Here is a 108,222-nt window from a genome sequence, read left to right as displayed (position 1 = left end):
TGCTGGAGGGCCCCCCTGGACATTCTTTATCCGCTTTCTGGGAACAGGGAATGTGTCTGCAGTTGTACCTCTAGCAGTGCCCAGTGCACAGAGTGCTCAATGAAATGTTCATTAAATAACTCGACACCCCCGTCCCCATCCCCCCACTGACAGCCCTTGGTGCCACTGGCTGGTGGGGCACTGTATGAAGCAGCCTGGGGAACGTGCCAGGGGGCTCTGGCATTCAGAGGCTGTAGGGAGACACAGAAGTGTGCCCTTGCGTGAAACGCATATACCACTTGTGCTGGGTTCAAGTGTCTCCCCAAAATTCTTGTCCACTGGGAAGCTCAGACGTTGCTTGATTTGGAAGTAGGGTTTTTGCAGATGTAATCAAGTCAAGATGGGGTCATCCTGGGTGAGGGTGGGCCCTAAGTCCAATGACTGGTGTCTTTATAAAAGAGGGAAATCTGGACAGGCAAGAGAGCGCCACGCAGGGAGAAGGCCACGTGAGGACAGAGGCAGAGGTTGGAGTGATGCATCGACATGTCAGAAAATGCCAAGGATTGGGACTTCCCTGGTGGTCCAGTGGTTAAGACTCCATGCTTCCACTGCAGGGGGTGCGGGTTCGAGCCCTGGTCAGGGAACTAAGACCCCGCAAGCCTCGGGTGCGGCCAAAAAAAATAGGATTGCAGGCAGCCACCTGAAGCGAGGGGAGAGGCAGGAACGATTTCTCCCTCAGACCCTCCAGAAGGAACCAACCCTGCTGGCACCTGGATTTCTGGCTTCTGGCCTCCTGAACTGTGAGAGAATTCATTTCTATTGTTTGCGGCCATCCAAGTTCATGGCAGCCACAGGAAACAAATATGCCACTTGCGTCAGCTTGTTACCAGGGTAACAGGCATAAACCATTTCCCAACCATTGGTTGGGTCTTGTCAAGTTGGTCGTCCCCGCCCCACCCCCGCCCGCCCCCGTCCAGGCTTCTCCTTGGGACGGTGGCCAGGTCCCAGGTTCCCAGGTCCTCAGTTCCTTCCAGCTGGGAGTGGGGCTTCTCCAGCACAGAAGTTAATTTTGGGAGGTGCTCTGAGGTGGGTGACACTTGATGTGTCACCAAGCCAACCTCCCTCCTTTGTTCCTTCATCCCTCCTTTCAGTCTTTAATTGAAGGTCACTTTCTTACAGAGGCTGTCGCTGGCCACCCTGCTTCCTATGGCAGCCCTGTTCCACGCCGTTTGTTCTTCTCCCTTGCACTTCTCCCCGCTAACTAGAGGGTGGGAGTACCGGCTGGCTTTCTCACTGCTGTTCCCAGTAGGTGCCCGGCACCCACTACAGGCTTAACGAATAGTTACTAATCGGATAAAACCCATCCAAACGTTCTATGGTGTGGGAAGCAGAACTATACCCCCTCCCAAAGACAGCCACGTCGTAACCCCCACCACCTGTGAATTAGGTGGCATGGCGAAGGCTAATTAAGGTCACAGATGGAATTAAGGTTGCTAATCAGCTGACCTTAAAATAGGGAGAGTAGCCTACATTATCCAGGGGGATCCAATGGAGTCACAAGATCCTGCCACGTGAGAGACAGAGGCAGGGAGAGGCGGGGAGGCGGGCGAGGACTCAGCCCGAGGTCGCTGGCTTTGAAGATGGAGGAATGAGGCCCGAGTCAAGGAATGCTGCGGCTTCTAGAAACTGGAAAAGGCAAGGACCAAGTCCTGGAGAGCCTGCGGAAGGAACGCTCCCCTGCTGACAACCCTGATTTTAGCCCGGCGAGACGCATTTCAGACCTCTGTCCTACCTCCAGACGAGCCTGGGAGGGCTGCTGGAAAGTTGAAATGAGACAGGAAACGGAAATGGCCGGTCCTTAATAAAGAGTTTTATCTCGCAGCTCCCCTGCCCCATCCTGGATTCCAAACTCACAGAGTGATTTCCCCTAAATGCTTTTCATTCCAGTCCCCCCTCCCTCCTTCCCGGGGTGAGGAGGCCTGGGATTTCTGGCATGGGATGGGGGTGGGGGCAGCTCCCACCGTGGGATCTGGCCCATCCTCTTCGTGCTTCCTTTCTGAAGCCAGACCTTCTCATCTCTTAGTCACGGGAGCGCCATCGCTGAGCGCCAGCTGGGGCTCTGCAAACACAGGGCACAAGTGCTGCTGCCGCCATGTCCCCATTTTACAGAGGCAGAAACTAAGACTCCAGGAGGGGAAGGGACTCGCCCAGGCCCTCACCGTGAGCAGGTGACGCGGCCTCGAAGGCAGGTCAGAGGACCCCACTCCCGCTGCATGCTTGGGGGGTGAAGATGCCATGGGGTCTGCTGGGGCCCCTGCCCCCAGAGCAGGCCTGGCGGCCTGGAACCACACCACGACCCACCTGCAGGGACCTTCACTGAGCGGCAGGTGCTCCTTGCCTCACCTCAGGTAGGTGACACCTGGCGTCTGGCTGCTCTCCTGGCCAGGAGGCCACAGAGAGCCGGAGAAAAGTGGGGCAGGCATGTGCTTGAATCCTGGCACCTGGCGGCGTGATCCTGGGCAAATCTCATGCCTCTCTGAGCCTCAGTTTCCTCACGAGCAAGACGGGCACAATATTTGCCTTACAGCTCAGAGCTGGAAGGGACTCCTCCGGTTCATACAAAGGGCAAATGTTGGGAATTGCCTGGCGGTCCAGTGGTTAGGACTTCTCACTCTCAATGCTGAGGGCCCGGGTTCGATCCCTGTTCAGGGAACTAAGATCCCACAAGCCATAGCGTCCCCCCACCCCCCAGAAAAGGGCACATGTTGAGCCGGGATTCAAACCACTTTTGCTGACTCTGAAGCCCTGTTCTCAACCTCAGCTCTGGCCAGACTGTCCCCAGTCCACATCTTGCTGGTCTGGGCAGGTTGGAATGTAGGGGAAGGGTGAGAAGAGGAACAGCCTGCCTGCCGGGCCCCTCTGCTCAGGCGTGGACCTTGGTCCCTGCCCTCCAGGGCCAAGAAGCAAGAGCAGACCAGCGAGTCCCAGTTATAGTGGCTGGAGAGGCTGGCCAGTGCTGGGTGGGAAGGCCAGCAGGAGGGGAGTGATGCAGGAGTGCAGGAAGGAAACAAGAAGGCCAGAGGCCCACCCCAGCCCCCAGGGGCCAGGCAACCTAGGCCTCTCCTGCTGTCAGCGTCCCATAACACAGAGGCTGGCGGGGGAGCGGCACAAAGGGACCAAACATTATCTCCCCACGGCAGCTGTGAAAGCCCCATGAGCTGGCTCCACCCACACCTGCCAGGGTTGGGGGTCCCCTGCTGCACCAAAGAGCCCAACCCCTGCCCCTCATTTTAGGGAGGAGGAAACTGACACAGGGCAAGGGACTTGCCCCCAGGTCACCTGGCTCCCTGTAGCCGCTTCTCTTCCCTGACTACAATGGTCTGTACCATTTGTATTGGTGTCCTATGGCTGCTGCTACAAATCATCACAAACGTGGCATCTTAAAACAACACAAAAGCAGGACTTCCCTGGTAGTCCAGTGGTTAAGACTCCGTGCTTCCATTGCAGGGGACACGGGTTCGATCCCTGGTCAGGGAACTAAGATCCCGCATGCTGCGTGGCACAGCGAAACACACACACACACACACACACACACACACACACACACACAATTTATTCCTTTACAGTTCTAGAGGCCAGAAATCCAAAATCAATCTCACCTGAGCCGAAATCAAGGCGTCCCACAGGGCTGGTTCCTTCCAGAAGCTCTCAAGGAGAATTCATTTCCTTGCCTCTTCTGGCTTCTGGAGGCTGGCTGCTTTCCTTGGCTCTCGACCTCTTCCTGGCGTCATTCCAACCTCTCACTTCTGTTCTCACGTCTCCTCTTCTTTAGTCAAACCTCCCTCAGCCTCCCTCTTATAAAGAGACTGTGATTACATTTAGGGCTCATCTGGATAATCCAGGAAAATTTCTCCATCTCAAAATCATTAATTTAATCACACCTACAGAGTGTCTTTACCACATAAGGTAACGTTCCCAGGTTCCAGGGATTAGGACCTGGATATATTTGGGGGCCATTATTCAGCCCACACCACACCATCCCCCCACTACCACGTCTGTTCCCCATTAGACACTTCTGCCCGTCCACATCCTTCCCATTGGACTGGTTAAAAAAATTAGGGAAGAGTCATCCAGTGGAGCATGGCATACTGTGGAACAGTCATTAGAAATGGTGAGGGAGAACAGTTACTGATCTGGAATGTGATTCAGGAGCTACTGTGTGATCTGAATTTTTATTTCAAAAAATATGTATCTAGAGAGAGAGAGAAGTAATGTGACATTGTGATTAAGATCATCGACTCTGGAGCCAGGAGATCTGGGTTCAAATCCTGCCTGTGCCATTTACTGTGTGACACCAGGCAATTCATTTAACCTTTCTGATGCCTCAGCTTCCTCATCTGTAAAATGGGAATATTTGTACTTACCTCATAGGGATGTTGAAAGGATTAAATGAGGTAATATGTATAAAGTGCTTAAAGTGGTGCTTGCCACAAAATAGGCCCCATTTAACTGTTAGATATAAATATTGTACATAAAATATAAATTATATATATAAATATAAAATATTTTATGTGTGTGTATATATATATATATATATATATACATACACACTATATGCAGATACATAAAAAATAACTAGAAGGCTATTCTCCAAAAAAAAAACTTTTTTTTTTTTGGCTACGCCGCGCAGCTTGTGGGAGCTTAGTTCCCCGACCAGGGATCGAACCTGTGCCCCCTGCATTGAGAGCACGGAGTCTTAACCACTGGACTGCCAGGGAAGTCTCAAAACTTTTTAAATTTTTGATATTTAAATTTTTAAATCTCAGTGATGGGTCTGTGAATAACTGGTATCTTTTTGCTTATCCACAAGCTCTATTTATGCACAATGAACAATTACTTGCATAATCAAAATGAAAATTTTAAATTTAATAATCTAACAAAAATAGTGAACCAGAATCCTAATCCTTAAAGCCCCTGCTGTGGCTTGCTCTCCTGAGGGAGCCCTCCCTGACTCCCAGGGAGGAGGGATCTCGCCATTCTCACGGCTCTCTTCCCTTCTTACTTCCTGGAGCACTTGGCCGTGAACTCCAGGAGCCCAGCAGGAAACAGCAGGGAGTGTGTTCTGAGAAGAGACAGCAGACCCCACCGGCTGCAGAAAAACACCCCTCACACATCAACAATGCACATCAACTTTGTGCAACCTTCCCATCCCTGATTTCAACAACCCCATGAAGGGTGACTGACCTCCGAGAGCTTGCCCACGGATGGCCAAGGATGGGGCTTGCCCAAGGTCACAGCAAACAATTGCAGAGTTCCCACTTCAGGCCTTCTGCTGCTACCAATGCCCACAGGCACAAGCCATAACCTAAGCATTACCAAGATGGGGCAGGGGTTCCTAGCTTGCGGCCTTTTCCCCTGAAAGGTGTGACTCTTCCTACCTACCCATCTTCAGCACTTTGCATGCTAAACCCATTTTACAGATGGGCAAATAGGGTCCCTGGAAAATGAAGATGGCCCAAAGGTGCGATCCCAGAATTGGCCACAAGGTGGCAGCACCAGGTCTTGTGGCCATCCCCTACAGGGCTTTTGCATCCTCTACCGCCCTCTGCTGGTTATGGGAAAAGGTAACTGAGGCAAGGTTGTCACCTCTGGGGGAAATACTCCGTGAGAGAAGCAGGACTCAGTGCCCCGTGGTGGCCTTGCATTGACTGGCCATTCTCCAGCCCGTCACAGGGAATGGGTCTAGTTAGCACAGTCCTTTTCATCAAGGTGACCATTTAGTGGAGGTGGGTGAGGAGGGTGTGAGCAGGCTCCTCTCTGCCTGCTGCAGCCCCAGGGATAAAGCCCCAGTCAGGAGTGAGGCCCCTATCCCCGGCATGGCTCTGCCATCAACCATATCCTCCTCTGAGAAATGCAAAAACAGAAGAAAACATCTCTGTGAAAACAAGGAGAGGGGTGGTGATGAGTAGCTGGGGTCTGGCCTGCCCCTGGCACCTCCTTCGCCAGACCAGGCCTCAAGAGGAAGACATGATCACTGGATTTAGCAGGGAGCAGAAAGGGCAGGAAGCACAGGGTGGGACTGTGGGACGTGAGACCCTCCCCAGGCCATGGTGCCATGGACTGAAGGTAGACGCCTCATCCCAAGCAGGTCACATCAAATGCTCCCTTTGGGGAATTTGGGATTGAGACAGAGAAAGGCGAGTCGGCCTCCTTGAGCAGCTGGAAAAGCACCAAGTAACCCTGGGGGGTGACAAGGAAAAGCCTGTCTGTGAAGAGCAGGCAAAGTGGGGAGGGGGGCAGGGATGCAGCCCCGAGGTGCTCCTGGCCTAGTGCCTGCCCCGCTGAGGGAGGCTCTGGGGTCCACAGGCCAACGCAGGTCCTTGGAGCAAAGGCGCCTTGGGACTTAAAGGCCGATCAATGAAGGGGGAACTGCATCCTGGACACAGCGGTGACTCGGGAGACCTCAACACCTGTGGGCCCCATGGAGGCAGCTTCCACGGCTCCTCAACCCACAGACTGGTGTGGCCTCAGGCCTCAGCTTCTCTCCTTCCTCCCAGAGGAAGGAGCACTCTGCAGCCATGAAGACCCAGCCAGTGTGACACGGTGACAAGGACAGATGCTCGCCATGGGAACAAAAACAAGCAGGTGGCAGACAGCCCTGCAGAAGCTGAAGCCACTGCTCCCAAAATGACACTGTCTGCCTCCAGAGTGCTTGTCGCTTCTACCTTATTTGAATGTTTGCTAATACAAAAACCATGAATTTTTTTTTTTTTTTTTGGCCACGCCGTGCAACTTGTGAGATCTTAGTTCCCCGACCAGGAATCGAACCCGTGCCCCCTGCATTAGGAGCATGGAGTCTTAACCACTGGACTGCCAGGGAAGTCCCCAAAGACCATGAATTGTTTTTATGTTTTAAAAAAATTAACAGGGCTTCCCTGGTGGCACAGTGGTTAAGAATCCGCCTGCCAATGCAGGAGACACGGGTTTGAGCCCTGGTCTGGGAAGATCCCACATGCCACGGAACAACTAAGCCCGTGCACCACAACTACTGAGCCTGCGCTCTACAGCCCGCGAGCCACAACTACTGAGCCTGTGTGCCACAACTACTGAACCCCGCGGGCCTAGAGTCCATGCTCTGCAACAAGAGAAGCCACCTCAATGAGAAGCCTGTGCATCACAACGAAGAGTGGTCCCCGCTCGCCGCAACTAGAGAAAAGCCCGTGCGCAGCAACGAAGACCCAACGCAGCCAAAAACAAATAGATAAAATAATTTTTTTAAAAAAAAATTAACAAAGAAAAAATTTAAACTCTCCTGAGAGGGTTGCCCAGTCACTGCACAGTAGGGAGGGCCCGGGAGGTAGAATTCAGCTCACTGGCTGCCTGTCGGGCCTCTGCAGGGCCACCTCAGCAGACCAGTGTGCCCCTCATCTGCTGAAACCAGGGGAACAGGGACCCCACAGCCCTGCCTCGTTCCCAGAACCGCTTCTCTCTATAGCCCCCTGTCCCAGCGTCCCCCCCACCCCACCCCCACCGTGAAATGCCAGGCCTGGGATTTGAAGCCCTGGGTGGCTCTGTGCTGCCAGAGGGGCCCCTGGAAGGCACTGTGTCCTCTGCACCCTCGTCTCCTGGTCTCCAGAGCAAGACTGGAACAACCCCGGCCCCTGCTGCACCAGGCACCCTTCTGCACACGTGACCTGTATCCTGTCATCAAGCCCTCACAACTTCCCCTTGAGGTGGGGACCACCATTGTGCCCATCTGACAGATGAGGAGACTCGGGCCGAGAGGGGTGCCCCTGCCCAGAGCCCCACGGTCAGTGGGGAGCAGAACTGGACCTGCACCCTGGGCCATCTCTGCACCTCCCTGCTGCACATCCCATGTCCGTGTCCCAGGGGTTATGGGACACAAAGCCCACTGAGCCTTTCACCCAGGCCTGACACTTAGTAAGCACTGGACAAACGGTATTTACTGGCTGCGGACCTCCACTATGGTGCCGCCACGCGGGGAGCAGCAAACCTTTTCTTTATTGTGAACATGACACACAGTCCTGGGGACACCTGGGAAGAGCAGGAACCAGGGGGAGCCAGGGATGGGGCCTCCCCAAACCAGACGGTTCCTACTTCCCTTGCCCAGGGCAGAAGCCCAACCTGATTCCCACCCACGGGGTGTAAACAAGGCAGCCTTGAGAGCCCCAGAGAAGGCTAAAGAGCAGGGAGGCCCAGGAGGGGGTCCAGCTGGTGAGGGAGGTAGCCTTCCATGCCCCGGGGGGCGGGGGTACATTTGTGAATGGAAACTGAGCCTGGGCTTTGTCCCCCAGCGCCCCAGGGCTCCAGCAGACGTCCAGTGTTAGAAGCGAGGGGGCAGTTAGGGTGGGTGGGCAAGAGGTCGAATGATCCTGTCCCCTGCTGCACTGTATCACAGCATCAGCAGGTGCTGGCCCAGCGGCCCTGGTCCCCCACAGCCGGTGTCTTCCACTGTTCCCTCCCTCCTCCCGGCAGGGATGCTCAGTTCACTGGGGGGCCTCAGCGATGGCCTTCTCCACCCGCAGGTACCAGGGCTGGATGTGAGTGTGACGCATCAGGTCGTCGAAGGCCTCCAGACCCTCCATCACACGCAGCACACCGTACACTGCCTGGGGGAGGGGGGGCGGGTACAGAGGGGGTGTCCATGCCTGCCCCGCCCTCTGCCCGGTGTGTGCCCTGGGCCCATCACCTCCCCGTTCAGGGAGCCCCGTGACCCACTGACGGGCCAATTTTGCACGCAGGACTTTGAATGAAGCGTGTGGGTTGGCTGTAGGATTCGGGAAGAGCGGACCCCACCACTCGCTCCAAGACCAGAGCCTTGCAATCAACATATTCTACCCTGGCTGTAGGACTGCTTCAAGGATTGGCATTGAAGTCAGGCCAACAAGACACTGTCCCAGGAATCTTGCTGGGCAGAAGCCTGGAGCACTGGTTTTCCTTAAGCCCTTGACAACCAGTGGAGGCAGATGCCTCTGGGATGGAGGAGCTGTGAGACGTAGGTATTGCCTGCCTGGGCCTCCCCCACCCCAAGGACAGACCCTTTGGTCTGTGCACCCTCTGACACCACCACACTCACCAGATCAGCCAGGTTCGGCCTCTGGCCCCCCATGAAGGGCCGGTCTTTGCCCACAGCTGCCACCCACTTGTTGGCAGCCTCGTAGAGATCCTCACGCACGTCGTCCTGGAGGCGGTGCCTGGGTAGGAATGGGGGAAGTCCATCAGGGGAACTCCGAAACCTGGCCCAGGTCGGGGGAGCGAGAAGGCCCGGGGGCCAAGGCTACTTCGGCGGGTGGAGCAGGACAAGAGACCCAACCATGGAGAGGAAAACAGAGGAAGGTACAAGGCAGAGACCCAGCTCTGGACTCCCAGGCCAGCCCTGCTTGCCCTGGGCTGGGGGAGGCAATCAGGGGTTCTGGGTTTGAGTCTCAGCTTGGCTAACGCTGGGGACTTGGGGAGGGCAGGCCCCCAGGTGCACGCGCGCATGAGCGCACGCGCACACACGAGCGCACACACACACGTGTGCACCGTCACCTGCTCTTGAGCCGCTTGCTGATGAAGTACATGGCAGCTGCGCCCATGTACTTGGCCATGGCGCCCTCCACGGTCCCGAAATTGCCCTCCTTGACAATGTAGTCAAAGGAGGCCAAGGCTTCGGTCGGCGTGCGGTACACATTGGGGGAGATGAGGTGCACCAGCCAGTCGTCTGCCCACTGCCGCCACTTCATCTCCTCCCTGCGGGCAAGGGGGGACAGAAGGTGGGCCAGGTGGGCTCCCTGAGCCAGGGCCTGGGAGCTGAGGGAGCAGACGCACTATCTCGACAGCCCAGTGTACGGACGGAAGCAGGAGGTCCTCAGGAGAGTCAGTCACGCCCGTGGCTCAGCCCCAGCCCTCGTGGTCTCCCATGCTGCTCCTGGCTCACAGCATCTCGCGCAGCCTGGTCCCCTCTGGGGAAGACCAGCCCCTCCCCACATCCCCAGGGCCGGCCCCGGCCCCACTCACGTCCTGGCCTCCTTCCCACCATACATCCGCTGGGCCTCCTTTTCATCCAGCATGAGCCAGTACTTGTTGCAGAATTCGGTCACCTCCTTGCCCTGGTCGTTCACAGCCTTCATGGGTGGGTAGTAGGTGATGATGTCTTCGAGGGGCTGCCTTTGGGAGATATCCAGAGCCTCACCCTGACTCCCTCTTCCTCCAGGAGACTCAGCCCTCACCTCCTCGGGATGAATATCTACCCCAGCCTGATCCAGCCCCAGGACTGACCCACAAAAGCTTTCCCACCCTCCTGTGGGTGACACAGGAGGTCCTGCAGCAAGAGGGACTTGGGGCAGATACCAGAAGCACTTCCCCAACAGAGGGAGATGCACAGAAGAAGGGGGAGTCTCAGAGTGATGCCCGTGGCCCATCCTGGAAATCTAAGCAGCAGCTCCACCCCACTCCCATGCAGGAACCTAGGGGAGGCCTTCCTGAGATAGGAGACAGGATGAGATGCAGCGCCAGCCTGGGCCTCAGGGGCTCCTTACCCCGACACCAGGTAGGTCTTGAGGGCACTGATGATGACAGAGGAGTCGTTCAGTTGTTGCTGGAGAAGAGGATGGTTTAGATCAAGACTGTGGGGGGCGGGGGGTACTGGCTGACTGGCCACTGGCAGGATCACCAGGGGCTCTTAATCCTGACACCCAAGCACTCTGCAGAAGCTGGTCGGGTGGAACCTGGGCATTGTTTGTCTGTCCCTGGAGGTTCACCCCTAAAATCGATGCCCACTGAGCTTTCCCTTCCCCCAGGACCCACTCCCCGCCCTCAGGGAAGCCTGTCCCGAGTCAGGGAGACCCAAATGTGGCTAATGGGGAGGAGAATGTGGGGAGGACCCAGGATCTGAGCCCCGCCCACTCACCCGCTTGGCCTCCTGGGCACTGAGGGGCCGGGAAGACTCAGAAGCTACGTACTAGGAGCCAAGCCCTACACCCTGGAGAGTATGGTTCTCCGTTGATTAACGAAGCAAACCCAGAGGGGCTAAGTGACTAGCCCCAAGTCACACAGCCAGTGAGTGACAGAGCTCCACCTTGAACCCAGTCCACCCTGACCTCAGAAGCCACGTTGTTAAGCTCTGTGGTCCTCTGTCTCCCTTAGACTCACGGGTTCATAAGCCCCAGCTGAGGCCCGGAGAGCCCAAGTTCCTTCCAGGGCTGCAGGGCAGGGCCCAGCTCAGGACAAGCCTGGACAACGGGGCAGGGAGGGAGCTCCCCAAGGCTCACCAAGCTGTCTCCTTCCTGGGCCAACAGGATGGGCACCTTCCTGTAGGAGGAGAACTTGATCTCGGCCCTGCGCACAGGGTTCACCTCCACCACCTGGTAGGGCAGGGCGTGGAAGTCGAGGAAGGCGCGGACCTTGCTGCAGAAGGGACACGTTTTGTACTGGTACAGAGTCAGCTGCAGGCGGCTGGACAGGGAGAGCTGGATGAGGAGCAGAGGAGGGCGCTTCTGAGGCCCGGTGCCCAGGCCCCGCCCCCAGGTCCAGGCCCCACCCCCAAGCAAAAGTTTCCCAGGAGAGTTTTCTAGGATGACCTGAGAACTTCAGGAGAAATGCGGGATGGGTGACAGGGAGAAAGGGAGGTAAAGGGAGGTGAAGGGAGGTGGGCAGCAGGCTCCTGCAGTGGACAGCCAAGCGCCCATCCAGTGGGCTCCCCAGGTAGAAAGTCTGTTCTGTGTAGGAGGAATCTTCTCATCTCTGTCCAACGCTAGACAGACATCTCTCCTCTCCTTCCTGTCCCAAGGGAACTTCAGACACCGCCAGGTGTGCCCCCCCAGATGCAACTGTTTCAACTTGGGAGTGCCCACCCCGACCCCTTCAAGGGGTGTGGAGGCAGAGCCCAGCGTTTCCGAGCGGGGTCTACCTCAAATCTACAAGAGGGGAGCGTTATATCTGGGCCACTGGCCTGCATAGAGCAGGAGAGCCTCACGAGAGCTCGCAGCATATTCATGTTTGAAAGCCACAGCTGCAGTACCGCTCCCCCATTGTTCAGAGATGAGAGACTGAGGCTGGGCCATGGAGGTGGGCGGGCAGGCAGACACGGAATTCCACTCCCCATCTACCGTTCCTGTTCCCATGGGTTCAGGAAAGGGGCGCCTGTGGGGGTGTGTGTGGGGGGGGTGCTGGTGCTGTGTACAAAGCATCGCAAGGGCAGCTGGGCCACCACCCGGCTTGGGGGACATACCCTTGTTCCTCCGTGTCTCAGGGCCTGGAGTCTAAGGGTCATCAGTTCCGTAAAAATACTAATAACAGTACTAATAAATACACAACCTCGGGATTTGGAGACAGTGGCAGGGACACGATAAAATGTTTGTAAAGCCATCCACTGTACAAGAGGCTTTCCCTTTTCAGTGATCTCCAAATCTTTCCATCAAAAAGTCTTAAAACACGTTAGAAAAACGACTTTGAAACAACGAGAATTCTAGTCAGCAGGCATCAGTAGCGCCCCATTTCACAGATGAGGACGCTGAGGGCTCGAGGGCTTAAAACCAAGTCACTGGTCCAAGGTTAAGAGCGGACGGAGGAGGCGATTCCTGACACCGCCGGTTCCCAGAAGTCCCGAAGTTCGGCGCTGACCCGAACGCCCCTACCCAAGGCTTGGTCCGACCCGGGCTTACCTGCGCGGCTGAGAGGTCGGCACGGAGGTTCTGGGCGCGCAGGTGCCACCGTGCAGTGTGGTACAGCCCCAGGGCTCCTCCCAGGGCCAGCGCCGCCGCCCCCAGGAGCCGTGCGCCCCCCTTGCGGGTGGTGGCGGCGGGGCCCGGGCCTCCCGCCGCCCCGGTTAAGCCGGCCCGGCTCTGCGCGGGAAGTCCCAGCGCGGGACGACCGCCCAGCCTCCAGGTCAGAGCGAGCCCGCCGGGCCACAGCGCCCGCACAGCGTGGGCCATGTTTGCTCCGCCGGCGCAGCGGGAGGGCGCGAGAAACAAAGATGGCCCGGGCTCAGGCTCCTCTTAAAGGAGCAGGTCTCCGGCGCCCTGCAGGTTGCCGGAGTGACAGTGATGCCGAGTGGGGAGGGCCAGCTCTCGTGGGACTGGGCGTGAGTCCTCGGAGCCCAGTTCCACACATCCGTCAGAGCCGAAGAAACACACCTAGGGATGTCTGCTAAATGCCCCGGCTTCTAAAGTGTAGATGTAACTGGTCTCGGTGGTGACCCGGAGACGAACGCAGGAACTCGGCCACGTAGCTCGCCATGTGGCCGTCAGCGTCATCCGTAATACGCATCCAATCGAAAGAGAGTGAACCCTTCAGACTATCAGAGAAAGCGTCACGGCGTCGGGTCCAGGAGAGTCGCAGAAACCGCCCAGCCCGACCCACAATAGGTGGGAATCCTCGAATCGGGCTTTTTCTGCCCTCCCGCACCGCTGCACCGTTTCTTCTGTGGCCCGAACCATAAAATTTTCCATACACACAGGGGGCCTTAGAAACCACGTGTCTCGTATTTATTTCGCCCACCCGAAGGCGCCGAGTCGCCGACCCGCAGGTGTCCAGCGGCAGGATAGGGCGGAGTGGGGATTCCAAGCCCTCCCGCCCCTCTGTCGGGCTCCTTGGCCCAAACTGAGGGCCCGAGGCTCAACTACCTAGGCTTCTCGGCGGGCAGCCCCGGGATGGCCCCTCCCGGCGGCCGGGAGATGGGTGGGGCTCGAGGAGTGGATGGGGATCTGAAGGCTGGACAGATTGTGGGCGGGGCGATGCGGAGTCTGAAGGCCAGGCGGGCACAAAGCTTCGCTCCCGGGGTGAGTCGCAAGAGCTGGGCTGCAACAGGGACCAGGCTCTGAGTGGGGCGGGACGTGGGGCGGAGTCTCACAGCGGGTGGGGGCGGGGCCCGGGCGCGTTCAGTTGCGGCATTCAGCCCAGCTGGTCCCGAGTTCCACCCATCACCTCCACCTTCCGCCCTGTGCCGGCTTTCTGTGCTACAATCGCTGTGTCCCGTCTTCGCGCTGCCCTTGCGGCGCCCGAGCCCACAATGTCGGGCCCCAACGGGGACCTGGGCATGCCGGTGGAGGCGGGCCCGGAAGGCGAGGACGACGGCTTCGAGGAAGCAGGTGACCCAGGGGGCTGCTGAAACGACTTTGCTTTCTCTGGGGTGCCCTCCTGGGAAGGGGAATCGGGGCCGGGATAGGGACCGGGAAGGAACCGCAGAGCCCTCCCATCCCCCCGCCCCAGGGTGGTTCCGGAGCAGCAAGCGCCCTCCGGGGGTTTGGGACGAGCACCTGCGAGCGGGTCCCTGGAAACCGCAGCCTTCGAGAACTGTGGGCGACAGGCCCCGTTTTACAGATGGGGAAACTGAGGCCGCTTCAGGTCACTCGCCCTTTGGGACTGGGATTTGCTCCAGACACTTCTTTCAGCCCATGTGGAGACGGAGACTCCTAAGGGGCCGGGGCCGGGAGTGGACCGTCTTGGCTTGGCAGGAGGGGCTATCTGGGTGGGCGTGCCGCCCTGCTGAGTCAGCAACCCCAGGCACCTTTGCTGGTGTGGCCTGGAGCCCTGGCGAATGTGACTTGCTTACAAAGCGGCCTGTTGCCTACACAGCACTGCAGGGGGTGGGGGTAGGGGGGAAGGAGAGAGAACCATTAGCTCCCTTCTCCCCTTCTGCAGCCTCAGTTTCCCCATCTGTAAAATAACAATAATGGTTAGTGTTTCCTGCAATGAGATCTGTCAGAATTAAATGGGGAAATGAATGGGGAGAGTCTGGAGGCTAGTGAGGCTGGGGTGTTTTAGAGACCCCTATTTTTTGCCTACCTGGCAGCTTGCTCCATCTTTGCCAAATACAGAAAAGAAACCCAATAACCCAATCCTCCACCAAAATACTTGGCAAATTCTCACTTTGTCTTCCTGGCCAAGATTGGGCAGGACGTAAGGGCAGGCCCACGTGTCTTGACCTGCCAGCCGATGCTCACTGCCCTGGGTCCCTATACGGCCTCTTCTTTAGTTCTTTCCAGGCAGGAACCTTCTGTCTGTGGCTGAGCTGGATGGATCCCTAGGCCCAAGTCTGAGCAAACCCTAGGGGTAGCTGTGCTGTTCCCTGTTGCTATGGGACATCTGGGGACAGGTGGCCAAGACCCAGGGTTCTCACACGGGAGAGAGGACAGAGCCTCTGTCCAGGCATAGCCCAGATTGGCACAGCCCAGGAGCCCCATTCTAGGCTGTAGCTTCTGTGACCTCCCATTGGTATGTGACCCTACTAGCCAGTCTCTTGGGCACATGTCCCTCTGAGTCCGTGACCTCACCCTCCTTGTTTTCCTTCACCCTCTCTTATGCGGCCCTGCCTCTTTTTTTTTTTTAATAAATGTATTTATTTATTTTTTTTTGCTGCATGTGGGTTTTCTCTAGTTGTGGCAAGCAGGGGTTACTCTTCCTTGTGGTGCACAGGCTACTCATTGCAGTGGCTTCTCTTGTTGCAGATCATGGGCTCTAGGTGCGCAGGCTTCAGTAGTTGTGGCTCGCGGGCTTCAGTAGTTGTGGCTCGCAGGCTCTAGACCACAGGCTCAGTAGTTGTGGCACATAGGCTTAGTTGCTCCGCAGCATGTGGGATCTTCCCGGACCAGGGCTCGAACCCGTGTCCCCTGCATTGGCAGGCAGATTCTTAACCACTGCGCCACCAGGGAAGCCCCAGCCCTGCCTCTTAAGAACTGGGTTCTTCGGGGTTCATTCTTGGACCCACTAGGCCCCATACATGTGGCCTCGGCCACCTCTTCCCTACCCTGGTTTCTGTTACCATCTGTGTCATGAATGCCCAGCCTATGGTTTCAGGTCAACCCTATCCTGGGTTTACAATTGCCTCTGGGTCAGCTGGGATGTCCCACAGGCACCCCACCCTCATCCTGGCATAATCACCCAATTGACTATCTTTCCCACCTAACCATTTTCACCTTTTCTGCTCCTGCCTCCGTCGTCAAGGGAGAACCCAAGAGTCCTGCCAACCGCTTCACCCTCCATGACTGCCCAGCCCCTGCTCTGCCACTCCTCCTGACCCCAGCACTCACCCCTCTAACACCCCAGTGGGTTCTACCCAAATGTCCCACTGCCCCTTCATCTCACCCAAAACCTACTGAAGAGATGAATCTCAAAATAATTGTGCTGAATGAAAGAGGCCAGGCAATAAAGCATATGTACTATTTGGTTCCACTTATATACAACTAGAAAATGCAAACTAATTTATGGTGAGAAAGCAGCCTGGGGGTTGCCTGGGAGTGGGGTAGGGGGTGTGTGATGACGAGGAGCAGGAGGGAAGGGGCATGAGGGGTTTTGGGGGTGATGAGTATGTTCACTGTCTTGATTGTGGTGGTGGTTCCATGGGTATTTATATATGTCATAACAAATTGCGCGAAAACTACAATGAAAGCGGTATGTCAAAAGGACTTCAGAGGGCTTCCCTGGTGGCATAGTGATTAAGAATCCGCCTGCCAATGCACAGGTTCGAGCCCTGGTCCGGGAAGATCCCACATGCCGCTGAGCAACTAAGCCCGTGCGCCACAACTACTGAGCCTGCGCTCTAGAGCCCGCGAGCCACAACTACTGTAGCCTGCGAGCCACAACTACTGAAGCCCGCGCACCTAGAGCCCGTTCTCTGCGACAAGAGAAGCCACCGCCATGAGAAGCCCATGCACTGCAAAGAAGAGTAGCCCCCCACTCACTGCAACTAGAGAAAGCCTGTGCACAGCAACAAAGACCCAATGTAGCCAAAAATAAAATAAATTAAAAATAAGTAAATGTATATATATAAAACAAAGGACTTCGGAGCTCCAATGGCCAAAGTTGGAACAATTTGATCAACAAAATAAAGTAGTATTGGATTATAACCCAACATATACAATAAATATCCATGAGCCCATTCTGATATAAATAAATGATTGAATTAATAAGTAAAGGGGGGAGAAGATACAAATCTCTCGTAGAGAAGAATTCCAAATAATTTGTGTAGACATCCTGCCCTCAAGGAGGTGGAGCAAAACTCCACCCTCCTTAGGTGTGGGCTGTACAGAGTGACTTTCTTCCCAAGAGGACAGTGTGGGAAGGGGGAAGAAGGGTAACTGCAATGGAGAAACCTGACAGTCACCCCCCAGCCAGGTGACCAAGGTCAACATCAACATTGATCAGTCATGTTGACAGTATGTGCCCTCGATAGGATGTGATGCAAAAATGGCACTTGACCTCTGCACTCTTTCTCCCCCAAAACCCATAAGCCCAGTCTAACCATGAGGAAAACACCCGACAAATCCCGAGAGGGACGTTCTGCACAATACCTGAGCAGCGCTTCTCCAAACTGTCAAGGTCATCAGAACCAAGGAAAATCCGAGAAACTGTCAAAGCCGAAAGAAACCTAAAGAGACATGACAATGTATGTATATGTATAGCTGATTCACTTTGTTGTGAAGCAGAAACTAACACACCATTGTAAAACAGTTATACTCCAACAAAGATGTTAAAAAAAAAAAAGAGAGACATGACAACTAAATGTAATGTGGGATCTTGGAACAGGAAAAGGCGCCTTATGTACAAACCAAGGAAGTCTGAATAAAGCATGGACTTTGGTTAATAAAGTATCATTGATGGGTTGTTAATTGTAACAAATGTATCAAACTAATATAAGATGTTAACAATACAGGAAACTGAGTGCAGGGTATATGGGAGCTCTTTTCACAGTTTTTCTGTAACTAAAACTATTTTAAAATTAAATGTTTATTTTTAAAAACTTGTCAGATTGCGTACTTTGAACATGCTTAGTTTATGTTGCTCGTCTGGTATTTGTGGGAAGGTTTGTTAATGGTTGATTCGATTTCTGTCGTGGCTATAGGGCAGCTCAGATTGAATCCCTTTGGGTAAATTACAATTTACTGGGAAATTTCCCATTTCATTACCCGTAACATTTACCTATCCATTTAATGTCTATAGAATCTATAGTTATATCCTTCTTTTACTTCTGTTTATTTGTGCCTTATATCTTTCTGTTTTGAGAAATTTTTCTAAATTTCTATCTAAATTATACGTCTTTTCCAAGAGTCAACTTTTGGCTTTGATATTCCTATTGTGTCTTTCTAATTCATTAATTTCTTCTCTTAACGTCATTTTCTCCTTCCTTCTGTTTTCTTTGAAGTTATTCTGTGGTTTATTTTATACATTTTTATTTTGGACGCCTTGCTCATGACTCTGCAGGCTTTCTAGTTATTCGAAAACACACCCTCAAAGCCATGCGTGTCCCTTGTTTATTGTGAGCCCAGCAGGGCGTTAAGAGTCTATTTCATGCTGGATCTGGTTGTCTGGTGGAGGGAGGGCCCTTCAGAGTTTCTAGACTGCTGTTCACCAGGGTTGCTTTTCACATGAGTCCTCCCCAAGGTGTACTCCCCAAGGTCCACTCAGACCACAGGAAGACTGGGCACCCCTCCGTGCCTACCCTTCAGAGCAACAGCCCTATCTTCCCGATAGCCTCCCTTTCTCTCCTCGCCAGCAGGGGCCAATCTTGACCATCCCTCGCCTTTTGACTTCTCTTGGCAGTAGTCTGACTCCAGTCCACAAGCTCCAAGACCAGAAGTCAGCCCTCCACCTTCCACATCGATTCTCCAAAATAGCCTCACTGGGCAGGAGCTGGAGGAAGCAGCTCCCTGCTCCTAGTGGGGATAATTAGGAGGTAAAAAGGGCAGGGCTCTGATCACGGAAGGGAGGGACCCTGCGGCCCTGGAATACCGGCAAGGCCCTCTGGACGGGCCTCTCCCCCCTCTCCCACCTGATACAGCACACACTCGGAGGAAACACTTGGTGTACACTGGGAACCTGTGAGAAACTTCAGCCATGTAGGAAGGGGGACATTGGAAGGGAGGATGAAGAGCAGACAGTGGGAGAAGGGCAAGGCTTCCACGCGCCAGCTGTGCAAACTAGAGGCCCTAGCATAGTTTTAATAGTCCAGGAGGCCTAAAAGATCCTTTAGTAACTCTTTAGGAGAGGGAAATGATGGGAAATCTGTCAGTGTATGGTTTCACTCTGTGAAAGTGGACAGAATATTTGGGATGTTTTCTTAGCCCAGTCTTTTAGGAAGGCTCTGAACAAGTGAAATCAATTTTCTTTTCAGAAAGCTAAACTTTAAAAAAAACTAAACTTTTTTTTAAAAGGTTGACCAGGAATGAAGATTATCTAGGAGACTTAGAAACATGACACTTCTAGGAAGATGGGGGATTAGGAATGGATAGGAAATGTGGCAATTTAGGGACAAAAAGAGCAAGCTTAGAAGTTTAGGATTTAGGAGTCAGTAGCTGTGGCTCACGGGCTCTAGAGCGCAGGCTCAGTAGTTGTGGCGCACGGACTTAGTTGCTCCATGGCATGTGGGATCTTCCCGGACCAGGGATCGAACCCGTGTACCCCACACTGGCAGATGGATTCTTAACCACTGCGCCACCAGGGAAGTCCCAACAACAGAAATTTAATTCTTACAGTTTTAGAGTCTGTGAAGTCCAAGATTAAGGCACTAGAAGATTCGGTGTCTGGTGGGGGCCCATTTCTGCCCATTTCCTGGTTCACAGACAGCCGTCTTCTCACAGGGTCTGCACATGGTGGAAGGGGCGAGGAGCTCTCTGGGGTCACTTATAAGGACACTAATCCCATTCATGAGGGCTCCACTCTCATGACCTAATTACCTCCCAAAGGCGCCCCTCCTAATACCATTGCATTGTGGGTTAGGATTTCAACATGAATTCTGGGGGGACACAAACATTCAGTTCGTAGCAGTATCCCAGGACAGGGGGCCCCAGAGGTATGGGTAGAGACCAAGGAGCCATGGGTCACTCAATCCTGGCAGACCCAGGTTGGCTCCTAGGGACAGCACTCGGGCTGCACTGACCCTGGGGGAGGCCAGTGCCCATCTGAGGGTTGAGGGACTCTGGGCCCAGAGGGAGCACCTATACCTATGCCCTGCGTCCTCAGCCTGCCTGTCACACCTCTGTAGAGGGTTCGCACCCCTGAGGTGATTCTGAGAGTCATGAGAAGAGGGAAGGGGGTGGTCCTCCCTCCAGCCCAAGGTCCCCAGAAACTCACACCTCCCCCCGGCCCCTACCTTGTCCCCCTGAGAATTGGACTACAGAGGGGCAGTGGCCAGGCCCAAGGCTTCAATTGGTGTTCTCAGAGTTTTACTCTCCTCTGCTCCCTGCACCAGGCTCCCGGCCCCTCGCCCCACTGTCCACTGGCCCAGGTCGGCCCCTTCTCCTTATGAAAATGGACACACTGCCCCTTTGGAGCCTGACCTTGTCCCCACTGTCACAGTCTTGGTCGTGGCAGGACGGGTGCAGAGCAGGAAGGAGCAGGTCTTGCTGAGTGTCAGGGCCACATACCAGGCAGAGGCCTATGGAAACAGCTACCCCTGCCCAACTCCCCCGGAGCCCAGCATCCACCCACCGCCGGCTGGATGCCTGGTGCCCCCTGCAGACCCTGCTCAGAGCAGTGGCCTCCAGTCCCCTGGACCCCTTGTAATCATCACAGGCCCTCTTGCCTGCATGGCAGTCCAAGCCCTGGAGTGAAAGGCAGGAGCACCCATCTAAGGGGCATGCATGCATGGGCCAGGCACCCAAGGACCAGAAGCAGGACAAGGGCCTGGCCCCAGACCTCATGCTGCTGCTGCCCGGTAGACCCTAAGGATTTCCCCAGAGGGAGGAATCCAGTGGGTGTCTTGTGGGGGGTGTCAGAAGCAGCTGCCTTTCTTTTTCTCTTTTATTCTTTTTTAAAATTAATTTATTAATTAATTTATTTTTTGGCTGCGTTGGGTCTTCTTTGCTGTGCGTGGGCTTTCTCCAGTTGCGGCGAGTGGGGGCTATTCTTCATTGCGGTGCGCGGGCTTCTCATTGCAGTGGCTTCTCTTGTTGTGGAGCACGGGCTCGAGGCACGCGGGCTGCAGCAGTTGCGACACGCGGGCTCAGTAGTTGTGGCACACGGGCTTAGTTGCTCCGCGGCATGTGGGACATTCCCGGACTAGGGCTCGAACCCGTGTGCCCTGCATTGGCAGGCGGATTCTTAACCACTGCGCCACCAGGGAAGTCCGCGGCTGCCTTTCTAAGCTTTGCCACAGGTAGGCTTTCTGGTAGGTGGAAAGGGCGGGAATCAGGAGATCCTCGAGTGAGCCCTGGCTGAGAGCTGAGCGATGGGGGTTGGAAAGCTGCTTCTGGAAACCTGAGACTCAAGCCAAGTCTCTGGAGGAGCAGGCACCTCACACTGAACAGTCCTTCGTTCTTCTGGGTGTTTGGACCCGCAGTGGCCAAGGAGGGCCTATCTGTGGACCCCAAGAGTTGCTGTCGCCACAGCTGGCCTCCTGGGGGCACGTTGCCTGTAGGCTGCTCCCAGGTGTCGCCCTGGCCCCCAGGAGCCTAGTCGCCCCTGCCCCGGGGACCTCCTGCTCAGCCCTTCAGGTAGGGGAGAGAGGGGTGCTTTTGCCCCAAACATCCCAGGCTGGGCTGAACACTGCTCCCAAGCTTCCAGAAACAAGTCCAGGGGGTTAGAGTGGATTCCTGAGATGCAAAAGCTGTCAGAGAGCATTTGACTGCCTTCCTGATTGGATTAGACCGGGGATGAGGCCTGGGTCCTTCCATGGGAGTCAGGCCACTGCAGTCCCTGGGGAGCTTCTCCTCTGGGGCCCGTGGAGGGGGAGAGCACCTGCCAGAACAGATTCAGAGCAGCCACCGTTCTCCTGGCTTCTTGCCACAGAGAGCCACGTGTGGATGGTTTTTAAGTTCCTGCCGTTGCTAAAGAGACCCAGAGCAGGACTTGGAAGTTCCAGCCCTGGCTTCTCCCAAGAGGGGCCTGGCCCCAAGACTCCTGTGTGGCTTGTTGCGGCCTGTGGCTTGTTGTGGCCTCACTCAGGACGTCTGCAGCTCCTAGAGAGACAGCGGGGAAAGCCGGCAGGTGTGGCCTGTAAGACCAGCCCAGGGGCCACAGTGGAAACAAAGAGAGGGGCCAAGGGGAGTCAAACAAGCACCTGGGGTGCCCCACATGGTGCCACGAGTGCAGTGCAGAACTTTCTGAAGCCCTGGAGTCCAGGAACTGCTCCCAGCTCTGGGCAGTGTGAACCTGCAAGTGTCTTCCTTGGCCGGGGGCCCAGGCCCAGTGGGAGGGGGCTGGGCAAGGAACGAGGCCTCCAGGGTCCTGTCCTTGGAGTCGGCCCAAGTCTAGACAGGAGGTCTACACCACGGTCCTCACCCAACCCTCCTAGTACCTAGTTCTGCAGCTTGTGCGAGGTGGGTGTGTGTGTTGAGCTGACCCTTCCCTGAAGCCCAGCTGGACTCTGAAGAGGGTGGGCAGAGCTTTTCACCTTTATCCGCAGCCCACCCTGCAGGACCCTTTCCCTTCCTAAGGCAGACAGCTGCAAGCACCCTCGGCTGACCTCCTGCCGCCCAGCTCCACACAGCCCCAAACCCACCTCTTGTTGGCTGGGATTGGCCTGACCTCTGCTCCAGCCAAGGCCAGGACCATCCTTGGACCCCCACGAGGTATGGCTGGGACACGGCACACTGCTGAGACTCAAATCCCTGGACAGGCCTCGTCCCCTTCACTCCTCCCTCGGCTCCTGGACCAGGCCAATCTCCAGGGCTGGGCCAGGAGAGAAGGCAGAAGGCAGCCAGCTGAGGAAGGGGTGATGAGATGGCTGTCACCAGGTGTGTCAGCTGAGGCCAAGACCACATGGAGATAAGGACAGAGAGATAGACAAGGCCAGTGGGTCTGAGACAGGCCTGGAGCCAGCACAGAGAGAATGGGCCCTGCGTGGGTGTGATCAGAAACTCAGAGGTGACGTCCTGTAGAGACCCCCCCACGTGTGCACCAGCTGCATGGCTTTGCAGGATCTGCCTGCAGCTCTCTTTACAGACGGGGAGACTGATGGAGTGTGTGTGGGGGGGTGGACAGAGATTTGCAAGCACCCGGAGGCATCAGGACTCCAACAGGGGCCCCTGAGCTGGGCAGCTGGGCCGTCTCCCCTCCTGCACCTGGCCCTGGTTTTCACATGCTGCAGACCTGGCCCAAACACCCGTCCCCAATTCATACCAGGGGAGCATTGGCCACCCTGACTTTATTTTATTTTATTTTTATTTTACTATTTTATTTAATTTTATTTTTGGCCACACTGAGCGGCTTGCCGGGATCTTACTTCCCGGACCAGGGATCGAACCTGGGCCCACAGCAGTGAAAGCGCCAAGTCTTAACCACTGGGCCGCCAGGGAATTCCCTCACCCTGACTTTCTATTTTTTTTGAGATCGCTCAATGTGAACAGGTCTTCATATTTATTGCTCATCAACATCAATGGCAAATCTTAAAACACGGAAGAGAACAGGCCACTCCTCCTTCTATCTCATTCAGTTAGTGTTTTTCTTAGGACCCATTCCTTTTTGTTTTTCAGAGTAATCCTGACTTTTTTTTTTTTTTTTTGGCTGTACTGGGTCTTCGTTGCTGTGCACGGGCTTTCTCTAGTTGCGGCGAGTAGGGGCTACTTTTCGTTGCCGTGCGGGGGTTTCTCATTGCGGTGGCTTCTCTTGTTGCGGAGCACAGGCTCTAGGCGCATGGGCTTCAGTAGTTGTGGCACGCGGGCTCAGTAGTTGTGGCTCACAGGCTCTAGAGCGCAGGCTCAGTAGTTGTGGCGCACAGGCTTAGTTGCTCCGCGGCATGTGGGATCTTCCCAGACCAGGGCTCGAACCCGTGTCCCCTGCATTGGCAGGCGGATTCTTAACCACTGTGCCACCAGGGAAGTCCCAACCCTGACTTTTAGAATCTAGAATATTCCCTGCAGCGGCTCCTTGGTGATCCAGGGTACTGTCCCTCTCCTACTTAAAATTCTTTGAGCCTCCATCCATGAGTTTCCCCAACGTCTAGGACTCACCACAGACTCGAGGGTACCTTTTAAGGTCAAAGAGAATAGCAGGGGTAGAGGCCCTGGGGCTGCGAGCACGGATGAAAGGGGTGGGGTGGGGGTGGCCACGGGTGCCTGCAGAGGGCCCGGCCTTCCGTGGCAACATCCCTGAAGAGGCTTTGCTCATCTCTACTTCCTGTGCTTTCATCACCCGGAAAGGCCGGCAGGTCAGGGCCTGAGAGGGCAGGGGTCCTGTGGGGGCCTCTCTGCCTCAGTAGGATGCGTCCTACCCACCAGCTCAGGACCCCTCCAAAGCCCCTCCCCTCAGGGCTCGGCACCCCAGAGCCTAGGCTGGGGAAGCTGATTCCCAAGCAGCAGGCAGGCAGAGCCATTGAGGTCCCCGTCAGTCTCATGCGAGGCCAGCGGATCCTCAGTTCGGCCACAGATCAGGCATCCAGACAGCCTTGGCCCTCGTGGTAAGCTATCTGGGAGACATCGCCCAGGGCCTGGGACCCACCATTGCCTCCCAAGGACGGCCAGGCCGCCAGTGAGGAAACTGCACCCCTCCAAGGACAAAGCTGGGATCAGCCATGGCAGGGACAATTCTGGGGTCCCATGCCCAGGGCACTGGGCTCCAAGGCTGTGGCCAGAGACAGCAGCTGGCCTCAAGGACCTCTCAAAGACAAGTCCAAGTCCCTGCATTCCCTGTGCCCCAAAGCACTTGGTGTCCAGAGCAGCTGGGTGGATAGCCCACCTTCAGGCCCCAGCCCCCAGCGCCCCTCACCCAGCACAGACACATGCCCCATGCTGCCCCCCACAAGCATGGCGCTGGGACCGCAACACCTGCTCTCTGCTTTGCCAAGGGTCCACGCGTGGGGCTCTAATGCCCAGCTTGGGGTCTCATCCCCTGGGCCCACAGCAGGGACCAAGTCCTTTAGGGGTTGGCTAAGGTCCGAGGCATGGAGGAGGGGAGGGGCTCTTCCTTCAGCCTCTGGCCTGGTGTGCGGCCCCCGGGAGGGCCAGGATCTGGGCTCCGAGAGCTCAGGGCACACACCACACTCTCTGTCCTTCCTGGTCAGAAATGTTCACTCTCAGCTGCCCTACCCTTCCCTGTCCCTTCTGAGAACCAGGCCACAGCACATAGGCTGCCAGGGTGAGCAATGGTCTGTGTTCCTCGGATGTGGGAAGGGGGTCTCACCACACATACCCACCCTGGGCTGGGGCTGAGCAGGGGCCCCTGAAAGTCAGAGATGACAGCTTGTCCTGATCGGGGACCACCGACCATATACAGAGCCGACCAGAATGAAGGGAAGGGGCACAGAGAGAGTGGAGGGAGCCCTTGTGCCTGCCAGACGTGCAGAGCTCTGGGCAGTGTCCGCTCCCCACCTTCTGCCCCTGGTCTTGCACAATCCTGACCAGCGGGGAAAGGGGCAGAAATCTTGCCAGGTGTTTCAGCAAGAGTGCTGGCAAATGCCTCAGCCTTCCCAGATATGGTAAAATATGAATGACTCCACCCTGGGAGGGGCTATGAGGCAGGCGGACCATAAATAGGGTTGCGCAGGCAGCCTCCGCACTCACTTCCCCCCTCAGCTGCTGTAGGGAACGCCAGCCAGCTCAGCCCTGAAGCCATGCCCCTAGGTCTCCTGTGGCTGGGCCTCAGCCTGCTGGGGGCCCTGCACACCCAAGCCCAGGATTCCACCCCCAACCTGATCCCAGCCCCACCTCTGTTCAGGGTCCCGCTGCAGCCCAACTTCCAGCCTGACCAGGTAAGGGCCCTGGAGGGAGAGCTGCAGGGGTGCCCAGGGAAGAGTGCAGGCAGAGGGGAAGAGAGGTGAAGGGTCCTAGCAGACAGGTAAAGACAGGACGCCCAGGCTTCAGCTTAGCCTGCCCTGGCTCCCCCGATGGAAGCCACGCTCCATTGTCCCACACCGACCCCGACCTTGCTGACAAGAGGATCACCTGGGCAGACCTTCCCCGGTCCAGTCTCTCTCCCATAATTGCTGTAGTCCATGCGTGGTGGGGACACCTTTAGTCCCTCTGCGTGAGGAGGAAACTGAGGCACAGGGAGGCCAGCTGGCCACCCTGCCCAGGGTCGCCCCCTCCCTGCCATCCTCGGGGCTCCCTCCTGGCCTGGCTGCCTCCGGCTCCCGCTGGCTTCATCAGTGCAGGAACTGAATGCCCAGTCCCAGGCTCTGCTGCTTAGTTACTGGTTCAGGGCCTGGTTCAGGGCCTGGTTCAGGGCAGGGGCCCTAGGGTCGTTCGTGGGCTCTGCCTATTACAGCCCCCTGTAGTTCCAGGGGAAGTGGTACATCGTAGGCTTGGCAGGGAATGCACTTAAGAAGGAAAAACAAGGCCAGTTTAAGATGTACGCCACCACCTACGAGCTGAAAGAAGACCGCAGCTACAATGTCACCTCCGCCCTGCTCAGGTGAGAGCTGCCACCTCCTTGGGGAAAGTGGGGGAGACCTGAGGGGCTGCTTGAGGGTCTAGCGGCAGACTGAGTCACAGTCAAGGGCTGACCGAAGGCGAGAGACAGTCATTCATCCTTCCGCTCAGCAGCGGATTCAGATACTTGTTCATTTCTTCCTTCATGAGATCAGCATTTATTGGTCCCTTCAGAGCAGACACACAGAGGGTGCTGGGGCTGAACAGTCATTCAGAAAACAAGACAGAGACAGCCTGGAACCCCCACCCCCCCACCCCCGCCGCCACCCAGGGCTTCATCAAGGGCTTACAGGGAGGTAGCCTCTGGAACTGGGCCTTGAACGAGCCACCTGCCTCAGAAGGAGGCATGAGGCGTCCACGGCAGGGGCTGGTGACCCTGAGTCAGAGAGAAGCACTCCTTCAGGAAGCAGCCGTCGTACAGCTGTTCTGAGCAGCAGCTGAGTGGCTTGGCAGGGGGGCAGCCCTCACACTGCCAGGGGCCTCAGGCACCAGCACAGAAGCGATCTGGTGAGGAGTGGGTCTGAGCAGGGTCCCTCTGGGGGTGGTGGAGAGAGAAATGGTAGGGTGCCAAGGGTCGCCCAGCCCCTATGAGTCTCTGGCTCCGGCACCCAGGGGGATTGAGGCTGGAGCATCTGTGGAGCAAGAAGCAGAAGAAGGATGGGTTTGGGGAGATCAGCTCTGGAATACCAGGAGACGGGGTGGGACTCAGGTCAGGGTTGGCCCAGGAGCTAGAGGAGTCCTTGGCAGGGAGCAGACTGGAACCTTGGAGGGCGAATCCCCCAGGAGAGGTTACAGACAGGGAAGCAGCAGAGGGTAGATAGGAGCAGGGATAAATGCCTGGGGTTGGGGGTAGGGGGACAGTGTGTAGGGAAGGCCACCGAGGGGAGACAGCCCTAAAGAGGAAAGGACAGTGGGTGCTGGAGGGAGGGTCTGAGCAGGGTCAGATGTCCCAGGGCAGACCAGGCAGTGACAGACAGGGGTAGGCTTAGAGGGGAAGACCCAGGCCCATCTCAGCTGGGTGGGGTAGGGACCGCCTGCTGTGGTGGGGATGGACTGTCTTGGGCTGGGCCAGGCCAGGGGCATCAGAGTCCCACCCCCTCCAGCTACAGCCCTGGCCCCCACCTCATCCAGCCCAAGGAGTCCAAGCCTGTGTCCACTCCGGTCTCACTCACCCATCTCTCCCTCCCACAGGGACGAGCGCTGTGACCACTGGATCAGAACTTTTGTCCCAAGTTCCCGGCCCGGCCAGTTCACCCTGGGCAATATTAAGGGTGAGTCCTGAATGAGGCGGGCCCTGGGGTTGGGCTTCTGGGGGGGCAGGGTCCTCCAGGAAGGGGCGCAGACCTCCCTGCCCGTCCACACAGATGCTGTTCTGTGGGAGAAGCCCCTGCAGATGGGCCGGGGAGAAAGGAACGGCTCCCTCCTCCCAGCCTGGGCAGGCTGACCCCTCGCCGTCCTCCCCACAGGCTTCCCCGGGGTGCAGAGCTATACCGTGCGAGTGGCGACTACCAACTACAACCAGTTTGCCATAGTGTACTTCAAGAAGGTTTACAAGAACCAGGAGTACTTCAAGACCACCCTCTACGGTGGGTCTCCCCCACTGCCTCGGGGACCCGGCTCCTGGTCACACTGTCAGGGGAGAGGCCCACGCCAACCCAGCCCCCCAAGGTCCTCTCCAGTGTCAGCTTGCAATCCCTGTGGGCGGCCAGGGAGGGAGGTCCTTCTGCAGACCCTCCATGAGGAAGGGATCAGAGGCCTTGTTCACACATTCAACGATATTTATGGAGTATTTGCCGGCCACTCACTGGCCATCTGGCCACAGGGAGGACCAAGGAGCTGACCCCTCAACTGAAGGAGAACTTCATCCACTTCGCCAAATCCCTGGGCCTCACCGATGAGTACATCCTCTTCCCTGTTCCAATCGGTAATGGCCAGCTGGGGAGAGGAAAAGGGCATGTGGGGACTACCCAGGCCTGATGCTGCCCCACCAGGGAAAGGGGGGGAGGAGGGGCTCGGTCCTCTACTCCAGTCACTGGAGCCCCTGGGAGCCACTTTGGGTTCAGGAAGACCCTGCCCCACCCAAGGATCCGTGGGGCACCCGGGGATCTGGGCCCCAGGGGTTCCTCCGTGACAGATGAGAATTTCAGGCCCAGGTCCAAATTCCCAGTCTCCCTGCCCCAGGTCACTTCCCCGACACCCCAGGCCCTACCATCCTAGACACTTCCTCCTCACACCCCCTCGTCTGGGGCCACTTTCCCCCTCGCCTTGAGGCCGGCTCACCACTGACTTGAAAAGTGCCCTTGTCTTCAGGTGGCCTGGACTGGGCAGGGGGCTCCAGCTAGGCCACTCAGGGAGCCACTGGCTCCCCAAAGCTGAAGGGCTGCCAGGGTCAGCAGGTAAACAGGCAGGAGGCCTGGGTGCCCGAGCAGATGTGTGGCTGGGCCTCACCTGCTCCCTCTGCAGAACGGGAGTCCCCCAGGTCTGCTCGTCCTCAGGCCCTTCTCCCAATCCCCTGCCCCAGCCCCCCAGCCCTGAAGGGAACCCCCAGATATGCCTTTGCTGGGCCAGGCTGGGGCCTGGGGTGCCCAGGGGCAGTGCAGGGGTCCCAGTGGGCAGGGGTCATACACACACACACCTGCCCATTCTGACAGACTCTCTCCCCCACAGACAAGTGCATCGATGACCAGTGAGGGTGCAGTGAGTATGGCTGGGGAGGGGGCTGATGGGAGCCAGGGTGCAGGCCTGCCTTTGCCCCCCCTGCCCAGGACTGCTGTTGTCTCTACTTCCCCGTCTCCCTCTCAGGTGCCTCCTGTCTCTCTGCTCCCATCGCCCTCCTGTCAGCCTTTGCCCGGCTTGGTGCCCAGCTGTCCCCACCAGCCCAGACACCGGTGACAGGAGAGAGTCCAGAGACCCTTCTCATGGCACTGCCCACCAGCTGCTCTCCGAAGCCCCACCTTGCCTGCTAAATAAACACATGCCCCGGTCCCCAATCTGTGCTCCTTGACCCCTGGGCCACCTGGGAGGAGGACAGGCAAAGGATGGGCTCACATTAGCATCACTCCTGGACCCCCCTCTGGTCCTCAGCAAGTGATGGCGGCCACAGAACCCATGGCCAGCTATGGCTGGACACTTCCTAGCTCTCCACCCACCCCCACCCCACCCCCAGGCCCGCCCCTGCCTTTGAGGGATGCCTGGTCCAACAGAAACACTGATGGGGCCACACCTCATTCCCACACTCGATCACCTGCAGTGGGTGCCACAGCAGAGGCCCAGCCAGGGCCGGGGAGCTGGATGGGGGCTGCGAGGGCTGAGGTGCTGTCACCCCCAACTCACCAGGACTCCTGTGGATGCTGGAAGACAGCAGCCAGGGCAGGAGGGGTGCACAGTGGGTGGGGCAGAGGCATGCCCAGCTTGAGGGTCGCCAGGGGTGGTCCCCTGCCCCTAGGGGGTGGCAGTGTCCATGCTGACCCCATTCAGCATCTCGTCCTCACCCACACCTCTCCTCTATGATGACCTCCAGACCACCAGGGGCAGAGCCGGGGATGGCAGGGAGGGGAATACGCTGCCAGGAATTCAGATTCCAGGAGACTCGAGGGCTCCAGACCTGTACCCTCCGCTTGGCTGGGCCCAGCAAGCCCTTGTTCACCCACAGGCCGCAGCTGGAGCCCCTCCCTGTCTGCACCACACACAGGAACCCCCTCCCTGGCCTCTTCTTCCGTTGCAAGGTTAGAGGTCAGAGAGGGTGGGGTTCTGAAGAAACCCAGGCTTCTCCACCCACAAACTTGCACACCTACCCCTTCACCCTCGGCTGGGGGAAGGGGAGATACTGGAGCTGTGATAATCCTGGATAATCTCTCTATCTCAAAGGCTTAGTGTAAGCAAGTCTGCAAAGGCCCCTTTCCCAAATAAGGCACCATTCACTGGTCCCAAGCACTAGGACCCAGATCTCTTCGGGGACTGTTACTCAGCCTCTTCCACACAGGGCTTGCAGCGGGGGTGATGGCAGCTCACCATCACCATCACTTGTGAGATGAGGGGTGAGAGGCGAACAGCGATGCCAGAGGCGGGGCAGCACCAAAGCACGCCCCCTCCCCCCATCAGGGCTGGCTGGGGTAGTGGCTGTTTTGTCCTGTGGTCTGCTATGTGGACCTTGACCACAGGAGTGAGGTGGGCAGAGTCCAGGTTCGCTTTGGCTTCTGGGAGCAGAGAAGGGGCCAGCCAGGTAGGGGCCTCACCACATGTGCCACCCAGCTCTCCATCCTCCCACCCTCACTCAGCCACTTGGGGGATGAGGCTTTGGCTGGACTCTCCTCTCCTCTCCTCCCGCCTGCCTCCCTCTGCCCACACCGCTAGCCCCAGGCCCCGGGCACACGCTCAGGCCCAGGAGAAAGGCCACTCCTTGAATGCCATGGTGGGGTCCTGCTGGGGGCTGTGCAGCGTCCTGCGGACCCTGCCCAGTTCTCCGTGGAGTCTGACTTTCAACCGGATAAGCTAAGTGACTCCCCTGCCTGGTCCCCACAATGGGACAGGCACCTCGGGGTCAGGGAGGGGGTACTCTCTGGGGCTGCGTTGTCTCCTTGAGAAAGAGAGGAGCTGAGCGGGGTCAACACTTGGCAGAGGTGTGAGCAGGGCTGAGAAAGGAGGGCTGGCTGATCAGTGAGAGGCCCTCCCTGAGACCCTGGCATTTCACTAAGACAGAAGAGCCCTGTGTCCTCTGACGGAAGCAGAAACACCTGTGTCTGTGTAGCACACAAGTGCGCAGAGACATGGCAGAAACACAGGTCACATATGTGGACATGCTGACACAATCCAAACATGTTTAACCCTACAAGCATAGGACACCCAAAGAAAAGCACAGGCACATGTTTTCTCCCAGTTATGAAATCACACCTGAGATCACAGGACCCCACAGACGAGGGGAGAAACACAAAGACTCCCAGGCACACAGGGACGGGCAACAGACCCTCAGAGAGACATACAGGTTCTCAGAAACATGCCGAGGCATGTACAGATACACACCACACAGACATAGCAGTTGGATGCGAGCGCTCATGCGTGCAGCCTGCACGGGGATGCCTGATGCACGTGTCCACCCATCAGAGCGCCTGGCTACCCCCGGGGCGCACTCCCATCACCCTCCCGAAGCCAAAGACTCATCCCTCTCCAGGAATGGCCCAGGTGCTGTCTGCCACCTGTTCCATCCATGGGCCTAGTACCTTTTTTTTTTTTTTTGGCAGAAAATTTCAACTTTATTTGGCCAATGTGTCCAGTTCCAGGTAGTGGGAAGAAATAATAGAAATATTGTGGTTGCCCCAGGTGGTGGGAAGTAAGTGGATGCCTGGCCGGAGGAGGGCAGCTGGGGGGATGGGAGGAAGGGTACCCACCCATTATAGTCAAGGAGGGTCAGCTGACCTGGGTGAGGGGTTTTTCACTGCAATCCTTCCTGCACTGGTTCAGCGTGGGCCTCGCCTCCACTCAACCTGCTTCATAGAGAAGGTGGGGCTGCCGTTATCCAAGTCAGTGGTGGCTCACGTTCCTCAGTGAAACGGTAAGGCAGCTCCTGGGACAGAGAGGATCCCTTCCCATTGTCATCATCGGGGAACATGGCTCGGTCTGACCGCCACCCAGGGATGGCCTGCTCTCAGGAACTACCAGTGTGAGACCAGCACCAGGCTGCAGCAGCCATGTGGCCTCCTCCAGGAGGCCCAGCTACAGGAGTCCCAGTAAGTGAGCCCCTCTCCCCTGGATATGGGCCTCACTCAGCGGTATCCCTGGCCAAGATCACACCCCTGGTTCCAGCTCAGGAGCGACACTTTCCGGCTGTGTAACTTTGGGCAGGGCCCCCTTTCCCAGCTGGTAAAAAGGATGGGGTATGACGGCAGCTGGGCAGACTATCCCGAAGCCTTCCGTGACTGACAGCCACAAGCTGCACTCTGCTGACCGTGACTCTCAAGTAGGCTGTGAACGGATATCTTCCCTACACACTGGGGGCCTCAGAAACAACTCGTCTCAGATTTCTCCCATGCAGAGGCGCCGGCTAGCTTACCCGCAGGTCCCCAGCAGCAGGATGGGGCAGAGTGGGGGGGTCCCAGGCTGCCCTGCCCTTGTGCCGGGTTGCTCGACCGGAGGGCCGAGCCCCCGCCGCCTAAGATTCTCACGAGGTGGCCCAACCCTAAGATTCTCATGGGGTGGTCCAACCCGGCCGCCGGGAGAGAGGCGGGCCCGGGGACCGGCGGAAGTGGGCGGAGCTCGACTGTGAGGCAGGGTGTGGGCGGGGCTCGAGTGTGGGGGCGGAGTCTTACGGACGGGAGGGGACGGGGTTCTGGCGGCGGGGCAGGGCGGAGCTCTGGCCGCCGGGCTCCGCCTTGGGGGCGGGGTCCCGGTCTACTGGGAGCGTTCCGCCGCGGCGTTCCGCCCTTCCGGCCCCGAGTTCCATCCACCGCCTCCCTCTTCCGCCCCGCGCCGGTTGTCGGCGCGACCGTTCCCGCGATCAGTCGTCGCGCTGCCCTTGCGGCTCCCGAGCCCACAATGTCGGGCCCCAACGGGGACCTGGGCATGCCGGTGGAGGCGGGCCCGGAAGGCGAGGACGACGGCTTCGAGGAAGCAGGTGACGCAGGGGGGCTGCTGAAACGACTTTGCTTTCTCTGGGGTGCCCTCCTGGGAAGGGGAATCGGGGCCGGGATAGGGACCGGGAAGGAACCGCAGAGCCCTCCCATCCCCCCGCCCCAGGGTGGTTCCGGAGCAGCAAGCGCCCTCCGGGGGTTTGGGACGAGCACCTGCGAGCGGGTCCCTGGAAACCGCAGCCTTCGAGAACTGTGGGCGACAGGCCCCGTTTTACAGATGGGGAAACTGAGGCCGCTTCAGGTCACTCGCCCTTTGGGATTGGGATTTGCTCCAGACACTTCTTTCAGCCCATGTGGAGACGGAGACTCCTAAGGGGCCGGGGCCGGGAGTGGACCGTCTTGGCTTGGCAGGAGGGGCTATCTGGGTGGGCGTGCCGCCCTGCTGAGTCAGCAACCCCAGGCACCTTTGCTGGTGTGGCCTGGAGCCCTGGCGAATGTGACTTGCTTACAAAGCGGCCTGTTGCCTACACAGCACTGCAGGGGGTGGGGGCAGGGGGGGAAGGAGAGAGAACCATCAGCTCCCTTCTCCCCTTCTGCAGCCTCAGTTTCCCCATCTGTAAAATAACAATGATGGTTAGTGTCTCCCGCATTGAGATGTATCAGGATTAAATGAGAAAGTGAATGGAAAATAGTAGACTTCATGCAAGTGTTCTGCATGCAAGTGTTCTGTAAGTGGTTATTATTCCCTTTAGTGTAATAAAATTTAGTTTATTAACAGAGGGCAGGACTTAGTAAATGTGGGGTAAGTTTGGAGTCTGCTTTTGGTTTTGTTTTGGGTAACAGCTTTATTGAGCTATAATTCACACACTGTACAATTTACCCATTTAAACTGTATGATTCAGTGGGTTTTAGGATATTCACAGAGTTGTGTAACCATCACCACAATAGTTTTAAAGCACTTCATCACTCAAGGTCTGCATTTAATAAAGAGGTAGAGTAAGTGGGGTAAGTGGTGGGCTGCCCGGTTTGCCTGGGGCACTGCTGGTGAACAAAGGCCAGGTGTGATAATCACGCTGGCAGCTGTGCTGGGCGCATCTGGAAGGGTCTCCCAGGAGTCACACTGAGTGGAAGTTGGCAGATTGACAGGACTTAGGGCATTGGGGAGGAGGGTGTCCCCGATGGAAGGCAAAAACTTGGAACCGGGAGGTACCCGTGACACTTGACGCAGACAAAGCCTAGCCCCAGTAGCGGAGAGAGCTGCCTCCCCCGTCTTTCTCCCCATTTGTGTCTCTTGACCGGAATGTGAAATGTTGATAATCGCGACCATCTACTAAGTGCTTGCTGTGGCCAGACCCTGAGTTCTTGATATATGTATTTGAATCTTCACAATAACCCAGTTCTCATTCCCTTTTTCCAGAAAGGCGTAGTAACCTGCTGGGATGGGGCAGAGCTGGGACTGAAACCCAAGTGCCCCTGCTCCCCAAGTCTGAATCTTGGCTCTGCCACCAACCAGCTGGAGGACCCTAGGCAGGTCTCTTCCTTCTTGGGCCTCAGTTTCCCCATTTGTACCACAAGGGAGTTGGACTCCAGGATCCAGCAGAGGCTTTCCAGGACTCTGTCCTCTGTGAGTTAGGACAACTCTGGGCCATGGGTACCCTTCCCCCAGAATGCAGACACATTTGCACCCTTATCCCAGACACTCTCCTCTAGCCTTGGTCGTTTCCACACACCACCAGCCGCTTCCCCTTTATCCCAAGCTGGCAGCTGAGTGTATCTGAGTCATGCGCTGGCTCAGAACTGGGTCCCGCAGTGGGCACAGGCCCAGACCTTGGGTCCTAGGGGACATTGTGTGGCTGAGAGAGGCAGGTCAGGAGTGTCTGTGGAGGAGGGAGTGATGGTTTCTGGTGGAGACCAGGGAAGGATTCTTGGAAGAGGAGGCATTTGGAGCTGGTCCTTGAGCGGCTGAGGCATTCTGGATGGCAGGGGCAGTTAAGGAAAGGCAGAAAGCCTGGAAAGTCAGGCTTCATTCATTCATCCATTCATTCATTCAACAGATGCTTACTGTGTGACACTGAGGGCACTGGGGAAACAGCAGTGAACACAAGTGAACACAGTGAACACATTCCACCTGTCACACAGCGCTCACTGTAGTCTGGTGGGGGAGACAGACTAGCACACAGTCACAGCAGCCGAGCCGGCGGTGGGGGCCGTGGAGGTGTGAGAGGGCAAGGCGATCAGGAATAGAGGCCCGATCAGGCTGGGGCGTGGGAGGGCTCCCTGTGGCAACATCCACGCTGACACTTGAAGGATGAGTGGGGCTCATCCAGGAGGAGAGGAGGGAAGGAAGACAGAAGGAGAACACAGCACATTCCAGGCAGAGGCCACAGCATGTTCAAGGGGCCTGAGGTGGGCAAAGGCAGGTGTGAGAGAGGAAAGGAAAAGGCAGGGGAGGTGGGGCTAGAGAAGGGGGCAGGGCCTTGGAGTCTGCTAGGAGCTAGGGCAGGGGAGCCAGAAGGGCTGGAGAGGAGGACCTGTCTGGGGACAGAGGCCGTGACTGCCTGGCTCAGGAGCATGGGCTCTGGCCTCTAGGCAGCTGGTGCAGGAAGTAGAGAGGAGACCTGGCACCTGGCAGGAATTCCCGGGCAGGACACTGTCTGGCTAACCTCCCTGTGACCAACCTAACCCTAGAAAAAGCTGGTACACTAAGGTATTTCTCCAAAGCCTTTCCTCCTTTGATATCCAGCCATTTTCCAGTTGGTGACAGTGAGCCTCAGGAAGGAGTAGGGACTTGCCCAAAGCTCTTTAGAGGCAGGCTGGGGGACAGTGGGGGGGGGGGGCGGGGTGTGTGCCTGTGATCCCTGAGGAGATATGGGACCTTGACTCTCTTTCCCCTTCCTCCCAGAATACGCTGCTATCAACTCCATGTTGGACCAGATCAACTCCTGTCTGGACCACCTGGAGGAGAAGAATGACCACCTCCACGCCCGCCTCCAGGAGCTGCTTGAATCCAACCGGCAGACACGCCTTGAGTTCCAGCAGCAGCTCGGGGAGGCCCCCAGCGATGCCAGCCCCTAGGCTCTGGGAGCCCCGGCCAGGCTCTGGCCTGAGCACTCACTACCTGGCTTAGATACCTTCTCAAGGGCTGGCCTACAGATTTTCCGGGGCAGGGGGAGGTGGTGTTTGCCGGCCTAGGCCACTCTTCTGGTACTTCACTTGGCGTACCTAGGCCCGCCCCACCTCCCGGCACCCCCTCCTCAGGGCTTCCTCCCCACTGCTGGCCAGGTGTGGGCCAGCGACCCACCCACCTTGCCTGTCTGCCCAACTCCTGGACGCTCCCCACGCTGCCCAGGCCTTGAGCGTCCACATTAAACTGGTCTCCACCACCACTGCGCCTCCTCTCTCCTCTGTATCCCGGGATGAGGACCCCAGTGGCCGCCAGAGGTAAACAGGGCAGTGGAGGCATCCCAGGCATAGATCACACACCGGCTCATAGGCATGGTGGTGGGGCCGGGCTTCTTGGCCTTCTTGTATTTCTGGACACAGGTGCAGGTGAGGTCAGGGCTTCCTCCCCACCGGGTGTGCTCCTGGGCAGCGGCTGCTTCCCCAGCCCAGCTGAGACAGCATCAGCCATGCTGTGTGACCCTGTGTGATGTGCTCAGCTTCTCTGGGTTCTAGGGCCTTTCACTAAGACAACCAACACCAAGACATGCTGTGCAATATGTATAAAATAGATAAGAACCTGCTGTGTAAAAATAAATAAAATTCAAAAAAATAAAGACATGCTGTGCAACCTTGGGTTCCACCCTCTTTCTCCTGGCTTCAGTCTCTCCAGCTGGCCAATAATAGGGCTGGTCTGGTTATCTTGTCTCTAAGGGTCTTTCCAAATGGGGAAGTGGAACTAAAGAGCCAGCTCAGCCTGGGCCCCACTCACTAATGATTCATCATAAGGTCTCCTGACAAGAAGGGTGGGGTCCCCGCTAATGAACATGAACTCGGAACCAGAGGGCCTGAGCAGTGAGGGCCCCCACTCCTGCCCTTCAGCTTCCGTAGGGTCCAGCTGGGAGAGGCCAGGACAGGGGTCCAGAGTTCAGGCTCGGGGTCAAATCCTGGCCACTCACCAGATATATGACCTTCAGCAGGCACTTGACCTTGCTAGGCCTCAGTTTCTTCATCTGGGATAATGGGATAATTTGGGGATAACAAGACCTACCTCCTAGGGACACTGTGAAGATTAAATGAGATCTTACTTGAAGGTAGTACTTTCCTAGCCTGGGTACATTATTAAGAGGGAAACTGAGGCTCAGGAGGTGAAACACCTCATAATCCCAGAGTCCCTGGTTAGGGAGCCTGTCTTCAGCTTTCCAGTTCTGCCACCACACTACCCGCAGGGGCTGGGTGCTGACTGAGAGCTAGCTGGGGGCCCCCTTTCCCTGTCCACCCAGACGGAAGTGCTGGTGGGGACTATACAGCCAAACTACCTTCTTTTATTGGATTTTGAGTAAAAACACCAACCATGTCACAGTCTCCACACAGACTCCTAAAAAGCGTAGCAGATCTAGACCCAGACGGGGCAGCTGTGGGCCGCTCCCTCCATCAGGTTTTGAGGCGGCTTGAGCGCCGGGGTAGAGGGTGCTGAGCGGGTTGGGCTGTCACCTTGCTGGGCGTTTTGGCTGTGTCCTGGGTGCTGGGCTGCGTGGGTGTGCGGCCGCCGGAGGTGAACAGAGCAGTCAGGGCGTTCCGGGCGTTGATTGCACACCGGCGGCTCACGGGCCTGGTGGTGGGGCTGGGGTTCTTGGCCTTCTTATATTTCTGGACACAGAGAGTGCAGGTGAGGCCAGGCTTCCTCCCCACCTGGTGTGCTCCTGGCCAGAGGCTGTTTCCCCAGCCCAGTTGAGACAGCGTCAGACATGCTGTGTGACCCTGTGTGATGTGCTCAGCCTCTCTGGGCCAGAGCTCTAGAGCTAACAGCCCAGCCCTCAGCACCCACCAGAACAACTGCAGAGAGACGTTGGCCCCAACGTGGCTCTGATTCCCTTTGTGGGCAGAGCCTCTCACTGGGGGCTGTACCCAGGGGCTGAGGCCAAACACAGGAGGGAGGTGGCCACTGGCTGTCCCCATCATCTAGGACACAGTCTTGACTCCCTGGGCAGGGCAGAGCCGGGAAGGGGGCCTGACTCACCTGCAGGTTCTCAAAGTGGGCCAGGGACTTGCAGTGGGAGAGCTGCGCCCCTGAGTTGCTGTGATAGAATTTGTGGCAGATGCGGCAGATGTAGCCCATCACAGGCACCAGGAAGTCCACACCTGTGGGACAGCAGGGTCTGTGCACTCACATGCCTCACCAGCCAGGTGTCCCCCCTTCTCTAGGGGCCCATTTGCTACCCCTCCCCACCCTCCAGATGGGAAAAGAAAAGAGGACGAGGGGACAGGATGCCTGGCCAGGATGCTGTGGCTGGGATCTGGGGGGTCGCCTGGAGGCGACCTGAGGGCCGCAGCTCCTGCAGGTGGGGTCAGGGCTGGGGTCTTACCATATGCCGTGTCGGGGCTGTAGGTCTCCGAGCCTTTCCACTCCTCTATGGATATATCTCTGGATCTCACCTGGAAACACACACAGGTGTGGGCCTCCATTGGTTCTGGCTTCCCCTAGCCTCCTCCTAAACGCAGGCGGGGACTGGAACCCACCCATGCTCTTCAATCAAGGAACCCCGCCTTGATTTCCAGGAGGTTGTGGGTGGCATGTTCTGAGCCTTTGCACATGCTGATCCTGCCCCCCGAGTGCCTTTCCCAATCTATACTTTCCAGGTTCAGCTCAATCAGTCCCCTCCTCCAGGAAGCCCTCCTGCTCCCACACTGGCCATAATCCATGCCAGGTATGCCCAACACATCACACGTGTCATTTCGCTGAATCCTCATAACAACTTTCTATGGTTTGCCCATTTTACATAAGAGGAGACTGAGTCCCAGGCACATTAACTCACTTGCCCAGGGTCATACAGCGGGTTTATGGAGGTGCAGGGTAGTGAGCCCTGGTGAGCCCCCAGCCCAGTTACACTCTGCCATGAGCCCCCCGCCAGCTCCCTAATGCTGCAGCAATCACAGTCTTAGGGGGTAGGTTTCAAGTGATCAAGGATCCCTTGTCTCACTGGCTGGACATGAGCCCCTTCCAGACAAGGCCACGCCTAGCAGTGCCTTGCAAACAAATCTGGCTTTTAAGAATAACGACCACCCCCTGGGCTGTGACCCTTCCTTACAGTCTGAGTTGGGACTATTCTAAGCAGAGGAACAGGCTTATAGAGGCCAAGGGGCTTGCCCAGGGTCATGCCACTGCTGACCACTGAGTAGCAAAGCTGGCATCTCCCCCAACCTGCTTAGGGCTGGAGGCCACCCACGCAACCTTCCATCCACAGCCCCGTTATGCACCGCCCCCTGTGGCTGCCCCCTCACAACCCTGGACTGTAACAGACAAGTTCTGTGAGGACAGGGGCCGGAACTTCAACCCCAAGTACCCCTGGTATCCAGCACCAGGGCCTGGCCCAGAAGAGATGCTCTGGAAACACTTGTTAAACTGCAAAGCTCCTCCAGCTCCTCACTCATGGGAAGCAGCAGAGCTGGGGTATTTTGAGCACGGGCTCTGCAGTCTCGCCTCCTGGCATCCAAGTGGGTAAGATTCTGCCAGGAAAGTGCTTGGTACACGCGTGGCATACAGTAAGTGCTCGAAAAATGTTCACTGCTCTCGCCATCATCCTCATCATCATATTTCACTGACTTTTCCTGTATGCACCACATAGCTCCCCTCTCCATGACTTTTTTTTGTGTGTGTGTGTGTGTGGTACGCAGGCCTCTCACTGCTGTGGCTCTCCCACTGCGGAGCACAGGCTCCGGACGCGCAGGCTCAGCGGCCATGGTTCATGGGCCCAGCTGCTCCGCGGCATGCGGGATCCTCCCAGACCGGGGCACGAACCCGTGTCCCCTGCATCGGCAGGCGGACTCTCAATCACTGCGCCACCAGGGAAGTCCTCTCCATGCCTTTATGATGCTGTTCTCTTGCCCCAGGATGCCCTTTCTCTTCCACAAGTAAAAACAGCAGCCAGGCTTTGAAGACCTTGCATATTTCACCTGCGACCCTATAGGTGTCATGATGTATATTTACATATCGTCATATTGAATAGAGTTCCTATTGATACTAAATCGTGGCAGGCCTTAGTGCCCAAAGATGCCAGCACGGTGCCTCCTGGCCCCTGGGAGGCGGGGTGAGGTCTCTCCTGGGCTGGGAGTCCAGCCACCAGCCTCCGTTCCACACCACCTCCCCCCAAGCACCTGCTTGCAGAATTCCTCCTCAACCTCGATCTCTTCTTCATCATCGTCGTCCTCCTCCTCTTCTTCATCACCCTCAAAGCAGCCCACGGCGTCCACCGTGATGAAGTGGTCCTCATCTTGGCTGGCAATCTCCTTCTCGAGCATCTTCAGCTTCCCAGGGAGTGGGTGAAGGCTCAAGTCAGCTCTGGGCAGCCAGGGTGCGACACCCCATCCTCCCCACACCCCAAAGAACTCCAGTCCCCCCGGACCTGCTATGAACTTGGACTGGAATACACCTCAACTTGCTGTGTGGCCTTGGCCAAGTCTCTACTTCCCTGGGCCCATGTCCTCTGAGGGAGCTGGGGTTACCTCCTTGGCTTTGTCCTTATGCCCCTGGGACTTCACATGTTCCACAAACTTGCGGGGGGTCTTGAAGTAGCGGTTGCAAACAGTGCAGAAAGGCCGCAGGGATTGCTTGGCGATCTGGGGACAGGAGGGCAGGCCAAGTGGGCGGCGGGCAGCAGCCCCAGGCGCAGCCAGGCAGGGCCCAGCGAGACCTCGCCTCCCACTTGCAGGCCCACCACCTCTGTGATCAGCCGGCTGTGCTGCACAGAACACAGGCAAACACCTCCCGTCCCTGTGCTATAAGGAAGGACGACAGATGGTAACAGAGACAGGACCGTCGGAAGACAGGGAGAGAGGGCAGGCACCTGAGGACCCCACGAGCCCCGAGGCTGAATGCAGGGTGAGATGGTGCCTTGCCCACACTGGACAGTTGGGGAAACTGAAGCCCAAAGAGGAAACGTGACTGACTCGTCATGAGTTACGGCCACGCAGTGACAAAGGCTGACGTTTGCTTTCTGCTCCCAACCTGGGCTCCCTCCTCCGCAGCCCTGGGCTTGGGCGCCTTTGCAGCAGGTGGGTCCTCATACCTTGTGGTCCTGCGTCCTCCGGTGCTGGATCAGGTCCCCCATGTAGTAGAGCTGGCAGGTGTTGCACCAGCGCCTGGGTGGAGGCTCTCTAAATGATGACAATCAAAACAAGTACAGTGTGACACCGCATTCTTGCTGGAAAGACAGCAGCTCTTCCAGACGCTCCATAAACGGAATGCAATTCCAACAGAAGCGTTTTTTTGGAAACTTAACAAAATGGTCCTGAGGCTCATCTGGAGGAATACTTAAATAGGAATAAGAGAGAAAACTTGGGGGGAGAAATGAGATTTAGAAGCATCTGGGATACCAGGAGGCCACCAGGACGGTGACAGAACTGAGGATATCTGCCATGGAGATCTCCTCTTATCCTTCAGTTTAGATAAAACCTCCCTTTCCTAGAGCTGTTCTTCCACCTCCCCCCATTTCTGGACCTGTCCCAATCCCAGGTAGCCAGGCCCCCCTCTGGGACCCCAAAGTGCCACTGCTCCAGCATTTTCCACGATGAATTGGGAGGACCTGATCCCTTCTCTGCCCTCACTGGACTGCAAGCTCTGGGAAGCCAGGACACCACCCCAGCATCCCCGGGGCCTGGCATGGGATCAGCCCAGAGTTTCTGACTGTGTCAGAAGGACACACAGCCTATCGGAAGGACTGCCACATTCTGCACAGGGCCAAGTCCAGATTCAAGGGCAGACATCATCAGAAGACAATGTAATCGGAATCCCCTCCACCTGAAGCTTGTTTATAGCTTGGGCTACAGCCCTGCAGTTTTCTTCCGTCACAAGATCTTTTTTTTTTTAATTAATTAGTTTGTTTCTTTAATTTTTTTGGCTGTGTTGGGTCTTCGTTGCTGCATGTGGGCTTTCTCTAGTTGTGGCGAGCGGAGGCTGCTCTTCGTTGCAGTGCGCGGCTTCTCATTGCGGTGGCTTCTCTCGTTGCGAAGCATGGGCTCTAGGCACGCAGGCTTCAGTAGCTGTGGCACGTGGGCTCAGTAGTTGTGGCGCACGGGCTTAGTTGCTCTGCGGCACGTGGGATCTTCCCAGGCCAGGGCTCAAACCTGTGTTCCTTGCATTGGCAGGCAGATTCTTAACCACTGCACTACCAGGGAAGCCCAAGATCTATTTTTATATTGAATATAATCAAACTCATTCTGCAAACGCTATTTTGGATCCTGTTCTAACTTGACACTGCATCACACATATGTTTCCACATTATCAGAAATTCCCTAGAATTAGTTCTACCACCAAGTGGATAAGACTTAAACTGATCTGACTAATTCCCTAGTTTTGAAAAGATCATTTCCAACTAAATTTTTTCACCATTGCATTAACTCTGCAAGGAGCAACTCTGTGAGTCACCTTTCTCCTGTCTTTATGATGATTTGGCCTAAGTATAACTCCTAGGTCAGCAAGCAAAGGGAGCCTTAAGGCTGGAGAACATCCTACAAAGCCACAGGGAAGCTCTTCTCTTAGTGAGAACTGCCTAACAGAGACACAGAAGCCTTTGGAGAGAGTGCTTCCCGTCACGCAGGAGATGCAAGCTGAAGCTACCCGAGGGCCCTTCCTGTCCCCTCACCCCATGCAGGGAGCTTCAAGCTGTGACCCTCTATAAATGCTCATGGCACAGTCCCCGACCATTGACCCAAGGCCTATCTAGCCTCTGAAAGGGTCTGATTTGGCCTCCACAGGACTTGTTTCATCTTGTTTTAATTCTGAACTAGCTGTTAACATTTTGAAATTGGGAGATTCACATACAAATCTAGGTTTCTAGATGCCTCTGAAAAACCAGGAGGTCTGGAGCTGAGTGGCAGCTGTCCTGTGAGACACAGCCCATATCCCGCAGGGTGTCCTGAGCCAGCACCATCCTGTTTCTTTCACTGATGATGCCTCGCAGCCCCTGCAGGCCTCAGTGATTGCCCACAGAGCACCCCAAGAGCCAGTCCCAGACTCTGGGAGGGCTGACATTTCTGATGGGCCAAGTCCCCACGACAAAGAAAAGGGGTGACCCAGGGAAGCTCTAACCTCAAGCCACAAGATGAGCAGATCCTGACCTTCAGGCCCCCGTGGTTGGGGTCAGCATATATGCCAGGGGAGCAGGATGTCCCACAACCCACTTCCCTCCCACATACATGGTCACACTGTTCCTGCCTGGATGTAACCTTAAGAGACTGTCTAGCTCATGAGTTCCTGCATTACACCCCTCGTGAGGCCATTTTACAGATAAGGAAAACTGAGGTCCAAGGCCACACAGTTAGTGGTGTGACGAGGTGTCTCAGGTTGGGCAATGCTTAACCCAAAAGCAGACCTTGTGGATGGTAGATTCAGGGTCCCTTTCTGCCGGGGCTGGCTTGCGAGTCCGCCTACCCCCCCTACAGCGGCTCTGAGATCCCCCACTCACTGGTCCTCTCGCTCCAGGACATCCCGGGGCACAGGCAGCAGGGACAGGAGGCAGGCTTGGCTCATGTGCTGGATGTCTCCGAGCCGCTGCTGGTGCTGGGCCCCCGACATGTGGTCCTGGAACTCCTGCGGCAGGCGAGAGGGAGGAAGGGGCATGAGGAGTGAGCCCCAGAATGGTGAGCAAGAGTGCGGCCCGGGGAAGAGGCCTTCAACCTTAGCTTCATGCTCACCCCACCTCCGCTGGGAGGCCGTTTCTCTTACAACCCTGTGTGGGCCAGAGAAGGATGGTGAACGGAGGCACGGAGTGAGTACACGCCAGCCAGAGCCTCTGCTCCCCCTGGAGACTGAGCGCCTCCAAGGCGAGGAGCAGTCTGATCAAATTCCAGGTTCCCATGACTCTGCTCAGGGGAGGCACAGAGGGACGAAGGTAACAGTAGCGATAGTAATAATCATACCAGTATGATGCTGTTATTAATGCTGGACTCGCTCTGGGCCGGGCCTGGGGCTTATGACTTCAGTGTCAAGTCGCTGAATCCCCAGAACTTGCCAGTGAGGTGGGTTCTATTTTTTTTTTCTAGAGGCGGGTTCTAAATGTCTCCTCCTCTGACACATGCGGAAACCGAGGCACAAAGGGTGGAATTCACCTTCCGAAACCCACATGGCCAGTCAGGGCTGATTTGAACCAGGTCCACCCAACTCTAAAATCCTGCCCCCTTGGCTGGTCGGGAAATGTTTTGTGAGCAAATGTACAGCTGCTGGGGGTGGGGCTTGAGGGCCCACGTGGCCACAGAGGCAGCCGTGGGAAGGGCAGGCTAGGCATCACATACAGACCCCAAGCCCTCCGCCCGCCCACGTGACCTCCCCACCCACCCGCTGGGGGCGGTACCTGCTGGCTGCTGCAGCCGGCCTTGCAGATGTAGCAGAAGAACTGAAGGGCCTGCTTAGAGGGCACACTGGCCGCCACAGGGGTGGCAGCGGTAGAGTCGCCGGACCAGGGCCCAGGTGTGAGGGGTACGGTGCTAAAGGCCCGGCTGTCGCTGCTCTGCAGGATGGTGACCTTCAGGGAGCCCCCAGCACCCCACACCTACACCGGAAGCAGGAGCAGAGCTACCACCAGCTGGGCGCTTACAGTGGGCCAGCCCCATGCTAAACATCTAGGAGCCGTCCTGACAGCCCACTTTACAAGTGGGGAAACTGAGGCTCTGAGTGGTCAGGTGATTGCCCAAGCTCGCTCAGCCAGGAAGCACCACAGTTAGGATTCAAACCCAGGTCCGTCTCACTCTAAAAGTCTACCCACCCCACCCCCCACATGACAGATGGAGACGCATGAAGAAGGGAGGGGGTTTGGCCAGGAGGCAGGGCTGGGCCCCAGCCCCAGGCACAGGCTTCCAGCTGCGCTCCCTCCGCTGGAGCAACGTTACCTGTAGGGGGCTCTGGGGGCTCTAGTTTCAGGGTGAGCCGGCTGGAAGGGACCCTTATCACTAAAAGTACCTCCAGGTCATCAGAGCAAAGGCATGTGAAGGCTGAACCACTGTCACTGAACCACTGTCAAACCCAGTCTGGTCTGCCCACGAACCCAGGTGGAGGGCTGCTGTCACATTTCACAGGAGGGGAAACCCGAGGGGGCGCTGAGGGGGTGCACCACGTGGTCCTCATCAGCATCTCTACCCACCCCCAGCATCTCTCTTGCTCTTTCTTCACATTCTCCCACATCCAGGCCACTGGTCAACTCTTCCTGGCTCTCCTCCAGGCCAACCTGGGCGCCCACTGGCTCTGGCGAGGCCTCCTCCAGGCCTGAAATGACAGATGTGCTCTGCTTCCCCAGGGTCCATCTCCCACCTGGGCCCTGAGGGACCCAGGCCCAAGAGCCACCTTCTCTGCCCACATCCAGGACCTTGAAGCCTCCAGTGCAGACGGCCCCGAACCCTAGATCCAGGCCCAACCCTCAGTCCCAGGCAGCACCCAGTCAGGGTTGGACAGTGCCAGGGCAGGACTGAAGGGTTCAGGCAGAGCTGTCCCATCACCAGGCCGGCTGGGAGCCACTGCTCACTTACCTGCTCCAGCTTCCACTGTATCGGGCGGCGTCTCCAGCACTGCAGAGGGAACCGGAACTGGGGCTTTCTCCAGTGCCGGCACCGACACCTGTGGCTGAGTCTGAGGCTGTCTCTGGTTTGGCTCCAGTGGCTGCACTGGCAACTGCACTGGACGTTGCTCCAGTGGCAGCTCCAGCGGCTGGACCCTCGGCTGCGCTTCTGTCTGGACCTGTGGATACGTCTGCGTCTGTGCCTGCTTCTGCAGCAGTGGCTGCACCTGCCTTGGGGACTGTGAATGTGCCTGTGGCTGCACCTGTTTCTGTGGCTCTGCCTCCTTCTGAAGCTGCAGATGCTCCTGTCGTGGTACTAAGTGCTCTGGAGAGGTCTGTGTCTGTGCCTGCTTCTGCAGCTTTGGCTGCACCTGGGCCTTCAATGGTAGCATCTGTGGCTGAGTCTCTGGCTGAGTCTGTGGCTGCACCTGGGCTTGGATCTGCAGAACTCGTGGCTGAAATCGTGGCAGCACTCGAGCTTCCAGTGGCTCAGGCAGCAGCTCGGTTGTCTGTGTCTGCTTTGGTGCCATCAACCGGGCCTGTGGCTGGACCTTTGCCTGCAGCTGCCCCGGGGTTCCCTTCTCTGTGGGCTCCTCTGAGCTAGGAAGGATCAAAAGAAGATCAAATTCAATTGGCCCCAGGGGCTCCCAAGAAAGGCCATGACCTAGGCTCCAGTCCTAGCTATGCCGCATACAAAGCTAGGGATTTGGACGAGCCCCCTCGGCTCTCTGGGTCCCAGTTGCACCTAAATAAATTGGATCACTTGCTCCCACCTCCCACAGCTTGCTAATATGTATCCGAGGTCCTGTAAGCCTGCCTACCCTCTGCCTACTCTCTGAGGTTCCAGGCTCACGTCTTCACCCCTCCAAGCTGGCCACCTCACCTGCCTCCAGGTGATTCAGTCACAGTGAAGATGCCAGAGTCCGTCTGGCTGAGGGCCTTCCCAGGTAAGGTGAAGAATTAGGTTTGACATTCCTCCAAGCCAGAAACCAAGGCCCTTTCCTTGAAGGATCTCACCCCACCAACCCCCTACCCTCTGCCTTTGCAGGAATCAGGGTACAGGGTACCTGGGCCCCAGGCAGGTTTTCAGCATCAGTTACCTCTTTGACCTTTTAGCTGGTGGCTCAGACGCCACACAAGACTCAGGCTCAGGTGCTGCAGTGCGTTTCTCCTTAGTGATGCAATCTAGGCAGTGGGGAGATTCTTGGTCTGGAATGGAGGGCAGGTGAATGACTGCCGTGCTGGATATAGCACGTACGAGCTCCAGGAGATGGGGCCTGGGCTCACCCCCCCACCCACCCTGCAAGATCCCTGCCTCCATGACCACCCCTGCGCCCCACTGCCCTAACCCGCGTCCCCTCTGAAGGGCCAGCAACCTCCCTCCCTCACCTTCAGGTGTGTCTGTTCGGGGCTCTGCGGCTTCCTCAGACCCCTCTGGGGGGTCTGACTTGTCCTCCACAGGCATCGTCTGAGAAGAAGAATCCTGCTTCCTTTCAGAAACCATTTATGATACCTGCCACCCACCCCAGTAAATACTCCCTTGCCCAAGAGCGGCTGCAACACGTCCCCCAGAGGATGACGGGGCCGGCCCCAGAGAAGATCCTAAACACCCCAGGAATTCTGTCCAGGGGGTTCCATCTAGCTGCCTGCCGGTTAAGTAAATGCAGGTTTGGGGGATGCAATGCCTTCACGTGGTCCACGGTGTTGCCTCCTGATTCCCCACCCTGTTCTCCACAAAGCAGCCAGAAGGATCCTTCTCTCTTTTTTTTTTTTGTTGGTCATGCCGCTTGGCTCTCGGGATCTTAGCTCCCGGACCAGGGATGGAACCCAGGCCACGGCAGTGAAAGCGCAGAGTCCTAACCACTGGACCACCAGGGAATTCCTGAGGGACCCTTCTCAAACCTGATCATGTCTCTCATCTCTGTCAGGCTGCAACCCTCCCGTGATTTCCCATAGCCCTGGATGACTCCTTCCTTACCCCAAGCCTGAAACTACCCACCCGCCCCACCCCCCTGCACAATCTGGCCCGTACCCCATGCCCACCCCTGCAGCCTCAGCTCTCCCCACGCTCCCCCTCCCCCTCCCTATGTCCACACTGGCCTTCTCTCTGTTTCCCCAAAGCCCCAGGCCTTCTCCCAGAGCCTCAAAGGCACTTCTTGCAGGAAGCCTTCCTAAGCCATAGTACAGGCCCCCAGGGGCCCCAGGCTTCCTTTCTGTGGCATTTTTCATAGTCATAATTCATTGGCTGGAGCATTATTTGCATTAAGATCTCACCACTACCACCACCCCCTCCCCAGCCCAAGATCTCCAGGAGAGCATCTCCAGATGCCTTCTCTGCACCAGTGAGTCCTCCGCAGGACTTAACAGACATCTGTGAAATGAACACACAGCTCCACATGGTTCCAGGGCACCCCAGGAAGCCTCAGGAATCCACATGCAGCTTCCCTCCCTCCTCCTAAGCCCGAGGAACCAGGGCAAACATGCACCACATCAGGACTCCACACCCTTCAGAAGCTACCCAGCTCTCACCCTGCACGACATGGGCACTGGCTGTGAGTCAGGAGGGCTGGACTCTGGGTCTGTCGTGACAGCTGTGCAGTCCAGGGCAACCTCCACCCCACGGCCTCGGTTTTCCCATATGTAAAATGGGGGCAAGGAGGTAAACACTAGGCCAGACTGTGTCAGGACAAGCCCGACCGTAAAGTCAGAGGCCGCCTGGACCCCCCTCTGGAGGGAAATGCCTCCCCTCCCGATGTGGGCTGGCGCCAGAGCAGCCAGAAAAGGAGGGTGTTCCACCCCTCCACCGCCAGGTGCTCTCAGGAGTGTGGTGTGTGTGAGGAGCTGCCAGGACGTTCAGGGACAGGACAGGCTCAGGGAGGATACTATTCCCTTTGAAAATCTCTCTGAGGCTTCCTGCTTTCGTTAGGGAAAGGCCTGTAGCGGCTGAGAACCTTCGGCTGGCAACGGAGTAGAGTTGAGCATTTTAGAACATTGTTTTACCCCCAGTCACTTTTCTTTTACTTCTATGTATGGCAATTAATTTAGCTTTTTTTTTTTTAAATTTCAGACAGTGATATAATGTTTCCTTTTTAACTAAATGTAGCAGAGAAGCAGCTACTTCATTTAAAGCTGTGCTATCCCAGACCGTAGCTACTAGTCACATGTACCTGGCTTTTGAGCCCTGGAAATGTTGGAAGCCGAATTGAGATGTAAGCATAAAATATACACCGGAATTTAAAGACTTACTACAAAAAACAAAAAAAACCGGAATGTAAAATGCCGTGTTCATTTTTTATATTGATTACAGGTTGAAATCATTTTTTAAATATATTAAGTTGAATAAAATATGCTAGTAAAATTAATTTCACCTGTTTCTTTTTACTTTGTTACTGTGATTACTAGAAATTTTTAAATTACATGTATGGCTCACACTTTATTTCCACTGGGCAGAGCTGATTTAAAGAAAATTGGTAGAATACACCTAAAATGAATACAATGTTATATGTCAGTTACATATCAGTTTTTTCAGAAAGAGAGAGATATTAGTAAATAATATAAATAGTAATTAAAAAGGGAATAAATAATAATACTGGTGGTGTTTGGATATAGCAAAAATCACATTGGGGTTCAGGAATATTTAAAGTTTGGGAAACACTAAGCGAGTCTAACTCCTGCCCCCTTCCCCATTTTACAGATGAGGAAACTGATGTACAAAGAGGGGTATGACCTGCCCAAAGGCCAATGTGAGCCAGAGAGGGCAGAGCTGGGCTGATCCCCAGATACACCCTCTCCCATTCCCATCCTCGCCTGCTCCAGTCCAGATACCACTCACCTTGCGACTAGGGGTTGTAGAGGAGGTCCGGGCCTGTTTCTGGGTGTTCCGCCCTGAAAGGTTGAGCTGCGAGGGGTTTATGGGGACCCCAACAGGAGGAGGGCCCAGCAGGGACTGCCGAGTGGCCTGGGGAAAGAACTGCTGTAGATTTGGGGTGGCCAACTGCGGGGGTGTGAGGCTGGGAGCTGTCAGGTTTGGGGTTGCCAGGTTGTAGCCACGGAGGTTACCTGTGTGTGAAAAGAAGGGAGAAAAGGGATTACAACTGTGGTTGGGTGGTAGAGGCTAGGGTCAGGGGTCAGTCCCCCAAAGCATCATCACAGTTAACTTCCAAGGGGACCCTCCCCACCCAAGGGCAGCCAGAGGGGAGAGATGAGAGCTGAAGACGCAGTCCCACCTGGACCACTGGTGGAGAGGGGGTTTTAGGGCTAGCGTCTTCTGCTCCAGCTGGGGAGGGAAGGGGGCCTTTTCCCACCCCAAATGCCTCCCTGGTCAGTGGCTTAAGCACCCCCAGCAACTCCGCTCACCCTCAGGCATGCTTTAGTGTACACCTTAAGGTATGTGAAAGATTCAGCACAGGACCCAAAGGGAGAACCAGCAAGATGACTGGTCCCTGGAATAAGACGACACTCTCCTACCAATAGAAGCTACCCTTCATCAAGTTTCCTGGGAAGCAGCCACTTGCTAAGCACTTTCTATGCATGGCTTCACTCACCCCGCCCAGCCACCATCAGAGTAAGCATTATCCTCTCTACTGATGACAAAATAGAGACACAAAGCGAAGGAGTGGCTTGTCCAGGGTCTCTGGGAGTGGCACTGCTGTCCACAGCTGGCTACCGGAGAGGATTCAGGGCATCTTCCTGACTCCTCCCTCTCTTCACCCTCCCCCATCCAAGCCAACACCAGATTCTATTAACACTGACTCCTACTCCTCTCCTCAGTCTAGCCTGACCCCTCTTCAAATCTCCACTCCTACCACCCCCCTTCCTCCAAAGCCACTTCATCCCCTGTATGAATTTCAGCCACAGATTTTGCACTGGATAGCAGCAAACAGTGATCTTTCAAAAACCACATTCTGACTTGGCCCCTCCCCCTGCCTAAGCCCTTCCATAGCTCCCTGATACTCAGGAACGAAGCCCATTCTTCACCGTGCAAGGTCCAGTCCTGCGCTCCTCCCTGACCTCCTTTCTCGCAATTCTCCCCACACACGTGCCCACTTTATTCCAGCTACATGCTCCCATGCATCCCTCAAACAAGCCTGGTCTCTGCCTGCCTCTGGGCCTTTGCAAATGCTGTTTCTTCTCTCTGGACTGTTCTACATCCCAATCATCCTTCATTCCTCTCTTTAGGTGATCTCCTTTGGGTGGCCTTCCCAGACCCTCTCTGTATCCCCAGAGGCCCCAGCTTCCCTGTTCTAGGACCACCTGCACAATTTCCTTGTCTGCTTCCCATTGCCCACCACCTAACCACCCTGCGAACTCCTTAAGGGCAGGCACCTCATCTGACTCAGAGATCCAGCACTGGGAATTGTGTGACCCAATAAAGGACAGTTTAAATCCCTGACCCAGTGCTGGGATGGGAGGCACAGGGGTTAAGGGCGTGCATGGGTCAGATGTGCTGGGAGAACTGGTTCAAATGCAGACTCCACAGTACAAGACCTGTGACCTTGAGCAAATCAGTTTCCCCTTCTTAGCCTCAGTTCCCTCATCTGTAAAATGGGGATAGTAAGAGTGCTTGACTCACAATGTTCTATGAGGATTCAATGAGATATACAAGTGTGCCTGGTATTTACTAAGGGTTTAATTAACATTAACTTAAAACAAATACATATACACATATGTGCAGAGAGAATGCTAACGAGCTCTTAAAAACAGTAAGATAAAAGGTGGCACACTCTAAAAGAAAAATAGACAAAGCACGTGGACAAGTCACAAAAGGAATTACAAATGTTTAACAGACAAATATAAAATATTCAACCGCACTAGCACTCCAAGAAATGTAAACTAAAACATTAATGATATCGCTTTTGCCAAGCAAATTAGTAGATTAGATGTATATATACACATATATATATATATCAAGAGTATAATACCCAGTGTTGCCGTGGGCATGGTGAGACCGGCACTGTCATATGTGGCTGGTGGCATTGCAAACTGGTCCAGTCCTTTGGGAAAGGAATTTGGCAATACTTATCAAAAGCCATAAAATACCCATCCCCCCTGACCCAGTCATTCTACTTTTGGGAATCCATTCTAAGAGAAAATTCTGAAACATGATATTCATTCCATTATTTAAAGCAAAAAAAAGAAAAGAAAAGAAGTAGAAGAAAACAGCTGAGAAAGTTTAGGGACCCAAGGGCACACACCTCCAGCAGAATATTAAACAGCTGTTCAAAAACAATCTTTACAGAGACTTTCAAATCATTTGGTAAATGATCATGCCGCTATATTCAGTGAAAAAGAAACAAGATACAGCCTTTCACTTATATCAATAACCACAATCATATACAAGTCCCCAGGTTTGTGCCTAGAAAAAAAGGGGAGGAAATACACCAACACTTTAAAGGGTGGTTTTTTCTTTAGGAGTGAATCTGCATATGACAATTTGGGTTTTCTTATACTCTTTTTAAAATATTTCTTTCACTCTTCTTTGAAGAGTATGACTTTTTATTTTGTTTCTGTTTTTTTTTTTTTTTTTTGGTTTCTTTTTGCGGTACGCGGGCCTCTCACTGTTGTGGCCTCTCCCATTGCGGAGCACAGGCTCCGGACTCGCAGGCTCAGCGGCCATGGCTCACGGGCCCAGCCGCTCCGCGGCATGTGGGATCTTCCCGGACCGGAGCACAAACCCGCGTCCCCTGCATCGGCAGGCGGACTCTCAACCACTGCGCCACCAGGGAAGCCTGAAGAGTATGACTTTTAGAATGAGTAAGAAAAAGTGAAAAAATATATATACATTGTGGGTCCCTGTGTGTGGTTTTATCTCTCTACTCATCATCTATCATTTATAAGCCAGCTCTCAGGACCATCCACACCCATGTGGCCCCAGGAGGGCTGAAGAGTGATGACCATCACATCTTCTGACCTGACTGCATACCCTGCTGGGAGGCAGGATAGCCTGGTGTCTCAGAACATAGCTCCGTAGTAAGACCACTAATCAACACCTGGGCCTCAGTTTCTTCATCTGTAAAATGGGATCATGAGTGTATCTCCCCTTAGGGTTGTCAGCAGAGTCAAGGAATTGGGTTTGTCAGGGCCTCAGCACAGTGCCCAGCCCTGAGGAACCAGCCAGCAAGCCACAGCTACCGTGCGGGAGAGGCTGGGTCTGAAGATGAGCTGGCCCCACGTCTCTGGACCCCTGGATTACTCCTGCAGGGGCTAAGGTATCGGGAGCAGCTTCTTGTAAGGAAGAGATGAAAGACTGCTCTCCACATGGGGAAACTCAGGTAAGGACACAGGCTTAACGCAGAGGGCTAGAGACACCCACTCAGAGACCCAGGGGGTCAGGAGGCCCAGGCCTCTGTCTAGCTCAGCCACTGCTGATGCTATGTGACCCAGGGCAAATGACTTCCCTTCTCTGACATCCTCGGCATCCTCATCTGTCAAATAGGATGCAAAGAAAGGAGGGTGGTCAAAATAGATCTTGCCATCCATCATATCATCTAATCTGAATGTCAGCAAACTGTGCTGAGTAGCACCCACAGAGCTAACACCATGGCCAAGGGTACACCTCTGTGATCAGATAGACCTGCATTCAGTTGAGCAACTTAGGGACTTCCACCTCCTGGAGCCTCAGTGTCCTCATCTGTAAACCAGGACGCTGACACAGCTCCCTCTCAGGGTTACTGTGTGGATTTGATGAGATTCAGTGCCGTGGGGCTGCTGGGGATCTCCCGCTAAGATGGAGCGAGACAGGGCCCGCAGTCATACCTTGCAACTGCTGCAGCAGCAAAGCTCTCTGCAGCACAGAGCCGTTGAGGAGGGAGGCTGAGTTGGTGCCCTGGAGATTCAGGAGCTGCTGCTGTGGCTGCTGCTGGGGGAGCCCCCTGTGTGTTGAGAGCAGTGTCAGAGGGCTCTGGGGAGAGTCAAACCCTCCCTCTTCCCTGAGACCCCTCACCTCCATTCTCTGCCCCCCTCTACTGCAGACAGAGCATCCCCTTAGGGTGGGAATTGATGACCTCCAGGACTCAGACAGGGATGCTCCTGAGAGAAAGTGCTGGGAGGAGGTCTCCAAGGCATGGGTCAGAGGGGCAGGTCTAGAGCCGCCCACCCCTCCAGTGGGGAGCTTACCTGCTGACGGCCATGGGCAGTGGGGCCTGAGGTGGGGACTGCTGGAGCAGCTGCTGGAGCTGCAGCAACTGCTGCTGCTGGAGCTGCTGGAGCTGCTGCTGCTGGTTGAACATGGCGGCTGCGGGAAGGGAAGGAGTCAGGCCGGGTCCCCGTCGCCCAGCCCCAGCCCGCGGCCCTCACACGCTGCCGACCGAGCTTCACGGCTACCCTCCCGGTCCTGCCCAGAGCGTGCCACGCGTGCGCCCCATCCTTTCCATACACCTCCAATTCCACCAGCAGCAGAGTTCAACCACCCTCCCGCCAATTTCCCCCATATCTTCCCAATAGTCCCTCCTCCAAATGCCCAACCGCACCCTCCATCCCTCCGACTCCCTCCGCTCCGCAGCTCCAGGACGAGCGTCCGACAGAAATACACCTCCCACCCCACCCTTCAGCCTTTCTCTGCGCCAATCACGTAGCGAAGCCAGCCCCTGCCCACTCACACACCTCTGATACGCCCACCCTGTCCCTTGCGCACATGTTGTCAATAACATCAGCGTCGCCCCACCCCCACCTTTCCCTTTCTTCCACGAACAAAGTAGGAGGAAGGCTTCCCTCCACCCTAATCCCCCCCATTCCGCTGAACCCCTTCCTCTACAGACAGAGCCAGCACTACACGTCAAAACCGGTGTCCCCACCTGTCAAAGAAGCCCTCGGCCTCCATTCAAGTGGCCCCTAAGGCTTCCGGCGTCCCCCCAGCCGCGCTCGGCCCGCGCACTTCGCCTCCCAGCGCGGCTTTGGCCTCGGGAACCACACAGCCTCCTCCCCGAACCCCCTCCTCAGTCGCGCAGCCCCCACCGTGGGGGGTGGGCCGCAGCTCCGGATCGCGGCTCCAACGGTCCCCGCAGCTCCCGGGGTCCCCGCTGCTCCGCCACGGCCTGTCCGCTCCGAAGGCCAGTCTGCAGGCCAGGGCAGGGCAGCGCCCTCTGGAGGACGGGAGGCCCGGGTGCCCACGGCCGCGCCGCGAGATCCCTCCCCGTGCACCCTTCGCGCTGCAGGGGCGGCACCTGCTCGCCCAGCTGCTGGGCGGCGCTGGGAGTGGTTCCGAGCTGCTAGGGGACCCTGGGCAGCGCAGACCCTCTGCCCCGCGTCCTCCGCATCGGTAAGAGGCGGCTCTGAGCCCCAGGTCCGTCTGTCGCCCAGAGGGGTCTCTCGTCTGGCAGGGACATCGCGGGCGACTTTGAGGGGGACCATCCCCAGCGGACCTTGCCGCGGCCGCCACTGTCCCGCGATCCGGAGACCCCGCGCGGGGCTGGGGTGGGAGGGGGCGTGCAGCCGCCGGCTGTACATTCGGGGACCGAGACCCAGCGAGAGGACGACCGGCACAACGGGGCAGAAGAATTAGCCCTGGAAGGGGTGGGGAGATCGGTTTGAAAGTGTTTTTTTGTTTGTTTGTTTCTCCGGTTTGGCTGGGGAGCAGGTGAGGAGGGCAGAGTTTAATGGTAAAAACGGCGCTCATCCTGCCCCTGAACGGTCCTGCCGGCAAGGACCCTTTAATTTCGACTCTGTCCCGCGTCCCGGTGCGCCTCTCCTCGGTCCCCACACAAGCACTGAGGCGAACAATCCGCAGTTAGTAAGAACAATTCCCTTTGCTTTTTCTCTTGCTCAGAGCCTACCAGAGCTGTAACAGCCCTAGGCAATGCACTCACTTTGCATTAAGCGCCGACTGTGTGCCACACGGCGCACGGTGGCGCTAGGGACGCGCAGACTTAAGGTCGGCCCAGCGGAGACCCGAGTGTCAACCAGTTACTGCAGTCATGTGACTGCAGTCATGTGACTTTAGCGCTGCCCTAAAGCTAGGGACCGGCTCTACTACAGCCCCGGGCGGCAGCACAGGTGCCTAACTCTGTCTGGACTTGGAGGCGCGAACGCGGCTTGGCGTGGCCGGAGGGCGGGGCGGGGCGGGCTCGGGCTCAGGGGACTTTGAGCCTTTGGGTGGAAGGGAAGCCCGGACTATGCGGGCTTTGAAGGCGGGCCTGAAGAGTTGGGCTTTACCCCTGAGGGGCAGGGAATGGCTAGGGAAGAGTGTGACAGCATCATATCCGCCCAGATTAGATCACTCGGCTCTGGTGAGAACCAAGACGGAGGCAATGGGGAAGGAGGGGTGGGTTGAGTCAAGATCGCCTAGGCTTGCAACCAATAGATCTGGGTGCTAGCCTTGGAGAGGTCCGGTGTTGAATTGAGGCTCCACTGCCTTCTGGCTAGGTGACCCTGGCTGATGCAGGAGTCCTCTCTGAGCCTGTTTCTTCGTCTGTAAAATGAGTACCCCCTGCAGGGGATTTTTTGTGTGTGTGTCTGTGCGTGTGTGTCTGTGTATGATATTACATAATGTTTAGCACTGGGGAGCTTAGCAAATTGCCAAAGTAAAAAAATAATAATAATGCTCATGCTGGTGAAGGTAGGGAAGGCAGCGGTGGCTTCCTGTGTTAATTCATCTTTCTGGAAAGCAATCTGAAAATTCTCTATCAAGACTCTTGAACGTGTTCTGACCCTTGACCTGGTCCCCACTTGTAGGAATCTAGCCCAAGAAAATAATCAGAAACAAGCCTTTTAAAAGACAGCAGGGGGCTTTCCTGGTGGCGCAGTGGTTGAGAGTCCGCCTGCCGATGCAGGGGACGCGGGTTCGTGCCCCGGTCCGGGAAGATCCCACATGCCGCGGAGCGGCTGGGCCCGTGAGCCATGGCCACTGAGCCTGCGCGTCCGGAGCCTGTGCTCCGCAATGGGAGAGGCCACAACAGTGAGAGGCCCGCGTACCGCAAAAAAAAAAAAAAAAACAAAAAAACAGCAGGTTTTGGGCTTCCCTGGTGGCACAGTGGTTAAGAATCCACCTGCCAATACAGGGGACACAGGGTCGAGCCCTGGTCCGGGAAGATATCACATGCCACGAAACAACTAAGCCCATGTGCCACAACTACTGAGCCTGTGCTCTAGAGCCCACGAGCCACAACTACTGAGCCTGCACACCTAGAGCCCGTGCTCCGCGACAAGAGAAGCCACTGCAATGAAGAGCCCGCGCACCGCGACAAAGAATAGCCCCTGCTTGCCGCAGGTAGAGAAAGACCACGCGCAGCAACAAAGACCCAATGCAGCCAAAAATAAATTAATTAAATAAATTTATTTTTTAAAAAGACAGAAGGTTTCTGTGATAACCTATATGAGAAAAGCATCTAGAAAAGAATGAATATATGTATATGTATAACTGAATCAATTTGCTCTATACCTGAAACTAACACATTATAAATCAACTATACTCCAATAAAATTAAAGTATACTTTTTTTAAAAAGCCAGCAGGTCGCTCACAGAAACATTATTTATAATAGCTGTCTGGAAAATAATCAACTTGGAGAACAGCTAAATAAATCATGGTGTCTGCCTCTTAAGGAATAGCACACAGCCTTCAGAAAGTATGTCTTCAAAGGATATTTAAACACTCATGATATGATATGAATTGAACCCAGTAGGTTACAAAAGTGCATACACATTATGACCTCAGTTTTGGAAAGAATAAATGTGTGTAGTGGGCTCATGGGTGGGGGGCTGGGGGGGATTCACTTTCTCTCCTTTTTTACTAATTTGCTGTGACCAGTTGGATGACTTTATCATGGGGAGGGAGTGAACTTTTTTTTTTTAATGTATATGATCTTGTGCTGCCTCCTTGAAGACCAGACTAGATTGTGGATGGAAACACTCTGGGGACACTGTTTGGGGCTAGACTCATGTTAATTGCTTTTAATCAGTCCCTTACAGGCAAAGCCCCCCAATGAAGTATGTTCCGAGGGAGAAGAAAGGCCCCATCTCTCTGCATCCCAAATGAAGTCTGACGACGTAGCATCACCTGGAGGCCTCATTCCTGCCTCCACTTTGAGATGCACCTTTATCAGGAAGTAGACTCATGCTCACGTGGCTCTATGTCCAGACCTATTTGCTCCAGGAATCTACTTGTCTCTTTCCGTGATGATATCACATAGTGTGATTGTTATAGTTTTGGAATATATTTTAATGCCTAACCACACAAGCCCCTGATACTGTTAAGTTTTTTTAAAATTTGCCAATTCCCAATCATGTAGATTTTGGGGGGTAAGTTACAGAATGATTTTTGTCAAACCTTCTCCCTCCGCCACCCATGCCAAAATCCCATCAGAATTTCGACTGGTGTTGCATGAAATGTGTTTAAGTTGGAAAAACACAGCCAACTTTATCCCAAGTTTTTCAGTTTAAGAATGAGGTAAACATCTCCATCTAGTCAAGCACTGCGTTATGTTATGGTTTTGCAGGCTTCTTGATCTAGCATCTGTGCAGTTTCTATAGTGGCTATTGTCGCTATTTTCCCAGTACACTTTCTAACCAGCTATTGATGATGGTGTCCTTATCCTGTAACCTGCTACTTCCTCCTCTTATTTCTGCCCTCAGTAATGGCATGTGCCCTTTGACAGTAGAAAACAGCTGCTGAGTTGTCCCCATGTCCTTGGGACACCAGCTCAGAGCCCTGTACATCATGGTTGCTTGGGGAAGGTTGACTAATGAGCAAACGAATGAACGAATGACTCCAGGATGCAGTTTCCTCCTTCCATCCTCGGGCTGGTGTTCATCACAGCAGCTCTTCCCTTCTTGACATCTACGTCCATCACCGCACAGCAGCAAGTCCCAGCAAGGCACCCAGCACAGCACACCAACACAGGCTCACAGAGTATACCCACAACCAGACGCCCAGCTCAGAAACCCCAGGAATAGTCCGTGCTTAGCGACAGCTCCCGGCCAGACTAGAGCAGAGAAAAATATAAGGCCATACGGTTATCATGTATCAGTATCTGTCATCCACCTGCGCCTTTACCTATTATGAAGCAGGATGAGGGGAACAGAGAACAGAGGTGGGAGTAGCACGGTGGGCACAGCCTTGTTGCTGTCCCTACCTTCCAGAGAGACCTGGGGCAGGACCCCTCCCGACTTAGGATCTGAGTTTGGCCATCTCTTCTAGACAGGACTGGCTTATGTGTAATAGGGTCTCCCCACCGCTTACCAGGTTCAGCCACAGTGGCTGCCTTCCGTCCCCAAAGGAACTAAATTTCCCTTACAATGCTCCCCCCTCCTCTCACTCGTCACCAGGCTGATCCCTGTCCAGTCTTCCTAGCTCAATTCAAACATCGCCTCTTCAGGAGGCCTTTCCTGATTGCCAGATATACCTTCAAAGGCCTCTGTCCACATGGGGAATAATTGGGTAATCTGGGGCCCCCTGGGGCCTGGGATTTCCACAGGCTGAGCCATCCAGGGCCGTTATATTTAGTCACTAAGTCTGCTCAGGGTCTGGCCCTTTGGATTCATTCATTCATTTGGCCCCCAATCCACACCTCCAGACCTAGCTCTGTCTCTCCCCCACAAATCCTGGCACGTTTATGATCCCTTACCCTTCCCACCAAGAGGTGACATGCTTTGCTACCTTCATGAGGCTGAAGTTTCTTCAGGCAGGACAACGGTAATGATGATTATAATTATACTAATCGTAGCTCTAAGGATTCACTGTTTTAGGCATGTTTTCATGTTTCACCTGAATTATTACATCACTGAATCCTCCTCACACAACCCTATGAGTTAGGTAATAGTCTTATCCCCTTTTACAGATGCAGAAACTGAGGGCCAGGGAGGTGAAATGACTTGCCCAAGGTCACTGGGTTAGACAGTGGTAGGGGTGGGATTTGAACAGCAGGCAATCTAGCTTTGGAGCTGCGCCCTTGATCCTCAGCATACAAGGGATCTAGGCTTATGCTGTTGTTCCAGGCTTATGGGGAGCTCCTCATTGTAAGATGGGGAATTCCAATGGTCCAAGATGCCTGGACCATTGGTGCCCCAAAGCCCCTGGGAAATCTTGGTGCCCATCCCCCAGCCACACAGAGGAGGGCACTATGTGTGCTCCAGCCTGGCCCAGATGCTTCTTCAGCAGTGACCTTGCCCCAGACACGGCCAGGTGTCTTGGCTTCGTGCACCAGGTCTGCTTAGCTTGTCTTCTTCTCACAGTGGATCCGCATCCTAGCAGGACAAGTCCTGCATCTTATTAACCTCTTCATCCCCCTATGTCTTGCTTGAGGTCTGGCATGAAGTAGCCACCGATTAATACCTGCTGAAGAATAAATGAATGAAGGAATCCAAAGGGCCAGACCCTGAGCAGACTTAGTGTCTAAATATAATGGCTTGACCCAGGAGCTATAGGGTCAAGGCTGCGCAATAAGGCACAATTTAATGCAATTAGCATTTGTTAAGCACCTGCTGTATGCCCAACAAAAACCCCATCAGAAGGGACTAGTGTTTTATTTCATGTGCATTAGAAGTGTATAGGTTGCACGGGCTGGTGCAGTATAGGATATAAACATAGAAGCCCTGGGTCTCACCTACCTCCAGTTCACATCTTCACTCCATCACTTTCTGGCTTTGTGACCTCAGCCATATTCCTCTGTGTGCCTCAGTTGCCTCATCTGTCAAGGGGAACTAATAAGGACTTCTCCCCCCTGAGGGTTGAATCAGCACAGTAACCTGGCCCAGGAAGAAATGCACAGTGAGTGTTCCTGCTACTGATCTGCAAGCATAGGTGGTGGTTACAGCTTCAGGGGCTCCAGAGAGAATTCTCCCTCGTCAGCGCTCAAAGTAGAGGGTCAAAGCCATTTCTAAGACTCGCATTTAACTCATTGGCCTTCTGGATCCCCAACTTCTCAGCACCTGGGAGAACCATCTACAGTATCCCCCCTTCGGTCCTCACCAAGCCCTGTGGGAACAAAGACAGGGTAGACTTCAGGTTCGTTTCCTTTCTGATTCCATACCTTTGCTTATGCTGATTCCTCTGCCCAGAACATCAGCACTTCTCTATTCACACTCCCCTCCAAGTGGCATTTTATCCATCCGTTCTTCAAGCCCAGCACAGTCATTTTTAGCAGACCAGGGAACAGAACCAGAGCACTGCCAAACAGTGGGAAACTATGCAGCCGTGAACAAGGAATGTGACCAAACTGTTCTTACGCTGAAAGACGTCAAAGACATACTGTTGCTAAAAAAGTAAGTTGCATGTGATAATATGTATTAGAGTTCCAACTTTGATGTGCACCGGAATCTCCAGGGGCCCTTGGTTCTGGCTGAATGCAGGTTGTGATCCAGCACGTCATGAGTGAAGCCTGAGAGTCTGCATTTCTGACAAACTCGGGGTGATGCCCAGGCTGCTGGTCTGGCATGGGTGATACAGAAGTACAGGATTTATAGTATGATCCCATTTCTATAAAAACAAAATGAAACAAAATGAATATATATGGGATAAGCCAGAGAATAAACTCTAAGCTATAAGTAGTGGTTATTTCTGGGTGGGAGAATGACCAGAAGCTTTCAAACACTGTGTAAAGTCTGATTTTTACAATAAATTTCCCTGTTGTAATTAGGAAAAACAACCCAGCCATGGTGGTGCTCTTCTAGGCAGACATCTGTAACCTGCACCCTCTTTCCAAATTAATGGCTCCAATTCAGGCTTCATCTCTGCCCTGTCTGGCTCTCAGAGCATAATAATGGGCTGGCTTGGAGCAGCTGCACGGGATGTGTGTTGTGTATAACTGATGCTCCAGCTATCTAGAAGGCTGTGATCAACAGCAGCAGTTTAATAAGGGTCTCCTAAGTGCCAGGCCAGGGCCATGCCCTTCGCAGTCATTCCCACATTGGATAACGGCGGCTCAAATATCTGCAGGGACCTGGATCACACAGCTCGTCTGAGACCCAGGCCCGGCTCCTGGGATGGGATCCGCTTATTCCCCTCTGCCTGCCTGGAAAATTCCTCCCCTAGATGTCCACATGAGCTGCTCCCTCACTTCCTTCAGGTCTCTGCTCAAATTTTTACCTTACCAGAGTCCTCCTCTGACCACTCTATACAAAATAGCAACACTACCCCCTCCTCCAACTTCCCCAGCTTCCTTGCTTTCCAAAGCACTCATCACCATCTGACAGTCATAATTATTGGCTTATTTGTGCTTTGTCCTTCTTTTTCCACTGGACTATAAGCCACATGTGGGTAAGGGCTTTATCCATTTTGCTCATTGCTTTATCACTGGGGTCTAGCGTAGTTCCTGGCTTAATAAATATGCATTAAATGGGTGAATGCACAACAGTCCCCAATTCACAGGCCGCTGATCTCCCAGCAGTGTCCCCACCCTGTTCACAGACAGAGTAACCTGCTGATCCCCAGTAGCACAGGGTAGGCGGGCCTTTCTTTCCAGCCTTGTGGGGAGTCCAAATTAGGTTCCTTAAATGCAGACGGGGATGCCTAGGCCTGGGGCCCCATGGTCTCTCCATGTGAAAAGGATAAACAGGGTAGGGTTGTGGAAGTCCTGGATTCAAATCCCACTGTTTTACCACCACCCTGATGGTTTGGGGAAAAGACTGTCACTCTCCAGGATAAGAAGTCCCAACTGTCCCATGAAGGTCCTTCCAAGTGTCAGGGTCCTTGTATTTGCCATTCATTTGGCCTGGCTGGCTCCTTCTCAACATTTGGGTCTCTTCTCAAATGTCACCTCCTCAGAGAACCCCCCTAACCTCCCAGGCTAAAGAGGACTCTGCACCCACACAGGTACTTCTCTTCACACCCCATGTTTATTTCTCCCATCACTATTAGTATAAACTATTTTCACTTTTACTGTTTCATTTATCTGTTTATTCATTTACTGTCTGTCTCCACTGTAAGATCTATGAGGGAAGATCTTGTTCTTGTTCTTGTTTACTGTTGTATCTCCAACTGTCTGTCTTGTTTATTGTTGTATCTCCAGCGCCTAGAACAGGGTCTGGCTTATAGTAGGTGCTCAGTAAATATTTGTTGAATTAATGTTCTATATCTTCTCCTTCTAGAAACGGGGAAACTGAGGCCCAAAGTCAGGGAGGGAAATGCCGGAGATAAATTAGTCACAACCTAGAGTAGAAGGCAGTGAGGGCAAGTGGAACTGAAGGTCAGGAGACTATGACCTTGGAGGAGGCCCATGTCTCCAAGCCTCAGTTTCCACACCTGTACGATGGAGTCAGGCAGTCATGACCACTATCCGAGGGGCCTGGTACTAACGGTACCTAGTACCTAGGAGACCTTGACCATTTCCAGGAATGATATCTGCGGTGCAGCATCCGCGCTTCCCCCAGACACGGCTCGAGCGCCCCAAAAGCCGCAGAAGGAGAAAACTACAGTCCCCATAGTGCCACGGGCGGCGCCTGCGCATGACTGCCGGCCCGGAGGGCTGCGGACTCCCTCTAGCGGCACTCTGGCACAGCGCTCCGCTCCGATCCCCGAGGGGCGGGGGCCCGCGGCGCAGGCAGTCAGAGCGCGCGCTGCAGCGGCAGAGCCAAAGCCGGGAGCCCAAGCGGCCGCCGGATCGCAGCCCGTGGGGCCAGCCGCAACCATGGGCAACCGTGGCATGGAGGATCTAATCCCGCTGGTCAACCGGCTGCAGGATGCCTTCTCCGCCATCGGCCAGAACGCGGACCTCGACCTGCCGCAGATCGCCGTGGTGGGCGGCCAGAGCGCCGGCAAGAGCTCGGTGCTCGAGAATTTCGTAGGCAGGTAGGAGCGGCGCGCCCCTGAACTCGGACTCCCCCCGCCCGGGTCCTCCGGGCCTCGCTACCCGGCCCCGACGGCAGCCCCTGGCGCTGCGCCGTGGAAGGCGCGCCCCCCGCCTCCAGCCAGAAGGAGGCGGCCCACCCCCGCCACGAGAGCCCCTCAGGGGCGCAGCGCCCCCGGCTTGTCCGCAAACGTCAAGCCAGCGGCCGCGGGATCACGCCCCCCTCCTCCGCCCCATCCTTTGGGGAAGACAGCGAGACCCTGGCAAAGGGCTGTCCCCCGAACCCCCCTTGGGTACTGAGGGGCCTGCATTACTCAGCTCCTCCCTTCGGCTCTGGGGGTCTCTTGAGGCGGGCAGCATCCCTGGGGCAGTGCCCCCAACCCCAGGCCCTACGGGGGACAGCTCCCTCCTCTCATGGGAATTCCCGGCCCGTGGCAGGGGACCCCCCCCCATAGCCCCTGGGAGAGGAGATAGCCCCGTGGGCATCGGGGAGCAGACGCAGCCTCCCCCCGCCCCCCCGTCACACACACACCTCTGCGGCTCCAGCCGTCATCCGTGCGCAGCGCGGAAGAGGGGGGCGGCGCGGGTTGCAGGATGAGGAAGAGGACGGGGTGGGGGAGAAACCGCTTCTGATCCTTTACTGAGCAGCCGGCCCCTTGCCTCGCCGCCGCCCCTGGGTGGGGGCACCTGTCAATGTCGTTCTCCCCTTGGCCTGGCAGAGGGATTGTAATGGAGGGAGAAGGCGGCGGAGGGCAGAGATGACTAAGACAGGGAGGCAGGATGGCGGGGAGGGGGGAGCCATTTGCACAACCTAATCCCCCTCCTGTCTCTGATCCCACAAGGCGCTGGGAGGGCCGGGTGGCAAGGAGTCGGGGGCAACCACAAAGACAAAGGGTGTCCTGGGTTTAGGGAGGCAGGCAGGGTCGTGACCCCCACCCCAGGGTCCCCCAAGAAAGGGGAGGTGGAGATGGCTTTTTCGGGTGCTGAGAAGGAGAGAGAGAGGATGACGCTCTCGGCCCGGTGCTGGAGACCGAGTGGGGGCTGGGCAGACTGAGGGGGGTGCGGGAGAATTGACACTGACCGGCCCACTGTGTCATCTCCCTCGGAACTCGCCTTCTTCAGAAACCCTAGCTTTGTGCCAATGACCTTCATGGCTAAAGAAGCGAATGACATGTGGGAGAGGGAGGCAGGTAGAGGCTTTTGCCCTCAGAGGGACAGCAGTTCCAGGCCAGACATCCTGGGTCCAAGCCAGCTTCTGCTGTGAAACCTCAGGCGAGTCACTGCCCTCTCAGAGCCTCAGTTTCCCCATCTCTAATATGGACAGTTGGACCAGGTGGTTGTTCCTGCCCCACAAATGACCTGGGAAGCCCAGTGTCAACCCCAGGGATGAGAGGGAAGGATCCTGCCTGGAGCTATGAATCTGGGGGGGCAGCCAGACCCATCTGGTCAGCAGAGGGGGACGCCGTCTGTCTCCCAGGGACGGGCTCCCAAAGAACCTCCCTCCTAGTCACGTGACCCCCCAGAGCAGCAGAGGCACAGGCAAGAGACACACAGATGGTCCCCGTCCCTACGCCTGGCTGTCAGAGTGAGGGGGTAGGAGGACCCTGGAGACAATAAAGCCCTGGGGTCTTCGTGCTTTATATAGCACTCGTGGACATCCAGAACTTTCCAGTGTACAAGCCATAGGCCTGCCTTTCATCCCCTGGACATCTGCTGAACGCCTGCTCTGTGCCTGCTGCGTGCTCTGGGCAGGGGGCACAGAGGGGAAGGTGACCTCAGCTCCCACCTGCTGGGCCCTTCCCATGTGCCCCATGCCATGCAATATGGGATGGGTCGCAACAGCCCCATGAGGCAGGTACCATGATGCCCATCCTGCAGGTGAGGAAACTGAGACACTGAGGTTAGAGGCCATGTCCAAGGTCACAGGGCCAGGAAGGACAGCATCTATTAGACTCCAATCTGGAGCCTGCACAGCCTCTAAGAGCCCAGCTCTGCACTGAGCAAAGGGACGTGCAGGGGTGTGGGTCCCCATTTTCCCCATCTGAGTGATGGGCAGACTGACAGCTGCTGCCTTGCCTTCCTGAGACAGTGGCCGTGGGGCTCCAGTGAGTTCACGGGTGTCAAAGCCCCCTTTTGTAAACACGTGGGAGGGAGGTGTTGATTGTCAGTTAGGTTTGGGGCCTTCATGTGCCAGTACAGACCAGGCCCCTGCCCTTCTGGAGTTCACTGTCCAGCAGAGAGAGGTGCCAGCACAGCAGGCCAGCCTGGTCACAGCTGACTTGGGCAACTGTTTGCTTGTTGAGTGGTGGAGTGAGATGTGGATTCTGCCCCAGGAGGCCTGGGCCCTCTCACAACCCAATACCGTTTGACTGTGGCCCTGCAGGAGGATGCACGGGGTGTACAGACACAGACCGGGGGCAGAGCAGGGGTCACTGGGCCTGAGGTGGAGGAGTGAGCAGGGAAGCATTACTTGATCCTCATGAAAGCTAGTGAGGAGGCCGGTGTTGGAGTGCAGTCAGGAAACTGAAGTTCACCGGGGCCCCCAGCCAGCCCTGCCTGGTCTGTCATGGGTCCCAGCCTCTCTACCTAGGACTAGGTCCCCAGACGCATAAGCATGGTAACAGTGGCTCTGCCTCCTGGGGCTTCCCGGCAGTCAACCCCCCATGGAGAGGAAGTGGAAAATACAACAGAGGAAGCAAAGATTGCTCCAGGCCAGCCCGGGCTCCCGGGCAACAAGGAGGACCCTGTTGTCAGCTCTGCAATGGAGGTGACCCAACCAGCTGCCCAGGACCCCGCTAGGACTGGTCTGGGTCTATGCTATTTCTTTGTCCCCCTTTTACAGAAGGTAAAACAGAGGCTAATTCATTAAGTCATTCAGCAGATATATGAAGAAGAAAACTGGGGAATGGGGTCAATGCTGGGAGGGAAAAGGGCCACTTTCCACAGGGAGGTCAGAGAAGGTCTCTAGGAGGTGGTGGCATCTGAGAGGAGAACTGAGGGATGAGAAGCCACGTGACTATCTGGGGAGAGCATTGTAGGTGGAGGGAACAGCAAATGCAAAGGCCCTGGGGCAGTAATGAATTTGGTGTGTTTGAAGAACAGAAAGGAAGCACTGGGGCTGGTGTTTTGTGAGCAAGGCGAACACAGCATCGGGGAGTAGGCTGGGGCTAGATCTACAAGGCCCTCAGATTATGCTGAGGAGCTGGGTTTGTTTTCATTATTATCAGAAGCTTTTAAGTAATGGAGTGACTTGAGCTGATTCCAGCAAGTATGTGACTTGGGAAGGGGGACAGGAGACACATGAGGAGGCTGCTGTGGTGGGCAAAGGTGACAGGGCCTGGACCAGGGCTTTAGCAGAGAGAGGAGGAGACCTGTGGGGTTCCGGATGTATTTTGGAGGAAAGTCCCACAAAACCTGCTGGTGGATGGGATGTGGAAGGTGAGGAAAGAAAAATCCAAGATGACTTCCGCACCTTTGACCGCAGGTGGGTGTTGGCGCCATTAACAGAGTACGGGAGGAGCCAGTTGGGGGGCTGGGGGTAAGACCAGGAGTTTGGTTTTGAACTCTTTGAGTCTGACATGTCAGGTGGGCAGTGTGGTGATGCAAGTCGGAAGCTCAGGGGGAAGGCTGGCTGGAAATATAAATTTGGAAGAGATGGGATGTAAACCCGTGAGCATAGATGAGATCATCTTGGGGGTGAGTGCAGACAGAGGAGTGTGTGTGGGCCCCAGGACACCCCAGCATTTTGTGAGCAGATGTCTGGTGCCCTAGTTTTCCCTTTGTCTGCCCCCAGCTGTGTGCCCCCTCCCCGCAATACCCATCCTACGTCAAGTCTGGTGTCCTGGGATAGGCTTCCAGCCTCCGACGCCCCTGGCCTTACTCACTTTGGTGCCCAGGCATGCTGACATTTGGGCAGTGCCCACCTTCCCTCCCGTTTGGCCCCTGGGGAGGCCAAGGCCAGTGGGAGTGTGGTAGAGGGACTGAGCGCTCAGGCTCTGGAATCAGACCTGGGTTTGTAGCTTACCTCTGCCACTTACAAGCTGGGCAACACTGGGCATGTTTCTTAAACCCTGCTCAGCTTCTATTTCCTCATCTGTAAAATGGGGATAATAATAGCACCTTCCTAATGGGATTGTGGCGAGTGTTGACGTCATACCCGTGAAGCACTCGGGGTAAGGTCTGGCACAGAGGATGCACCCATTCTGTTCCTGCCTGGGCATAGGTACCAGCTGGGAGGAGGGCCAGGGTGAGGGTGGAGGTGGGAGAATCTCCTCTAGCCAGGATAGCGAAGGGAGCCTGGGGAGTGAGCCTCTGCCCAGAGCCCACGGGGCAGCCTGGGGGTAGTGTTTTGGGTTTCCCTGGTGACTCTGCCTACCCCTGCTCAGGCTCCCTGCCTCCTACCAATCCCCTTGCCCCTTTCTCTGCATTCGCGTCCCAGCACAGACTTGTGCTGGTCTCTGGCCTCAGAGAGCCCCTCTCTTGGTCAGCCCCAGCTCCTGCCATGGGGGACAGCCCACTCCCCACTACTAAGGTCTGTCGCTTCCTCTGAACACTTCGGGCTACATCTTAGTGGTCCCATTTCCCAGGTTTGGAGACTGAGGCCAAAGATGATTAGGGGATAATTGAGACATCAAAAGTAGAAAGTCACTGACTGGAGGGGGCAGAGAGAACTGACATCTCCTTGGCACTTGCAGCGTGCCAGGCCCTAAGGATACAGCTCTGAAGAAGCCAGACCCACCCCTATTCTGGGGGAGGGGGGGCTGCGGGGGAGGGGGCTCACAGCTGAGCAGGACAGACAGACGCTACACCACACAAAGAGCTCTTTTGTTGTGTGTTGGAAAAAGGGTACCAGGAGCCTCGATTTTGAAGGGAGGGGAGTCGTCAGGGGGCCCGGGAAGGCATTTGAGCATTTAAGTCTGGGCCTGAGCAAAAACAGGACTTGGTCAGGCAAAGGAGTGAACACACTCCAGGTGCAGGGTCCCACCTGAGCAAAGGCCCGAGGTGGGAGGGAGCCCAGTGGGTCTGAGAACCCGGACGAAGGGCAGTGAGGAGCAGAGGTCACAGTGAGACCAGGAGGGTCGGGGAGGCGCTGCCGGCCCTTCAGCCATCCCCACCCAGAGAGCCCGCGATGCTGCCGGGCAGCCACACTCTGCTCCCCGTCTCCCTGCTCAGAGCGCGCACCTGCCACGCGCCCACAGCCAGACCCGCGTGCCCAGCCCCGCCAGAGGACGTCTTCCCCAAACCCCCGCCCCACCCAGTGGCCCCAAGGAGCTGGGAATGAAAGGTGACTCTGGCAGACGGCAGCTGATCCCGGCGCCAGGAGAATCGAGTTTCCCAGGCCTTGGCTGGGGTCGGAGGGTCGGAACCTGGCGGGCGGGTGAGGAGGGGCGGGGCGGGAGCGGAGGCAGCCATTCACGGACGTGGTGTTATCAGCCCCGGAACAAGAGCAGAAGTGGAGCCCACGTGCCGTAGGTCTAAATACTCCTGTTATAAATCAAGCTAAGGAATTGCTAAATACAATACATTCTGCCCGCCCACCTTGACAAACACACCTTCAACGCAGCCTGGCAGGCTGGTGTTGAATATCGAATTTCAGACTCCTCCGAGCTCTGTGATGGGATGGGAAGCGTCTCTCTCCAGGCCGCCCTCATATTCCAGCTCCAACCCCGTCCCCAGAAAGGATCCCCCTTAGCCCCCCAGGGTTGCCTCCCCGAAGCGAGGGCCACCCCCAGTGGGGACAGAAGCTAGAGGTAGGCTTGGGACCCCTAGGAGGGGTGCACAGGCTCCAGTTGGGCACCTTCCCTTGGTCCTTGGGAACCCCATGCTTCATGGGGATGGTGAGGCCGGAGATCTCAACTGGGATGGGGTGCAAGGTCAGGGCCCCGATTCCCCAGGTCCAAGGGCAGCGCTGATTATTGTCTTCTTGGAACCAACAACCTGTCAGTAGGAGGAGCATCATCCCAAGTTTTCAGGTGGTGAAATGGCACAGAGAGGGTAGGGGACCTGCCTGAAGTCACACAGCGGTGGAATCAGAGGCAGGACAGGAACCAGCACAGGTCTCCTGCCTCCATGTGAATGTCCACCATCTTCACCCCAACCCATGTGCCTACATCTCCATACACTTCAGCTTCTCCTCCTTTGCTCTCTCTGGTTGTCTCTCGGGCACTCTTATCCCCTCCCTGGACTGAAATCTGGCTAGGGAATATGAACTGTTTGCAGCAGTCAGCTCTAGCAACTTGGAATTACTACAGGCAACAGGAAAAAGAGGAATATTGGCCTTGGAAGGTGTTTGAGACAGTCACCTAAATGGCATCTTCCCAGTGCCCTGGCCAGAGGCCCCGGGATCAGCTCCCCCCTCCTCTCTCATCCTCTGCATCCATTCAGTCTACAAGCCCTGTGTATTCTGCCCCAGTCCACCCCGCTCTCTCTACCTTGGCCACCACCACCTTTGTCTTAGCACCTGGGGCATCTGCCTCTCTTGCCATTCTCCATCTGACAGCACAGAACTCTCTATGGCTTCCCAATCTGATCCCCTCTGCTTGAAGCCCTCCTTAGCCCCCTTGCCCTCCAACCAGAGCCCTAGCTCCTGAGTTGGGACCCTGAGGCCTGCCTTACCCAGCCTGATTCTCCTCCAGCCGCTCCCTGCTGGGCCACCTGGGTATCTTGCCGTTCATGGGGAAATGGGCCATCCCGCTCTCTCACTCTCCTGAGTGCCGTTGCGTGTGCTGTTCTCTCTTCCGGGAAGGCTCTTCACCACACCTCTGTCTTCTTCCTTCACTGGCTCAACCTCCAAGGCTCACATCAGCCAACACCTCCTCCAGGCTGCCTTCCCTGATCACCCTCCAGCCCATGACCTCCGTGTGTATGGTAGGGCTCAGTTTTTCCAGAATGAGGGACCATAGAGGGAGAAAGAGGCCCATGGCCTTGGGCTGAGAGCGAGTTCCAACCAGGGTTACTATGAACATTTTACCTGTTTGTTACTGCGTCACTCTTTTATCGCTGGTCTTAGCACAGGGAAACAAGGCCACCAGCCAGGACGGGGAGAAACGTCTCAGCAGGTGAATGCAATGCTCTCTAGCACACACAGGCACCTAGCCCGTGCTGGGCACTCAGGTGGCTCATGGCATCACCAATGGGCACTCTGTCAGATGTTAGATCTTTCTACAGCCAGGATCTCAAGGCATCCCCTCAACAACCCTAGGAGGGAGCTGCTGGATTGTGTCCCATTTCACTGATGAGGAAACTGAGGTTAGGAGCAGGGAAATAATTTAGTGGCGGAGCTGAGATTCCTTCACAGCAAGCTGCTGGTGATAAGAAATAAGGATCCAGATGTAGCTCTGTATTGAGCGACTTGGGAAAAGTTTGTGCTGAGCTGTTAGGCAAGCAGAGCCACTACCCAAGTGTGGCTCAGAGCCCCGGGCGCAAGTGGGCACGTGAGGGGCACCTGACTTCATCTCTCTGAGCCTCAGTTTCTTCCCCTTTAAGTTGGGGAAACTGGACATGCCAACCTCACACAGCCATTCGAGAATCAAACGAGAGGATGCAGATTTCTTAAACAGCTTTATCAAGGTATAATTTACATGCCGTAAAATTCACCCATTTTTAGTGCACACTTCAATGATTTTTAGCATATTTACAGACTTGTGCAACCATCATCACAATCTAATTTTAGAACACTTCCATCACCCCCAAAAGAAACCTCGTGATGATGCAGATTTCAAAGCCCCCGGCAGAGTCCTTGGCCAGCAGTCAACAATGCATCAGTGTTTGCCATGACTCTTATTATAAATGATAAAATGTTTACAATGGTGAGCCCCAGGTGTTGCGGTGTTGGTTGCTTTTTATTTTTTCAACATTTTATTTATTTATTTATTTTGCTGACTCAATAGCTGGAAACAGCAGTTTCTTTTTTTTTGAATTTTTGAATTTTATTTTATTTATTTTTTATACAGCAGGTTCTTATTAGTTATCCATTTTATGCATATTAGTGTATATATGTCAATCCCAATCTCCCAATTCATCCCACCACTACCACCACCCACCCCTGCCGCTTTCCCCACTTGGTGTCCATACGTTTGTTCTCTACATCTGTGTCTCTATTTCTGCCCTGCAAACCGGTTCATCTATACCATTTTTCTAGGTTCCACATGTATGTGTTAATATACGCTATTTGTTTTTCTCTTTCTGACTTACTTCACTTGTATGACAGTCTCTAGGTCCATCCACGTCTCTACAAGTGACCCAATTTTGTTCCTTTTTATGGCTGAGTAATATTCCATTGTATATATGTGCCACATCTTCTTTATCCATTCGTCTGTCGATGGGCATTTAGGTTGCTTCCATGACCTGGCTATTGTAAATAGTGCTTCAATGAACATTGGGGTGCATGTGTCTTTTTGAATTATGGTTTTCTCTGGGTATATGCCCAGTAGTGGGATTGCTGGATCATATGGTAATTCTATTTTTAGTTTTATAAGGAACCTCCATACTGTTCTCCATAGTGGCTGTATCAATTTACATTCCCACCAACAGTGCAAGAGGGTTCCCTTTTCTCCACACCCTCTCCAGCATTTATTGTTTGTAGATTTTTCGATGATGCCCATTCTAACTGTTGTGAGGTGATACCTCATTGTAGTTTTGATTTGCATTTCTCTAATAATTAGTGATGTTGAACAGCTTTTCATGTGCTTCTTGGCCATCTCAACATTTTATTTTGTGAAAAAAATTTTTCAATTTTATTTTAATTTTTTATTTTTTAAATTTATTTTTATTGGAGTATAGTTGATTTACAATGTCGTGTTAGTTTCTGCCGTACAGCAAAGTGAGTTAGTTATACATATACATGTATCCACTCTTTTTTTAGATTCTATTCCCATATAGGTCATTACAGAGTACTGAGTAAAGTTCCCTGTGCTATACAGTAGGTTCTTATTAGTTATCTATTTTATATATAGTAGTCGAAAGTTTTTTTAAAGGGAGAACATATGATTTTTTAAGGTACAGGCAAAAGAGAAATTGATTTTCATTTTGAGAGTATAAAGTCATCAACACTTGAAGGAAAGGAAAGAGGAAAGAAGGGAGGGAGGCAGGAAGGAAAGAAGCAAAGAAGAAATGTAGGAAGGATGGAAGGATAAGGTGGAAGGAAAGATCACAGATTTTCTTTTTTTAATTAATTAATTTATGTTTAACATTTTTTTAAAATTTATTTTACTTATTTATTTAGGCTGCATTGGGTCTTTGTTGCTGTGCTCGAGCTTTCTCTAGTTGCGGTGAGCGGGGGCTACTCTTCGTTGTGGTGCACGGGCTTCTCATTGCAGTGGCCTCTTGTTGCAGAGCATGGGCTCTAGGTGCCCGGGCTTCAGGAGTTGTGGCTCACGGGCTCTGGAGCACAGGCTCAGTAGTTGTGGCGCACGGGTTTAGTTGCTCCACGGCATGTGGGATCTTACTGGACCAGGGCTCGAACCCGTGTCCCCTGCATTGGCAGGCGGATTCTTAACCACTGCGCCACCAGGGAAGCCCCACAGATTTTCTTTAATAGAGAAAATGGATGTTGTGGAGAGAGCACCGGGCTTGGAGTCCAGAGCCCTGGGCACCAGTCCTACCCTGTCGCCAACTTGCACTGTGAACTTGGGCAACACTCTTCCCCTTTTTATGCCTCAATTTCCACATCTGTGCAATGAGGGTGATGGTGGGAAAACTGTAGGAGCTTCATCAAATCATTCTTTTGGTCGACAGGGGTGTCCCGAGTGCCCACTCAGTGCCAGGCTCCGAGCTGGGTGCTGGGAATACGGTGGTAAACAGGACCAGCCCTGTTTACTGGACATCAGAATATCAGGGGAAGCTAAGGCCAGGGCTGCCCTAAAATGTTCAAACCTCAGCTGGAAATTCATGGGCTGTGCAACGAAGTGGGCCGGCCTGGGACCTCCTGGGGCAGCAGGAACAGAGCAGGACTTGTTGCCTGGCCTCACCTCCTCCCCACTGTGTTTCTTGGCCCATCCACTCCCTCACCTCCACCCTGGATCCCTGTTTCAGAGGGCATCTCACAGCCTGCCTGGCCCGCTTGCCTTCCACCTCCAAGGCAAGGTTTGGCAGGAAATATCCTAGCCTCCGTCCACTCTTCCGGCCAGCCCCCAGGAGACCCACCTTCCAACTCCCTCCCTGCTGCATCAGTTGGTGACATGGTTGTGGGAGCCCAGCCTGTGTTCTCAGATTGCTCAACAAGTTATATTTATAATCAATGCTACCATTTATTCAGGCATTAATTTATATAAGCCTCACAGAAACCCATTTTACTGATAAGGAAACTGAGGCTCAGAGAGGCCTGGTCATTTGTCCATAGCCACACAGCTCCTAAGTGGCAGCTCTGACATCCAACGCCTGGCCCGTCTGACATCAGAGCCCAGGAAACAAGAGACTTGTAAGGATGACTGCCGCTGGGTACACGCCAGACCAAGCATGCGACTTTCTGCTGTTGTTTACATTCAGCAGGACCCGGAAACCAGGGTTCCAGAGCAATAGTCCCGGATCTCAGACACCAGAGTAGGGGTGGGGTCACTTCGGCCCTTTGGTGTCATTTCTCCAGGCCCCTCTGGGGTGACAGTGCCAATTCAGACGGGGAGTATGTAGTGCCTGGAGGTCGTGAGACGTGTTTATTTCATCCTCCCTGTGCTTCAGGTTTGAAGGTACTTCTGCAGATGGCAAGGCAAGGCCTCCCCGGGAAACCACCATCTGTCCAGGATGAGTGGGAGGGGCTGGCCTGTCACCATCCACCCCTCCCACATGTCACTCGAGGCTGGTGGGCCCGGCACACTTTTCTCTGGGCACCTGTTCTGTCCTCCCTCAGGCTAACCAGGAGCTGGGTGGGAGGTGCAGGGGGGGCTCTGGCTGGAAACCAGATCAGGCCCGAATCCCCAGTGGGGAGGCACCAAGGTACACTTTAACAGAGGGCGTGGGGCAGCCTTTCCGGTTGAAAGGCAGGAGCTGTGGAGCCGCTCAGCCGTGCTCGCTCCTACCAGTGTCGCCTGAGCCCCTGCTGTAGCCCAGCCTGTGCCCAGCGTGGGAATCCAACAGGGAGCAAGGCGCTCAGTCTGGACATGGGAACCAGCCGGTGCCTGTCACTGCCTGTCCAGGCATGTGGGGCCGGAGAGCCGGCCTCCCGGTCCTGGTCCCATCTCGGCCACCTCTCCTACCTCTCCCATTGCTGTGTGGCCTCACAGCTCCCTGCCCTTCTGTGGGCCTCTGTTCCACCCTCTGGATAATGACAGGGGAGTGGGATGTTCTCTGAAAACTGCACCTCCTTGATGTCCATCGTGTCCATCCAACATTCTGTGGTCAGAATCCCAAGATCCAATTCAGTGCCCGAAGGAGGTGAGGCAGAGGGCTCTTCAGGATCTTGGATTCCTTGCTGAAATCTGGGGAGCCTCCGAGGGAAGAGACCGAGGACGGGAGGACCTCCTTGACAGGCCCCTGCGACTGCTGAGCCCTACTCTGTACCAGGCATGCGCTAAGCTCTTTGGTGAAAGGGCTCCAGGGCTCCTCCCGCAGCCATGCGTGGCAGTGTACGATGCCCGGCTTAGATCATGTGCTTTACAGCTGAGGCCCCTGAGGCCCAGAGCATGAAGCAACTTGCCCCGGGGGCACCAGGCCGGGGAATGGCCAAGGCAGGATTCGAACCCAGGGCCTCTGCCTGGCACTGGCTCCTCACCACTGAGCCAGTGATCCTTAAACTTGACAGGAACATGAAAATCATATGGGGATCATGTTTAAAATCCAGATTCCCTCCTCCCCTCCCCTGCCCCCCCCACCCCGCCCCGAGATTCTAACCCAGCCTGTCCGAGGAATGTGCATTTGAACAGGCTGCCTGGGGAACTCTGACACAGACTGTGTGAGGGCCTCCCTTTGAGAACCTGGGCCAGGGCCAAGATGGGGCCCCTCCCCACCTGGGCACCCCATCCCCACCCCGGCCCTGGGAGATCCTGGTCTGAGGAGGCGCTCTTCTCCCACACATGGCCCTGTGGTCTAATCTCAGCTTCCCATAAGCTGCTTGTCCTTTAAGTAGCCCTGGGAGGCAGCAACTCGGAGCAGGCTGGCGCAGACCCTCGACCACCCCTCCAGCTGGGCCCTGGGCTCCCCACACCCTCTATGGGGCACCTCAGGGACCTCCACCCCTCTGGCCTGCCAGGGCCAAGTGGGCCCATCGGTGTGGGGGGCGGAGGGGTGCTCTCAGGGAAGAGCTCCAGGGAAGGTTCATGTCTCTGCATGGGGAGGGGGCTCTCTGTGGGGAGTCCCATCCTTCCCAAACCCTCCTGCAGTTTCCATGGCAACTACTGTTGCCATGGTACTGCTGGGTGAGGAGCTGGTGGGGAAGAAGGTAGACCCCAGGCCCCCAGGCCCACCCCAGCCTCTGTGAGTATAGATGTCTTACCTCCACAGCCCTGAGGGATCCCAAGTACTAGGGGGTCACCCCTGCAAAGGCATCAGCGGATAAAGGATGGGAGAGACAGAGACAGGAAGCTCCCACCCTGCTCGCTTCCCCCTGCCCCCAGTTAATCACCTCCCTCTCTGTGCTGCCTGGTGCACCTCCATTCCAGCACATGTCACATTGCATTGCATTATCTGTTTACTTCTGTCTCTCCCACCATGCTGTGAGCTCCTCGGGGTGGGAACTGTCTGACTCATCTCCTCCCATCCCCAGGGCCCAGCACAGAGCCTGGCACAGAGCAGCTGCTCCCAAATATATTCTAGACTGAATTTAATTGAATTACATAAAAAGCCAAGTCTGGCTCCTCAGGTTTCGAGGGCAGCAGAGTTTGATGGGAAAGTTCGCAGGCTCTGGAGTCCAACAGCACCAGGATTGAATCCCAGCTCTGCCATTCCTAATTGGGTGAACTTGGCCAAGTCACTTCACCTTTCTGAGCCTCAGTTGCCTCATCTGGAAAATGATCATTTCCATATGAGAGCACTTTTGGAGGACTTGGGAATTCAGTGCCCATTTATTAAGGACGTCTTGTGTGCTAAGCCTTGTGCTGAGCCATGGGATACAGCGACAGACGGAAAGATGCAAGCCCACCCTTCTGAAGCTCAGAGTCTTGCACAAATGAAAAGCATTTGCCTGGCACCTAGAAATGATGGATAAATGCAGGATTTATCATTCTCCTTCCCCATAAGGTGGCTGACTCTTCCCAATTAGCCTCTGCTCTCCCCAGAGGTGGGGCAAGGTGAGAACAGGGGATGAAAGAGGCCTCCCCAGGGCCCCCAGATGAGGCCTTGAACCCAGAAACCTGGGCCTACTCTGTTGTCCCCAAACCCTCTGCCCCAAACCTGCTTTGTGAGTCCGGGTCAGGCTCTGGGCTGAGGGCAGGGGATCCATGTTCATGATCTGGCTGTGTCCCAGCCCTATAGGGTATTTTTTTTTAAAAAAATTATTTATTTATTTATTTTTGGCTGTGTTTGGTCTTCGTTGCTGCACGTGGGCTTTCTCTAGTTGCAGCGAGCGGAGGCTACTCTTCGTTGTGGCACGCGGGCTTCTCATTGCAGTGGCTTCTCTTGTTGTGGAGCACGGTCTCTAGGTGCACGGGCTTCAGTAGTTGTGGCTCGCGGGCTCTAGAGCACAGGCTCAGCAGTTGTGGCACACGGGCTTAGTGGCTCCGTGGCATGTGAGATCTTCCCAGACCAGGGCTCGGACCCGTGTCCCCTGCATTGGCAGGCGGATTCTTAACCACTGCGCCACCAGGGAAGTCCCCCTTATAGGATCTTGAGTGTATCCTTTCCCCTCCCTGGGCCTCCATGTGCCTCTCCGTGAATGAGGTGACTGGCCAGATCTCTGTGGTCCCTCAAGCTCTGGCCTCCTCCCCCCTTTCCTGAGTCCTGGGAATCCCATAACTGTGATCCCAAGAGCCTGATCCCTGGAGAGGCCTCCACCCTCCTTCTTGTGCTGGCCTGGGTGGGGCCGTGGTTGTGTGGGTGGGGAGATGAGAAGAGCTGACAGGACAGAGAGAAGTGTCACCCTCAAGAGTTAGCTGAAAGGACTGCTGAAGTTGACACAGCAGATGTCTGAGGAATAGACATCAGGTCTAGGGGCATGAGGTGAATTTGGGACGTCTCAGTCCAGTCCTTCAAAGGGAACTGGGGGGCTTCCCTGGTGGCGCAGTGGTTGAGAGTCCGCCTGCCGATGCAGGGGACACGGGTTCGTGCCCCGGTCCGGGAGGATCCCACATGCCGCGGAGCGGCTGGGCGCATGAGCCATGGCCGCTGAGCCTGCGCGTCCGGAGCCTGTGCTCCGCAACGGGAGAGGACACAACAGTGAGAAGCCCGCGTACCGCAAAAAAAAAAAAAAAGAGCTGGGTCTTCAGGGAGTTGAAGGGCAGAAAGCTTTCACCAGAGAGTCAAACAGATCTGTGCCCAGGGTCTGGTAGATACTGGCTGGGCAACCTGAATGTCTCTGAGCCTCAGTTTCCTTGTCTGTAAAATGGGGATAATAACAGTATCTTCCTCATGAGGCTATTGTGTGGAGTCCAGGAGATATTGCCCACGTAAAAGCCTGGCATGCAGTAGGTACTTAAGGAGCATGAGTTCTTTTCCTTGCCTCCTCCTTCCCCCCATCCCCCTCATCCTCAACCCCAACCAGATGGGGCCAGGGAAAGGGAAGTGAGATGCTGCCTTTCCCCACAGCGGAAGGGGGGGAGGAGGTGCAACTCCGTTTCCTTGGCATCCACTCTGTGGCCACTGGACGCTTGGGCACATGGGGTGGGGCACCCCATGCCTCAGTTTCTCCTGAGTTGAATGGCAGTGGCTGGGTTGGGGCAGGGACTTCCTGTTGGCTCAGAATTAACACAGGGAAGACCTGAGAGAGGTCTGGGGGCCAGTTCAGAAGCACAAATTCTGTGACCCAGAGGATTTGGGGGTGATCTGTTACATCTTTCTCAGCTGCCCTCTTCCCATAGTGAAGCCCTTAGGCTAAGGTGTGGCAGGGAACTTTGGGCAAGCTTTGGGGCTCCCAGTGGCAGGACAAGTGCCCCTGGGACAGAGGGAGCCTCCTCAGACCTTGCCCCTCTTCTCACCCCCAACTCACTGCAGGGACTTCCTGCCCCGAGGATCTGGCATTGTCACCCGACGCCCCCTGGTCCTGCAGCTGGTCAATGCTACCACAGGTATGGGCTTCCCCTCTTTGGGCCTCATTCCCCATCCGAACAGCAGGGATAAAAATGCGTAACAGAGAGGTGGCTTTGCGTGGGGGGAGGGAGAAGAAGGCAACGTTTTGTGTGTTTGTGTGTGGGGGGGTCTTTTCCCAGCGGAAGATGGGACCCAGGTGGGTGCCGGCTATTACGATGCTTACTCGCCCTTGCCCCCCTCCTTCTGGGGCAGAATATGCCGAGTTCCTGCACTGCAAGGGGAAGAAATTCACCGACTTCGAGGAGGTGCGCCTGGAGATTGAGGCTGAGACCGACCGGGTGACTGGCACTAACAAGGGCATCTCTCCGGTGCCCATCAACCTCCGCGTCTACTCGCCGCACGGTGAGGAGACCTGGCCCTGGCCCCGCCCCCAGCCTCTTGGCTCCGTCTCTGAGCCCCGCCCCTTGGGAACCATCTTATTGGCCCCGCCCCTTAGCTGGCACCTCCTCAAGGGCTTCACTCCTCCTGTAGACTCCGCCCCCACAGCGACTCCTCCTCTGCGCGTCCTACCCCAGTCCCACACTGCCACGGCTCCGCCCACCCCTGGCCACGCCTCTAACAGGCCTCCGTTTAGCCCTTCGCGTTTCCCTAGCCCCACCCACCTACGGCCACGCTCCCAAACAGATCCTCTTTAAGCCCGGCCCTGTTCCTTAATCCGCCCGCCCCCGGCCACGCCCCTCGCCTTGAACACGCCTTCTCGCCGCCCTGTCCAGTGCTGAACCTGACCTTAGTGGACCTGCCCGGAATGACCAAGGTCCCAGTGGGGGACCAACCTCCCGACATCGAGTTCCAGATCCGGGACATGCTTATGCAGTTCGTCACCAAGGAGAATTGCCTCATCTTGGCCGTGTCCCCAGCCAACTCCGACCTGGCCAACTCTGATGCCCTCAAGGTCGCCAAGGAGGTGGACCCCCAGGGTAGGTTTTCACAGGTAGCCGATGCGCAAGGCCCTGGGGGTCTATTCACAGCGTAAGGGGGAGCCACTGGAGGGTCTAAGCGAATAGGGGTGGGATCAGATTTATGCCTTTAAAAATCATTTTGGCTACTGTGGAGAATGAATGAGGTGGGGAGAGCAGAGGCAGGCAGTGGGTAAGGGAGGGAGTGGGCTGGGAGATGGGGGAGTGGGGTGGGATTGGGAGTGCCTGGGGTCGCCTGTGTGAGGGCAAGTGCAGGTGTAGACAACCCTCTCCTGCCACCCCCAGGTCAGCGCACCATCGGGGTCATCACTAAGCTGGACCTGATGGACGAGGGCACAGATGCCCGTGATGTTCTGGAGAACAAGCTGCTCCCGCTGCGCAGAGGTCGGCAGGCCACACACCTGACCCACCCCCACTGCCCCTCCTCGTAACACCGCCCCCTACCCCCCACAAGGCTGGTTGCCCCTGACCCCCACCCCATCCACAGGCTACATTGGAGTGGTGAACCGGAGCCAGAAGGACATCGATGGGAAGAAGGATATCACGGCTGCCTTGGCCGCTGAACGCAAGTTCTTCCTCTCCCACCCTTCCTACCGCCACTTGGCTGACCGCATGGGCACGCCCTACCTGCAGAAGGTCCTTAACCAGGTAGGGGCTCCTTAACCAGGTAGGGGCTCAGGCCAGGATGAGGCCTCAAGAAACCAGCGTAACAGAATCATTTAAGCGTATTTTGTGAGGGTTGCCCACTGTCCCACAGTGAGGTAGCACCAGAGCTTTGCTGACCATTCCCTGTCCAAGGCCAGGAAGGGGAGCCCTAGGAACGCCCCAGAATGGAGAGAAGTCCAAGACCTTGTGTGGACGGTGGCATTGACAAGGGCTTGGGCTTGGGGGCTAGGATTGGAGTATGGTTGGCTAAAGACCTTTGCTCCTTCTGAAATGGGGAGAGGCTGATCTGCGGAGGGGGTGAACCCAGGGGCTTCCCTAGGATGTTTCTCCATCTGGAATGGGGCTTCCAGAATTACTGAGGGGTGTGTGTGTGTATGTGTATTGACAGTAGGAAGGCAGTGTGGCATGGGACAAAACTGGGGTCTCTGGAGGCCACATACCTGGGTTCTAGTCTCAGCTTTGTCACTCACCCACCAAGACTCTCCAGCTCTCTGAGCCTCTATTTCTGCATCTGTAAAATGGTGATAATGGAGATGAAACCTGTTTCTTAGGGTCATTCTGCAGTTCAGGGAGATGCTGCGTGTGGAGACCTAACCAGAGTGAGCCTCAGAACTTGAGAATTACCTCAAGGGAGGCCTTAAACCCAAAGGGCACAAGGGGGCAGTCTTCCAGCCATCACTGCCCCTGATTCATTTCATCTGGCTCTTGTGGTGTCTAAAACTATTAAATTAGTCAAGATCAGGCAATTTCAGATAAAAATCTAGATTTCTGGCTTCTACTGAAAATGGAGTTATTGACTCATTCATTCAATTAATACACCTCTGTGAGCACCTACTGTGTGCCAGTCCCTGCCCTCAGGCAGCTTTCATTCTGGTGGGCAGGACAGCAGTGGGCAGGGCTGTGGCTCTGCACCTCACCACATCCACATGGGCCCCAGACATCCTGGCCCCTGCTTGGTCCTGTGGGCATTCTGGGTCTGTGACCATGGCCTTAACCCTTTCCTCGCCCCCACCGCCAGCAACTGACAAACCACATCCGGGACACGCTGCCAGGGCTGCGGAACAAGCTTCAGAGCCAGCTGCTGTCCATTGAGAAGGAGGTGGAGGAGTACAAGAACTTCCGCCCTGATGACCCAGCGCGCAAGACCAAGGCTCTGCTGCAGTGAGGCCCTCCCCAACTCCTGACTCCCCATCATGGGGCTGCCACTCCCCGCAGCCTCTCAGCACAGGGCTCTCGCAGGGCTCCCTGCCCGAGGTGGCTGCTGCCCCCTCAGGTCATACCACTCTCTCCCCAGGATGGTCCAGCAATTTGCTGTAGACTTTGAGAAGCGCATTGAGGGCTCAGGGGACCAGATCGATACCTATGAACTGTCGGGGGGAGCCCGCATCAACCGGATCTTCCATGAGCGCTTCCCCTTTGAACTGGTCAAGGTAGGCAGACCCCCCAGGGGCAGGAGGGCTCAGGACTACCCTCCCACCCACCTACCTAAGACTCTCTCATGCGTACATGTGCTGACCCCACTAGAGGCCCTGATGCCCAGCTCTGGGAGTGAGGTGGACCCTGTTTGACCCCCCAGGTAGCAGAACAGGCCCTGACCAGCCATCTCTTTGTCTCCTACACAGATGGAGTTTGACGAGAAGGAACTCCGAAGGGAGATCAGCTATGCCATCAAGAATATACATGGCATTAGGCACGTATTGGGACCGGGGAGGGGAGCTGAACCCTGCAAGGCAGGAGGGGTCTAGTGCAGAGACAGAGGGAGTGATGGAGTGAGCCTCCCTGAGGAAGGACCAAGAGCCCTACCTAGTCCCCAATCTCCTCAACTGTGACTTTCTGGCTCCCAGCTTGGACAGGCTCTGGATAGGGGAGGTGGATGGGAGACCCAGGCCATCCCCCTACCTGCAGCCTGCTACCCTCCTTTGCTTGTCCCTGGGAGCGGCCCGGAGGCTAGAACAGTGGGGTAGAGCCCGAGACACAGGTGGCTGGGGAAGCACCCTTCGGGCTTGGGCCCCCTGCCCATCCCCAGGGTAGGACAGCTCCCCCCAGTGCTATCCAGAACAAAGCTGCCCAAACCACTGGGTAGGGCCTGGTCTGGTGCATCAGGTGTTAGTCTGTGAAACTTTTATGATGGGATGAGGCCTCTCAACCCTCCAGACCCTGCCACAGTCCCATTAGCCCGAAGTTGGCCCCATTCCACCCCACTTCCCTCCTGCTAGCCAGCCCCAAGGCCTGTGGAGCCGGGACAAAGGCTGGAAAATAGACTGTTCCTAAAAAGCTTCGCCCCGCTCCAGGGACCCAGATCGACACTGTCCATTCAACAAGAAAACTTAAAGCACCTGCTATGTGCCAGGCAGTGAACAAGACTGAAATGTCACTGCTTTCATGCAGGTTCAGTTCCAAGGTTTGGCATGGAATTTACAGACTGCATTGGCTAAGGCACAGAAAAGAAAAAAAATCTCTTTCCTAGTCTTAAAATAAAATGCTTTATTCCCGGAAAGGCTCTTAAAGAAAACCCAGTTTGACAGTTTTCAAACCATTTCTAGCCATAGAACATTTTGTATGAGCAGAATCTGAAGACAAAGCAGGACAAATGCAACAGTTATAAGCAGACCTTGTCTTGCCCTAAAGAGCTTCGATTGAAAGGCCTTCATCAGAATCCCTCCTGCCCATTTTACAGATGGGGACACTGAAGTCCAGACAGGGGTAGTGGGAGGACCCCGAGGGCAGAGCTCAGGGGGGCGGGGCGGGGCCCTGGCCTGGTGCTCCTGGCAGGAGCCGGTCTGTGACACCGTGCCCTTCTTCCGCTCCGGGCGTTCAGAACGGGGCTCTTTACCCCAGACATGGCCTTTGAGACCATTGTGAAAAAGCAGGTGAAGAAGATCCGAGAACCGTGTCTCAAGTGTGTGGACATGGTTATCTCGGAGCTAATCAGCACCGTTAGACAGTGCACCAAGAAGGTAACCAGCTGCCCGGCCAGCCCCTGCCTCTGCCCCGCCCTGCTCTGCTGCCAGGCGCTCCTTCCCCACCTCCCCCAGTGCCTCCTGGTAGCATGTACAGACCTCAGCGGGGTGGGGGAGGCAGGCCACCACAGTCCAGGAGAGGGGGACTCTCTGAGGGGGCCTCACCCAGCCCCGGCCCCCAGACCAGGGGAACCAAGGGATTAGACATTGGAAAGACAGGTATGATGGTGGTAATTTGCCCTGAGAGCCCACCAAGAGCTGCCCCAGCTCAGGGAGAAGAGGGGACCCTGAGCCCCCTCCCTGCTCTCAGAGATGGGGTCATCTTTGGGGGCTCCAGGGAGGGGTCTTGGGGAAGTCTTGTCCCTGGAGACAGATGAAGTACAGGACCTTCTTGGGTGCTGCCCTAGGGGCCTGGAACACCAGAGGGTTTCAGAGGACCCAGGTCAAGCAGGTACCCTGACTCCCCACTGTCCTTCATCTTCCCCATCTCACGCCATCCTCACTCAGGACCCTCACTCAGGACCTTCCCCGTCCCTTCCATCCACATCCAGCCTTCCAGGGACAGAGCCCCCTCTGCTATGTCATTTGAGCCTCACAGAACCACTCAAGGAGGGCACGGCAGGGCAGGGAGGATGGCGCCCACTTCACAGCAGGAAAACTGAGGCTCGGGAGATCAAGTGACTTGCCCGAGGACTTGAGCTAGGAGGTGGCAGAGCTGTTACTTGGAGCCAAGGCTTTGGACTCCAAGTCCAGTGCCCCAGACTCCCTTCCTTTCCCCTCCCCACTGCTGCCCTGGCCCCTCTCTATCACCATCTCCACTCTTTCTGTCTTTCCTCTTCTCTCTCTCTGTCTTTCCAAACTGAGCTCCTCCAGACTCCTTAGGAGGAGAGGCAAAGGATGCCCCTTGAGGAGAAAGGGAAGGGCAGGAGTAGAGCAGGGAGCTGGAGAATGGCGATCAGGCAGCTACACAGCAACTCCAGGAGGCATCATCTGCCCCGTAGTCTATGGAAATGGAGCCCCCTGGAGTTGTGCAGTGCACAGCCTGGGCAGCTGAATGCAACAACCTTGGTGGAGAATAGGGAATGGTGCTGGGCTTTGGAGTCGGGATGAAGCGAATACAGGAGGTTCTGGGAAACCTAGAATTGAACAGAATGTGGGTGGGTGGGTGTGGCCTGGGTCAGCTCCTCAGCAGGATGGCATAGGAAAAGGACAAAGAGAGAGAGGGCAGGCTCGGTGTAGCTGAAGAGTGGGGGAGAGGAGGGAGGCAAGCCCTGGGGAGAGAATATGAACTCAGTAAGTGCCCTTGGACGGGGCAGGGGCTTGGTCCCTCAGACCCCTCCCACACCCTCAGAGCCCTGGGGGTTGCTTGGCAGCACCTGGGAGGTGCCGATCCAGGTGGGCAGGAGGGCCAGGTCCCACGCTCACATTGTCTTCTCTTCTGTCTCTCTTTCTCTGTGTCGGTGTCTCTCTCTTCCCTCGTGTCCGTGCCATCCTCCACCCCGGCCCCTGGCTCTGCTTGGCTTTCACTGCCCTCCTTCTCCTCGCCCGCCCACCCCGGCTGCTCCTCCCCTGTTCCCCTCCTCCTCCCCGGGTGCAGGACAGGCCTCTTCACACCTGACCTCGCTTTTGAAGCCACAGTGAAAAAGCAGGTGCAGAAGCTTAAAGAGCCCAGTATCAAGTGTGTGGATATGGTAGTCAGTGAGCTCACAGCCACCATCAGAAAGTGTAGCGAAAAGGTATGATGGCCGCCCGGGAGGGGCTGGGCCTGGCCACCACTTCCTCATGGCCAGGGCCTCCCGTGGGCAAGAACCAACTGCTGAGCAAGCCCGGCAGCCTCTCAGCCACCCAGGTGGATCCAGATGCCCAGGCCGGCCCGGCTGATTCCTGGCCCCAAGGTCTCATGCCGGCTTCTAACCCCGGGTCTACTGTACTCATGATTCCTTCAGGCCCCCACCTCTCCCAGAAGACTTTGCTCTAACCCAAGCATCCTCAATGGCCGCTTTGATGGTGATGATGATAAGGAGATGGCCGCTGTTTATTGAGCACCTACTGTGTGCCAAGCACTAGGCTAAGTGCCTGCCCTTGTCATCTGACTTAATCCTTTTAACAACCCTAAGCAGTGAGTAGTCTTATCCCCATTTTACAGATGACAAAACTGAGTCTCAGAAAAGAACAGCAGAGTGGGATTCAGATTTAGGGAGGCTGAGGGAAGAGATCTGGGATCAGGGCCTCCTGGGGCAGGGGAGCTATCCCAGCCCCTCAAAACCAATTTGCCTAAAAGCATATTGGGTTACTCACTTTACTGTAATCCATACATGTTTGACAGGGTCAGCCTCTTTTGAGTCGTCCGTGACCTTTTAGATGGCTTTTTCCTATTTGTCTACTTTGGGGCATTTTGGGGACTTTTTGCCAGATCATCTAAAGCAGTGCTTCCCAGGGGCCTGCCTGAGCCCAGCCTCACTTGTATTTGCAAAAGCTCCCTACACTGGGAGGTGGGGGAACATCTGCCTTAACTTCATGTTTTAAATAAGTATCACGGTTTTTGTGGCTCATATATAATTAGTCCTGTGCGCCCCTTACACAATCCTATCTCACTTTTGCCAAATGGGGATAGATTAAGCAAATTAGCATCCACTCAGTGCCTGATCCAGGTGGAATCAAATCTGGGCTGGACTTTCCCTTGCATAGTATATATCATGATATCTAAATCATGGTCCCACTGCATCATGAATACTAAGCAATGCAATCTTAACTTTTGTTAAACTAAAAAATACCGAGTTTATTTTAAGCTGCCTCAAATCTCTTTACAAAAGAACACAAAATATATCTAAATTTTTAAAAATTTTGGGTTTTCATTTTGAAAGGAACACACTCTCAATTAGAGAAAATTTGGAAAATGCCCAAGAGTGAAAAGGAGGCAACAACACTCCCTTTCCAAGAGCCACACTGAGATTTTTGTACATTTCCTGCAAATACACTCCTTTTTTTAAAAAATGAAATTATCGGTATTGATTTTGTTCTGATCATACATGATTGTTATCAAAATATTCAAACTGCACAGAGAAAGCAAAAGTCCCTATAAGCTCACAGCCCTAGAGATAAAGACTGCTAGCAGCACACCCTTCCTAACTAATTACAAATATACACCGGTTTTAACCTAAAAGGGATCACACTGACCACACTGATAGTGAACTCTTCTTTTTTACTGAGCAATGTGGAGTGGAATCCTTGTAGTAGCTACGTAAAGATCATGCCCTTGAACAGCTGAATTGTATTCCACTGTAGAAATATGACATGATTTATGTATTCAATATCCTATTGACAGACATTTAGGTTGTTTCCACTTTTTCTTTTCTTTTACAAACAGTGCTGCAGTGAATAGCCTTATAAATATATTTGTAGTACTTATCCTGTCATTTCTTTAGAGCAAATTTCTAGCATAGAATTGCCTAGTCAATGGATGTGAGCACTCACAGTTTTGGTAACTTCTGCAAGATTTGCTCTCCAAAGAGTTTTCACCAATTTATTCCTCCAAACTCTTTTTTCTATACATAGGTTTATTTACTTTGTTAGGTATTTACACTGTGAATATATTAGTATCCTGCTTTTTCTCTTAATAACATACATTTTGGTGGGTGTTATTACATAGTCTATGTGAACATTTTTTTAAATAAATTTATTTATTTATTTATTTATTTAATTTTTGGCTGCGTTGGGTCTTCGTTGCTGCGTGCAGGCTTTCTCTAGTTGCGGCGAGCAGAGGCTACTCTCCGTTGCAGTGCGCGGGCTTCTCATTGCAGTGGCTTCTCTTGTTGCGGATCACGGGTTCTAGGCATGCACCCTTCAGTAGTTGCAGTGCATGGGCTCAGTAGTTGTGGCTCACCGGCTCTAGAGCACAGGCTCAGTAGTTGTGGCGCATGGGCTTAGTTGCTCCGCGGCATGTGGGATCTTCCGGGACCAGGGCTCGAACCCGTGTCGCCTGCATTGGCAGGTGGATTCTTAACCACTGGCCCACCAGGGAAGTCCCTATGTGAACATTTTTAATGATTGCATAATATTCTATTGAATAGATTTATCACGGTTTACTTAACCATTTTCCTATTGGTGAACACTGAAACAGTCTCTAGTTTTTCAATATTATAAATACCCTGGCAATGGACATCTTTGTGTATAAAGAATTTTATTTTTCTTTCTCTAGGATTATTTCCTTAGGATAGATTCCTAGAAGACTGATTACTAGATATAAACATTTAAAAACTGTGGAACACTTTGCTGAATTGCCTTCCAAAAAAGCACTAATTAGGGTAAATGGTAATATTTTGGAAACAACCCAGATGTCCATCAAGAGGGGATTGACTATGGTATCACACAGACAATGAAAGACTATAGTTGTTAAAAGGGCAAGGGATATTTATTTCCATTCACGTGTCCTTCCACAATGTACTGTGGGGGGAAAAGCAGGTTTCGGAGACGAACGTATAGAATTTGGGGGGGAAAGTAATATATATAAATGATAAATATATATAATATAATAATCTACATAAGTGATAAAATTCCAAAGGCATAGTTACTAACCATTATTTTAAGAAGGCAAAGAACACAGGAATTTTTTCATTTCTACTTCACAAACTTTTGTCATATTCAGATTTCTTACAGTGAGTCAGTAAATTTTTGTAAGGAGAAAAACTGATCAACAAAAACTTTAGAAAGGAAAGCTTATAAATTATTTCTTTAAAAAATTGCCTTTTAATTGATTTAATGCATAGTAGTTTTTTGTTTACATAGCAAAATTCACCCATCTTCCTCTTTTTTTTTCCCTCCCCAAATCTTCTAAATTTAGCAAGCCATTCCTGCTGATTATTCCTAGCCCTGCTGGGATTAGAGTTTCATCTCTGGATGAAATCTGGAGTTTAATGTCCAGCACAGGGTGTGCTTCTCAGTCCTCTCAACAACCCTAAGAGGGAAGGTGCCATTATTACCTCATTTCACACATGGAGAAACTGAGGCTCAGAGGGGTCCAAGCACTTTCCCAAGGAAGGTCAGCAGGGTAGGGGGCTGGCTTTGAACCCAGAGCCATGGTGGCTCCAGGGCCTGCATTCCTGACCACTAAACAGTGGGCTCCAGGCTGACTGCCCCACTTAGCCAAGACCTGAGAGAGAAAAGTTCCATTTTAAAAACTGGCTGAAAGTTCTGGAAATGCTCAGAGGCAGCCAGAATGGAAAAAGATGCTCAAAGGGAACAGAACTTCTCAAAGGGGCTGAGGCTGCCCTGTCATTTGTGACACATGGAAAACTTGACAAATGTAATATCCAGGCCGTTAGTGGGAGAACTGGTCATGCTCTTTGGCAAATTGCTCCCTCCTCCTCCCTCCTTGCCCCTCCCGCAACGCCACCCAGGGAGGGAGCACTTGGGACCATCTCAGAGGAGGCTTTGCTGGTGGCCGTGACTCGGTCCCAAATCTACCCCAACTCGGGGATCGTGAGAAGGAGTGATGGCCTATCCCTGAGCCTCTCGGTGCAGAAGGGTCCACTGGGTCCCTCCAGCCAGTGCTGTTTCTAAGCCCCGCCTCTCAGGCTGCCTCTCTTCCAGGTCCCCTGAGCTTGGCCACATGAGCCACACCCTTGGCAGAGCCACGGAACAGTCAGGGGGGAGTGGGGAGGATGTGGCATCTCTCAAGTCTGCCTCTCCTGGGCTGGCATCCAAGGCGCTGCTCTCTCCCCCATCCTCCTGCCTCTCCTGATGCCCCCCACCCCTCCCCCACCCCATCCCCTTGGCCTCCATCTTGCCCTCAGAATCACTACCTGTGACCCAGGCACGCTAACCTCCAGCTCTCTTCCCACATAGGGGGATCCACCTGCGGGGCCTGACCCAGGATAGGAAGAGGGACAAGGTGTGGGTCTAGCTTTGCCCAGCCTGGTCCCCTCCATGGCAGAGGAGGAAGTCCCCTTGGATAGACTCCCACCATCAGCAGCTCAGCGAGTCCCCCTCTCCAAGGAGCTGCCGGTTCATGAGCCAGAGGGCAGAGGAGCTGATGTCTGCTCACCCTGGCAAGGAGGGCAAAGACTTCCATCCTTCATTCATTCCCTCATTCTTTCAACGTGCCCTCTTTGGGCACTGGCAGTGTGCCCAGCCCTGGGCCCTACCTTCAGGGCAATTACAGTCCAGTTTGGGGAGGGAAGTGGGGTGGAGAGGGATGGGGCACATGGAGGTGGTCACAGTAGGCTCTCTGGAAGACACGATATTCAACAGAGTCCTGAAGAAGGAGTCAACCCGGGTTTTGTCCAGAGCCTGGCTGAGCTGAAGGCAGAGTCCACAGGCAGGGGGGAAGGGTTTGGAGCAACTTCCCTTTGGCCTCAGTTGATAAAAACTGCGGGGGGTGGGGGGTGGGTAGAAGGGTGCTGCTGAGCTTCTACCCCCAGAGGAGTGGGGTAGAGACAGGCTGGCCGGCCAGCTCTGAGCCAGGCAGATGTGTCGGGTTAGCGATGCCGGGACAGGGCATGCAAAGGGAGGCAAAGCCGGGTGGATTCGACCAAGAGGGCCCCCGCAGGGTACTGCTCATGCTGCTGGCACTCCCACTCCGCATGCCCACCCCACCCCCAATGCCCTCGCATGCCTGTGCCTCCTGCATGTCCTTTGTGTAGCTGCTGGTCTTCCCCTGCTCCCCTCCCCCAGCTCTGACAAGGAGCACTGCCTGTCCCCAGCCTGACTCAGGAGGCCACCTGGCACCTCGGGCCCTGCCCTCCCCAGATTCTCCCTGGATCGTAATCTGCGGGCTGTTACCTGCCTGATTCCCCACCTGACTGTGCCTCCAAGCCTTTGAGGAGGCAAGGGGTAGCCCTGAGGATCAGTGAAAGTTTGGGGCGCTAACAGCGCCCCAAACAGAGGCCTCAATCGAATAGGTCTGTTTCCAAGATGGCTGCCACCAAGATGGCGGCCGAGGAGCAGGCTGATTCCCAAGGCATTTGTGCTCATGGGAACTGCCGGCCCCCGTGAAGTTGCCCAGGTAGGCTAGTGAAGAGGGCCCGGGACTGGGAAGACCCTTGACTTGCCATTTGGAGCCCACAATTGGGGGAAAGGGGTGGCTGTGGCTGGGTGCCATCAGCTTCCTGGGCCCCCAGGTGTGGGGCATTCTGTGTGTCCCTCCCACCCCACGGCCCTGGATTCTGGTGGGGTTTGGGTGCCCCCTACCCGTGCCCCCAGTGTACGTGGCTCTCTCCCCTGCCCCCCCCCCCCCCCCCCGCCGCAGCTCCAGCAGTACCCCCGGCTGCGGGAGGAGATGGAGCGCATCGTGACCACCCACATCCGGGAGCGCGAGGGTCGCACCAAGGAGCAGGTGAGCCCACGCACCACCCCCTCTTCCCTCACCTTTCACTCCTGCCCTTGGGCTCACCTCCTTCTTCCCACTTTGTCTCTTCTGTCTCAGTCTCTCTTATACTTTCTCTCCTTGTATTAACTTTCTGCTTCTCTCTTGCTCTCTTTTTTGTTGTGAGAAAATATATACATAACATAAATTTTACTATTTTAACCTCTTTAAATTGTGCAGTTCAGTGGTATTAAGTACATTCAGATTGCTGTGCAACCATCACCACCAACCATCTTCAGAACTTTTCATCTTCCTAAAATGAAACTCTGTCCCCCTTAAACAGTGACTCCTAGGGACTTCCCTGGTGGTCCAATGGTTAAGACTCCACGCTCCCAATGCAGGGGATGCGGGTTCAATCCTGGTTGGGGAACGAAGATCCCACATGCCCCACAGCGCAGCCAAAAACAAACCCAAAAAAATGACACCCATTCCCCCTTCCTCCCAGCCCCTGGCAACCACCATTCTCCTTTCTGTTTCTATGAAGTTGATGACTCTAGGTACCTCATATAAGTAGAAGCATACATTTGTCCTTCTGTTTCTGGCTAACTTCACTTAGCATAATGTTCACAAGCTTCATCCACGTTGTAGCACGTGTCAGAATATCTTTCCTTTTTAAGGCTGAATAATATTCCATTGTATGAATAGACCACATTTTGTTTATCTGTTTTTTCCCACTTTTGGGCTATTGTGAATAATGCTGCTATGAACACAGGTGCACAAATATCTCTTTGAGAGCTTGCTTTTAAATCTTTAGGGTATATTTCCAGAAATGGAATTGCTGGATCATATGGTAATTCTATGTTTAACTTTTTGAGGACCTGCCATACAGTTTTCTAGAGAAGCCGCTCCACTTTACAATCCCACAATCTGCTTCTCAACTATCTATACTCTGGTCATCTCACTTGGGGCCTCTCTCTCTCTCTTTGCTGTTTCTCTGGGTCACCATACACCCCTCATAGGCGCCCTCCCTTCCTTTTATGTAGTCATTTATCAAATATTCTTTCATTCATTCATTCATTCGTTCATTCAATAAGAAGCATATTCCCTGAATGCTCCTCTGAGCTGGGAGGGGCAGAGGTGAGCAGGCTCCCTCATGGCTCTCACAAAGCTCACAGGCGAGTCCTTTTCCCTTGGCCATCTCCCTGTCATCTTCTGTCTATACCCACCTCTGGCTCCCAATTCCCAGCTTCCATCCTCATACACCCCTTCTCCACAATGGCGCTGTCCCTAATCACTCACATTTTTGTTGCCGATGTTGTGTTTCTAAATCCTCACTGGTCTCTTTTTAATGACAAAATGAGAAATACTCAATAAAATATTCAATCAGTATAGAAGTCATTAACTTACGAGTAAGTGTTCCTCCATTCACGCTTCCCCGCCCGCAGTCTCCCATAAAAGAAACATTATTAAAAGTGTGGTGTGTCTCCTTCCAGACATTTTCCCTAGGCACATACAGATTCCAGATTTCCTCTTACTCTTAAAGAATCACAGTCCTGCGGTGTGTCTTGCCTTTTTTTCTCTGAAGATAATTGTAGCTAACATCTGTTGAGCACCTATTACAGGTCAGACCCATGACCTTCCTCCTCTCACCGTGTCTTCACCACTCCTGTGAGGCTGAAACCCTTCATTTGTGGAATTTGAAACTCGGTGAGGACAAACTCACAGGAAGCAGCAGGGCCCGGGTCTGAACCCGGCAGTGAGCATCAGGATTGTCACCCCCATCACAATTTGGTCACAAATCCCATCACTCTTAATTATTTGCAAAGGGGATTTTCCCATGCCAGAATCTGGAAGTTATCCTCATTCTTCTGAACAGCTGTAGAGTGCCTTTTAGTTTAGAGGATACCATAATCTATTTCACCTTCTGTTAGCCATTGGCTTGTTCCCAGTTTTTCTCTGCAACACACCACACCAGACTGAACACCCTGGTACATGTATCTTTGCTCACTCAAGGAGCTTATCTGTGAGATATAGTTCTAGAAGTGAATATATGCATTTTAATGTTGTCAAATATTGCCAAACTGCCCTCCAAGAAGGTGATACTAATTTACAGTTCCACCAACAGTATGTGAGAGAATCTGTCTTCCCACAGTTGTGCCCACACTGGTCATTATCAATATTTATTATTAGTTTGATGGGTTAAAAAGGGGTCTCACTTTAACTTACATTTCTTTATCAATGAGAGGGAGCATTTTTTACATATCCTTATTGGTTGTATGCATTTCTTCTATGGGTTACCCATTCATGTTCTTGGACTATTTTGATTTGTGTTTCTTGTCTTCCACTTATTGATTTATAGGAATTCTTTGTTTATTATGGATACTATTATGGATACATTTATTTATTGTGGCTTATACATTGATTTATTATGGACTCTATACATGCTGCAAGTATGCTTCTCCCAGCTTTTCATGCATTTTAAAACTCTGTGGTATCTTTTCCACTTTACTGCTGACCTGTGTATCCTTGAAGGTCATGCTCCTCATCGATATTGAACTGGCTTACATGAATACCAACCATGAGGACTTCATAGGCTTTGCCAAGTGAGTGCTCCCTGGTCAGAGGAGGTGACACCTCGTGTGACTGTGTGTGTATGTGTGTGTAGGACCCAGGCCTGTTGGGTTAAGCCTCTGGGTCTGGTGCCCACTGAGCAGTATCAATGAAGCCGGGCCTCTTGAGAGAAGTTTCTGGGACTCTTCTTTCTCTCCTCATTAGTGCTCAGCAGAGGAGCAACCAGATGAACAAGAAGAAGGCTTCAGGGAACCAGGTGAGTGAACTCCAGTGCCCCAGCCGGAGGGATGGAGGGTGCCGGATGGACGCCAAGCTCTGAGATCCCCCTCCCCCGAGGGGAAGGGTCCCACAGGGGCCAGAGAGCCTGTCAGATGCCAGCCACAAGCCTCCCACTCTGCATCAGTAACCCTCTCTCCTCTCTCCCGGTGCTTCTCGTGGTTGCTATGGTTACCTCTTTGCAGGATGAGATTCTGGTGAGTACCAGGACTGGGGCTCTTGGTTTGTGTAGTTAGGGGGAGGAGGGGACCCATTTGTAGTGGGAATGTGCAGAGGTCAAGAGGGCACCCTTTGGTTTGCACACACCAGCCCATGGGTGTCCACATATGTGCTCAGGCCAGAGGCAGGGTCTAGCCACACACAGAGTCCCACCAATCTGTCCATCACTGCGCATGAACTAAGCATCTACTTCAGCCAGAGGTAGACCATGTGGGCTGGGGTGGGTGAGAATGCCTGGCAGGGGCCTGGCACTGAGTAGGGGCTCTTTAAATATCGGTCGGATGGATGGATGGATGGATGGTTGGATAGGTGGACGGATGGATGAGAGAGAATGTTTTTAAGCTGGCATCTCTACCAGAGAGTTGAGTAAAGAGTGAATGAAGTGTCAAGAGACCAGTGCCTCCTTACCTATTCTGTCCTTCAGATCTCTGCTGAAACATCACTTCTCAGCCCCGGTTGTACCACCAGCCATAGAGTCTGAGCTCTTCCAGAAGCTGTAGTTTCTTTGTGATAATATAGGTGTTTGTGTGATTACTGGCATCATATCATTTCCCTCTTGAACCCTATAAGGGGAAGGGCTGGGTCTGTCCTGTTCACCAGTAAATCCTCAGCCCCCAGTGCAGTGCCTGGCACACAGTAGGTGCTAAATAGAATGAAGGAGCTAATGAATGCAGTATCCCAGGGCAATTCGGTTCAGCAAACACTCACTGGTGCCTGTACTGTGCTGGCCCCTGGACAGGAGTCAGACTCTGGCCCTGCCCCTTGGAAGCCTGGACTTGTAGTCAGGCCCCAGGCAGGGTGGAAGTGGGGGGAACAGGAGGTCCCTGGCGCTGGGGCTCTGGAAGGGGGTTTTGGGTGAGCAGGGAGGAGGGCAGAGCTGGGGGTGGCCGAGGGAGGACAGGAGTCAGGGCGGGAGCAGGGTGGAGAGGTCTGTTGGTCAGACAGGGGAGATGGAGGGCCAGGGAGTGGCATTCAGACTCAATTCCAAAGACAGTGACAAGATGCTGAGGGGATCCTCTCCAGACCGGGACAGGGTGGAAGGGTGGTCATGAGGCACTTGGCTACCACATCCCTGTTAATGACTAAGGCAGCTACTAGCTGTGATCCGCTGTGTGACTTGGGTTCTCCGCAAGGTTCTCAGGGAAGCCAGAGAGGTTTAAGGAGGGCTGGGAGTGGGGGCGGGGGGCGGGGGGGGGCGCTTTGAGGGCCTTAGAAGCAGGCGTGACCCCAGAGGGCTTTCCTGCCAGCCCCAGGCTGCTCAGTCTTCTCCAGATGCTCAGGGGAGAAGCCAGGGAGGCCAGGGCTGGGGGAGGGAGCAGAAGTGGCTCCCTTGTCCCCTCAGTCTGTCCCACCACCAGGGTCTGGTCAGTGTCCCTGCCCTTGCAGCAGAATCCACAGGCCCTAATCTGCATCAGTCGCTCAGGACAGTCCCAGAGACAGCTGCTTCCTGCTGTGAAAAGAGACCTTTGCCTGCCACTCTGGGCTTCTCCAGGGAAGAGGAGTCTGGACAATTTGTGCTCAGCTCCTCCCCGCCGCGTCTGTGCTCTACCACCGCACCCCTGTCCTGGGGCTTGGAGGCAAAGACTCTTAGAACCCTACTATCACAGCATTCATGTATTCATGCCACAAATATTTATTGATAACTTACTGTTTGCCTAGCCCTCTGCCAAGTGCTGGGATACACCAGTGAGGGAGAGAGTTCACAATTTAGCAAGACAGACTGACATCAACAGATAATCACACACACGCACGCAAATTCAAAATTCCAGTCATCGTCATAGAAGAAAGCTTAAGGGAGTGATGAGAGATTATAATAGGGGTCCTGACTTATATGGGGGGCCGGGGAGAGTCTGCCTGAGAATGTGACTTCTGAGCTCATACCCAGAGGATGAGTAGGATTTGCCAGGCCAACAGGAGGAAGTGCTTTCTAGGCAGAGTCAACAGAAGCACGTGCAAAGTCCCTGAGGTCAGAAAAAGTCTTTGAATAAACTGACTGTTAACCTGAAAAGATACTCAGAGTTATCTTGCCCAATCAGCCACCTAAAGTCTGCTTGCACACTTTTTAGCAGTGGGGAGCTCGTCCCCTACCAAAGCCACCAGTCCCCTACTCAGATGGCTCTGTCAGAAGGCTCTTTATCCTGAGCTGACCTCTGCCTTCCTCTGTCTTCCTCTCTGTTCACTTGTGGTTCAAACCAGGGCAGGTCTGGCCCCCACCCTCTCTGACCAGCCAGGCCTTGAAGAGCTGGGGGAGGGGTGAGCTTTTGAGGGTCTCTCTTTGCCCACCCCATCCTCCATGGGGAATCCTGGCCTCTGTCCACTGACTTCCTGCACCCCCCCACCCTCCAGGTCATCCGGAAGGGCTGGCTGACCATCAACAACATCGGTATCATGAAGGGGGGCTCCAAGGAGTATTGGTTTGTGCTGACCGCCGAGAATCTGTCCTGGTACAAGGATGACGAGGTAAGTAAAGGGCCACTGGTCATCAAGGGGTTTGGCTGGTGGCCAGAGGCAGGCTGAGACCCCACCACAGGCTTGGAGTGGACTGAACCACCCAAAAGGGGGATTTAAAACTCTCATCAAAGACCTCTGGGTGGAGGTGGGAGGTCAGGACCAGAGGCAGGCAATCCTGGGGGCTCATCCAGGCTGGATGGAGAAGAGGGCTTGGCAGGACTGGGGAGCTTGGGGCTCAGCGCCCTGGGGTGGCAGGGGTGCTGGGCATCCCTCCCTGACCCCAGCAGCCCCGCAGCCTTCCTGTTTTCTTGCTCCAGGGCGTGCCTCCTACTCCGTGGCCTCCACAGGCCCATGACACACACGAGTCCAGCTGCCAGACACGCTGTTAACCCCTGCACCCCAGCCCCCCAGCCCCCAGCAGTCCGAGGGGGATGCCCAGGGTGCCTCCAGCCAGAGGGGCGAGGAGCGATGGGGCCCCACAGAGGCACCACCCCAAACCCCTCCCTGCCCACTGGGCACAGAGAAGCCCAGCCACCCCCCTTCCCTGCTGCTGGTCTCCTTTAAGAACGAGTCCCTTTGGCTTCCACATCTGGATTCCAGAGGTGACCAGAGAGAGCAGGGAGGGCTGGGGGGGAGGGGGCTTGTGGTAATGAACTCCAGCTGGCCAAGGAGTGGGGGGAGGGACCCCCTTCTTCCTGAGGGGTCTGTTGAAGGCGAAGGTGCTCTCCATGGGGGAGCAGAGCCTGGGGCAGTGGCTTCTGATTTCGCTCTCCAAGCCCCCCTCCTTGCTCCCTGCCCCCTCCAAGTCTCCCCAGGCAGGGCCCCCCTCCTCACTTTGGGCGGGGCCCTCTGTCGTCACTGGCGGGGGCGCCAAGCCATCTGGACCTCATTACCCCAACCCTGGCCTCTCCCAGAGCATGGGGCCCCTCGAAGGGTGGAGCGTGAGGCTGTGCGGGGCACGGGTGTGGGGACCGCTTCCTGCTCTACCGCCTGGGCAGCCTTCCTAGACGTGCCCGTGCCCCACCATTCCCTGGGCTCCTGTGTTGAGGTTCCTTGCACAGGGCCAGGGGACAGTGTGACTGGGGCTGGGGGCTAGAGACGGGCTACACTGGGGGGAGGAGGGAGTATATCTGAGCAGGGCCCCGTCCTTGTATATGTGTGTGTGTGTGTGTGTGTGTGTGTGTGTGTATCGGGGGGCTGGTCTCTGTGGAACTTCGTGTGTACATTTGAGTTGAGTTGAGTGTGACCCCGGTGTTGAGTGTACGTGTGGGTGGGGGAGGGCTGGGCAGTGAGTGCTGGGAGGTGAGGGTGTGTGTGAGGCTTGTGGACGTGGGGTGTGGGTGTTTGACAGGAGAGTGTCTGGGGTATAAGCGTCGGGGCGTGTTCGGTGTTTGAGGGTTTGCATGTGTGTTTGGGGGCAGACCATGTGTGCCTGAGGCGTGTGTGCCCGTGCCCGGTGTGTAAGCATCTGTGTGTATGTGTGGCGAGTGGACTTGAGGAGGGAGGGCGTGCGTGTGGCACGTTTGAGGATATGTATTGTACGTGTTGGGGATGTAAGGATGGGAGAGGGCTGGTGTTCCATTGTGAGCGGGTGTGTGCGTCTGTGTGCGCATGTGTGTGCATGCACTTGTGTGTGCTTGGGACACGGATGTGTGGTTTAAAATTCGAGTGTGGGGATGTATGTCTCCGAGTTGTAGGTGTGTTCGTGCCGAGGTAAAGTTGCGTGTGTGTGTGGGGTTGTGAGTGGATCTTTCTGCCCTAAAACAGCTGGGGACAGGGAGGTGGTCCGGGCTGAACGGAGGGTGATCTGTCCCCCTTCTCCACCCAGCCACCAACCGTCTGGTCTTTGGGACTTGGGTGATCCTCTGGGCAGACAGGCAGCCGCCCACATCCCCAGCCCTCACTGACCCCCCATCTTCTCACTCTTCCTCCGCCACCCATCAGCAACCCCACCCCGTCCCACAGCATGGTGGTGCCCCCATCCCTGTTGCCTCCTCCCAGCCCACTCTGTGCCCCCCAAGCCCCCTGCCCCGGCTCCAGGCTCCGGTTCTGGGATGGCGCGCGGGGGCCGCTCCAGCTCTCCAGCGGCGGTGCCGAGGGTCTAACCCAGCCCAGCCTAACCAATGTGCAGACTACTGTACAATTTGGAAGTCCTGAACAGATAGTCTAAACACTGGGTAGACGGAGTGGAGGTGTCCTCTGATCCATCCAGGCTGCAGTGTCTGTCCGTCGGGTGAGAGCTTCAGCCCCATGTCCTGGAGATGCAAGGTCCCCAGCCCAGCCCAGCCAGCCCGGGGTCCCCTCTCTGCTCTGACTCCCCTTCTGCCTCCTTTGACGTGGCAGGGGTGAGCGGGAGCTCTGGCTGGGGAGGAGGGGCCTGGGGACGGGCCGGCCTGCGGGAAGGAGGGGGCTGCTCCTACCTAGTGTCCAACCCCAGAGCAGAGCGCAGGGCGGGTGGCGGCGGGGCCTCCCTCGAATGCTTCCAGATGTTCCCTGGCCGCGTGTGCAACTTCCTCCTCTCCTCCCCCAGCCGCCCTCTGGGGCTCCCGGCCACCCGCCTGGCATAAAGAGGGCTTTATGTGGCTGGACGGGCCAGGGGGGTGCGGGGGGCAGAGAGAGGTGGGCAGGATGACGCCAGGACGTGGAGCAGGGTCCTCCGAAACCCAACCCCCGACCCGAGATCCGTGGCGAGGCTCATGCCCAAGCCCCGAGTCCTCCAAACCCACACAGTCACCCCCCCCGGGCCCCCGGGTGTGGGCCCTGTGGTGTTGGGTTGACTAGTGGGGTACAGGCAGCAGAAACCCCTCCCCTCCTCCCAGAGCCCCATCCTGGGGTACCTCCTCCAAAGACCCCTGAGCTCCTCCCCTCTGTCTGTAGGACAGAGGAGCCTACAGTCACGTGTCAGCCCCCACCAGACGTACACACATGTGCACACAGGCCTGGCACCCACATGCCATCCACAGATAAGCGTAACTCCTCCCAGACGATACAGATAAACCACACAGACTCAGCCCATTACGAAAACTCTATGCACGTAAGTACGTGCACCCACAGCGCAGGTCCCGCAGGTACATTCACGCAGACATATGGACATTTACAGTTGCCACACACACACACATGCTCACACGCACACACAGCCGGGCTGGCACCTCCTCAGGCACCCTCGTGCACACACAGGGACACATGGGCACACGCACAGTGGTGAGAGCACACGTGCTCAGACATGCACGTTTGCACAGACATACAACCACACACGTTGCACACACACACTCACCATCTCCAGGCTTGTGCTGTGTGCCTGATCGCTAACACATGGGCAGCTGTGGGGAGTGGGCTGAGCCAGCCCTTTGAAGCTGCCAGGCCTGGTGGCCGCCCCCCTTCCCCGTCTCTCCAGTCAGGAAATGAAGTCAGAGGCTTATCCAGAGCAGGCCCCATCGGCCAGGCTGGCGGCAAGAGAGGCCGAGTGCGGGGTCCCTGGCTGGGGCTAGCCTGGCTTGCGTCCAGGGCTGGCTTGGGGCGGGATGTGGGAGCCAAGCTCAGCCTCGCCACCCCAGGCTCTTGAGCTCTGGCATGGATGCGGAGGCGGTGGGAAGGGCTTGAACGCCGTGGGGAGCCGAGGTGCCCAGCAGACCCGGGGCCCCGTGGCCAGGGTTTCATCAGACAGCGCCCACGCAGTGCAAGGGGCTGGTGGTCTACAGCCCCAGGTCCCCCCGCGCCGCAACATGGAGCATCCTTAGGGAGTGAGGCGTAGCACAGACAGCACCAACCTCACCCATCGCTCCTCCCTCTCCCCCAGGAGAAAGAGAAGAAATACATGCTGTCCGTGGACAACCTGAAGCTGCGGGACGTGGAGAAGGGCTTCATGTCCAGCAAGCACATCTTTGCCCTCTTCAACACGGAGCAGAGGTGCGCCTGCCTGCTCCCACGGGGCCCTGGGGAGTAAAGACGGGCCCACGGATCCAGAAGACAGAGAGATCTGCCCGGGCTCCCCAGCAAGTCATTCACTTGACAAATATTTGTTGAGTTTCTAATCTGTGCTACACTCATGTCCAGATCTCGTTCCTGGCCTCCCTCCCGCCACCCCTTCCTTTCTCCTTCCTGCCTTTCCTCCCTCCCTCTCCGTCTCTCTCTCTCCCTCCCTCCCTCCTTCCTCCCCTCCTGTCCTTCTGCAATCACTCGGTTAGTACCTGCCCTGCATGAGATACTGGCAGTACCAGGCCTCTCCCCTCCCAACCCAGGGCTGACTCTAGTGGACTTTCTCCTACTCAGAGATGAGGGTTCAATACAGCTGCCAAGAGGGGAAAGCCTGGGAGGGGGCCAATGGGGGTTGAGATCTAAGCCAGGGGCTGCACTGTCATGGGTCCCCCTTTCATGAGAGCTCAGTCCCTTTCTAATAGAGTATTTTACTGCTCATTTCACTAAATCCTCTCAATGACCCTAAAAGGCAGGAATTGTTATTATTAACCCATGTTCCGGATGAGAAAACTAAGGCTGGGAGAGAAGAAGGGACTTGCCACAGCTGGCAAGTAAGAAAGCCAGGATTGGCCCACAGGCACGATGACCCCAGTCCACGCACGCCCTTAACCACCAAGGTGAATGGGCTTTGCCCCCCATCTCCCCTCACCACCTGCCCCATCTTGCAGGAACGTCTACAAGGATTATCGGCAGCTGGAACTGGCCTGCGAGACACAGGAGGAGGTGGATAGCTGGAAGGCCTCCTTCCTGAGAGCTGGCGTGTACCCCGAGCGTGTTGGGGTGAGTGGCAGGGGAGGTAGGGGAGGGGCAAGCTGCTTAAAATAAGGGGCTCCGGGGGAAGCCATCCACAGTGATGCCAAGCCATTCCATATTTTCCGGCTCTTATTGGGCTCAGAAATAGCAGGGATCCTCCCCCTACCTGCTCTGGGGTGGGATCAGAGTTAACCCTTCCTCCCATCCTTCTCCAGTGCAGTTTTACATGACTCTTTGTCTGACACAGATGGCATTTCCGACATCCCTTTCATATGATCATGCTTTCTTCTGACTGCCTTCACTTTTCTACCCTCTTTCACTGTGACAATGTCTAGAGTTGCCTTACAGTTGGGGTGCAGTGCCCTGGGTTTACTCAGTCCCTCCTCTTTTCCTGTGTGTGTCTGCTACGGCTGTGCTCGCTGGTGGCGGCGGCGATGATGGCAATGCTGGTGTGGTGACCTCTATGGCTTTGGTGTGGGCCTCCCAGGACAAAGAGAAAGTGAGTGTGTCCCTCTCTCATCTTCTGCCAGGCACTCTAGCCTGGCGACAGATCTGGCCAGGCCTTTAGAATCATGAAGGGTCCTTGGAGATGTCCTTTCCTAATTTATGGACTGGGAAAGTAAGGCAAATTCTAGGTACTAGAGTCAGAGCCAAGATAAGGCTGAATGAGGGTTTGGGGTCCTGAGAGGCACTGGGGTGGACAGAGCCCAGAGACCCAGAGCTATGGGGGAGCTGGTGTCTTTGTGTACAGGCCGGTTGCTTCTCTCTGTATCTTAGCGTTCCAGGCATCCTTGAAGGGGCTGGGACCCTGGGGATGCCTGGAACCTGGCTTTGAGGTCCTAGCCATCCTGATGCCCTGTCCTCAATGGCAGGCCAGTGAGACGGAGGAGAATGGCTCAGACAACTTCATGCACTCCATGGACCCACAGCTGGAGCGGCAGGTGGAGACCATCCGGAACTTGGTGGACTCATACATGGCCATCGTCAACAAGACTGTCCGGGACCTCATGCCTAAGACCATCATGCACCTCATGATCAACAATGTGGGTGCACCACCGCGTGGGGGGCGGGTGCTCTCGTGGGACCAGGGAGGCAGGTGGCCAGGTTGGCCTGGAGTAGTCATGTGGGACCAAGTCTGGGGAGGGAGGCATGGGTCCACGCCAGAGGTATCCAATAGAAATGTAATGTGAGCTTCATATATTATTTTGTAGATTCACATAACCAAGTTGTTCCAAGCATGCTTAAATGCTTTCCAGGAGGGGCTAGGAATATGCATCTTTTGAGAACTCCCAGACCATGTTTTGAGATCTCCCACACCATGTTTTGAGATACACACCCCACGGAACCACTTCCACCCATGGCTTAGTGAAAAAGCATGGCCTGAAGGGAATTAGAACTGTGTTGGAATCCTGGCTTTGCCTCAACCCTGTGTGACTTTGAGCAAACGAACTACCCTCTCTGAGCCTCTGTTTTCTTATATGTAAAATATGGATAATGATAGAGTTGAGGATTAAATGAATATAAAGTGCATAACAACACAGTGCCTGGCATGTAGTAGGTGCTCAACATAAATTTAGATAATGAATAAATGAGACACAGGCCTACGGCATAAAAAACCTCAGCATCTCTCCACAAATGTTCCAGAGCCTGGCCCAGGTAACATCTGGGAATTTTTAAGGAGAACATTAACCCATGCCCTACACACAGACACTCACATTTCACCCGATCCAGGCACACATTCACACCTGCTACTCAAGGGCTCAGAAAATTTTAAACTGTCGTCTTCCTTATTTTGGTCCACTGGAGCATACAAGTCTTTGGAAAGGGTGTAACTACCCCATTTTACAGATGAGGAAACTGAGGCTGAAATAAGCTGAGTAACCAGGTGTCCTGGTGCATAATAGGCCCTGAGTGTTCTCCTAGATCTATGACCTTGAACAGTTCACTTTTCTTCTCTGGGCCATCTGAGAAAAAGGGCAAGCGGGGAGGCGGGGAAGCAAGGGAGATCTCTGAGTTTAGGCAGTGGCAGAGCCCCATCCCCGAGCTAGTAGGGCCCGGCGGGGAGGGCAAATTGGTACAGGCGTCAGGTCCCAGCCCTCTCCTCTCTCTGCCCGCCCGCAGACCAAGGAATTCATCTTCTCGGAGCTGCTGGCCAACCTGTACTCGTGCGGGGACCAGAACACACTGATGGAGGAGTCGGCCGAGCAGGCGCAGCGGCGCGACGAGATGCTGCGCATGTACCACGCACTGAAAGAGGCGCTCAGCATCATCGGCGACATCAACACGACCACTGTCAGCACGCCCATGCCCCCGCCCGTGGACGACTCCTGGCTGCAGGTGCAGAGCGTACCGGCTGGACGCAGGTACCAGGGCCGGCTCCCACGGCCCCAAAGCCCCCCAGCCCGGGGCCCGCTGGAGGAGGGCCGAGACCGGGCAGTGACGCGACGGCGTCACCGGGATAGCTCCCACCTGGAGCGAGGGGCGGGGCTTATCGCGGGGCGGGGCTTATCGCGGGGCGGGGCTTGCCGTGGAAAGCTGGCTGCCGGGAGGGGTGGAGCTGGAACATTGGAGCCTCTGGGGGCGGGCTTAAACTCCGGCGAAAACCTAAGGCGCGGAGGGGCGGAGCTTGCGCGCATGGGCATGACAGGCACCCAGCTGGGGGCGGGGCCTCACGGTGGGGCGGAGCCGCTCATCTCTCTCCCCTCCTTGTCCTTCGCTCCCTGTCGCCCGCAGGTCACCCACGTCCAGCCCCACACCGCAGCGCCGAGCCCCCGCGGTGCCCCCAGCCCGGCCCGGGTCGCGGGGCCCTGCTCCTGGGCCTCCGCCTGCTGGGTCCGCCCTAGGGGGGGCGCCCCCCGTGCCCTCCAGGCCGGGGGCTTCCCCTGACCCCTTCGGTCCTCCCCCCCAGGTGCCCTCGCGCCCCAACCGCGCCCCGCCCGGGGTCCCCAGGTGAGTAGGGGCTGAAAGCGGCGGCAGAGACCGCCGGGCGGGCGTGGCCGGGAGGGAGGTGGGGCCGGATTCCGGAGCATCGGCCCAGGTCGCCAGAGCCGGCCCTCTCTGTCCGGGTCACTCGGACCGTGGGTGCCAGAACCACCGGGGGTGTGGCCGAGGGCTGGCGGAGCCTGCCCCCAGGGAGCACTGAGTTCCGCAGGTGGTCGTTTCTGGGGAGGGGGCCGTGGGGCTCATCCCACCTGCCCTCTTCTTTCCAGCACTTGCATGGCGCTTCCCTCCTTTTTCACTCTCTCTCTCTCCCACACGTTGCCTCCCTTCTCCTTTCCCCTTCTAGCCGCTCTCCTCCGTTCTCCATTCCATCCTCTACTTCTGTCTCCCAGCTCCTAGTGAGCCTACCTCAGGTCTGAGGATCTGAACCCAAATCCTCTCTGGATGGGTAGATTTTATTCACTTACACTCAGGGCTACCCTGGTGCCCGCACTTCCCAGTCCTGACTCTTTGGACCTGTCCCCGAGGGTTGTGACTGTGTGACCAGCAAGGTGTGTGATGTGTGTGTGGGCGTGCACACGGATGTGAGAGTGTAAGAATGGCACCCAGGCATGCGGTAGGACGTGGAGCAGCTGGGAAAGGGGTCTGGGAGCCATGGGACAGCCTGATGGCTTCCTTCCTTCCCCTTGCCTCTGGCCCTAGCTGGCCTGGACCAACGTGGTGGGTGTGCGGGCAGGAGTGGAGGCTGCCCCATTCCCAGAAATCTCCAGGGAAAAGGGTTCTACTTCATCCCTTGCCTTTGCCTTCTTGATCCATGACCCTCTTTCAAGGAAGCTCACTCTGATATTTAACTCAGTCTGCCCTGTTTCCACTGGCCATGTTCTCTGAGGAAGAACACATCAGACCAATAATATCCATTTATGTTTCCAGATGGCTGGAGGGTAGGGCCATGGGTCTAACCTCCATGAACCTACAGTGAAGCAGAGATGGGGCTTGCTCTATGGTGACCTGACGGCCAAGGCAGATGGGGTAACGCAGGCAGCGTGGTGTTGGTCAGGGGCACTGGACTGGAGTGGGCCTTTAGGCGAGTCACTTTCCCTTCCAGGGCCTCAGTTTCCCTTCCACCAAATGATATTTAACATTCTGCCTTTCTCCCAGGGTTGGTGTGGGGATCAGGGGAGGCAGTGGCTATAGGGATGCCACATTAACTGCAAAAGTGGCTATAGGAACTATTTGCTAACTTCCAATGTGAGTTCAGATTCTTAAGGGTATTTGACATGCCCAGGCCTGTGCTGAGGTGTGACATGAGAACTGTGAGATCTGGTACCTGCTCCGCTCTAGTCTGGCTGACACATGGGAAGTCACAGCCTCAGAGGAGAGAGCAGTCTGGGGAGCTTCAAGGCAGCTTGACTTCGGTGAGATCCCAGGGTTGATGGAGATAAGGCTCAGGTGGTGAGGAGTCAGGAGAGCGTTTGGGTAAGGAGCAGCAGGTGGGCAAAAGTTGAGTGTGGAATGCGTTGAGAGCTGCTGGCCAGAGCAGAGTGCAGGTAGAATGAGGAAGAATAAGAAGAGGTTGCCCTGGGGACTTCCCTGGAGGTTCCAGTGGTTAAGATTCTGCACTTCCACTGCCGGGGGCACGGGTTCGATCCCTAGTCAGGGAGCTAAGATCCTGCATGGCGCACAGCACGGCCAAAAAAAAGAAAAACAAATTTGCCCTGGGTAAGGTGGGGCAGGTAGGAGAACCTTCAAAGTCCACAGAAGAGGTTGACTTGGGACTCAGTGCTGTGAGCAGCAGGGAGCCATGGAAGGCTCTTGGGTGGAGACATGAAAGCTGGACCCTAAGAAAGCAAGACCTGTCCCTTCTGGAGCAATGCAGGTGGCCCTCTGAGCACGCCAGGCACGAGTGTGCAGGGAGCTGGTGCAAATGCCTCCTGTGTGGGGGCGAGCTTCTGTGTTGTGACTCCGCCCCCGCGTGTGCTTCAGTGTGCCAAGTGGCTGCATGCCCCAGATCCATGCTGCACGTGCCAGCCAGCGAGGTTGCTGGGCGTTGGGGGGTGGGGTGTGTGCGTGTTGTTTGTGGGCATGTGTGTCAGCGTGTGCATGCGGGGCCGTGGGGCCTCACCGCATGTGTGTGCACGCCCGGGCGTGTGCGTGTGCGTGTCCCCCCACCCCCAGGCCTGACCCGTCTGTGAACTGCCACGTTGATTTCGTGCTGTCTTTCAGAATCACTATCAGTGACCCCTGAGGAGCGTCAGCCACGGTAGGTACAGGCCTCTCCACCTGCTGCATGAACCGGTGTGTCTGCCCCCTGCCGCACCAGCTCCACACTGCAGGGCGAACCTGGGACCTCAGAGGCAGGCCCCCTCCCTCTCCCTTCTGCAGCTCCAGACTTATTCTTTCCTCTTTCTGTCCTCGCTGCCAGCTGGCTCTCTCACCTCCCTTCTCAGCGAGCCTCGGGACTCAGTGCCACTGCCCAAGACCTCCATGGCTGAGCCTGGGGAGGTCTTGGGACAGGCTCCGCACCCAAGCAGGCAAAGCTGGGTGCTCTCTGGAGGCGTCAGAAAGAGCGCAGAGCTCATGGTTCGTGGTGTTAGGGGCAGGGAGCTTGGCTGGACTCAGGCACCCAGAGGCCTTGGCGTCTCACCCTGGGGTGCGATCTCATCCTGGGGTGCCACACTCACTCCCCGATCTGAGCCCTGCCGCGGGGGCAGGGCAGCCAGCTCCCAGCCTGGGAGCTCTGGAAACCGAATCCACGATAGGGCAGAGGAAGTCAAAGTCCCACCTCCTTTATCGAGCCAGCAAGCAAGCAGCAGCTGGGGGTGAAGGCTCTGGTTATTTGATGATTTGGGAAAGCCTGAGTGTCCCCCCCACCATCAGCCCAGAGCACAGCTCACAGGCCAGGCAGGTCACACCGCCCCTTCCCCTGCCTCCGCGGTACTGTCACTCCTGCTGGTGCAGGACTGAAGGCAGCGTCCTCAGCCCCAGGTGGAGCACCGTAGCCGGCCCGCAGGCTCATCCACCTGGGCCTGTTGCTCCTAGGGGTGACCTCCACTTTTCCGCTAAGGGGATGACGGTGTCTGCGGACCTGGGCAAGCCAGCTTCTCTGAGTTCGGCCCCAGCTGGGCCCCAAACTTGCCCAGCGAGCCTGCCTGCCACTCCGCGCCTGCGCTGACTCTTGCTCTTCTGCTTTTCCCCAGCAGGAAGGGCCCAGCCTCACCTACGCGACCTGCGGCCCCCCGACCAGCTGAGGCTCCCCTCTTAGACTTATAAGCCTGTGGCCACTGGCATCCGGCCGCCTGCCCTCCCTGCCTCCCCAGGGTCCCTATAGAGGACTCGTGGGCTTTCTGCCCACCCAGAGGGGCCTCTAGCGCTCCCTCCAGCCATTCTGTTAGCTTTGCCCTCCTGGTTCAAACAGTGTTCTTTCTCGTGTGTTCCTCCATCAGGCCTGGTGGCTGTCGCGTGGGGCTCACGGCCCCATACTCCCTGAGGCTAGGGATGGCCCTGCGCCAGTGGGTTGAAAGACAGGGGGCCAGAGAAGAGGGAAGCCAGAGGGGGCCGAGCACGTGTCTGGAGCTGTGGGTGCACTGCCTGGTGGTGTGTGAGAGTCTAGCGTGTGTGGCCTTTAGGCCTTTAGTCTAGCGTGTGTGGCCTTTAGCCTAGCGTGTCTAGCCTTTACCCCAGACCCCCGTAAGGCTCTGGCCCCTGCCCATCTCCTGCCCTTCTACCTTCCCTTTCTCGTCTCTCTTCTCTATTCCAGAACCCTTGCCCACACCTGGGTCTTCTGCCCCTCCCCTCCTCTCCCCTGACTGCCGGGCTAGGCTGCCCTTGCCTTACCAGCTCTCTCCCCCTTTTCTCTCTCCCGTTCTCTCTTTGCTTTCTCTCCAACTGCCAGCCGATCGGGTCAGGCAAGTCCATCCCGACCTGAGAGCCCCAGGCCCCCCTTCGACCTCTAACCAGATCCCTCCTATTCCTCGGAGACCTCCCTTTCCAAGCCTGCCTGGACGGCTGTTCTGTGACTTGACAGTGGCTACCCGGCCCCAGAGCTTCCCCTTCATCTGTGACTTAGTCTGTTGTAGTGGTGAGCTGACACATCCAGGCGTGACGTTGGTGAAACTTGTGCCCCTCTGTGGTCTTGCTCCTGCCCAGTTCTATAAATATCTATAAATACTCATATATATATATATACACATATATATATATGTGTATATATATATATATATACACACACACACATATATGGCCAAGCCTCACCTCTAGTGTCGGGAATCAATCACCATGCTGTCCTTGAGGAGTCTTGTGGCCCAACTACAAGGGAACGCTGTCACCCTGACATCCCCCTCCAAAGCGTGCCACTTCCGATGAGCCCCCGTCGTACGCAGCCTGTGGACAGCCAGCCCCCCTCTGCCGCCCTCCCGTCCCTACCCCCCCTCGAACACGGGGGTGCCGTACTGGCAGCTGTGTGGTTCTCTGACCACTACCGGTCTTGCTGTCTCTTGGCTGAGAATAAAACCCATTTCTGGATGATGGGGAACAGTGTGTCCTCTGTGGCCTGTGTTCTCTGTGGCGCTCAGGGAGAGGTAAAGGTTTAAACATTGGGGTGAGGGATGGGGAAGGGCCCAGCTATTGCTAGGGTGCTGTAAGATGTGGAGAAAAAAGCCGCATCCTCTCCGAGGCCTACTGGGAAAGCAGCTGGAGTCAGCTGATCCTCGTCCTGTGAAACCTGCTCTGGCCACTAGGCGGCGCGGAGGGAGGACCG

At 55.4% G+C, this 108,222-nt stretch overlaps 5 protein-coding genes and 2 long non-coding RNA genes across 18 annotated transcripts; 3 read left to right on the top strand and 4 right to left on the bottom strand.

Annotated features, from left to right (window-relative positions):
• Positions 1–7,515: 7,515 nt before the first annotated feature.
• Positions 7,516–13,244, bottom strand: PTGES2 (prostaglandin E synthase 2). Of its 2 annotated transcripts, none has more exons than XM_030858543.2 (7): positions 12,645–13,244; positions 11,253–11,450; positions 10,521–10,579; positions 10,000–10,149; positions 9,532–9,732; positions 9,077–9,194; positions 7,516–8,609 (listed from the first exon to the last, which is right to left on the bottom strand). In XM_030858543.2, the coding sequence occupies exons 1-7, from the start codon at positions 12,912–12,914 to the stop codon at positions 8,487–8,489; spliced, it is 1,119 nt and encodes a 372-aa protein (XP_030714403.1). In that variant the 5' UTR covers positions 12,915–13,244; the 3' UTR covers positions 7,516–8,486. The 2 variants fall into 2 exon arrangements, with proteins under 2 accessions (XP_030714403.1, XP_060156360.1); XM_060300377.1 differs by having other exon boundaries at positions 10,000–10,145; positions 12,645–12,951.
• A 12,157-nt stretch (positions 13,245–25,401) lies between these two features.
• LCN2 (lipocalin 2) lies at positions 25,402–29,394 on the top strand. Of its 3 annotated transcripts, XM_030852080.2 has the most exons (7): positions 25,404–25,603; positions 26,129–26,265; positions 27,474–27,553; positions 27,749–27,868; positions 28,105–28,206; positions 28,950–28,979; positions 29,085–29,225. In XM_030852080.2, exons 1-6 carry the CDS (start codon positions 25,466–25,468, stop codon positions 28,970–28,972), a joined length of 600 nt encoding a protein of 199 aa, XP_030707940.1. In that variant the 5' UTR covers positions 25,404–25,465; the 3' UTR covers positions 28,973–28,979; positions 29,085–29,225. The 3 variants fall into 3 exon arrangements, with proteins under 3 accessions (XP_060156364.1, XP_030707940.1, XP_069901775.1); XM_060300381.2 differs by lacking the exon at positions 28,950–28,979 and having other exon boundaries at positions 25,402–25,603; positions 29,085–29,388; XM_070045674.1 differs by lacking the exon at positions 28,950–28,979 and having other exon boundaries at positions 25,462–25,603; positions 26,119–26,265; positions 29,085–29,394.
• LOC132597446 (uncharacterized) lies at positions 26,561–32,504 on the bottom strand. Its single transcript, XR_009564245.1, has 3 exons — positions 32,329–32,504; positions 31,695–31,842; positions 26,561–26,914 (listed from the first exon to the last, which is right to left on the bottom strand). It is a non-coding gene; the product is annotated as an uncharacterized lncRNA (long non-coding RNA).
• A 130-nt stretch (positions 32,505–32,634) lies between these two features.
• On the top strand, positions 32,635–36,641 carry BBLN (bublin coiled coil protein). The gene is made up of 2 exons (XM_060300382.2): positions 32,635–32,889; positions 35,748–36,641. Exons 1-2 carry the CDS (start codon positions 32,811–32,813, stop codon positions 35,918–35,920), a joined length of 252 nt encoding a protein of 83 aa, XP_060156365.1. The 5' UTR covers positions 32,635–32,810; the 3' UTR covers positions 35,921–36,641.
• A 668-nt stretch (positions 36,642–37,309) lies between these two features.
• Positions 37,310–54,602, bottom strand: CIZ1 (CDKN1A interacting zinc finger protein 1). 6 transcript variants are annotated; one of them, XM_030858529.2, is made up of 18 exons: positions 54,342–54,602; positions 53,665–53,782; positions 53,305–53,420; positions 51,471–51,542; positions 49,382–49,608; positions 46,939–47,032; positions 46,650–46,758; positions 45,813–46,149; positions 45,521–45,728; positions 45,139–45,260; positions 44,353–44,550; positions 43,468–43,592; positions 41,071–41,158; positions 40,508–40,621; positions 40,160–40,309; positions 38,371–38,440; positions 38,025–38,146; positions 37,310–37,654 (listed from the first exon to the last, which is right to left on the bottom strand). In XM_030858529.2, the coding sequence occupies exons 2-18, from the start codon at positions 53,775–53,777 to the stop codon at positions 37,439–37,441; spliced, it is 2,481 nt and encodes an 826-aa protein (XP_030714389.2). In that variant the 5' UTR covers positions 53,778–53,782; positions 54,342–54,602; the 3' UTR covers positions 37,310–37,438. The 6 variants fall into 6 exon arrangements, with proteins under 6 accessions (XP_030714389.2, XP_030714384.2, XP_060156353.1 ...); XM_030858524.2 differs by having other exon boundaries at positions 45,521–46,149; XM_060300370.1 differs by having other exon boundaries at positions 45,521–46,149; positions 46,650–46,734.
• Positions 54,603–56,805: 2,203 nt separating this feature from the next.
• LOC132597445 (uncharacterized) lies at positions 56,806–64,116 on the bottom strand. The gene is made up of 4 exons (XR_009564244.1): positions 63,797–64,116; positions 60,511–60,956; positions 60,089–60,226; positions 56,806–58,464 (listed from the first exon to the last, which is right to left on the bottom strand). It is a non-coding gene; the product is annotated as an uncharacterized lncRNA (long non-coding RNA).
• Positions 62,990–108,002, top strand: DNM1 (dynamin 1). 4 transcript variants are annotated; one of them, XM_030858511.2, is made up of 23 exons: positions 62,990–63,266; positions 78,340–78,413; positions 78,628–78,777; positions 79,149–79,352; positions 79,638–79,736; positions 79,840–80,000; positions 81,037–81,179; positions 81,313–81,448; positions 81,641–81,708; positions 82,837–82,975; positions 90,225–90,311; positions 92,814–92,884; positions 93,057–93,108; positions 93,314–93,325; positions 95,694–95,807; positions 99,595–99,704; positions 100,442–100,553; positions 101,014–101,025; positions 101,399–101,569; positions 102,648–102,889; positions 103,260–103,475; positions 105,690–105,726; positions 106,664–108,002. In XM_030858511.2, exons 1-22 carry the CDS (start codon positions 63,106–63,108, stop codon positions 105,709–105,711), a joined length of 2,556 nt encoding a protein of 851 aa, XP_030714371.1. In that variant the 5' UTR covers positions 62,990–63,105; the 3' UTR covers positions 105,712–105,726; positions 106,664–108,002. The 4 variants fall into 4 exon arrangements, with proteins under 4 accessions (XP_030714371.1, XP_030714376.1, XP_030714374.1 ...); XM_030858516.2 differs by lacking the exons at positions 82,837–82,975; positions 105,690–105,726 and adding an exon at positions 84,576–84,714 and having other exon boundaries at positions 107,359–108,002; XM_030858514.2 differs by lacking the exon at positions 105,690–105,726 and having other exon boundaries at positions 107,359–108,002.
• The last annotated feature ends 220 nt before the right edge of the window (positions 108,003–108,222 follow it).

This window comes from Globicephala melas, chromosome 6 (assembly GCF_963455315.2).
Source record: "Globicephala melas chromosome 6, mGloMel1.2, whole genome shotgun sequence".
NCBI classification, from domain to species: domain Eukaryota; kingdom Metazoa; phylum Chordata; class Mammalia; order Artiodactyla; family Delphinidae; genus Globicephala; species Globicephala melas.
This window is presented reverse-complemented; position numbering and strand designations above follow the sequence as displayed.

What these genes read in the sequence shown, in the direction of transcription:
- PTGES2 (XM_030858543.2), bottom strand. Translation starts at nt 12,914, where the DNA reads ATGGCCCACGCTGTGCGGGCGCTGTGGCCCGGCGGGCTCGCTCTGACC. An exon ending in CCGACCTCTCAGCCGCGCAG is followed by an intron (nt 11,451 to 12,644) that starts GTAAGCCCGGGT and finishes CTCCTCATCCAG; the next exon opens with CTCTCCCTGTCCAGCCGCCT. An exon ending in GGTGGGAAGGAGGCCAGGAC is followed by an intron (nt 9,733 to 9,999) that starts GTGAGTGGGGCC and finishes CCTTGCCCGCAG; the next exon opens with GGAGGAGATGAAGTGGCGGC.
- LCN2 (XM_060300381.2), top strand. Translation starts at nt 25,466, where the DNA reads ATGCCCCTAGGTCTCCTGTGGCTGGGCCTCAGCCTGCTGGGGGCCCTG. An exon ending in CACCCTGGGCAATATTAAGG is followed by an intron (nt 27,554 to 27,748) that starts GTGAGTCCTGAA and finishes TCCTCCCCACAG; the next exon opens with GCTTCCCCGGGGTGCAGAGC. An exon ending in CTTCAAGACCACCCTCTACG is followed by an intron (nt 27,869 to 28,104) that starts GTGGGTCTCCCC and finishes ATCTGGCCACAG; the next exon opens with GGAGGACCAAGGAGCTGACC.
- BBLN (XM_060300382.2), top strand. Translation starts at nt 32,811, where the DNA reads ATGTCGGGCCCCAACGGGGACCTGGGCATGCCGGTGGAGGCGGGCCCG. An exon ending in CGACGGCTTCGAGGAAGCAG is followed by an intron (nt 32,890 to 35,747) that starts GTGACGCAGGGG and finishes CCTTCCTCCCAG; the next exon opens with AATACGCTGCTATCAACTCC.
- CIZ1 (XM_030858524.2), bottom strand. Translation starts at nt 53,777, where the DNA reads ATGTTCAACCAGCAGCAGCAGCTCCAGCAGCTCCAGCAGCAGCAGTTG. An exon ending in CCGAACAGACACACCTGAAG is followed by an intron (nt 46,759 to 46,938) that starts GTGAGGGAGGGA and finishes CCTCCATTCCAG; the next exon opens with ACCAAGAATCTCCCCACTGC. An exon ending in CCGGCTGCAGCAGCCAGCAG is followed by an intron (nt 43,593 to 44,352) that starts GTACCGCCCCCA and finishes CGCCTGCCGCAG; the next exon opens with GAGTTCCAGGACCACATGTC.
- DNM1 (XM_030858506.2), top strand. Translation starts at nt 63,106, where the DNA reads ATGGGCAACCGTGGCATGGAGGATCTAATCCCGCTGGTCAACCGGCTG. An exon ending in CTCGAGAATTTCGTAGGCAG is followed by an intron (nt 63,267 to 78,339) that starts GTAGGAGCGGCG and finishes AACTCACTGCAG; the next exon opens with GGACTTCCTGCCCCGAGGAT. An exon ending in TCCCCTTTGAACTGGTCAAG is followed by an intron (nt 81,449 to 81,640) that starts GTAGGCAGACCC and finishes TCTCCTACACAG; the next exon opens with ATGGAGTTTGACGAGAAGGA.